The 134009-nt window shown below is 46.5% G+C and overlaps 1 protein-coding gene across 1 annotated transcript; it reads left to right on the top strand.

Moving 5' to 3' along the window:
• Positions 1-13340: 13340 nt before the first annotated feature.
• LOC119381161 (uncharacterized) lies at positions 13341-53356 on the top strand. Its single transcript, XM_037649124.2, has 10 exons — positions 13341-13556; positions 31392-31455; positions 32711-32796; positions 34339-34431; positions 35804-35863; positions 41979-42062; positions 45772-45919; positions 49310-49485; positions 50192-50382; positions 53219-53356. The coding sequence occupies exons 2-10, from the start codon at positions 31404-31406 to the stop codon at positions 53226-53228; spliced, it is 900 nt and encodes a 299-aa protein (XP_037505052.1). The 5' UTR covers positions 13341-13556; positions 31392-31403; the 3' UTR covers positions 53229-53356.
• Positions 53357-134009: the final 80653 nt, after the last annotated feature.

Genomic DNA, 134009 nt, shown 5'->3' with positions numbered 1-134009 from the left:
CAATGTAATGAACTAGTTGTATTTATACTGTATGCTATGGTATATACAACGCCATGCAAAACAAAAAGGAAACAGGAAATGTTACTTCTCTGATTGTATATCTGAGTTTAAGTTTTACTTTTCCCATTGATTTTTTCATAAATTTCTCCATTGATTGATTGAAGCAAGGCAGGAACGTTCTCTGAGCCTATCAGAGTAAATTGAGAAACGTCAGTAGAACGTCAGCGATTCCTGAAGTCATGAACACTGTGACAGTATAGACTATTTTGCGGATGGGTTTCGGCGCCGCCATTTTGGATGGTTAACATTGCCGTTTTCTATTTTTAACAACTGTAACGGCGCTACGGTAGACGTATGCACATGAAAACAGTTGGGTCGGAGCATTCAACGTTTCCTCACTTTATCAATTGACGTCACGAGGAAGAAAAATAAAAAAACATTCGTTTAACTGCCCAAGGTTGCGGCGCCCATATGTCTTACGTGAAATCGTCCTTAGAGTATTTTAAAGCGGTTACAACCAACATCACAACAACTTCTATCAAAGACACAGAACGTTATCCTTGTTCGCTACAGCTTTGCCTGGTGTAGCTTCTCAAATGGCAAAGCTTTCATCACTAATCAGCTGCGTTGGTATTCGCAAACTTACGATACATCCAGGAGCAGAACTACGAAATATCTAGTGATTACGAAAGGTCTAGTGATTATGGTGCTCGGCTGCGGACCCGAAGGTCGCGGGATCGAATCCCGATCGCGGCGGTCGCATTTTTGATGGAGGCGCAAATACTTGAGGCCCGCGTGCTTAGATATAGGAGCACATCTAAGAACCCCAGGTGGTCGAAATTTCCGGAGCCCTCCACCACGGCGTCTCTCGTAATCATATCGTGGTTTTGGGACCCCAGATATTATTATTATCCTTTCTTTTATGTATCTCTTCCTCTCTTTCTTCTAGTCGAGCAAAACCAAGTAAAGGTACTTAATATATGGAGCCATGGTGTAAAGGCGATGCGGATTTCCTTAGAAGTTTAGTGCTGCCTTACTGGTAAGTGATAAATTTATTGTCATGGCGAGACAGCATAAAGTTTCTGGTTTTGCATCAATGCTGCTCACATACTGTCTCGCGACTTCTATACATTAGACAAAGTTTGGGTATCAAGGTGATGCTAAATTTACATAGAGAACGCGTACCTTGGGAACTGTGTTGTCATAAACTCGAACGAGAGAAGCGAAACGGAAAGCGCTTGCAGATCGTTACTCGCGCAACCTGCTGCCGAAATAAGCAATTTCTTCGAAGAATACGGGAGCCGTATACTCTGGAGGGTTGACACGCGCTGACAAAGCAGCAATACCGGGAAGCCGTTCCGACTCGTCCCACAGCGAACGCGCTCCCCAAGGGGATCCCGCTGGGAAACGGGAAGTAGGCACTTTCCATTCCAGAACGGAAATACCTGCTTCCCGTTTGTCAGTGCACAGGCGGGACGGCCTGTGCACTAACAATGTGGAAATGTGAGGAATAAATAAATAAACAAATAAATGCGACCAAGCACTAGTAGCAAGAGCTACGAATGCACTTCGGTCCTCCCTTGCCCTTGCTGTTGTACACACACCAGTCACTGTTTAGCGATGTACGACGAATATCGACGGAATATAAATATAAGCAGCGCTATGCGTCGTGTCGAAGGAATCATTTTAAGGCGAATGCCTTAGATGCCGCATAAAACGCGAAGTTGACCATCGGCGTCGGTGTCAATAGAAGTGATGCAAAAAGAATCATCATCACATGATGGCCTCATCATATGACGTCATTGTGACATCACAGGCCACCAAATCTTGTGACATCGTCATGACGCCACTATGGCCTCACATAACGTTACTTCGCATGATGACGTCATCACATGACGTCGCCGCTTGTTCAAAGGTGGGCCCATCCCGGAGGCTCTGCAATATCACGTTGAGTATAGAAAGACTTCGGGGAAGGGGGTGGGGAGGGATGGGGGGAGGGGTGCATGCAATCAACTGGGAAGGAAAAGCAGATGATGACTTTCACGTTCGAGTCGTCTTAGGCAAATGCCTAAGGGACCCTGTGACTTTCTTTCCTTCTCATCCGATGTAGAAAAGAATTCAAGCCTTTCAAACACAGCTTTGTTTGCAGGCATATTGACTCTGATTCGCGTGTTTACTCGCTTGGTTAGCATGCGCGCTTTTTTTTAATCAGTCTACATTCCCTTCATCGAGTGAATGTGCAACGGTCTACCCGTATGACGATAAACAATCCTCCCGAGAACTCAAACCAAGCTAATTATACTATCTTCCTGTATTTGTTTGCCCTGCACCCGCCTTTTATTAAGACATCTTTCTAAACTTCATTAGTCACCGCTGTTTGGAGTAATTCTCCCCCAAAAAAGTAGATTAATAGGACTAATTAGCGAGAAAAATGTGCCGTAAACATTGCCTAACTATCCGTAAGGCTAGTTGCGTACTCGATAATGTTTTTCTGTGTGCTTAACTCGTGACCTCAGGTTCGTAACGACAGCTTGACGAAAGAGAGGTCGAGAGAGAAAAATAAAAGAACGCTACATGGCGGTCTCTAAAGAAGTCACGCGAGGCCCATTTATACATGAAATATTATCCGCTTCTTTCAACAGATTCCACGGAGCGCCGAAAACTTGGTCCGTTACCCGATTTTCAGACCGTAGCTTTAGAAGGCATCTGCACGGCGCTTCAGGTGCATTAGACACTTCGAAAAAAGTCGGAAGCGGTGTTCCCGATTTCTTTGAGCGATAAATAATGTTCGGACCCATTAGGAAACAGGGACGACGAAGACGGAATGAACTGAACGGCTTCGACGTATCGATTCGAATTCACGTTGACGAGCGCTAATGCACTGGACTCTATCGCTTTAGCTGCTCGTACACCGTTCGATCGCGCGCTAAGAAGATAAGCGGATCATCCGACGACCGGGGAGCCAGTACCCTCGTTGTATATCTATATGAATTGGGCACGGCACGCGGATAAAATAACTTAACGACACGGCGCCGACGAAACACAGGTCGGAGTGAGGTAGATTAGCAATTGTACTCCAGCAGCTTCGTATCTCTGGCTTTGAGTGATGTATGAATCTACAGTTACATAAATCAGGATTCGTGGCGCAAAGGCGACTATGTCTACGCTACGCCAATGTAAGTCCATAGCGCGTGAACGGACTGCACAGTTCAGCCGGCGATTTTCACAACGTGCTTTGACAATTCCTTCGCGCTAAACGCTCTGCTACGCATTTTAAAGCGAGTTAAAACCTACAAATGTGTTAGTAGCACTCGAAGTAATCGCCGTTGTTAATGTGCACTCCTCTAACACCCGACAATGACAAACAATAACATCCGGCAGAACCGGCCACAAACGGCGGGTGGAGGCCAATTTACCTTTTCGTAACCCTTCCACACCATTGCGGAACTGTGCAGAACTGTTTTGCTGTTTTCAGTGTCTGTGCTTACAGTTGTCGAGTAATTCGCCCTCGCGCTGCCAATACCCATCATTCGCTCAATTGGTAGAGTGACCGCGCGGGATAGGCGTTAAACTCGGGCTTGATCGCCGGGCCACGAATTTCTCAACTAGGAACCTTGACTTTCCGAGAAATCTGTATGAATTTCCTTGTAGCTTTGTGCTACAAACGGGTGTACGCCAATTTTCCTGTTCATAGTTTGCGCTTGCTCAAGAGAGTGACAGAGAAGACGGCACACAAATGATCCTTCAATTTTCACCTGAAATGGGAAATGTGTCTATCCTTCTCTCTCTCTCTCTTTTACTCCCTCATTCCCCTTCCCACGTGTAGCGTAGCCAACTGGACGTAGTCTAGTTAACATCTCTACGTTCCCTATATCCCCTCTCTCTTTCTCTGCCACTTTATTCTAAGCACGTCTGAAGAGAAATTTTTTTTTTTTGCGACAGAAATAAACTGTTCTCGTGTCCCTAAACTGCGTTTCTTATTCTTACATACACGAATATGTTTGCGCGTGTCGCACGCTGAAATGTAGCCAGCGTTGAACACACGCAGAGATGATATATGAAGTCGGTGTGCACGAGCGCATGCCCATCAAATGCATATAAGCAGAAAAGCGCTACTACCAGTGGACAGTTCAGCGCTTGTCCCATGTTCGTTCCCTGCATTTTGTAACGTGCCAGCTCGCGTATTTGCACTGAGTTGGGCAATGTCACAGAGTGCGATGTTTGCATCTTTCAAGCCGAAGAACGCTTCTCAAGCTACCGCCGCTTCGTGCGCACTAGAAGGTATTGCAAAACTACCCTGACAGGTCCTCAGCACAAAAGATGGCGCGCCTCTTTCAGGCAGCTGGCCAGAGCCAATGGCCGCGACTCCTTCGGGGTGCTTTGCTCGCTCCGATGGCGTTAATTTAAGAGCGTAGCTCTTAAAGCTTTTCGTTGCAACGGGTAGCGCGAACAGAAACTATCATCATCATGAATCGGCACGCCCTCTCTTCGTCCTCTTCTTTCTCTCAGTCCTCTTCTTCGTCTTCTGCTTCGCTTCCAAAACACGTGCGCCGATTCCTCCGGCTTGACCTGTAATAACTTCGATGGGTGAGAGGAGAGTCCTCGCGCACTTGGTATCCTACAAGGCCAAGCGGACTCGTACAGCTGAGCCATCGGATGCACACGATTGTATGTGGTGCTAGCCCTATCCGTGAAAAGCAAGGTTTTCCTGAGCCAACCTGTTTATTCTACAAACAAAACAGAGTTCACACGAAACAGATGTGACTACACACTACGTGCCAGCAACAGATCATCATACATTTATAAAGAAAATTCAATGTTAGAGAAACAAAAGTTAAAAAAAAATATTCGGCAGATCCCACGCGTTGTGGGAATCGGTTTCATACGAAGCCGTCAGCGAGTACTTCTATGCTGTGTTTTATTACTTTGAGCCAAGCGTTACGAGGTAGATCAACGTGTTTTTGTAAGTGTAGTAGCTGTCTGCACATCGTTGGGCTTACCAGCCACGTCGTCAAAACTGGCGTTTAAAGGGTAACTTATGGTGCGATGTAACGTTAGCCCTCATTTTAGAGTACATACGTCAGTATTATAGAAACTAAGTGCGCTTTATGGTGCAATCATGTGAATATCATACGTACCTTTCGTTAATGTATTCCTGCGCGGTCGAGCAATGCTTCAATATAGCTTCCTGAATAATAGGAAAAGAAATGTAATGTTTATTAGATTGCTATAAAAGTGGAGCCAACACTGAAACCACAGACGTTAACCTGATATGACGCCTGAATCGTAGGAGTACATATGTAGTGCTTATTGCTTTCTTGTAAAATTAGATAGCCAGCACCACAACCACAATTGACTTTTCACCGACATTACACCTGCATAGGCTGTTTTTCCAAACCAGTTTATAGACCTGGCATGGCTCTGTGGTAGAATACCCGATTGCGACGCAGGATGTTTGGGTTCGATTCCTGCTGGGATCCCAGTTTTGGGGCTTTCCATTCTCCGGGTAAACGCTGCCGATGTCGGTTTTTCTTAACGCTCTCTCATTTAAATGACTAACGTCTGTTCTCGCCGTTCCTGCGTTTATATAAACTGTCAATCACCTGTGGCGCACATAGGCGTGCGCAGGGTTCCCCATCAGGGGGGGGGCGGAGGTTCATCGCAGCGCCTCCCCACCCTACTAAGTCAACGTATGGGGCAGATTTTGCGCCCCCTCTTAGGTGATTAGGGGGGGCGGCCGCCCCCCCTGCCCTCCTTCCCCCCCGTGCGCACGCCTATGGTGGCGCATACCCGTACACCGTGGCCCGTGGTATTAACGGGTATGGGCCACACGTGCACGGAGGAAAGGATTTGACGACGTACGCGACAGAATTTTCACGTTATTCATGTCATGACCCAACAGTCATATTCGTAAAATCCTTTTACCCTCCTATGCCAATTTTGGTCTAGACCAAGTTAAGGAGGCTATCATTAGAGCTCCCAGACGTAGGCGGCTAGACAGAGAGCACAGGACAGCGCCTCTCCTGCCCTTTCTGTTCTACGTCTTCGTCTTAGCGCTGTATCAACTATGCGGGGTAGGCTATAGGGCCACTTCGCTGTTAAAAAAAGAAAAAAAAAGAAAAAAAAGAGAAAAGGTTGCTTTTGCTAGACAATAAGACATTTTCAATGCATTTAGCGTCAGGTCATGACCGCATCCGTTTTTATTTAATTTCCACTCGCTGTTCTTATTATGCCGCATTCCGGGTTCCAGTCGTGTTCTTTCTTTTTGTTGCAGAACGGTCTGTTGCCGAATATTCACGTTCTTTCACCGCCGTATGCGGCCGCAATGACACGGGGATCGCTTTACCATTGGCGTGCTAGTCACGCAGATCGCGGCGCAAACACTCTTGTCAACGACCTTCGTGTAGCAACCACGCTGGAGCGCGTGGCATTGAGATCAAGGCACTGTAAGCGTCTCGTATCTGTTAAAGTAAACCGTGACGTCTTGCACCATGGGCGGATTAGGAGCTGCCGACGCGGCTGTCTGGAAAGGATTTTCTCTGCACCGAATCCAAACACGACGTTGTCGACTTGTTTTTAGCTACAATGAGACATCTTGTTGACTGTGTGAATTTCTTTAATATAGAACAAAAAAAAAAATCCGAATGAGGGTGTACATATAGAAGTGTTTTACTTGGTGCTTTTATGTGTGCGTGCGTTTCCTGCTTACGGTGGAAGTTTTCCCGCGTAGGTGGAAGCGTATCGAAGCTATATATATTATCACAACTAAAAGCTGGTAGGATTGACAGAGGACAACGAAGTGAGGAGCCAATTAAATTTTATGACGTTTCGTTGTATTTTATTTGCAATTTTAACGGTGGGGCTGTTTACGCCAGCCGCTGCTTGTAATCCGTCAACACAAAACTATCATCATTATGAACCGGCACACATCGATCGTTCACTTCTTCCTCTTTTTCTTCTTCACCTTCTCCTCGGCTCCGAGGACACGTGCGTCGATTTGTCCGGCGTGGGATGGAATAACTCTTATGGGTGAGAGAACGAGTACAGATAGAGAGAAAGAAAGAGATAGAAGGAAAGAGAAAGACATAAATTTCTTGACAAGGCGGGATTCAAACCCGCGTACCCACGATCCGAAGGCGAGCATCCAGGCATGCTAGCAGAGCATAACATAGCCTTGTATAGTATAGAATATCAAGAGGGTGGGAAAGAGACGTGAGGGTAAGGAGGAGATTAATGAGGGAGAGGAGGAAGGAAAGGAGGGGGAGAGGGTAAAGCATAGCATAGAAAAAGAAAGAGAACGAGAGAAATAGAGAGAAAGAAAGGGATGAAAAACAGAAAGAGAAAGAAAGACAGAAAGAGATATAGAATCAAAGAAAGAAGGAGAAATATTGCTACGTGGCGCCACAGATAACTCGAAACTCGATAGGGAAGAAGACGATGTCTGAGCTCTCGTGCAGACTGGGTTCCATTTTGTATGCCTGCCTGTTTTATCGATAGTAAACATATTTCTCAGACGCCTTTTCCCCGTAACATTTTGGTGGAGAGTGCGGGTCCTCCCAGAATCAACATCCACGACGATTCTACGCAGCGGACGTTCCTTGGCTGCCTCTACGATGGCTGATCACGACGAGAACGAGGATTCGTCGGTACCTTCCCCAACCGTGCCTCGTCCAACCGCGCAGCGTCCGACAGCGTCGCATCCAGCCGTCACGAACCGCACCGTCGTTCTGACGACGCCACATGATCCAGGCACCTTTTCCGGCAACGACGACAAGGATGTCGAAAAATGGCTTCAGCTATACGAACGGGTGAGCGCACTATACAACTGGGACCCGACGGTCATGTTGGCCAATATTCTATTACTACCTTGAGGGCACGGCCAAAGTCTGGTTTTCCAACCACGAGGAAGAAATCACGAGTTGGGATATTTGCAAACACAAACTCATCGACCTCTTTGGCAAGCCCATTGGACGTCGTCGTTCGGCGCAGAAAGAACTCGCGTGCCGACTGCAGTCCTGCACCGAGTCATACGTGACATACATTCAGGATGTGCTCGCCCTCTGCCGCACGGTTGACGACAAAATGCCGGAATCCGAAAAGGTCGCGCACATCCTCAAAGGAATCGCGGATGATGCCTTCACTCTTCTCGTGTTCCGCAACTCTTCGACAGTGGACGACGTCATTAACAATGCCGACGCTTTGAAGAAGCGAAAAGTCGTCGTATTACTCCCCAATTTTCGCGTCTTCCCAACACGGCTGCCACATCTACCTGCGAAGACGCCCGTCTCCCTTCAGCCGCTGCTACTTCCGACAATATTGTGCGCATCGTCCGCGTGAAATCGAGGCAGTATCTCCTATTGTTGATCATGCCCGTGCCACTGACGATTCTCGCGCAACGATTTCTTTAATACAGACCGTTGTGCGCCAGGAACTGGCCAACGCCGGACTACAGACGCTCTGCCCAATTAACAGACCCGACCAATTACCTAGTGTATCTGATGTGTCCCGCGGTCCGTACAACCGTCCACGTTACCGGAACTCGGCTGAATGGCGAACCTCCGATGACAGACCTATCTGCTTCTGCTGCGGACGAGTCGGCCACATTTTACGTCATTGCCGTAATTCCTGGATTTGGCAGCCATGGCCGCACTACGCCAACACCCGGCGCCCACCTACTGGTTCCCGCATGCCAATACACGTTGACCACGACAATGCTTCGCTACCCATGCCCGCTCGACCAAACCGCTCGCCGTCGCCATCCGGACGCCTGCCCCGCTCACCTAACCGTCGCCGCTCTCCCTCTCCCTCCTACCTCCACCAGTCCTCGGAAAACTAACGGGCGCAGCTCCTAGAGGTGAGCCTGCCTTGACGACCCGACCCGAAATTCCTCTGCACACGCTACCCGGACACAAGAACTTGATCAACGTAAATGTAGACGGCACACCTGCAATAGCACTCATTGACACTGGCGCTCACATATCAGTAATGAACTCTAGTCTTCGTGCTCGGCTAAAGAAAGTGCTTACGCCTGCTCCTATCACTGTGGTCCGAGTAGCCGATGGAGCAACGTCAGCTGTCACTGGGATGTGTGCCGCACGCGTCACTGTGGCTGGATGTCATACTTCTGTTCTGTTTTACGTCCTGGACCACTGCCCACATGAAATCATTATGGGATTAGATTTTCTGTCGGAGCATTCCGCCCTAATTGACTGTTCGGCTGGTGTTGTTCAACTCGCTCTACCACACGCCGTTGACCCTCCTGCTCCTGCGCCGCCAAGGCTATGCTCCGTCGAGTACATTCGCCTATTCTGTCGAGCTGTGACGTATATGGACGTCTCCTCCGATCCGCCTGTGGCCGACGGAGATTATGTCGTGTCACCTAACGCTACCGTCCTTTCTTCGTTCAATGCAACGTTCCCGCACACGATTATCACTATGAAGGACAACGTGGCACGTCTCCCTATTGTGAACTTTGGACTTTGCTCGCAAGTACTGCCCCGAGGAATATGCCTTGCAACACTTGCCCCGGCCGGTGACTACCAAATTTCCGCCTTAACAGAGGATACACCGTCACCTGCCAGTCTTGAGTTGGGCACTACACGAGATGGCATAACGAAAATGATCGTATCTGATCTCCCTGCCGAGCATGTGCACGCGCTTCGTGGCCTTCTTGCGTCGTATCAAGACATCTTTGATCTCCACGACCGACCACTAGGCCAAACGGCCGTCGTAAAGCATCGGATTAACACCGGCGATGCAAATTCGGTACATCGGCGGCCCTATCGGATATCCTCTACCGAACGCCACGTGATCCAGCAAGAAGTCGACAAGATGCTTGCTCGGAACATCATTGAGCCGTCTTCAAGCCCCTGGGCTTCGCCTGTCGTCCTCGTCAAAAAGAAAGATAACAGCTGGCGTTTCTGTGTCGACTACCGGAATCTTAACAAGGTAACGAAAAAACTGTAACAAAACTGTAACGAAAAAAGACGTGTATCCCCTGCCACGGATAGATGACGCCCTTGACTGCCTTAGTGGAGCAAATTATTTTTCTTCCATCGACCTCCGTTCCGGCTACTGGCAGATAGCAGTTGATGACATGGACCGTGAAAAGACAGCGTTCATAACTCCCGACGGACTCTATCAGTTTAAAGTAATGCCGTTCGGGTTATGCAATGCCCCAGCTACATTCGAACGAATGATGGACGCTCTCCTTCACGGTTTTAAATGGTCAATCTGCTTGTGTTACCTTGATGACGTCATTGTCTTCTCACCGACTTTCGAAACCCACCTCGAGCGTCTCTCGACCATTCTTTCTGTTTTCCGCAAGGCAGGGCTTCAGTTAAACTCGTCGAAATGTCACTTCGGCCGCCGCCAACTCATTGTCCTCGGTCACCTTGTTGATTCTTCCGGTGTTCGTCCCGACCCTGAGAAAATCCGCGCAGTCAAAAATTTCCCTCTGCCGACCTCCGCGAACGACGTTCGGAGCTTTCTGGGCCTCTGCTCCTACTTTCGCAGATTTGTGCAGAATTTCGCTCACGTCGCGCGCCCACTCACGGAACTACCGAAGAAAGATGTGACTTTTGTGTGGGGACCTGAACAAGCCAGAGCATTCGCTGAACTGACCACCAGACTTACGACGCCACCGATTCTCGGCCACTTTGATATGTCCGCTCCAACCGAAGTGCGCACCGACACAAGTGGCCATGGAATCGGAGCAGTTTTGGCACAAAGACAGCATGGCTGCGAGCGCGTCATCGCATACGCTAGCCGCCTCTTATCGCCAGCGGAACGAAATTACTCAATCACTGAACACGAATGCCTTGCGCTCGTCTGGGCAGTGGGTAAATTTCGGCCATATTTGTATGGACGGCCATTCACAGTTGTAACTGACCATCACGCCTTATGCTGGCTGTCGTCCTTAAAAGATACTAGTGGACGTCTCGGCCGGTGGGCTCTACGGCTACAAGAATATTCGTACACAGTCGTTTACAAATCGGGCCGCCACCATGAAGATGCCGACTGCTTGTCGCGTCATCCAGTCGACCCACCGGACGTTTCTGAGAGCGGTGAGTCTACTTGCGTGTTGGCACTGTCCGCCTTCGGCAACATCGGAGATGAGCAACGTCGTGATCCTCACTTGAGACATATCATCCTTCGGCTGACTGGTCCCACAACTCCTCCGTCTCTCCGTATGTTCCTGCTCCGAGACGGCGTTTATATCGCTACAGCATGCATCCTGACGGACCTGAGCTGCTACTGGTCATACCCCAACATATGCGTCAGACTGTCCTCGCACAGTTACATGACATCCCAATGGCTGGTCACTTGGGGGTCTCACGAACTTATGACCGTGTTCGACGTCGCTTCTTTTGGCCTGGTATGTACCGATCCGTCCACCGTTACGTCGCTTCTTGTAAATCCTGTCAGCACCGCAAAAAGCCAACAACCCTTCCAGCGGGACGCCTTCAGCCCATTCAGATATCATCAGAACCATTTTATAGGGTAGGTCTTGACCTACTTGGACCTTTCCCTTTATCGGTAAGTGGGAACAAGTGGATAGCAGTCGTCACGGACTACACCACTCGGTATGCCATCACGCGGGCCCTTCCTACCAGTTGTGCAACCGACGTCGCCGACTTTCTCCTAGAAGACGTCATACTACATCACGGCGCCCCTCGAAAACTACTTACCGATCGGGGTCGCTACTTCCTATCCCAGGTTATACAAGACATATTGCATTCTTGTGCTACAAGACACAAGTTCACAACAGCCTATCACCCTCAAATCAACGGGCTTACAGAACGGCTAAATTGAACTATCACAGAAATGCTCGCCATGTACGTTTCCCCCGTCCATCGTGACTGGGACGCGGTCCTGCCATTTGTGACATTTGCCTATAATACGTCCCGACATGATACTGCAGGTTTCTCGCCTTTTTTTCTCATGTATGGACGAGAACCCACGCTACCTTTTGACACGCTCCTTCCTACCGTTACCCACACATCGGACTACGCCCGCGATGTTATCTCTAGAGCTCTACAGGCACGTGAAATTGCTCGCCTGCGTCTTAGTGATTCGCAAGACCGCCAACGACTGCTCTACAATGCCCGCCACCGCGATGTCAACTTCCAGCGTGGTGACACGGTCCTTCTCAGCACGCCATCACGGCGAGTTGGCCTGTGCGAAAAGCTGACTTCGCCATACTCGGGTCCGTACCGTGTCGTGCGCCAAGTTCCCGACGTGACCTATGAAATTGAACCACTTCACAGCACCAGCGCGCGCTCGTGTTCTGACGTTGTCCACGTCTCTCGGCTGAAGCGATACCACTCGGACCAACCGAGCACCGAGACGGTGCCTTCGCCGCCGGGGGTGATGCTACGTGGCGCCACAGATAACTCGAAACTCGATAGGGAAGAAGACGATGTCTGAGCTCTCGTGCAGACTGGGTTCCATCTTGTATGCTTGCCTGTTTTATCGATAGTAAACATATTTCTCAGACGCCTTTTCCCCGTAACAATATATAGACAGGAAGAGCAAGAGGAAGCGATAAATAGAGAGGGAGAGAGAGAAAGGGAAGAGAGATAGGAGTAGAAAAATATATATAGAGAGAGAGAAAGAAAGAGATAACAATGAAGACAAAGAAGACACAAAAAATTGTGAGTTGAGTGAAAAAGAATGAAGGAGTTGAAGAAAGAAAGAGAAAAATGAAGAGAAACAAAGAAGGCCGACTAGCTCCGCACATCCTTCAGGCTTGACACCACTACTGCGACGCTGTCATAATTTTTTTGGAGTCGTTGTTTGTAACAACAGAGCCGTCCACAACAAAGAGGAGTAAAGTTGCTCGAACTCTGACAACAACATCGTTGAAATACACCCAGGAAGATGCTCACGAATGAATTTATGTGATATGTGGGTATTTCGAACATTTCTTTAGAATTAATTTTGAGAGGGATTCAAGACGGTGCGGCAGTTATTGTACAATGGCTCTTGTACGGGCGTATATTCATGGCGTACGATGTGGCATGCGAGGATGTCGTCAATGGCGCGGACATTAAACGCACGCACGCACATGCAAAGAAACTCAAACACGCAGACGCTCGCGTACGAGCACAGGCGCAGAACTAAATGAAAAGAGCGCCGAAAGACACAGAAACCATGACGCAAGCCCAGTACAAGAGAGACAACATCGTTTTCAGCGCAAGAAAGAGAAACGCACGGCCACTTGTGGGGAAATGGGGAGGGCGAGGGAGCAGAGCTAAGGGGAAAATACGAGGAGGAGGAGGAGGAAAGCGCGATCGACGCGACGTCCGGTGTTTGAGCGCCGCGTCCGCGCCCGGTATGAGTTGAGCGCTCGGCGTCGGTTCGGGCGAGTCGCTCGGAAGACGGCGAAGCGGTAGCATCGGCCTGCTCTCGGAGAGCGTACCTGCCAATCCATCGCGTTGCCACCCTGAACGTCTGGAAAGGGAAGTCGGCCTTCGACATGGCTATCCTGCGATCGTGCTGCTTGCTTTTTCTCCGTCCGCAAGGGAAGCTTCGTGTGCGGAGTCTACACTTTGGTGAGTCGAAATAGAAAACTTCGTTGCACGTGCGTACGCGGCTCCGAGGCGCTTCGTCGAGCTTCTCCAGTGTCTAATCTTAATTGAGACAAAATGGAGAAATGACTGCATAAGTGCTGCAGAAAACCAATCAGTTCTTGCCGTAGTTCAATACCTTAAGCGTCGTGCTGCTGATATCGTGTTATTATCAGTTATTTCTCTGTCTTGCGTGTCTATGATTTCACGATAGCCAGTTCTGGTTGTTGCCGAACACCCGCCGCGGTGATCTAGTAGGCATGGTGATTGACTACTGACTCGCAGGTTGCGGGATCGAATCCCGGGTGCGGTGGCCGCGTTTCGATGAAGACAAAATGATAGAGGCCCGTGTGCTTAGATTTAGAGAGAGAGAGAGAAGCAAGGAAAGACAGGGAGGTTAACCAGACGCACGCCCGGTTTGCTACCCTGCACTGGGGGAGAGGGATAAAGGGGAGATGAAGAGAAGAGGGATGGACACAATCACGAGTACACTTGGGGGAGCACATCTTAGGTTTAGGTGCTCGTTAAAGAACCACAAGTGGTCGATATTTCCGGGCCTCTCCACGACGGCGGCTCATAATCCTATCGTGGTTTTGGGGCGTAAAACCTCAGCAATTACATTATTATTCTTAACTAAACAAATGAGCGCTACTAGAAACCCATCGACTCTTGGTTCTTACGGACCGCGATAGTTCAATACCCGAAGCGTTGCGCTGCTGATTTTGTGTTATCAAAAATTGTTGCTGTGTTTGGCATCCGTGATAGCCGGCCGTAGTTGTTGCCAAGCTCCCCGGGTTTTATTTTTCGCTTTTAATATATATATATATATATATATATATATATATATATATATATATATATATATATATATATATATATATATATATATATATATATATATGTATATAAAGACGGATAAAGAAACGACGTAACCTTTTAAATTGCGACCGCGGTGGCCTCATTAAGAAGCAGCAGGAATTAAGAAAAAGAACGCTCATGTACAACGAATTTCGCGCACGGTAAAAAAAATACGAAGACAGTACAAAATAATTTTACTGCCTTCAGTGTGCCTGATGATCAGACTGTGCTTTTGGCGTGTAAAAGTAATTCAATTTATGGCATTAGCTCTTGCACTAATTATGAAAAAGTATGACAGCCTGAAAACTCGCCTAGCTTGCCGTTGGAAATGTGCAAACACGGAAATTATTTTTGTTCGCATGAATGAGATAAAAAGCAACGAAAAGGGCTAGTTAGTACACGTTCGTGATTGCGTTGTGCTGAGGTGGCAGTTGTCAGCCTGCTGTCTCCCTGTTTCCTCTGCGTGCTTGTGTATTTGTGTATGCGAATCAAAGAATAATGCTCTTTAGCTAGGAATATGCTAAGTATATTACAAAAAAAGAATGAAGGACGCACAAGATAGATAGATAGATAGATAGATAGATAGATAGATAGATAGATAGATAGATAGATAGATAGATAGATAGATAGATAGATAGATAGATAGATAGATAGATAGATAGATAGATAGATAGATAGATAGATAGATATGCGATACACTGTATAACATTAACCATTACATAAGTATCCAGAATGATTGCGCTAGGTGCTTCGGCGTCCTCCTTTACTATTTTGTAATTACATTTTGTAATTACAGTGGCAACAGAAAGCACAGGACCGGGTTGATTGGCGGAACATGGGAGAGGCCTTTGCCCTGCAGTGGGCGTAGACAGGCTGATGATGATGAATTACATTTCAGTGGGAAACAGCGCAACGCAATCACAACTAAAATGAAGCTCGGTGTCGTCTGAAGCTGAGCAAGGGCACAGACTTGGCATAAATAAGTAATAAGTAGATTCATAGATTAAAGCTAGCGATGTCTCCGCGCATACCGTTAGATTAAAATGTGGTTCGTAACGTATCTAGGAAGTCGCAGCTCTCGGTTATTATCACTTTTTTATTTATAAAACAGGAATTCTATATAGATTTGAAGAAATGTAACATAGACTTTAGCGTGCGCGAGAGCCTGAGAAAAAGGAATAAGTGAAACCAGGATTTCTCACTTACTTTAGGTTAATGTATGTGAATACAGGTACTGACTGTAGGCCCGGATAGCTGGGTTCAGTGGTGAACAACCGTTTGTACATGAAGGCGCTGCGTCTCGCGTTCGCAAGTGTTTCCAGCGGCGCATTAAAAAAAGAAAGCTGGAAATTGTGTGGTTGGCTAAATGAAATAGAGTATCATGGTCTCGAGCACCTTTTCGAGACAGTTAAACTAACTCACTTTTGCAGCGTGCGCACTTGTGCGCAACAACATGAGTTAATAATTTTAACGTAAACGCGAAATAAACTTTTTTTTTCTTTTTTTGTTGTGTCAACTGTTCCGCATTGATGATTCACGCACTTGGATGCGCGCGAACCCGTCGACCCAACCAATAGTTTCGTATATGACCTCCGTCGTATACGAAACTTCCGTCGTAACAAACGTTCAATGCATGCTGATTGGTAGCGGAAGACATTGTTCCCCTTTTTTTTGTTCGAGAAGAGTTTGACTGGATATCTATATATCTATCAGGTGTGGAAACGAGAAACGCAGTAAACTTGTGAACAGGCCGACAAAGCCTTCGCTCTTAAATAATTCTTCGGTTTACAATGCCAGCTAAAGAGTAACAAAACAACCGATAGCTGTAGACGATATCTGTATAGAACCTGTGAGTGTGATTCCTCCGTTTCAAGGCTGTCCTGGTGTGCAAGATTCACTGCCAGATATTTTTCAGAGCTTACATGACTGACGCTTTCATGAATGATAATTTCCAATCAAGACAGATGAAGGTGGAGGAATAGGACTGTCAAAGGGGGGGAAGAATGTGATAGCGCTTTTTTTTTTCATATATGTGTACACGCGGAATATCTACGGAAGGAAACTGTAGTGAGATTTTCAAGGCGCGTTTACTTGCGTGGCGGTCGCAGTAGTCTACACAGTGAAGCGAAGACGTTTACATTGGTTAATCACAGCTAGAAAGCTAGAAAAGCTTTGGTTTGAGCTAGTTGGTCACACATACTTATGCAAACATCTAGGCGTGAAGAATACGAAGACAAATAACATTGTAGACAGGGGTGATATTGTGGACATTGTCAAATTGTGCAGTGTTGTCGAATTCAGCCATTGGTCAAATGTGATTGGCCCACAGGGCTGTACGGCTACTCTGATTGGCTTAAAGTGCATCAAATTTGACAGTATGGCAAAAACAGTATGGCGTCCTCCTCTCTACAGTGCTCTTCATCTTCTTCGCGTCTAGATGCTTGCATAAAAGCTAGCAGTTGCTGCAGCTAAGGAAGTCACGAGAAAAATTTTGTTTTAGACTGAACTATAGAAATGATAAGGTAAATTGAAATGAAAGTGGACGAAAAAAACAAAATTACAGCATATCCACGGGTGAATTATGAAGAGCTTGGGCGAAGCTCCTGAATCAATCATGGTCTCGGGATCCGATTCTCGTTGAGCCCGTTTCGCAGCGGCGTTCTTGGCGCGCACCGTCTCGGGATCCGCCTGGCTGCCGCCAAGCGAGCGCCAAGCAAGCGAGTCTCTCGGGATCGAGAGGCTGCCGCCAAACGAGCGCGGCGCCAGGCGGATCTCGAGGCGACGCGTGCCCGCGAAGCCGCTACCAAGCGCGCGCGGCGCCAGGCGGCAGCCTCTCGAGCTCGCACCTCGGGATCCTGCCGACGAGCACGAGACGCAGCGGCCTTCCGCACCCGGCGCTCCTCGTCGTCCATGGTCCGCCAAGCAGCACGATCCGGCAAGCGCACTCCTCCACGTACGGCGACGATCAAGGAGAATGAGAGATAACGGGCGCAGCAGCCAATCTGAGAGCAGCGGCACCTATAACGCCATCTAGCGTGCATTCACCCAACTGCCATATTGCACACATCTCTATGGGACAGCGCCATCTAGTATATCGTCACCCAACTGCAGTTCGCATGCATCTCTATGGGACAGCGCCATCTATTGAATGATACGGGAGACGCGACGGCGGGGGAACGCCGGACGGAGCGACGACCGACCAGGTGATGCTATAAGGAGCTTCGCCCCTAATAACTCGCCAGTAGGAGTCGCACCCACACCCTGCACATCACGTGTAAGCCGTGTCGGGAGAGCATGTGACTTCTCACACCGGAAGTGACGCAGGCGCCAACAACTGACGCAGCGACCACCTGTCGCTGCGGCGTAGGAGAGAGAATTTCTCCGGCAGATTTTGCAGCACCGCCCGTAATAACAACCTAGCCAAAAGAAACGCTTTGGTGTTCTTATCTCATAAGAACATGCTCAGGAATCCTCTGCAATTTTTTGTTTATTTATGCATCTGAAAAAAAGCAACAATATTTGACCGAGAAGGACGCTGCAGATCAGCCGCCAGGGCCATGAGTGGCGCTGGCTAACGCTCTCGTTCTTATATAGGAGGATGTATATAGGCGGATGAGGATGGCAGAAGCATAAATAAAACACGAGGATATTACCCATGATTGAACCCAGTTGGCCACCCTAGAGTGGGGAAGGAGAAATGTGAGAAATAGTTTGATAGAAGAAGAGAAAGACCACTGTTGATGCTGCCAACGTGGAACAGCAGTTTCTTGCTCGATGGCACAGGCGACCCATCGGTCCAGTGGCCTTCAAGAATAACAGCAGCGATTCCACAGCTTTTTGTAGCTGTTATGCTCAAAACAGTGGTCTCAATATCAGGTTTCAAGATACCGTGCCATCTACGTCTTACTGTCGCATTCACCAACGTATATTCATTTGCCCAGTGCAGCGACTACGGTGTCGAGGTGACTATCAAACATCTATCAAACATCGAGGTGACTATATTAACTTAGAGCATCAGAGCATCTTTACTAAACGCACCTTGTTTGTAATGCACCCTCGCATAGAGACATTAACTGCCATAACTATCGCTTCGCGTCGTTTTACTTGAGTACTCGCATCAATTGAATATACGTTTCAAATTTAACGTTCCGAAGCAACACGCTGGTTACAGAGCAATTTCTTCTAGACGGTGTTCTTCAACGTAAGCATATATGCTGCCTATACCAAGAAACGAACCCACGACCTGGTGATCATCAACACAGTGGTGTATGTAGCTAATGAGGCGCAATGATGGGAAGTCATTAGAGGGACACTAAAGGGAAAAACGATTTTTCTCGCACTGTCTCGTACGAGTAAATTACTCTTTCAGAATACCTAAAGCACCGCGCTTGCCGTGAAAAGACGCTTGGTAAGCGAGAAAACGCGCGAAAAGAAAATGTGGGTGGCGACGCCACCTTGAAGTTCCAGCACCAATTACCGTGACGTCATAGATTTTGACGGCGCCTGCTAGGGCCTACGTAGTTCTTAATCGATAAAAATGAAGCACATTGTCTTCTGACGGAGTCAGAAACTTAATATATCAAGTTCCAGGAAATTTCCTTGAGTCACCGTGCACAAAAAAGGCACTTTGACATCCATGACGTCATCATTAAAGGTTTCGGTGGGAAATATGAAAGTGAAGCTTTTGACGTTGTTTTTCTCATCTATTAATAAGCCTATAGTGGTGAAATTTACGACACTATAATTTTCCGAGTGTAATTTATCAGTCGAAACTAATTTACTGTTTCACTTTAGTGTCCCTTTAAGTCATAAATCCTAGCTCCGTGTTCTACGCATTGTGTGCAGCCTTTGCGAACCGTATCACTAATGGCTCTAATGACGAGGAAAAGCGAAGAGTGACGATTGCTAATCTGAGAAATGTTACGAGCAATTGTTTTCAGTGCGCTTCAAACGTACCGCTTATAATGCAGGCTTTCGTATCTAAACTAGGGTCATTTGTAGGCCGGAGAAATAGGCAGCAACACAAATAAGATTAGCGACTGCGTTGTTCTCAAGCAGAAACCGTTTTCTCACTTCGCTTCACAATTTCCTACAGAAATAAGCTTCGAAGCCAGAACACCCGTTTAACTTGGCGTTATTCGCGGTACTTTCTGCGTTACTTCGGGTAAACTGACCCTAAGCTCTCCACTGACTCTGACTGGAACAGAAGCTCAGCGACGCATTCTTTCGTGGTGGCCTCGGGCCTTCTGCTTAAGAATGCTTGCCCAGTAAAAATCGGGGTGCTAGAAAATGGCGAGAGGTGGTTTCTCTATGTCAGTGTTCTCGTTCTGTTTATTTCTCAAAAATAAGGATGCCTCATATGATTGTGCGGAACGTTTAAATAGGACACGGGGAATTGTTTGGGCCCACAAGCGCGGCCTGCTTCGCCGTGGAAGCAAGAAACTAGAGAGAAGTGTTTGCAATGCGCGAGTCCTGAATTTCTAATGAGGTAGTTGTGCGTATCCGAATTTCGCGAAACTATGGTCTGCGACAGCTGCGACCGGGCGCCAACCGTTTGTTGCAGAAAAATGGAAAAGCGAATCAATGTCGCCGCCGGCATAAATTTGAATCCGTGATGAAGGTGTATATATAGGATACAAATGCGCGAGAACACAAGCGCGCGGATTTGAGTAAAAGGCATGCCTTGTCGTGTGGTAGCACTGGTATGACTAATAAAGGTTTCCTAACCGTCTAGTGGTTTGGTTTAGCGGAGAAAGTAACCCGTATAAAGGGCTCGACAGTGTTCTTTTTAAACAAAGAAACAAACGAGCAAGCAAGCAAGCAAGCAAGCAAGCGAGCAAACAAAAAGCAAAAAACAAACAAACAAACAAACAAAAACTCAAAGAACAGCAGAACAAGTACGTGGACGGGAAGAGAGACAGACAAACATGAAACATGAACAGGAAAATAACGGCGTTTAACATTCCAACATAACTTGGGCACAATGAGTTATGCCGTTGTGGGGAGCTCCGTATTAGTTTTAACCACCTCGCTTTCTTTAATGTGTCACAAATGTAACACACAGGCGTTTTGGATGCCAAGCGCATCACTGTGAAAAAAGAAATTGTACTGTCTTTAATTTTTTTTTTCTTTTTAACACGAAAGTGTTTTATGCCGGGGTTCACCACGACTTCAGTGACGTCGAAAAAATATACACGATCAGATGGCAATGTTCCCTCATCGCGCATCGAACCCGCGACCGCTCGGTCCGCAACAACAGATGCCGGGCACGCTATCCACTGCGCCACGGTCACAGACTCTAGAGGTTTTACAAGCGCGCCTTTTATATCTACCACTCTCCCGGTCGGCGGGTTGGTGTTGCCCTCTGGGAGCGGTAAAGTAATTCATCATTACTGTGGCCTCCGCGATTAGCACCTGCAACGCGTTACACGTCCCTCCCATTCGGTGCGTTTTCAATAGAAGTTCAATTTTCTCAATGCCTTAACACGCCGCGAGGTAGCGACCTTAGCGAAGCGTCGTAAAAGCGTCGGCCTCGCTCATAGCTCTGCGACGCGCGCCTGCCTCACCTGGCTGTAACATCGCGTTCCCCACTCACGCGCTCCCCCCTTGAAAAATCGCGGCCGGGCTGCCGGGGCGGCACGACGCGCTTTGCGTGCCCCTCTAGTCCGGCCGTCGTGTTCAATCACATTTTAACATGCCGCGGGATGGCGACCAAGTTCTGCGTCCAATATGCGACGCTCTTCTGGCTATCACACCTCGTTCTCTGATTACGCTTTCACCGTTGACTACTACAGCTACCACAAGGGTTTGTTTAATCATTTGGCAGAGACGTTAGTCGTCGGAATGGAGATGTACCACCAATCATCAAAGTGGGCACATCCACGTTAAACGGTGCTATAGCTGCCAGACATCAATATACATTGTGCAAACTCTCTTATATCAATGTACAGTAAACATTCAGTTACTTCTGTAAGGGCACGCTTTACTTTCGTGTTATTCCGATTCCAATGACGGAGGGATCAACCAGGTTTTTTTAAAAATAATTCCTTCCGAACATTTTAAATTTGATCATGCTCGAAGCGTTCCTTTTCTTCCTGCGCACTCCTGCGAAACACTCCTGAGCATTCCTTCGAGACTCGGGTCTTCGTTATGCTACATCGGCGTTCTTCCAGAGCAAAGCTTTCGGTTGCGCGGCCAAATTGCTCGTGAGCCCAGAATGACACACGAGCTTTTTCACAGTATATACCTAGGCGAAAAACCTGACCGCCGTGCTGTAGTAAAACTGCGCCTTGTCTTGTGGAGGTGATTCATATAGCCTATATACTTTTATCTATAACCCCCTTTCACTGCATCGCTTCTCTTCTTCATACGAGAGCCGGAAATCTGTTGGACAGCGAAATTCTATGCTCCGTTTCACGCATAAGGCGCAACGCTATGGAAGCTAGCGAGACGTGTTGCGGTAGATGCGTTCGCATCAAGAAATTATTCGACGATTTTACACCAGTAATATGATTTTTTTTTTCGTTTTTAGAATGAGTAATAAGTTAAGATGCTTTGGGTCTTAGAAATAAACAAACCCCGTTATTTATACATTTGTCAATAGGTTGTTCCGTATCGCTTATCGTCTCATCGTTTTCGTATGCTGGCCTCCGCGATTAGTTCCTGTAGCACGCAGGTGGAGCCAATCGCGGAGGCCACGTTTACAACGACGGAATCCAAGCGCGAGACGCGCGGACTTACACATTTTGCTGCTCCTTGCATAGCTTCCACAGCGTCGCACCTCATGCATAAAGCAGAGTATAGTCAACCTTGTCTTTTTCTTTTCTTTATCTCGTACTCCACGCTTTCCTTTTCTTCGCGTCAGAACGACGGCCAAAAATTGCGAGTGTTGTGCCAGCTGCCAGTCGCTCTTACGGCCGGAGTGCGAGCTTGGCGCGCTATTTGGATACCGGTCGTCATTTTTCGCTTGTCTCAAAAACTTAAGGAATACGTTCGTCGTGTTGCGTTCATTTAGGACCGTCTTCTAGACGGTGTCCGGGCTCGATTGCAATTTCTTCGTAAGTAAAATTTGCACAGTTTTCACGCTTCACAGCATCTACCCACCATTTTCTTCCCAATTGTACGCGTCCGCAGTGCATTCAACCAAACAGTCGTTTTCTTGAAATCTCTTTCGCGCACGCACGAATACTCTGTGGGTGGCCGCCGTTTGCGCAAGTTCACTAGACGTAACAGCGCTACGTTTCGCAAGAAATTCTCCTAACGATAACGATTTGTGTTGCGCAGTGACACGTACCACACTTGGGTGCCTCGCAAATATCATCAAATCACGCGAACACACTCTCAGTTGAATGCGACGCTATAGGGGTCGCCGTGGAGCCTCGCTCAGCTTCGAAAAAGTGAGCTAATCTTATAGGCACAGAAAGTATTGAATATAAGCAAAAGATAAAGGTTTAAACTTCATTTTCCGAACACGGTATGTAAAGAGAAAAGCTCCGCGCCTTTGGCGCACGCGTATGTGCATGAGCATTCGTCAACGGGCGTGCTGTTACCCGCATGCGAACGACAAAATCACGCGGCTCATTTCGGAAACGATTTCTTCGTTCCACTCACGTGCTGCACGTTCGATGAACTAGAAGTTTCGGAAACAGAAGAACGGAAATGGGGAAATTGTGTTACGCTGAGCTCTATATAGAAAAGCTCTTTTTTATTTTTTTTTTCAGTGCGTCACTTGGTAGAGTGTTCAGTGTGTGCGTAACTTGGTCTTCTTTTCGCACGGCCCCACGTAGCTGGTAGCATTCAACGAAATAAGATTACGAGAAGTTGAGTCCCCCCACCCCCCCCAAAAAAAATTGCGCAGTACGAAACTAATGATGTTAGAAGAACACGACGGTGCTCCTGATGAAATTATGACAGTCACGAAGAATACCTACAGTGCGAAGCGGCAGAACAAAATGAAAAAAAAAAAAGGAAAGTGGTCTGATATCGCCAAGGTGGATATGCTTTTGAGGGTATCATATAAATATTGTACATAAGACCTAATCAGATCATGCTTTTCTGTTTACTAAAGAAAAATACGATATGTCCTACCGAGATACAATCTATACACGGGCAAGACACACACACACACAAAAAGAAGAAAAAGAAAATATGTATACGACTTTGATTAGAACAAACGACACGAGCACTAAGCATGCTAAGAACAGTACTTTGTTGGTAGAAAACAGCTGAGATACTGGATGTTTTCTCGAAATTATACAAGAGAAATTTCAGCGCAGAGGCAAGAAAAAAACAATTTTTTTACACTCAATGCGTGAAGTATCAAGTCAGCTACCGATGCCTTATCACCACTTCCGAGCGCACTGCGGATGAAGAGATTTGACACGTGACATGCGAGAATTCTCGTGTTATCGCCTTGCACTTGCGTCAAGCTGGCGATAGTTATTGTGCGCCTGGAATCACATAGCAAACAAGCACGCGAAGATATTGACATGGTTTTATACATTTAGGACGCGTCTTGTCGGAACTTACCTCGACAGGGAAGCCACGGTAGTATAGAACTAAATTACAGCGTCGTTTGTTGGAATCCCGCACGCAGGTCCACCTAGTTTTGCTTTCTGCCTCTCTCTTTCCTCCCTTCTCGCCCCCTCCCTCTTTCTGGAAGCCGTTTTTCTTTGTGTGTGCTTCGCATTCCGCCGGCCCTACAAGTAGGTCGGTATGAAGAGGCCCCTTCTTTTCTATTTTCAGCCTGTTTCGGTCGATTTAGAGAAACATATTGAGCCGTGGTTTTATTAAACTTTGGTGGTTTCATTTGATGACTCTGTGGATGTCGACATGCGTTTGCACTCTGACAATCTTTAGGAGCCTCGGCCACCGCTGGGGGCATCGACGTAAAGAAGAAAAGGAAGCGATTCAAGACGCACGACACCATTTCCTTTTTTCCTTGAGGGAAAGCTGCAGTGGCGAGAGAAGAGGCGTTCTATCTTCAGAAAAGCAAAAGTAACGGAAGCGACGTTCAGGATGACGTGAAAGGCGTCTCTCCCGCACTCGATAAAGCCACTTGTGCCCGCTGCATTGGCTTCGATCAGATAACGACGTTCTTTCCAACTCTCCACGGGCTTTTCGTGAAGCACAAAGAAGATTTCTTCGTTTCCGAGATTTTTTTTGGGGAAAAAGAAGGACGACTGTTTGAATCGTAGGCCATCCCGCAGCAGCTGCCGTGATAGCATTTGCCGTCCCACTTTTGTCGTACAACGAACGAACCACGTTCCAGATTATATTTGAAGTATGAGAAAGCGCTAAATATGATTTCGCTCTTCCGGGTTTGCTGCTGTACAGCTTATGCCTAGCGCAGCTACATTACAACCTATATTTGCGGCGGTTGGCTACGCCGGCCGTCTATTCAATACCTATCCATGGCAAACAGACCAATTTGGAACAGACTTCACTGCGCTCACAAGCTAACTCAAAAGCTAGGCTCGTGAGGTCGCGTAACTGAACGGAAGCCTAAGAATACTTTGAACAGTTATTATGTAGCACGAAACGACGCAGGGATACGAGAAGGCATGCAGTGACACCACACAGCGGTAATAGCAAACTTATTTGCTTTCAAAACCAGACCCCTTATACACCACAATCGCAAGGCGTATAGTGGAATACGTGGAAGCACTCGCGAAGAAAATCGCTCTACCAAAACGAATTCATGGCGGAAACAACACTGTAAGTCACTGCTTACGCAAGCGATTGTGGTGTATAAGCGGTCTGGTTTTGAAGGTAAACATGTTGTTGCTAGTAGCGCTGTAGGGTGTCCTTCCCGTGTCCATGTGTCGTTTCGCGCCACATCAAAGCTGTTCAGATGATTCGCCAACAAGCTCACATCGCAATCTTAAGGATACTGTTGTATGTTGCAACATCCTCAGGAGCCACTCAAAGTTTAATGTATCTCTTAGAGTAAGGTATCGCCAAAGGTAAGAATATAAATAAGGTATTGTATTTTAACTAGTAATGGTAACTCTGTAACCTCAGTATTTTCCCAAATTGACGGCCATGACAATGCAAAACCATCTGCAATAATCACATCTGGATCGTGCGCTCTTTCTTTCCACGTCGCCCATGGGCCGAAATGGGACTTGATCCTACCAGGAATTTTTCGAATGGATGCTGCCTGCTTCATACCAAAGTCAGTCGGATAGGTTTGCCTTGGAGCGAGCTTCCGCGTAGTTATTTAAGGTTATTGAAGTAATCTTAGTTTCCTCGGTGTCCGACAGGGTGGAGGGCTTTGCATCGCAGTGTTTACGTAACGAGTCTTTGCACAACGGCCGGTTGTTTTCAAGTTACGCGCGTGAGTTCGTTCGCACAAGTGCGTCAGTGTTGAGTTTTGCAAAGGCGATAAGTGAGAACGGGCTTCACTCGTCGAGTCTGCAAACGGATAACGTTTCTGCCACACACGTCTCGTTAGGAATTCGTCGGGGTGCAGCTTTCGCTGAGGCAAATGAAATTATCGAGCCGAGAGCTTACGAAAGAGGGCAGGAGTTGGTATACATATTTAATTATGTTTCGGTGTTTCACGTGTTTTCCGCACTATTAGTTGAGTTCGTCACTCCAAAGGTCAACGCCATTGATTTCGTGAATTCGTTTTTCACACTCGCAGACACGCGAGTGTGTTTGAATCGATTAGCTTCGACTAGGCGTTCATTCAACTTATGTAACGAGGCACGTCGGTGTTTCCTAAGCGCACGTGTTCTTCACAAAAGGGAGAACATAAAAAAAAGAAAACTTAATTCAACTTCTCCGGACCTTTAGACGAGTTGAGTAAGCAGTATATTGAAATTAAGAAGAAGTCTACTTGAATATTTGGAAGCGGGATCAATCAGCAGTTACTGTGTTGTACAACGTGGTCGGTGACCTTTCGCCGATGTATTGTGTTACATTATATTGATAAAATCGCTCTCACGCCTCAGCGCTCGTGTCGTCAGTTCTTCCTTCTTGCTGTTTTATGATGATAAAATCGACTTGAACCAATAATGCTGATTCCCTGGCTAGAAAGACAGAAACAGATAGATAGATAGATAGATAGATAGATAGATAGATAGATAGATAGATAGATAGATAGATAGATAGATAGATAGATAGATAGATAGATAGATAGATAGATAGATTCGCGAAGCAATATCGCCGATGTTATGCTCCCGCAAAGCGCGCACCTTCGCAATAACACCATTATTGCAAGAAAGCCGAACTTGGATTGCTGCATGAAGTTACTATTTTTTAGAAACTGCCGAATAGCCATCTGCTTCTAGTTTTCAGGGTTTGTTGGGTCGCGATTGTGGGCGACACCGCTGTCATGCGTAATACCTGATCTCTACGGGCTACCACGCACTTTGATTTTTTTCGCATACCGCACGCGCGTACATACAGCGTTTGTTTACGACGCACAACCAGAATGAGATAAGAAGTAGCGGTCGCAATGCGTCGAACAGAGGGTCGACGCTACAATGTGTGACAGTCCTTTTAATGCTTGTAGCCCTTTCATGCATCGCTGTTGACTCCAATAGCGGACATATAGAGCGAGAGGCTTCTGAATGGGTGCTCCAAGTACGAGCGGGCAGAGCTGTGCGCGACGCTTATCGCTCCCATGTCCTTCCTACAGGAAATGTCACTGGTATAAGGTCTTCGGAAGCAAAAGCGCTTTCACGATGCTCTATCTATACGACCACGGATCGGCCGCTGGCTTTGGACGAAGGCGGGGTCTATCCAACAGCCACGAGGAGATCAGTGCAGGCTTGTGTTATGGACAGCGATGCCTCTAAACGGAATTAAGAGAGCACGCATACAAGAAAACTTAAGGGTATAGCGTAAGAAAAGATGAATGCAGAAAAAGAAAGTGGACAACGGCCTGGCGCTGTTCGTTGTCCGCTTCCCTTTTCCGTGCTTATCGTTTTGAGTACTCTGCTCTTTAGTGTCCATGAATAGTCAACTAGCCCAACAGTCTATTTCGCACGCAAGTCCTCGCGTATGCCAGGATATCGTCTTAATTGGAGCTATCGTAATTAACCATTGCAGTGGCGACACCTGGGAGTCAGGATGTTGAATAGTATTGAAGAGTGGCGTTGCGAATGTAACCGGCGATAAGCTGACGCTTGTTGAGTAGCTTTCACTGCGCTGCACGAATGTAGGCAGGCGGAATTTGGACGTTGGTTTAGCAGTCCGACGAGAAAGCAACCAGAGTTGCTTGCCCATCAACGGGGGCGCGTGCCGCGAGGTTGTTTGTGCGGGCCGTCCCGAAGATCATGAGAAAACAACAACAACAACAAAAAAATAACAAGCGACAGATTCGGGTGTTATGGGCGCTGGTGTCCTTGCGCGTTGCTGCGGCAACGGGCTCCACCAAGCTGGCTGGGAACAACCGGTTACGCACAGACATGCTCACAGAGACGAGCAGCAGCTATAGATATCGCGTACTGGATTTCCTCCTACCCTTGGGAGTGTGTCATCGGAGCAAGTCGCCGCGCGTCGCGACAAATACTAATGCGATTTGCTAACGACCGCTTGCCGTCAAGCTGCGCCTTATGTGTTGTATGGCGTCGAGATGACAGAAGCCGCCAAGTTTTGGATGCGGTTGACTATGCGGCGCCGCTTATCGAGGGCATTCAGAGGGTGCGAAAGAAAAGACTCTGGCAGCGGTGTTTGCTCTCCTTTTACGGTGGATATGGCAAGTGTATGTTTGTATGCACATCGAGAGCGTGGAGTGGGGTGTTTGTTTGATGACAGCTTGAAGTGTTGTTTGCGATGTTCTTGAAGAATACTTTGGCGTGGGCTGCGCCAGCGACCAAGGATATTTTTGATTGAGTGTCTTGAAGTAAAAAGAAGAGAATTTTCTCCGTGGAACACTTGTGACATATGTATTACATCTAGTAGAATAGTGTGAGTTCACGTATACACTTCCGCGCTGTACCATAACAAATGTCCTAATTATTAACCTTCGTGGCGGCGTGTTTCGTCAATTGATTGATTGATTGATTGATTGATTGATTGATTGATTGATTGATTGATTGATTGATTGATTGACTGAAACAACTTCATTGAGGTCCTGCGACGGGACCGCCAGGCCAAGCCTTTCGGCCGCTTCGCGGGCCCGAAGCTGTCGAAATATTGCGGCCTTCGTCGACTGCGGATGTCGCAAAATGGACCTGAACTTCTTTTTGAATACAAAAGAAACTGTATGACGTGTTAGATTCATAACAGGTTTGAAGGCGTTAGCCTTAAAACCGGAAAGTTTTAAAGCTTGTGCCAAGACGGCTACGCTTTACAAAAGTCTTTTGGAGCATGCTAATGTTTTCAAGCACCTGAAGGCAATGAAAGCGGCTCAATAAACAAACTGTTGTTTAATACGCGAAGGGTCAATAATTTCGCTGCATTCACTCGTAAACATTTTTGCAATGCACTCCTTTCTGAGACCATCCAATGCATGTCAATGACTCCCGATATCAACGGCTTCGGATCAGTAAGCTATGCTCGTTATTCGGTTCTTTTCATGTTTAAGCCTTTGCGCTCCTCATATGACTCGTTCGATTTTCTCTTTTCTTTGAAGGGATTTGCGGACTTGTGCCGATACAAATTTCTGTTTTCGGTACCACCTTCTATTTCTCGTTGAGTTACTGGCAGATGATTTTGCAATATCGGACTCTTTTCCATTATACACATTTAACGAAGAAATTTGATGACGTTCGCATATTATCTTTACAGCCGTCCTCATGTTTCCTAATTTAGTTCTGAGTTGTAGAAGCCCTCAGCAAGAGCGCAAGCATCGTGATGAGTAACAAAGATGAGTGATAATAAAGAAAGAATGACGTGTGGGAAATAAAAACAGCGTCTTTTCATTATACCTTATTATCTTCAAGAGCTCGAAAGGGACTGTTAGATGTTCGCAGTACGCAGTGCAGAACTGGCTTCGCGTTACTTAGTTTGTAATTTAGGAGCGACCTTCAAGATATCCTAATTGGCAGGCATCGCAGCTGTCCGTTTACAGTGGCTCATTAACGGAACAGATGTTGCGAAACGCGCGAGGAGTCGAGGCTGCGGGGTTCATCGGCTCTAATTTCTGCGGCGGGAACGAATGTTGTGGGCGTGGCGTGCGAGGATAGTCAAACTATTGTTGTTTCAAAATCTCCGTTGACAATGACCTTTGCTGGAAAGCGAAACGAAAACAAAATCTGGGGCTTAATGACGTAGGATGACTGCAGGCTAGTGCTCTGCACTTCAGGAAGACCGAATAGTGACAATAAATTCTAATCTTGCAGGAGCGCTGTATGTCATCAAAGAGAACTTCGGAGTTTGCTTTAATTACAAACTTTTCGAGCATCATCTACGTGTTTTTGCATTGTTCGTGTTTTTTGTGCGCCTCTCAATGACTTTGTAGTCACTTCTATTTGATTCTTCCACGTGGCATTAATCATTTTCCTCGAAATTTGGCGTTGTGGTTAGTTGTAATTTGCTGACATAGACACAAAGCGTGAGCCCATTGGTCACTGTTTGCTGGTTTGCGGTTTTATTTTGATTGCCACGCACTTAAGATATAACAGCGTTGTTACTATACGCTAGTTACCATAGGCTAGTGGTTATGGTACTTGACTGCTGACACGAAGGTCGTGGACTCGAATCCACGCCGCGGCGGCCGCATTGCGATGGAGGCTAAATGCTACAGATTCGTGTGCTTAGGTTTAAGCTCGCATTAAATAACCCTAGCTGGTCGAAATTTGCGGAGACCTCCACTATGGCGTCTTTCATAATCATATGGTGGTTTTGGGTCGTGAAACATTATTATTATTATTGTTATTATTATTATTATTATTATTATTATTATTATTATTATTATTATTATTATTATTATTATTATTATTATTATTATTATTAGGTTTTTGTTGTTGTCATCGTTGTTGTTAGCAAGGGAACGACTATTACAGTATGAATGCTTCCTGCCGCGGTTGGGTCATGCAAGATATAAATCCACGTGGGCTTTATTAGTTAAAAGATTTCAATATTGATGTGGCTCATGCAAAGGAATTACCTCATTGTGTATGAAACTATCGAGAAAAGCATTGTAAAAGGATCGATAATTGGGCTACTCGATACATTTGTTAGTGAGCGCTCGTGTTGTGTAGTTCTTCGTCGTCCTTGGTATGTTTCCGCGCTCCAAGTCACTGAATTGTATCGAGAAAAGCAGTGTATTTCCCCTGAAACAAGAAAACGGGTGTACGTCAAAGTGGTCTTGCTGAAAAGAAGCGAATGAGCGGTTACACTAAAAGATATATACAATGGTTCTCCGAAAGCAGATTTTAGTTATCAAACTGTTCGTTATGCGTACTGTACCTATGGACGACCGCTTCTTATTGATTCAACAAGTTTAACGCTCCCGGCACAGATCGGCAACCACGCATGCAGCAAGCATTGAATGCGGTCCGATGATTTATGTTGCTGCTATTTTTCTAATGGGAATTGTTTGTGCGACTAAAGAATATTATCTCTCTCTCTCTCTAACGTCTGCGCTCAGAACAAGAATCCGTTGTTTCAGCAGTTAACTAGATATCCAAATATAAATTCTGTAGTACGATAATATCAAACAAGAACAGAATACGAGTTGAAGGGAGCCGCACGCTGTTCAAAACACAGACAGATCATGCCATTACGTTGGGTGTTAAATTTTTTATTAGCTATAATCAATCACTTATGAACAAGCCATGAGTCACTGTTGTAACTCAGTGGTTGTGGCAGTTTTTACTAGTTTTCTTACATTGCTGAAATAATACTCATGGTTGTAGACATCATATAACGGTAGCGGTTATGTCATTGCAAGCGTTCATAAAAAAAAAAACAATTTTACAGCTAAAGCACACACATTCTCCTTGACGTAGACAAGGCGCAATGACCCACAGTGTTTGAGTGGATGTTTTCTCTATTATTTTACAGATTTTCTACACGATGCTTGTGGTCACTGGAATATTCCACGCTAACTCCGTGCTTCACACGCCTGGTAAGTCTCAACGTGGTTTGCCACTTTGTAGCGTGCGTCTTTGCGAGCTCGTAACGGTACTTGAGCTAAGAAAATATTTTTTTGCCTTTTCCCGTTCGTGTTAGTTTTATGGCCAGGAGTTCAAAGGCACGCACGTGGCGCCGCGAGAGTTGACCGCATTTTACTACGATGTTCGCATATTTGCGTTTTACGTACCGCAGAGCATGTACCGTCAAATAAACATTAAAACCACTGAAACTGCCTCAACCGCCTAAGGCACTTCAATATTTGCATTATAAACAGGATGAGAAGCGGCCGCGATGTGCTTCGAACATTTCTGGAATCAATATTTGTCGAAAAAGAGCATGTTTATGAAATATTCATGGGCGCTATGGAAACGCTCGATATTTGCTGTCCCCGTTCGCGATATATGTGCATTTACTGTAAAAAACTTCGCGCGTGTACTGTCACGTTCAAAGTGCGCGCGTTAAAAGTCTGAGCACCTTCAACTTGTGGTTAGCACTGGGTGAGATTCTGAGAACGAGGAGCGAATGCCGGAATTTAACGATGTTCCCCTCTCTGCTGCGCAAGCGCGATTTGTCGTTTGTTGTTTGACTCACGAATTCTCAACGAAATGTGTTCTTTGGAGAGTTTACTCATAATTACAAAAGAAGCTCAAAGAGAGCAAAAAAAAAAGAAAAGAAAGAAAAGAACGAGAGGAGGAGACGGTAACGTAATACAATGGACGAGACACGTAACGTGATAAAAGACGGTAGGTGTGTAAACACGGACACAAGAGAGAAATCGGGACAAGAGAAACGCCGACTAACAACCATCCTGTCTTTCTCGTGTCCGTGTTTGTACGCCTAGTATCTGTTATCACGAATCCCAACCAACTAGCGCAGCTTTTTGTCATTATGAGGCAGGTAACAGCGCAAACGCTCACTAACAACGAAGTCACCTTAGGAAGAAAAACAATTAAGGAAAAAGAAAGTGATCGGCAACGCGTTAAAATAAAATGAAATAAAAAAAGACATACGGTCATGTTCCATATATATATACACGCGTGTGTGCGTGTGTGCAAATCTAGAACGGGCCGAGCTTCTGCCATTCTTTCCTCGTTCAAATATCTTTGGTGGCCTTTATGCTTGTGCATATACGCACCACATGAACTGGCCACTTCCTTGTTAAAATAAATAGGTCGTTTAATAATTTATTGTCTTTGTCCTTTGCGCTGTTTTCATTTGCCTCGCTTCACAAGTTGTGTTCTTTTCAGTTGGCTTTACGTTGGTCCTGCTGCTACTAATTTTTTCGGGCCTCTGCGTCATTTTCTCCGTGGTTCTACTTTTGGGACTGTTTCTCGTAAGTCAATGGACCCTTTCACTGGCTTCGTCCTTAATGTAGCCGACATACGGTCTGAATGCAATTAAAACGCACCAGTCAACATACCGCAGTGGAACCAGAACAGCGCAAAGCGAGCAACCGGTTTGCGTTACCTGTCACTCAGGTGTGTCCACGAAATCTCGAGATAAACGCGTCCTCTAAATGCTCATACACGCCTGCGACCAGCACCGGTCGCTCGACCACTTGCGTCTGGGGATCACAAAAGCGACTCTACACGACCGATGTTCACACCTGCGTGCGACTTATACCCGTTACCACAAAGAGTTCACGTCTGCTTGCATTGCTATTGCCCCGTAAAATAAGCACACTTGATTGGTTCAGAGGTTTGCGATTGCAGTCGCGCTACTTAAAAGCTGAGCAGCGAGCGACGGAGCAAAAGGCGGTAGCTTTTGCGACCAAAGAGGCTATTTTCGATCGTTTGCGTTTGCGACAAGCTTGGTCGCGCGACCGGTGCCAGTCGCAGGTATGAGCTTTAGGATTAGGCATACACAGAGATAATGCGCACTTAGCCACCAGACACCTCGGCTCGCACAGATTTTGCACTTGCTGTATATTACGCGGAGGATTGGAGGATCAGGCCGCCTGTGCAATGAGCCGCGCAAAAAGCTAGCGCACCCGCCACGGCCGGGCTAGTCAAAAAAGGATAATAATAATATCTGGGGTTTAACGTCCCAAAACCACGATATGATTATGAGAGACGCCGTAGTGGAGGGCTCCGGAAATTTCGACCACCTGGGGTTCTTTAACGTGCACCTAAATCTAAGTACACGGGCCTCAAACATTTTCGCCTCCATCGAAAATGCAGCCGCCGCGGCCGGGATTCGATCCCGCGACCTTCGGGTCAGCAGTCGAGCGCCATAACCACTAGACCACCGTGGCGGGGCTGTCAAAAAAAAGGAGACGTATACGTTTACCTGCTTTAGCAGCACTTTGTGCAAACATAACTGTTGTTATATAACTGTATTTCCTCTGTTCTTCTATATGACATTACGTTGAGGCTGAGGGTTTATGTGATTTATATTAGGACTGAGTGCGACTGTGCCATTTTTTCGTGTCTGAAGCACTCAGTATGTTGCACTAATGAGAAAAGAAGTAGACAATGCCTTATAAACGAGCAAACAAGCGCTAAAGCTCATGTACTAAATAAAATGGCGAACGCAATTTACAACTATTTTACTTTTAGAAAGCAGATTACTCGTTCGCACTTGCGAGTATTCACCACTACAAGAACCGCACGAAGTACTATAAGGCTTTCTGTGCGTCGTATCTTTAACGAATTTTTGCATCGCGGCGTCCCGCTAGGGACGAAACTTGTCGCGCATTTTGTTGCACGTTAAATTATCTCATTCGAGACCACACATTGCGAGGAATATTCGCTCAAGAACAAATTCAGGTTCCCTCTAATATTGGTCAAGAAGATGCATGAGATACTGCCAAGCTTATTATTTGGGCGTTTTGCTCGTGACGTCATGAAATGAACTGTTCTTCGTGCCATTTCAGGACAACCGTCTTTTGCTGATTCCGTGGCTTACCGTTGTGTCTATGACAACGCTGCTTGACGTAGCCCTGTCGCTGTACTTCGTCACAGACTTGGTAAGCATCCGTAGCGATACGGTAGTTGTAGTAAGCTATTGTGGCTGTGAACTATGGTGCATTGAGCGTTCTCTTTCCGAGAACGGCGTAGTGGGCTTAATTTCTGGCCACGACAGCCACGTCAGAACATAGCCCAGAAATTGTAAATCAGTGCTGCGGAATCCCGCAAGGTGGCGGAAGGGTTAGGAAAGGGAAAGTAGACAACCACCCGTTTGTAGCACGAAGCCACAATGATTTCCTTGTGGCTTCGTGCTACAAACGGGTGGTGGTCTATTTTCCTTTTCATAGCCCCAGAAATGCTCGCGCGCTGATATTAAAGCGAGAGTGCCGCAACAGAATGTGGCCTTGAAAAACGCGGCGTGCGGTATAAAAAGACACGTGACCATGGCGAGTTTAACAAAAATCAGGCTTCGAGCGAGAATGAAACCCGTGTATTGCGCGTGGCAGTCAAGTATTCTACCACAAAGCCACGCCAGTGCTTGAAACCACTTTAGAAATAGACCCTTTACAATTGTCACGTCGGGCAAGTGGTCACTTTAAAAGATGTAATGTTGTGCGGAAGAGGCGCGGAATCGCACTGGGCGTCACACCATGTGAACTGCATAACGAGTGGGTGGTTTAAAGCTGCCAGCTGATCAAAAAAGGCCGAGCCTTTTGCAAATTAATTATCATCAGCCTCAGCCACCAACTAAGTGGACAGCTACTCAAGTTTCCAATCAATCTACGATGAAGAAGAAGACGATGATGATTAAATAGCCACTCGGGATAGTTTCCGCCTCCGAGTCGCCTTAGGCGAGTGCATTCGGTGCCGTGTGAGTTTACTTGGGGACACGTTAAAAAAAGTGCATACGCCGGAAATTAACCTGGCGTCTTACGCTAGTGCTTATCTCGCAAACCATCGCTTTTAAGCCCATGCATCGTCTATTTTTACGCCCTTCCTTTATCATGTCAATTTTGTTTCATTCTGTAATCTCTTGTCTAAAATTTTCTTGCGCTTAGTAATATTGAGCATGAACACTGTACGCGCCCTCGTTTGAAGGTTGCTTTATGTCTCCCTATTGAACATGGAGTGCCATCTAATTCAAGCTCCCACGTTGTTGTGCATTCTGATTTACATTGAATGATCTAGCGGGTGTATATCTAATGAACTCTTGACGGAATTTCTCAGCTTTTTATGTCTCTTAGCGTCGCCGTAGCCCTAATTACAGAGAACGGGCTTATCTGATAGCGTAAACTCATTAAAGTTCACATCGACGTCTTCGCGACGCCTCAGTTTACACCGACGTCAGCGCCGCCTCCGGGGCATTTATTTCAAGGTTGGCAGCTTCGTTCAAGTTTCCACTTATCAGCTGTTTTTTTTTATTTCTTTCAGCGGGTTAATCCCTTCGTAATCGCCATGTACGTCGTCGACTACACGCTGTGTTCCATCAATGTAAGGACTGATTTCTTTTCTGTCTTTTCATCATTTTAATACTACTCAGAGATTGTTTGACGTATCTTGCGTGAAAGAAATTTCTGGGTCATAAAGCACAAATGTGATCCGGACGCTAGTGCAGCTCTTGTAAACACGAAAGAGAAAGAAAGGAAATTTCTTCTTTATCTTATCTAACATTCCCCCTTTCCCCCTCATCACGTGAAGGGCAGCCAACCGAGAGCGTGCTTGGTTAATCTCATCGCCTTTCCACTTCGTTTCTCTCACTGTCTTTCTATCTCTCCTTTTCCATCTCAGACCCGTGCTGGACAGCTGTACGCCACTCTGCGCCGCTCCGAAATGTTCAATTTTACTAAAAAAACAAACAAACACGTTTCTCAAATATCTATAAAACGTGTTTCGTTTACATACTTAGGGCACTTCATTTTGGCCATATAACCTTTTTCATCAATTTGTAACTTTTTTGTTCATCCTTTTTTGTTGAACATTTTTATCCCAAGCTGCGAGTGTGTGTTGCCGTGTATTTGTCCTTATTAATTATTTTTTCTCTCCCTCTCGTTCACTCCCCTCTCCCCCCTCCCCCTAGTGCAGGGTAGCATATCGGATACTATAGCATCTGGTTAACATCCCTGCCTTCCTGTTCACTCTCTCTCTTTCTCTTCATCTCATGCCAGTCACACTTTTTGGCTTTTTGCATAAAGTTTTATTGAGAGAGAGAGAGAAGGGAGAATTTATTTGAAGGCAGAGGGGTCGGCCTGAGCTAGTGCACTCTAGCCTGCTACTCTGCGCAGGGGAAAAGGGGAAGGGGAAAGAAAGGAGTGATGAGGGGTGATGATGGGGAGAGGAGAGATGCGTATATACAATAACCACGTAACATAGTGGTTTCGCTAGAGTCCGGTATCCAGTCCTGTGCTCTTAAGAAAGCCTATGACAGCCTTGATAGCCTTCTGACTTCACACGGTATCCAGCCCTGTGCTCTTAAGAAAGTCTATAACAGCCTTGATAGCCTTCTGACTTCGCACGGTGTCCAGCCCTGTGCTCTTAAGAAAGTCTATAACAGCCTTGATAGCCTTCTGACTTCACATGGTGTCCAGCCCTGTGCTCTTAAGAAAGTCTATAACAGCCTTGATAGCCTTCAGACTTCACACAGTGTCCAGCCCTGTGCTCTTAAAAAAGCCTATGACAGCCTTGATAGCCTTCTGACTTCGCACGGTGTCCATCCCTGTGCTCTTAAGAAAGTCTATAACAGCCTTGATAGCCTTCTGACTTCACACGGTGTCCAGTCCTGTGCTCTTAGAAAGTCTATAACAGCCTTGATAGCCTTCTGACTTCACACGGTGTCCAGCCCTGTGCTCTTAAGAAAGTCTATAACAGCCTTGATAGCCTTCTGACTTCACACGGTGTCCAGCCCTGTGCTCTTATGAAAGTCTATAACAGCCTTGATAGCCTTCTGACTTCATACGGTGTCCAGCCCTGTGCTCTTAAGAAAGTCTATAACAGCCTTGATAGCCTTCTGACTTCGCACGGTGTCCAGCCCTGTGCTCTTAAGAAAGTCTATAACAGCCTTGATAGCCTTCTGACTTCACACAGTGTCCAGCCCTGTGCTCTTAAAAAAGCCTATGACAGCCTTGATAGCCTTCTGACTTCGCACGGTGTCCATCCCTGTGCTCTTAAGAAAGTCTATAACAGCCTTGATAGCCTTCTGACTTCATACGGTGTCCAGCCCTGTGCTCTTAAGAAAGTCTATAACAGCCTTGATAGCCTTCTGACTTCACACGGTGTCCAGCCCTGTGCTCATAAGAAAGTCTATAACAGCCTTGATAGCCTTCTGACTTCATACGGTGTCCAGCCCTGTGCTCTTATGAAAGTCTATAACAGCCTTGATAGCCTTCTGACTTCGCACGGTGTCCATCCCTGTGCTCTTAAGAAAGTCTATAACAGCCTTGATAGCCTTCTGACTTCGCACGGTGTCCAGCCCTGTGCTCTTAAGAAAGTCTATAACAGCCTTGATAGCCTTCTGACTTCACACAGTGTCCAGCCCTGTGCTCTTAAAAAAGCCTATGACAGCCTTGATAGCCTTCTGACTTCGCACGGTGTCCATCCCTGTGCTCTTAAGAAAGTCTATAACAGCCTTGATAGCCTTCTGACTTCACACGGTGTCCAGTCCTGTGCTCTTAGAAAGTCTATAACAGCCTTGATAGCCTTCTGACTTCACACGGTGTCCAGCCCTGTGCTCATAAGAAAGTCTATAACAGCCTTGATAGCCTTCTGACTTCACACGGTGTCCAGCCCTGTGCTCTTAAGAAAGTCTATAACAGCCTTGATAGCCTTCTGACTTCACACGGTGTCCAGCCCTGTGCTCTTAAGAAAGCCTATGACAGCCTTGATAGCCTTCTGACTTCACACGGTGTCCAGTCCTGTGCTCTTAGAAAGTCTATAACAGCTTTGATAGCCTTGACTTCACACGGTGTCCAGCCCTGTGCTCTTAAGAAAGTCTATAACAGCCTTGATAGCCTTCTGACTTCACACGGTGTCCAGCCCTGTGCTCTTAAGAAAGTCTATAACAGCCTTGATAGCCTTATGACTTCACACGGTGTCCAGCCCTGTGCTCTTATGAAAGTCTATAACAGCCTTGATAGCCCTCTGACTTCATACGGTGTCCAGCCCTGTGCTCTTAAGAAAGTCTATAACAGCCTTGATAGCCTTCTGACTTCACACGGTGTCCAGCCCTGTGCTCTTAAGAAAGTCTATAACAGTCTTGATAGCCTTATGACTTCACACAAGTCATCATCCCCACAGTGCCACCGTGGACGCTGAACAGAGACCACTGGTGTCCCTTCATATACCCGGGATTACGAAGAAGCGTCTTGTTCCTTGTGATGCGCTCAAACACGTTTTATTGACAGTTTCATTTAGAGCAGCTTCTTCCTCTAAGCACAATAAAGCTTACGGCAAAGTAGCCTATACAGTTGCTTATCACGAAATTCGCTGTTCTGCACAGGTGGTACCTATTAGTTTGCACTTACCGCACGATATTTATTTATTCTTTTGTTACATGATATCTAGTGAAATCGCCAGAAAGATTTCAAGTAGCCAATAATATCTGCCAAAAAAGTTAGTTTTTTTCTTGTATTAAAGCTTACCTCATACAGCAGGTACTTGTGTCTGTGTACTATCTTTTCTTTTAATTATCACGCCAATATTCTCCGACGTTCCTTTAATTTTGGCTTTTGCGGTAGTCGCGCTCTTCATAGTGTTGCATTAAAATCATTTTCAAAGCTTTCTTCTTCGAAGAAGAATAGGCTTTTCCCGACAACAAAAAGTTGAGGCCTCCGAATCCTTTATGGTCGATCCGTGCGAAATTGGCTACGGCTTTCTTCAGCTTGCTGCCGAAGAAATCATTGTTTTCATTTATTTTGTTTATGATATTTTTTTGCTCCTGTGTCTGGAGGGGAAAACGGTAAGCGAAAGCGTTGAGAGTGGAGTACTAGCATAAAAGCCCAGCTCTTTGTAAGTGAGTTTCTTGACGACGTTCTGTGCAGAAGCGTTTTTTAGGTCGATTATACCCTATTGGGCACTCGGGATTTGATTTTATACGATCGTTCAAACACCTCCCCCCCCCCCCAAAAAAAAAGATGTTCGTAATGCAGAAATAGCACCTTTCTTCCCACGTTAAGATCGGCGCGGAGGCGCATGAATTGTCTATGCCCCGCTTTTGGTCTACAGGCTTTGGGACAGCGAAGAAATTTCTGTTTCTGAGCTGTAAAACTTCGAATATCCTTTTGGTGAGAGGTAAGCATTCTAATATTGCGAATATATGTTAATAAGTGATTTTCTCGCTTTTTTATATAGCTTTCTGTTTGTTGGTTGATTCACAAAGCTGTCCAGATTAGTAGAATAAAATTTTCGTTTCTATAGATGCATAAAAACACGCTGATGTATATAATGACGTAGTTTCGAAAGGACTCATTCATGCGTGAAGTACTGACTGGAAAGTTTTGCGTCTATATTGTTGCCTCGTTCAAAATAGATTTAGAAGTCCTATTACCTTCCCTTCCCTTCCTCTTAGGCGCCGCCCCTCCCATACTGATATCTTTCCAGCCTGTTTTTAGTTTTACGTGTAAATTTTTTCGCTAACACCACGGCTCTTCACATTCATATAGAATAGGAATATTAATTTTAAGCTGGACAGAAAGAAAGGCAGTTAATGTATATTTTCTTATTTATGCTGAAACCGAGATAACCACTTCGATTACTAACGTGGAACGGTTTCAGATCAATAACTGCGAATAGATGATTGCTACAGCGACCGAAATCGTTTAGAAGAGAGGTCATATAAGAAGACACAAAAGCCATCGGCGACGGTTTCCTGGCCTTGAACAAAATTTAGCAATTGCAGAGTACGGGTACAGTTTCTGTCTGTCCATATTCAATATAGGGCCGCGTGGAGATATCGCGATTGAGCGTGCTACACGATTCGATCGTGCGGTCTAATAATGCAGTAGCGAAACGGGTACGAGGTCTCGGAGTTAATTAAAATTCGGCCGAGGGATGTGACCAAATCGAATAAAGGCTTAGCCGTTATACATTCAATAGGCGAATGACACGCCTGACCTCCAAACTTGATGAACTTCAGGCCAGGGATAAAAAGTAAAGACACAGACCAGAATATTACAGGTTGCCTGACATGTAGTAATCGACCTAATTAGCTACCAAATACGCAGACGAGGACCGAGATAAGTCACCAAAATATTTTATAATGAATGCGGTGCTCCGCTTACGAATTGGCTGTAATCACTATACGAACTCGGTGCGTCGAAGATCTGCGCACGTTGTTGAAGGAAATATTGCTGATGTCACCAGATGTTCACTTCGTTTTTCTTTTTGTTTCACGAGTGAATGATTGGTTTAGTTTCGTGTGACTTTTGTGCGAAGCTTAGCCATTACGCTCGCGGACGTTAATTGTCAACTCCGCGTTTTTCCGACATTGGTAAAACAGCGGTAGGTTTTACATAAAACTTGATATCGTCAGGATTAGAATCATTAGAAAATAAAAGGTGGAATACGTCTTTAATAAATCTGTCGGAACAATGGGAACAACAATAACAAAAAAGAAAATGGACACATGGGCACAAGCATGCAAACTGAGTGAAATGCGCAAAGAGCTTATCAAGACATGTCGCTGAAGAACGTTAAGAGCACTTCGCAGGTGTCGGAAGGTCTTACGGTTCAAGGAATGAACATGAATGAAATTTCACAGAAATTTTCTATGGCAGCTTTTGAAAAACAAACCAGCTCAAAAAATTGCACGTTTAGTATTTTGCAATACTTCTGTTATAGAAAGGCACATTTTATTTCACGTCCAACAATGTATATACATTGTCGGTCGTGAAATAAAATGTGCCTTTTCAGCATTTCACTTGTATTGAACATACTGCGCATTCAATAACGTATTTTTTCTTTTTTTACACAGAAATCTGCGTGGGGTTATTCAGGCACAGCTGGCTTGTTTTTCTCAACATGCTTCTTAAGATATTCACTGCTCTTTAGAGATTACCACGGTCACGAGACCTTGAGATGTCACATTAGCAGTCGTCATGTGACATTTTAGCAGTACTTCGCGCTCGTTGTTAACCCACAAACACACATAACTGAATGCCGGAGTTTGAGCTCAATTCTCTAAAAGGCTAGCAGAAAACGCCTTTAAAAATCTACTTAACGTTTCTCGATGTACAGGATGTGTCGCATTAACAGGATGAACGTCGTCATTTGCATTTGCTTGCTGCCCATCATATTTCAGTTGCTAGGGCTTGCGTAGATGCAATGTGACTTTATTTTCAAAACATCGTCTTTTGCTAAAGACAAAACATAGATGTGCTACTGGGAAACTGGCTAACATTTTGAAATTTTCCTTCTTGGTTTAGTCAGTGGCGTAACCAGAAATTTTTCCGGAGGGGAGGGGGGCGGGTTGAACCCCCCTCCCCTCTCCCTCACCAAACCTCTCCCCTACCTGGCTACGCCAGTGGTACGAGTCATCTGTATATAGAATATGAAATCGTTGGTGAATTACTCGGCGATAGGGTGCCAAATTTTTCTTGTTTCTACATTTTTACAGATATACGCCATACTGTGCGTGCTTTCTCAATACCAGGAGTACGCCGTGGGACGCAGGGCCATGGGACAAAAGAGTCGCGCAGCTGTAAGTTGGAAAGAAAGGAAGAAGGTTTATCAAACGCATCGCGGTATTTATTGTGGCCTAACCTGAGAAGATGACGCCATCTGCTGTAAACAGCATGCATTAGGATGCGCGCGTAAGGCGGCTGAACAATGCGAAGCCGTACGTATACTGACAACTTCGACTGGTTTCATTTTGGCGTCGTCTTTTGGAGGACGCAGTAATCGGGACACGACGATAGCTCGGGGCTGCTCTGGTCTTCTGAGATGCAGGTATAGCGCGCGGTGCATTATCGTTAGTGCTCCGTGTTTTCGGAGTTTATTTTTGTTGAAATTCGGAGGGTGTTTTTCGGAGTTAATTTTTTGGCGGAAATTCAGTATTTATCGGAGTTTATTATTCGTAAATCCCCAATTCTCAGAAATTCGGAGTTTAATTTTGCATTATTCTGAATATTCCAATATCTAAGTTGGAATGATATCTGAACGCGAAAACATCAGAAGCCACGAAGCGTATTTTAGTTGTCTGGAAGGCTTGAACACACAAACACATATACACACATGCACAAATACTTGAGCCCAAATCACCTGCGTTTGTGCATTTCAGAACCTGAAAACTTGTTGTAATAGACGCAAGTGTACGTTACGAGGTCAGTGTTGTCCGGCGCGCCCCAGTGCCACCAGGTGACTTTATATCAAGATGTCTCGCGCTCCAGCGAGCCCTACATATGTTGACGTCTCTCGCTCAATGCGTGACGAGTTCTTTGTTAAATGTGCGATGGGTGTGGTCTACGAGGTACTGGTAACATTAGGTAAAGTTTACATCGGCCAAACCGGCCGATGTATCAATAACCGCTTAGAACATGCCTTTTGATAAAGAATGCAGCAGGGTCACATTGGCCGTTAAAACCGGAGTTTATCGGATAAATCCGAATTGTCAAAATTTCATTGGCGAGTGTTTAACGGATTTTCAAGGATTTATTCGAAAACACGGAGCCCTAATTATCACTTTTACTTCATTTCTGGGTGAACCCTTTGTCAGTGCACCGTAACCGATCACGTCCATTAGCATTCACGTGTAATCGTGATACGCTCCTACGTATTATACCCGAGCCTTCTAATTAGCGGTAGCAACAGTGCATCAAGAAATGTTTTGAAAAAGTGCTGATGGTTTTCAGCGGATTCCATAAGTCTAAGCCATCAACTTTTCGATGCATCACCGAAAATCGGTAATCGGCATATCTAAAAAAAAAATCAGCGCAAAAAGTCGGCGTTGACACAAGAGGTAGAGAGAACACGCCACAGCTTTGATGGTGCTTCTTGTGTCCGTGTCGGTTTTTCGAGTTTTTTTTTTTTTTTAAACATGTTCAAGAGCTCTCACCAACTGGCCCAGCTTTCGATTAACCTGCAGTACCTTTGTTTTCGTGTTCACTCAAGAGTAGATGTAACGGACCCATGTGAGCGCGTGACCGGGACCGTGCCGAAAGCAAGCTGCTGGATATTCCAAATGTATTGGTAACTGCCGGCAGCCCATGCTAGTTTGTACAAGTAGAGAGAAAATTGTTTACGCGAGCCTCATATACGAACAGCGTTACATTAAGCGGCTATGGGACATCAGGTGGCCAATCCCGCTGTTCATAGTTTCTTTTAAAGCCGTTCGCTCCGTTCCCTCTGCCTTTGCATGACCAGACGATCAAGAACCCGGCAACTGCGAAAGTAGTTTTCGTCGTATCAAGGAGGTGCTGTACGTATCATTTCATAAGAACCGTTCGGGCTTAGACGTGGGCGCTAGTTGAGAACCACGAACGAGGCACGTGTCGTCTACCAGCTCCTGTGAATTGGAAGCTATTCTCCAATGGTATCGCTCGGTGGGAAACATCAAAGCCTTTCACTATACTCTCGGAGTGATTCAATGGCTTTATGTCAAGCTGCGTCAGCGCACCCCATATTGCCTTGCCGCTTGAGATTGCCGCTTGCAGATTTTCACGCTGTGTGCACGTGCGCTCTAGATTCACCGCGGCATCAACTGGAGTACGGGCCAGCGTGCTTGAGATGTTTTGAAGAAGTTGTAGACTACCGCTGGGCGGTATACGCTACTTCGTGTTTGCTCCTCCGTTAGTCTTCTCGTCCCCTTCAAAAGGACCGGCAACCACCACCAACGTGGTATGAGATCTTGATGGAATTGAAAAGACCGTGATTGGCACTGATGAAATCGAGCGTGCAGTTCGCGTTTAACGAAGGAATTATAATTTTAAATTGGCACAGGCAGCTGGCTAAAAATGCTCACTGACGCCACACGAAGGCGAAATCTTGGCACTAGAGCTGGACGTTGACCATGTAACCGCGGACTACCGGTATGCTGGCCACAACCTGACCGGTAAGGTTTGCGCTGCACGAAGGAAAAGAAACCCAAAATTCGGGCAGATCCCACTTATTGCGGGAATCGATTTCACGCGAAGCCGTCCGCGAGTAGCTGCAGCGCTGGGCTATAGCCTGTTGAGTCACAGTACATATGTAAGTGTTTGTGTGCACTGACATCGCACAGTACACGGGCCTCTACCATTTCGCCTCCATCGAAATGCGACCGCCGCGGCCGGGTTCGAACCCGCGACCTTCGTGTCAGCAGCCGAGCGCCGTAACCACTGATCCAGCATGGCGGACTAAGTGTTTGTGTGCTGCATTAATACCGCCAACCATAATAAACGGTATGTCTTTCTTATTATTAGTCCACGCAATGTTAATGTCTCTCAGAGTGTTATCCGGCATAGCATTCTGCGCAAAGTTTTATTCCATACAAAGTTTTCAATGTACTAGGTTGATATAGATTGCGAATCCCCAGTGGCGCATTTCCGCATACCATCTTCCGTGGTATGCGTGTATGAGCCACACAAGTCATGTTATTATTGCGATAGCAATTATACGGATAGTATCGGCTGGTTTTTGCCGTCGCTGCCGTCATGCACCGTATATGTATAAGTATGTGTATATATCAAAGTCCCAAAGAAAAATAATTCAGAAAAATGCTTCCGCAGCGCGGAATCGAACCAGTGACCTCTCGCTCCGCAGCGCGTGGCGTTAACCACTACGCTACAAATCGCAGATCCTTCAGGTAGCTAACGGCGAGCGTTATATACACACCCTTTACCGCTGGCTGTACTCAGAGACGGCAGGCGCTTATAATCGTTTCTTCATTACCAGCGAGATGGCGCGAGGAGCGCAACGGGCGCATTTAAAAATCGTCGGCCAGCTTACTCGCTTCTAATATTTGCGCAGGGAGAACCTTGCCCTTCCGCTGTCTGCTCGTGCGGTAGTTGCTGCCGGGGGGGGGGGGGGGGGAAGGGGCGCAGATGTTTCTGCAGCGTAACAGCGCGTCCATCACGGGCCGCTTTTCTTGCTATCGCATTCATTGCTTCGCCCTTGCGGCGAAACTGACTTTTCATGGGGAAATAGCATGTCATGACCTGTCAGTCATGTTCATCATACACTCAGATAGATAGATAGATAGATAGATAGATAGATAGATAGATAGATAGATAGATAGATAGATAGATAGATAGATAGATAGATAGATAGATAGATAGATAGATAGATAGATAGATAGATCATAAAGAAATGCTTCTGATATTTGGTGGTCGGCTCCATGAAATTTCGCCTCAGCGCTACTCATTGTATATCCCTTTACCCATTATCGCTCTAATTTTTTCCCTTTTTTTTTCATTACACATCAATTCCCACAGCTTCCTGTGCTCTCCGGCTACAGCAGTCGTGGGGACCGCTCGAAGTTGAGCAGCGTGGCTACTTGGCCGAGTCGCATGCAGCCACAGTCGAAGCAGATCAGTCAGACTTCGACCAGCATGGTGACCCAATCAACCGTGCCCAATGGCGGTGAGTTGCCACACAGAACAAGGTGTCTGATTAAACGAACTGCATGGGTAATCCTGTAAAAATAAGGAGAATAGATTGAGCTGCGCTACAGTGATTTCTCAAAATATCGTTCGGACTCGATCAAGGGCCCCGACACAACCTCTGAAAATAGAAAGAGCGAGCGCGTTATTCTCTACCGATGTTTCCCGTCTTTTCGGCACAATCCGTGACGCCATCAGTCTGTTCACGCGGCGTCATGAGGAAATAAGATCTCTACTGGTTCATATACGAGAACTATCAGTTGCGAATTGTCTCCTACCCTGCTTTGCCATGCAATCTAACGCCCGTTCTGGCTTGTCTTGCAATGACTATCGTGCGCGATCAACTGACTTCACTTCGTTTTGTGTGTCTTCGACTGTGCAAGCGGAAATAGCAGCGTGTAGCCGTAAAGCGTGAAATCGTGATAGGCTCAACGCTTAGTGCTGACAGTGTCCACGTGTTTCATAGAGAAATAAGTTGCGAGGAGGAGATTGCGCTTGTAGGAAGGGTAGTGAAGGCGAATAAGAAACCACTCATTTGAACACGCAGTGGTTTAGGGCCCTTTAAACATGGTGAAGACAACTCAGAGGAGTATGCATAGGCGGTCCGATTGATAACTTTTTGTTCCTGTTGTCTTCCTGCTTAATGGTTCGAATTTACATGGCTTTAACATATATGGTGAACAGAAACATAACACACAAACTGCAGGATCTGAAGGAGAGTATTGAGCTGCGCTAACCCGTTCTTCTAAACCTGAATTTAGCATTCTTGCTCTAACTAATTTTTTTTGGTATTTCTTATACTTTTCGTTTCCTTTTCAACTAGTCACTCAAACGCTGTATTTACTGACTTGCATATATGTATCCACAAAACATTCTAAGCAATCTTGATGATCTATCTCGAAACAAAGCACTTGCGTAATCAAAGAGCTTTGCGGCAAGAGCTACGCAGAAACTTAACACCACCACAGATTCTGTTTCAAAATTCGCGAAGTTCTAGCTGCCAGTGTCTTCTACACATCTACTCGCCGTGTTTTGGGTATTGTACCCCTTGTTCGCGCTGAGAAAGATACAACTACCGTAAAGAAGGAAAAGGAGAAAAAGTCGAAGCGGCCACGTGGATGAACCTTTATTGTTAAAGGGGGGGGGGGGAGGAGGGGTGCTTGGCAAACGGGAAGCCGGATGAAATTCGACAAGGCCTCTTCACTAGAGACGCCGTCTGAAAGACGAGTGCTGGCTTTTAAAGTCGGCAAGGCTGGCAAAGCTCAGGCCGCGCGGTCTTCGCTTGCTTTATCGACGATTTCTCTGTCCGTCTAGCGTTTGCAACTGCTTCTAGTTTTGCAAATATGTTCTGAAAGCCTGCATTTCGCGTTTCAGCCAGGAACCCGGTATCGATGCGGACGGCGTTTCCGGCAGTATGCGGGACCGTCCTTTCATTTCGTCTTTAATTCGTAGCACGTTCGCGGTAACCAATGCGCCTTGCGACTTTTCTTTCGGGCAGTTTGCAGTGAAACTAATCAATAGTTTCATTTAGGTGGTCTGCGCATCGTCGTTCGTGCTGCTGCACGTGTGCAGGTTCGTTGCGAAGTTCTTGTGGGTTGCCACGCTTCGTACCACGCCGGATTGAATACGCCTTTTTGAAGTTCTTGTATCAATGTCTCTGAATATACCTTTTCGTACTGTACAGCCTCCAGGGGCGGTGACAGGATCTTTTTACGAGGGGGACACCCACGACAAGCAAGTCAAGTTCCTTCGGGTGGGAAACGGGGGAAGAGGCGAGGAACTTGAAACTTATGCGTTGTGTTTTGATGTTTGCTCTTGGGAGGGCAAGGGGGGGGGGAGGGGGCAGGCGAAATTCTTAGCAGCATTCTGCCTCCCCCCCCCCTTCTTCTGGCGTCGCCCCTGACAGCCTCACACAAAGATTCATATTACTACGCGATTGAGACCATTTTGCCTACATTTCTTCTGAGGTGTCTGCTAGTCGATTGAGGGGAAAAGCTTATTATTATGGAAATTGTAGGCTCGCATGCACTCGTATGCACAGAATCAAAACTAAACAAGCGATAAAGAAAACCGTTGCTCCGGTGAGTTGGCGAAGCCTCTTAAATAAGGCGAGCAGTGTCTGCTGTGTTGTGCAATCACAAGTTCATGAAAGAGTGCCTTAAGAATACAGTGAAACCTCGGTGATAGGATCACAGCTCATACGAATTTCGCGGTGATACGAATTTTTCGCTGGTCCCGGCCAAGGCCCATTGGCCTGCAGTGTAATGGAGTACGGTTGCTGCGCACCGATTTTCTCCCAGCGACGTTTGATACGAACGTACGCTACCGCCCAGGTACGAAGAGGTGCTGTCCGCGCTGTCGCGGAGGACGCGCCAAGCACGTGCAAGCGCGGTAACGCAAGCGTGGGCATGCGCGCCGCACCGCCAAATTGTCAGAATAACGGTGTAAAAAAACGCTTTTCTTACGGTCAGAATAAACCTTCAGAGACGCGTCACGGCCTCCGACATTGTGTGCGCGAATCTTTGAGGCTCTTATGTGCCTCCGTGTGCCTTCGCGTTTAGATTACAGAGGACATTAGCGCCATGCTTTTTTTTTAAAGCGTCGACACGGGCTGCTCTCGTTGTACTGCGTTTACACGTGCCTACCTCGTGCATCAGTCATCCCATGAAAGTCAACATGAACGTCAACATGCGCGACCGGTGAGGCTGCACTTGTGCGCGCACGGCCGTAAATCTCCCAAGAAAGCATCCCCAACACCTCCGCGATAACAAATCATAACACAGGACCGTGGTTCGGTCATTTTGTGGCCTAGACCCATCGCGTCAAAGCGCTTCTTTTGTTACTTTCACGGCAGTACTCAGGTGTCATGCAAAAAAGCATGCTAAATTTGGAAAGGGGCTACTGCTGTCGCGGGTCACAACGCACCTGGTTCATTAATTAAATACGCGCGTACGGGCCGTATATTTACGAGTGCTGGTATGATTGCCGACCACTAAAAACTTAAATGACAATCATTCCGGGTTCTTCCTGACGTTGCTGCGCCGTTGAAAAGCAAAAAATGAAAATGTACGCCAGGTTTCTTTTGTCGCATGCTAATTTTCCATGCTTTCTGGTGATACGAATTTCGGATGATACGAATATTTTGGGGGGTCCTGTCAGATTCGCATCACCGAGGTTTCACTGTAGTGCAATAGAACGACAGACATCAGCACCCTGTCGTTCTAACACCGTCCTATGTCTATAGCGCTGTTCATTCCCGTCGTAATGCGTACCAACATGCCCAGTTAGGTGCAATGCTGCGGTTTATAATTCGGGCAATTCTTTAGATTTTGTTCTCACGCGCTGACATTGCACCCTATTTCTCACACAGACACAGCGGCTGGTGCCGGAAGCAAGCTGTCTCCGCATCGGGGCCTTCTTGAAGCGACGAGTGCTTTCGCGGCCGGTCCCGAGGAGTTATCGAGCGGCCTTCACATCTCCACGGCCGAAACGTCGCTGCAGCCGTCAGGCGACGACACCGACCTTCAAGAGAACTCCTGCGTCCTGGTAAGAACCAATGTTACAATGGCGACATCAGCAACGTTGGTACTTACCACGAGGACGGCTTAAAAACTCTACGAGGAGTTAGATAACTTTGGGGGGCTACTCATAAACGCAACTGCCGTGAAAAATAACAATCACTACCTCTCACTCTACTAGATGTAATAACGATAATGCCGGTTCTACTACCACTGCTACTGCTGCTGCCACTACTACTACTACTACTACTGCTGCTGCCACTACTACTACTACTACTACTACTACTACTACTACTACTACTACTACTACTACTACTACTACTACTACTACTACTACTACTACTACTACTACTACTGAAATCACATGATAATTTTCCTTTTTACTGCATAACTATACAAACCGCAGCTGGAGCATTCTTACTCGGGATAAGTTGCCAAGTGGTCCTGTATATATATTTTATTTATTTATATTTAGCAACATTAGGTAGAAATGAAGCGTTAAACGCCGTCGATTACTGCTATATTATTGACAAGTATGAGCGCAAACTTCACTACTGACATCAACGCTGCACATACCGCAACTATGTGCACACTGTAACTAGTACGGACGGACCTGTGTTCAGACGCTCAAGAAGTCACTTATCGAGTACTTTCGTAATATATATATATATATATATATATATATATATATATATATATATATATATATATATATATAATGTTTTTGTTACCAGGACGTAAGCAAGGCGGAAGACGATGGAAACACGGAGAGCAGGGCGTTTATTGCTGACGCAAGAAGTGCGCGCGGTGCCGTGGCCAACCGCGACTCGAACCACGCACTGGTTGTCCCCGTGCCCGAAACGCGACCACTCCTGGAAGTAACCAGCGCCACCTACACCGCAGGAAGTGACGATGGTCAGGACAAGTAAGCGATTCTCTTTTGCCCTATAATACCTCTTGCCGAGATGACTGCTTACGTTGGTAACTGTTTGTGTAAAACTTCACCGCAAATAAGAATAAGATGTAGCGAAGCTTTGGTTTCAGCTAGTTCGTTATACATACTTAGGTAAACATCTAGGCGCGAAGTAGATGAAACCCTCAAAAAGTGTCATAGCGCTACCGGACACTGACAAAGACTCGTCCCGCTGTGTCTTCCTCGTCCGTGCGTGGTGGCGCTTTGACGCCTTTTGATGCATTTAGCCAACTAGCCCAAAAAACCACGTAGACGGCAGCCGCCGCGGTGGTCTAGTGGTTATGGTGCTTAACTACTAACACGAAGCTCGCGAGGCCGAATCCGACCGCGGCAGTCGCTTTTCGATGAAGGCAAAAGGCTAGAGGCCCGTGTGCTTAGATTTATTTGCACGTTAAAGAACTCCAGGTGGTCGGAATTTCCAGAGTCCTCCACTACGGCGTCTCTAGGCTATCGTGGTTTTGGGACGTAAAATCCCAGCAATTATCATTATTAAGCAGATGAGGACAAAGAAGACTGTGGACAGGACGGGCACCAACGGGCGTGCCCTTCGCTGCTAGATATTTGTGTAAGAATAAAATATATTAAATAAAGCAAACCGTGAGGAATAGCCGCTTTGTGAGACTGCCACATCACGAGAACGTCGCTCTTCTGAAGTATGGGGTATACAAATGTGTGCCGGTTGGTGATTTTCGCATGTGCAATCGCTTCCCGCTGTAGAAACAAGGTTAGTACGATATTACTGTGTTAAAAAAAAAGAAACGTGGTAGTCCTTATAGGAGCCAGAATTACAGCCACCCATGTCGTATAAATAGGCAGAGCGCGAGTTGCAAGACTTTTGTAGTTTCAGCTTAAATACAAAAAAACCAAAAAACAAAAAGAAACAACGAAATATCTGCGGATGTGTTCCAGTATGAACAATCATGTACACAAAGGAGCAAAACTCTACAAGCGGGCTGTCACGTGTCTTAAGGATCTCTTTTTTTGTCGTTACAGTTCAAAATCCACCCAAGAATGTTCCCGTTATCCGGCACTGTTATTTCGTTACAGCCCCCCAGCTTTGTTCAAATTATTCACTATATCTGAACTTTGTGCGGAGTCCAGCGTTTTTTTTCTCCAGCATAGGTGAATATAAAGCAACAGTACGGCACGAACTTCCTCACGAGAACAGATACTAAAATTAATATCAGCTTAAAGACACATACGTGATGCCCGCAATATGGTTGTCGATTTGGGATACTACTAGCTGACGGCCAGCATGGAGCCGATGAAACGCATCATGAGGGGGAAAAAAAGTATGGATTATTAGCTAAGTGAAACCTCGCGAGGAGTTTGGTCGTGCGATTGGAGAATACGTAAGGTAATAGCCGTATCGTAACTTTTAAAGTAAGCTGCGCTTCGAAACAAAAATTCCGTACTCCGTCCAAGGCTGCCCGCAGTAGTAGTTCGATTGACATTTGATACCTACGACATCACCGACTGCCTTCACCACACCGAAACCGCAGCGGGATTTCCCCTATGAGCTTCTCTGCAGAAATAACGCAAATATCTCGAGGCCGTTGACATTACCGCTGAGAACAATGAACACTTTGGCGAGAACATGCACCGCGTTGCTCGAGACAGACTGCGGACGTCAGGCATCGGGGGATGGAAATCTCCAGAGAGTCACGTATACGCTAGCTGTCGCGACATGGCGATCGAACGGCTGTTACTCGCTCACGTTTGCAAAGACGTGCACTGCCCAGTATATGCCTCGACCGATGTGTGCAATAACTCATGCACGTAGAAAAAAAAAAGAGATACACGTGGGGGTACAACGGCCTCACTTTTCGATCCGAGGAAGAGCACCAGCGAAGTATATTCGGCATCTCAGGTTTACGACACTGTTGTTGTCCGTGTGACGTCAAGAGAACTCGGATCCAATGTTCCTCCATTATCCTACGCTGTTCGCCAGCTACGTTTAGTAGTGGAAGCTCATTTTTCCGTGTGAGTACGCTTGTTCTGTCCAAGTGTAAACACGATTACGAAATTGGCAGCTTGCCCTTCTTGCAAGGTCACATTTCGAACAAAGCATCAGTAGCTTATCCCATCTATTCCTTCCAATCCGGACACGTTTGGGATCTCGTCTTGTCTCGAGCGAGTTCACTTGAAAGGCACTCAAGAGGCGTATGAAACGCCTAAATATTTAGAAGACTGAAGGACGTTGACCTTGCCGTGCGTGAATGCTTAGCAAGCAAGTACTGAAGCGAAATCGAGATATTGGCGGCGACGACCACTATAGGTTCTCACACTGCCTTCCCATGGCGTCATCAAGGTATAATAAGCCTACTCAGCACTTGTTGTTAGCCTAATGTTAAATGAGAGTACACGAACATTTTGCAGGCTCCGGAAACTCGACACATCTTTGAGAGCTTCTGCATAAAAGCAATTGAAACACCCTAAAATTAAGTCAATGCATATTAGTGACTGTTTAAATAGCATTTAAGTGTTGGTACATGCATACTCGTACACGAAAAATTGGCAGCGTTGATTAGAAAATGCAAGCATTTAAAAAGTTCAACGAACGAAGTGAAACTTCGCTTTTGTAAGTTTTGCAAGCCATTGTAAGTTTAGGGCAGCCTTTAGTAGTCAAATAGCGTCAATTCCCAATCAATCAATCAATCAATCAATCAATCAATCAATCAATCAATCAATCAATCAATCAATCAATCAATCAATGTAACGACCTTGCATACAGCTAGGAAACCAGTGCCACGTCAATCTCCTTGCTATGTGCTTCTTGTCTGTGCAGTCACGTGTAGCCGAGGCGAACGACATCGCCGGGGCTCCAAGCAACAGCTGAGATGGGCTGAGCCCAGCCGTCTTTGTCCTGTATAGAGACGTCCGTGCATCCTAGGAATTTCATATCGTCCCACTAGTCGGCATCAAAGCTTCTGTATCCCGATGCCACGCCACACTGAATTTACTACGGATAAAGCAGCGCCACGCCACACGAACTTGGGACGCCGGACCTGACTACCGTAGCGGTACGTGGGTTTCCATCGCAGTTTCCGCTTTCTCTTACCGAACCAATAAAACTTAGAGAAAATATGAACAAAACAGTATTACCGGAAAGTAAACTGTAAGGAGAAGCAATCTTCAATATGTTTGTCTCCAGGTAAACAAGCCTTTTATATATGTGTCTTTTCTTTCCTTTCGTCTTTTTCTCAGACAGGTGTTTTCCGTTTGGACGACGCGGGTCAAGGCTGGCCAAGTTCGATGTGACTCCCACCCGTGTGATTGCCTGATAGAGAATGATTAAATATAATGCTTTGTTTTTTCTAGCAGAGTCTGGTTCTTTCGCGTGCATGACAGTTCAGATCAGCCCAGAAGAAAACATTGTGGCGGATCTTGAAGGTTTCGCACTATAACGAAGAATTGAGGTCAGAAGGTCGAATAATTTTTATTTTCTGCACCATAATGTGCAGCTTTATCTCTTCTTAGTCCACAGTCACCGTTATCGCGCTTAATAGAACCAAGCGTTTGTTTTCGAAAATAAAGTGACATCTCGTGATTCTTAGGTAATCCCGTCTGTTAATCTCTTGTTTTTCAACGTGCGTATGTGAAAGCTTTACATTAAGATGAACTTCGATTTCTGCGGAATGCCTAAGATGTGGGGAATAGAGAGGGAAATATATGAAAAGGAAACGCAGGGAGGATGAGTTCACTCCACACTGCACGCTTCAGCCGGACTGATTAGCCGTATTCAATGTCCATGTGCTTCGATTTGTCAATTAATTTGCTCTCGCGCTGCCAGCTGCCGCCCTCCTGGTTAACTCAGTTGAGAGAACAAGCGCTCTCAAACAGCGTTGGTCCCGGGTTCGAATATCAGACCAGGACAAACTGTTCGTCACCTAAGAAGCTGCTCTTTCTGAGATATTCTTATGAATTTCTTTGTAGCTTCGGGCTACAAGAGTCTGGATAAGAATTTTTCTTTTCAGAGCTGGTGATTATACGTAATTTTTCCGCTCTTTTGAGGCGGTAGAATGTAAAGCTTACGGAATTCTGGCAATATTTTTTACTGCTTTGTCGTAAAGTTGTAGGCGTAACAGTTGAGTTTACTGAAATATTGAAATGCTCAAGTTCAATGTGACAGCGTCTCACATTCCTACGGCGTATGACTGTAATATCTACGCGACAGCACTTACACGCAGTACGTACGCCACACTCAGAGGAAATGATCTTTAGACCATGGCTGCACGCGACGGAAGCTTGCCAAGCGACGCGGGCATTGCATCTAGCATTGCTCTACGCATCTTGAAATTGACGTGACAGCACTGATCGATCATAGGCGTACTGGACAGCAACACGTGTTCGCTATCATAGTACGTCCCTCATCTTTGTCCTCCCTTCTCTCTCTTTTTCTTCTTTAACCCCCTTCATCCTGCATTTTGGGTGGTGAATCAGACGCGCATCTGGTTTAACTCCCTAACTTCCCTCCTTCTAGCCTTGTTCGTCCGAATCAATATAGACCCTGCTTCCGGCAATTTGCCTTCCACCGGTGAGTAAAGGAAAGCACAAGGCAGCAGTCGTCTTTCTCTGTCACTGTGACACACCAACATACACAACGTGGACGACTGACGTATACCTAAGGTTGCGTTGACTCACTTGCTCTTCGTTCGCACCAAAGCCGATTCGCCTTCTAACAGTGATTTAGCGCCACTCGTATGAATGCGATGCTCTGGAAACACGAAATGATGCGTAAATTGTCGCCTTCATGTGAATGCCATTATATTGTGCGCACGGAACGCCGGGCCGGGCTCATGGGCGTCGGCAGGATTTTGTCTCGAGGGGGGCACACCCGTGTTGCATCGTGAGGGGGGGGGGGGTGAGGGGGTGGGTAGCACTTGTGGGCGCTTCAGGGGAAATGTTGGCGTGGCTTGGGGGGTGGGGGGTGGAGCAAGTGCTCCATTTGCACCCCCCTCCCCGTGCTGACGCCGATTGCCTGGCTCCTCCACGACTTTTTAAGGGGTGGAGGGCAGCTCCCTCTTTGTCTGGTGGCCAGCAATATATGTACAGAGAGATATATCAATTGCAAACACATGCATGCATACAAGCACACCATGCAGGCTGAGTCGTGAGCAATGTTTATCGCCCCTTTCCTACACCCCCCCCCCCCCCCCCCACCTCGGTTTTGAACGAGGAGGGCCGTAGTAGTGGTTACTACTAGGGAAAGAAAAGGTCGCGCTAACTTCTGCAGCCCTTAAGGAAGCAAGTTTCATCCCGACAAAAAGAAGAAAAAGGCAGTAAGAAACATACTGAAAACTGGCAGCGCAAACAAACGGGACACAGAAGAGGAACACAAACAGGCGCAGACTGAAACTTGGATTTATTCACAGAAGATAATATATACCAATATATATTAGATAATATATGTTTGCGCTGCCAATTTTCAGTATGAATCTATACCAACTTGCCCGCCTTTCAACACTTCTGCAAGGCAGTAAGAAAATAAAAGAATAGAAGGAGATAGCGGAGCTAGGAGATTTTGAACAAACATGGGGAGCAGGCGTCCGCACGTCTGCCACCTAGATACGAAGCCTTGCAAGCAGCCCTCATGCAATCAGCGGAAGTTAAAACACTGCCCTTGTTCCACCACTGATGCGATTGAGCGTAGTATTTATGGTGCGTACCTTTCGCTTCGCCGTTTCTAAAACTAAACAGACTCACCCTCCCTTAATGCACTCCAGCCCTTTGCGTGTCAGCCGCGCACGCACTTACGATAGGGTTGGTGGCGCAGATGGGATTAATGTGCCTCGAGCGTCTCTACGATTGCTATCGCAATAAATTTAGTGACGTTACTAAAATTTCTCCTTTGTCCTCTAAAGGCAACAAGTACATCGTCAAAGTTGATGCTGTCGCCGTTGAAACGCTTAAAAAATTTCCGTTCCTACGCATTCATATGGGATCTCCAAGCCAGCTGCACAATCACCCTCACACAGAAAACAAAATTCTACGGCACTGGTCCACCCGGACTTCAACGTGAGCCGCTATGAAGGCGTTGATGCGGTTTCTTAGAGAAAACGGTCTGGACGGTGGCACATTGCGACTGTTCACTGTCAATGTTGCTGTGTAGTACTTGGATAGTGCCATTGTTATGACTTTTTAGTGTCGTCATTGACTTCTCCTCTCTCATTGTTTCAAGCCTCTTTCCCCTTCCAATGTACAGGGTAGCCAGCCAGAGATTCCCTCTGGTTAACCTTCCTGTCTTCCTTTACCTCTCTCTCTTTCTGAAGGTGACGTTTTGTTTTAAAGAAGCAACCAATCAGTTTTCATTAGTCGAAAGAAGGACAGCAGATAACAAGGAGTAGTATGGTCTTGTCGCACAAGGCACAAAAACTGTAAACATTTGTAGAGACGATTGACGTCTTGAGTCGCATGGAGATATTTCAGCTGGTAGTCGAAGGTGCAGTGGTATTGGGACAATAATCTTGACCTTCACCAGCCCAAAAGGCCACCAGTGCAACGTTTAAGGGCGATGTGGGAGGGGAATTGGGAGTGGTTATTCTTGGAAAGAGATAAGGTTCGTCATCTTTCGCAGCCTATAGGTAAACACGGCTCAGTGCCACCGGGAAAAGGAATAGGGGATACAAGAATAAAATATAGGAGAGACCGAATTCTACAAAGCTATGTGAACGCCGTTGTGTGTGCGTGCGCCTATCAATATCTGTTTGCCAATTTCCCATTTCTTTTTCTTTCTATTTCTCTCGCTCAGAGTGCAGGATAGCAAGGAAGGAGCAACACAGCTATCCTTCTCACCCTTCCTTGAATCCTTTTATCTTTTTGTTTCGTTAGTAATCTGTCTGGTAATGGTAAGCATCACGAGGGAGGCAGACTCTTCAACTGTAGAAAAATAAAGGAGGAAAGACAGACCTGCAGGTGATGTGACGCCATCCTGCTACACCAAGCTCTCCAAGGGATGACAGAATATGGAGTACAAAAGCTCACAGGGTCCTTTATGCATTCGTCTAAGACGACTCGAAGCTGAAAGCCTTCTTCTTCTTTTCCTTCTCAGTCGACGTATTGATCCTCCCCCGCTCCCCCCCGAAAGCTTTCCGCACCTAACGTGGTTTTGCGCAGCCTCCAGGATCGGAGGCGTTGCAAGCTTTCTGCACCTCACCTGGTTTTGCACTGCCTCCATGATCGGCCCACCTTTGACCAAGCGACGGTGTCATGTGATGGCGTCATCATGTAATGTCACCGTATGTGACGTCATGATGACGTCGCAATATCTATCGATATGTGACGTGACGCCATCACGTGATGATGATTTTTCTGTGTCACTCATTTTGACGCCGACGCCGATGATCAATTTTGGCGTTTGATGAGGCATCTAAGACTTTCGCCTTAATAAAGTGATGAATGCGGTATAGCGAAACCGATGGCAGCTGCTCCGTATGCCGTTCTTGTGCAATGCGCGCGTGCACTCTTCACCGCACGTCCACCGCAGCGGCAATGGGTCGATGCTACTAGAGAGCCGTGCATGAGGTCATTCTTATGTAACATACACATTTTAAATGGTCGTTTTCGCCGGAGGCTTATTTGAGCGAGACCGCAGCTGCTGGTGGGAGTCGATTATTTGCCGTAGCATCGCCTTGACGACGGTGACCGATGGGAACGACTCGCAGCGTTCTCGCTGTCCTGTTTTATATTCGAAGCTTCGATCAGCGATGGTGCAAGACTGACCATGTATTTGCATCGAGACATGCGCTATTCACATTATGCATCGCTTATATACAAGTAAAACCAACGTCTTTTTGACCATCGCCCGCTGTACGCCGGTGGCTCTGGTTTAGGTGCTCCATTTTGCTCACACTCAGTGATAGACCGCTTCTTAGACTGTGCGCCGATAAACACGAAAGCTGCTTCAAGTGTGGTTCGTGTTGCAATGTCCATGGTAGTTTCCTTTAAATAAAGGTGCGTAATATAAGAAATATAGGCCTGTGAGGGCCTCAAGTTTCTAAAATTATTTCATTCGTGAGCACTATTTTGCTCTCACCGACAATACCAGCTATAGGGAGTCCATGCGGCGGCCACATTTCGATGGAGGCGAAATGCTAGAGCCCCGTATAGTCATATTTAGGTGCCCGTTAAAGAACACCAGATGGTCTAAACTTTCGGAGCCTTCCACTACCATGCCTCATAATTATATCGTCGTTTTGGGACGTAAAACTCTAGCAATTGTTATATTATTATTATTATTATTATTATTATTATTATTATTATTATTATTATTATTATTATTATTATTATTATTATTATTATTATTATTATTATTATTATTATTATTATTGTGAGTCCACCTTCATCATTAAACGGAATGTATTCTTATGACCAGTCACGGGGCATACATGACATTTCTTTTTCCAACACGAGCAAAGGCACGCAATGCGGTCAACGTTTTGCAGGAAAACGGAGGGGAAAAAATTAATAACAGCGAACTTACTCATATGTCGGAATCCCGGCCAAATTTGCGCTCGCAGCTGTGTTTTTAAATTTGATATATTAAAGGGGTCATGAACCACTTTTCCAAGTAATGATCTAATGACCTCATTATCGGAGTTTACTGCCTCCCGAATCGATTGCCGCAAAAATTTCTCGAATCCGTCAAGAATCAGCGGAGTTACGGGGGTTTGGCGCACGCTCCCAGCGCTTTCTCTTTTCTCGTGCCGACGAGCGCACTAGAAGCTAGACAGGGAGGGATGGCACGGGGGTAAGAAGTTACGTCAGCGCGCGTCATGAAACGCGATCGCTCTCCCGCTGTGATTCGCGTGCGCGAGTGCGGCTACCGTGTACTGAGGAGTGCGGCGCCGGCAAGTGGCGGCACCCCGCGGCAAGAAGCGCATCTGATCCGAACGCCGCTCTCGATTTACGTCGGCTCTCGGTCAATAAGCATGCTATGTCTCTTGCGACGTAAAGTGGCAGATCCGCGACGTCAACGTGCAGTCGCCCCGCCCACCGACGAGAGTGAGAACCGGCCTCTTTTTGAAAGGAGGGCGCCTGAGGAAATGGCAACTTCGCGCTCCGCTTGTGGCCTTTACGCGGTGCGCACGACTGTAATATTTGGCAGAGCAGTTCATAACCGTGTCAGCTTTCCGCAGGATGTGTTTTTTCAACAAGCCCAAGGAGTGCTTCATGACCCCTTTAAGAACTTTATGGCGTACTTGCTTAAGCGCTAACGCACACGCATAATTTATAAAGGCACGGGATAGATGAAGCGCCTCCTCGTGTACCTGGTCCGATCAGCGTTAAAGGATGTTCCGCATGAAGAAACAACTACCCTGGCAAGAATGTCGGTTTTCTGTATTTAAACCACACACTGTAAAATGTTGCTGCCCTTATGACTCCGCTGTTGACTCAAACATTTCAAAAACTGCCCGCATACAGCGTTTTAGAGCGATTACTTAAAGTGGTCATGACCCACTTTTCGAAGTAATGATCTAATGACCTTAGTATCGGAGTTTACTGCCTCTCGAATCGATTGCCGCAAAAATTTCTCGAATCCGTCAAGAATAAGTGGAGTTACGGGGGTTTGGCGCACGCTCTCAGTGCTTTCTCTCTTTCCTCGTACCGACGAGCGCACTGGAAGCTAGACAGGGAGGGATGGCACGGGGGTAAGAAGTTACGTCAGCACGCGTCATGAAACGCGATCGCTCTCCCGCTGTGATTCGCATGCGCGAGTGCGGCTATCGTGTAAACTTAGCAGACTGAGGAGTGCGGCGCGGGCAAGTGGCGGTACCCTGTGGCAAGAAGCGCATCTCATCCGGCTATCGGCCAATAAGCATGCTATGTCTCCGCGACGTCAAAGTGCAGACGCCCCGCTCACCGACAGGAGTGAGAACCGGCCTCTGTTTGAAAAGAGCGCGCCTGAGGAAACGGCAACTTCGCGTTCCACTTGTGGCCTTTACGCGGCGCGCACGACTGTAATATTTTGCGGTGCAGTTCATAGCCGTGTCAGCTTTCTGCAGGTTGTGTTTTTTAAACAAGCCCAAGGGATGCTTCATGACCCCTTTAACAAAGCCTTCGTCTTGTTTCACGCACCTGTTTTTAATCCCGGAAGCGCATCTTTAATGACGTGCGAAATTCAAACTTTTTCTCAGTGGCTGCTAGCATTCTTAAAGTACAGCGAATTAAATTCTACGACGTTCGCATAACACGCTTATAACACTTTAGTCTGCTGGTATGAATAAAAAAATGTAACTAAAACAGGCATATTGAGTTTTGCCTAAAAATAGCTGCTAAACTAATCACTATTTCTAGCAAATGTAAGCGGCATACCTTCTATAGTTCACCAAGAATGCCGGAAAAGCCTGCTACACTCATACTATATTGAATGGAAATAGCAAGGAAGCTAGTAATTTAAGTTATTAAAAAAGAAACGAAACAAAACCAGGCATCCCTAATGGAACGTTCCGTGCGACATTAATATAATTACATATGATTTCTTACGAAATCTACATGTTTTACGTGTATTTTCTGTATATTTGCCATAGAGTCAGAGAGAGAGAGAGAGAGAGAGCAATAGAAGAAAAGTAAAGGAAGGGAGGTTAGACTGGTACTAGAAACCGGTCTGCTACCCTGCACAGGGGTGGTGAAATAGGGATGGGAAAGATGACAGAGGGAGAGAAATAAAATAAAAGCGAAAAAAAATGCGGACATGCACGCACAGACAGGGCGTTCAAATCAGAGTCGTTCCGATAGACCGGTTAAAGGCAGAATGCGCAGTAGCGCTTGCGCAGCCTTCTTCTGTGGCGTGAAGTCCTGTCGACGGCGTAGGATTCTTTCTAAATTTGCCATATGTTTCCGTAAGAATCTTAAAAAAAAAAAAAAAAAACATGCGGAATTATTGGAATGGTGCACGGAACGTTTCAGTACGGATGACCCACACTTTGGTCATCCCAAATGTGGGTCATCTCAAATGTGGGAAAGTTGTAGGTGGGCGCGGCTCTGTGCCCGCCTAGAGCTTTCTGAAGATTCTGGGAAAGATTTAAAACAATGGTCTTATCACGTTTTTGATCATTTGTTGAGGATATTTGTTCGCAAAGCCGGCATTTATCTGACACTCACGAAACGTAGCCCGCATACTGCGCATAGCGTGTGCGCCTATTCCTTAGACATGTAAAAAATGCGTGTTGTTAAAGGACAGGGGGCAAAGTTCATTTGTCGTTCATAAAGTACGCCACTGGTCCTCTGCCGCTCTGGGATTAGCGGTACTTTATACGAAAGCACGCAGGTTGCATGGGCTTTGTCGTGCATCTTCGAAAACGTGTCCCCTATTTCCGCCACATGATCCCTGATTGAGCGCTGCCAAAGATATCCAGTCATTAAGAGTGCAATCATTTACTGGATTTTACGAAACCGGTCGTGCTAGATAAGTAACGCTATTGAAGAAGCAATAGAAAAACTTCGCTCCAGCAGTGTAATAGAATTGGTTGAACAAATCGAAATACACGTGCCATATATAGAAAATGATTTGCGTAGAAAAATATATATACAAAAAAAAAAGACAAAGAGAGAAGCGGCTGCGAAATAGGTTTACTCTTAGCCACAGTGTTTATTTTTAGGCGAAATCGGAGATCATGGTAAGAGGTCTAGGTGTTCGTCTTTCAGTGGGCTGATGTCAATAGGCTGATGTCTATGATGAGTTATTTTTGCATAGAGTGAGGTCGGACCCCCGTGTAATTACGCCGTCGTGAATGTAAAACATCGTGCGAGATGTTCGAGCGCAATGTCAAGCATTGCGGTCGTTGTCAACGCTTTGCCATTAAAGGAGTACTGACACGATTTTGAAGTGCAGCAAAACTGACGTTTTTGGTTTCCTTGGCATGTAGTGTTAACGCTCTCCCCACACCGCATCCGCGAGACACGTATAAATATTTAAGTTTGATAAATATTTAAGTTTGAGAGAGATAAATATTATGTGGAAGGCAGGGAGGTTAATAGGAAGTTCAATATCCGGCTTTCTAGCCCCGCCAATGATTATATGATCCTAAGCTGTAAGCTCTCTCTATGACTTTTTGAGGGCCTAGTTGGCGCGTAACGTTGAGCGTAAGAAAATACACGTCACCGTTACACACGGGACAAGCGCTTGCCCGTGTGTAACCTTTTTTTTTTGAGGGCCTAGTTGGCGCGTAACGTTGAGCGTAAGAAAATACACGTCACCGTTACACACGGGACAAGCGCTTGCCCGTGTGTAACCTTTTTTTTTTGTAACGCGTCTTTTCTTGCGCTCGAAGGTATTGTCTTAGCTATTTGAAAACTCCCAGATGCTGGGAGTTTTCATCTCCCAGCATCTGCAAGGCAGCTTCACCGCATGGAAAGCCCTATGACGTTTCATGTCAGCTCACTTGGTTTGCGAAGTCTGGGTTCTGTATGCAGCCTAAATCACAGAAATCACTGTCGGAGGCACTGGACGACAGTTCATTCATCATGAACCACGTTCGACTGACAGCAAAGGACAGCAGGTGCATATTTCGTGGGTTGCAGTCTGCCCGTGACGTCACGGGCAGACTTGACACGTCACTATGAAGCCGCCCTCTCGAAACCGAAACCAAAACTGCTGGTTGAAAGAAGCGGTATTAAAAATATATGCAATGCATCCCCAGGCACCACGACACTCTTTTTAGGGTTCTCGACACCCGTTCTTTCATTTAGAGCAACAACCCGAAAAATTTTAAAATTCATGTCAGTACTCCTTTAAGGAAAAACAATCTATTTTTCCTGGAAAAATCTGTTCTTGCTAATATATTGCGTAAACAAGATCGGGCTGAGCCAGAGAGAGAGAGAGATAAATATTATGTGGAAGGCAGGGAGGTTAATAGGAAGTTCAATATCCGGCTTTCTAGCCCCGCCAATGATTATATGATCCTAAGCTGTAAGCTCTCTCTATGACTTTTTGAGGGCCTAGTTGGCGCGTAACGTTGAGCGTAAGAAAATACACGTCACCGTTACACACGGGACAAGCGCTTGCCCGTGTGTAACCTTTTTTTTTTGTAACGCGTCTTTTCTTGCGCTCGAAGGTATTGTCTTAGCTATTCGTCATTGCGTGTGATATGGAGACGAGGTAGTTTAAGGTGGTGCGTAGTAGAATGTACACCGGTCGTCGTGATGGGGACAGATGACGATCGTAAAAAAACAGCTCATACACAAAGGACGAACCTAAAGAGAAATACGAGCGCTGAATTATGGATGCTCACACGATAGACAAACTTGGTGATCAGTGTGCAAGCATCCCTTCAATCTTTCTTCTTTACAAACAAAATGAGTTTCTGCGCATGCTATGATTTTGTGTTCATTGTAACGTCGGTGCCATAAATTGCGTGTTTCTGGGAAAAGTAAGCCAGTTGGAAGCACGATCGTGTACAGCCAACCAGCCCTTATTACAGCCCTTTTCGACAGATAACACAGGATATTTTCGATACATTTGTACAACAGCAACTGTTGCCATTAAGGTGAGTCACCTATATGCCAATGAATGTTGCATGTCTTTGTAAAACCTACACCTATATAACGACAAAGGGCAAGCTACGTGTTAGAGTGACCTCTTAGCTAGGCTGACTACCGGAACTCGGAACGACAGAACAATGAAACGTGCAACATCGCCCAGATATTACACCTACGGCGTGCTGGCATCATGAGAGAAGCCGGAATTCCGTTCCACGCTGCCGCAACTAAATTCCTTACCCCACCGTAAACGAAGTAAATATGCATCTAAATCTTGCTCCGAGCGACGCGTCGAATGTTTGCGACCTCCTCCGCATTCACCTGTAAGGTCTACGTTGTCACGAACATTTGTATATCTTGATATCTTTATCGCTATCACAACAACAACGTTTTCTTTCCCACTCGGCGAAACTCTGTCTGAGAATTTCGGTCAAACAGCATCCTAAAACTTAAGATTATTTTTTAAAGGACCGTATCGACCTACATTGGAGCAAACACAGAAACTCCGCATCGATCCGGGATAGGCCTTATTGCAGCTGCAGCTTCAGCAAAGGATCGGAAATAAGCTTTCGCAACGCAGCATACAGTATACATAGGTGCAGCGAGACTCGTAACAAGGCGCGCGAAATCGTGAGCGGTATTGAAAAATGCCAGGCGCTCACTGAGAGTGATGTTTATTCTTTACTCAGCGATGATATCGATTTACCAGCATCTGGACCTTTCACACAGTAGCGGATGCCGACCGATGTCGGCGTGTATTTCGTCAATTTCGTTTTGAGGGCCTAAACGGGCTTTGCATTTCTATTTGACATATACAGCGTTGTGGAGCCTGATTAAGAACATCCCTAGCGTATGTGAAAAAAACCAGCCCTGAAGAACGCTGCATGCGCACACGCACGCACAAACGTGCATGAAAGAAACTGAAATATTTACTTTATGAGAGCTGCCGAGTTATAAACCTACAAATGAAACCGCCACGTGTGGTCTTACGATTTAAATTGTGAAATGACAAACGTGTTGTAAGAACAGGCACTCCGGTGAATACAGTAAAACCTCGGTGATACGAATCTCGCGGGGTTACCAGAAATATTCGTATCATCCGAAATTCGTATCACCAGAAAACAGGGAAAATTAGTACGCGACAAAAGGAAGTTGGCATACGTTTTGATTTAGTGTTTCTCAGGACCGCAGCAACGTCATCAACAGCTCTGAATGATTGCCAGTAAACATTTTAGGCGCCAACGATCATACTTGTACTCGTAAATATACAGTGCGTGCGCACGTGAGTAATAATGAACCAGATGTGTTGTGACGCGTGACCGCTAGTAACCCCTTCCTAATCGTACTACGTTTTTCTGCATGACATCAGAGTACTGCGGAGAAAGTAAGTTGAGAAGCGCTTTGCACGCGATAGATGAAGGCCAGAAAATTTTAGAAGCGCTGTCCTTTGTTGCTGTTATTTTCTTATCGCGGTGGTGTTAGTGGCGCTTTGCGGGAGATTTACGGCCGTGCCCGCACAATCGGGAGGTTTGTTCAAAATTCGGGAGTCTCCCGTGCAAATCGGAGAGTTGGCAGGTGTGCGCTTACGCTGCGAGGCCTAGCTCCTTCGCCAAGACCGTCCGCTTCGTCTCTTGGGGTCTTCGCCCACCTTTCATAGGACTTCATGATGGACCCGCAGCCCTAGTTTCAGTCTTGTTTCGTAGAACGTCTGATTGCGAGGAAATCGCTTGCATCGACGTGGCAGGCACGTGTTAACGCAGTACAAAGATGCTGCTGCCTCGAGCACAGCAGCACGCGTGAACGCGTTGGAAAAAAAAAAAAAGAAACGCGACGTCAACGCCATCTGCAATTTAAACGCAAAGGCGCGTAACGGCTTCCAAGATTCGGACGCACAATCTCGGAGGCAAGACGCACCGTTGATGGTCGCGGAGCGTGCATGCCCTCGACCGCGCGGGGCTGCCGCGTCTTCCGCGACAGCGCGGGCAGCACCTGTTCGTACCTGTGCGCTAGCGTACGTTCGTATCAAACGCCGTGGGGTGAAAATCGGTTCACAAGAACCGCACTCCCATACATTGCAGGCTAATGGGCCTTGGCCGGGACCAAAGAAAAATTCGTATCACACCAAAATTCGTACGAGCCGTGATCGTATCACCGAGGTTTTACTGTACCTTCTTTCTGGCATTGTGAGGAAGGTTTTGCAACGACGTCATACAAGAAGAGCTCAGACGTAATCAGGAACTTCACAATATCGGACGGAATGTAACGCAGGCTTAATACAAAACTTTACAACATTGAGCAAGTGTAACGTAGGCATAATCTGCCACCGTGTATAAGTAACTAGAATGTCGCGTTTTAGGAACCAGAACATGTGTGTCTCAGTGAAGGATGTTCAAATTGCTTTTATTCATGATCGTGCTGTACGTTCTTCGCTTGCACACCGAAACTCATGTGTACAACAGATAAGCGGTTCGTGAGAGTTTCGCAACGGCTTGTGCGCTGCCGCGAAGGCCGTCGCTGAATAGCGTTGGTGTTATCCTACGTGTAATGGCTTGCTAGGCAACGGTTATGTTTTTAGAGTGGAAGAGAAAAAGATCTGGACAATCATAACTGTCTTCATCACAAACATCTGGGCTGTACCGAGCGGTGCGGATGAAGGAATAGACAATTTGTTCGGGCTACTTGGTAATGATCCGTCGTTGTAGGTTGCGCAAGATTTTCCTAGGGACACATACTAAGCGCTTGTGGCTTGTCCTCCTTTCTTGTGTCCTCAGTAAAATTTCACGCTACCTAAAATGATGAAGGAAGAGAGAAGGGGAGTGCCCAGACACTTCGCTGTCTCTTTAGGGCTCCCTTTCGATATGATGGAACTCATGCAGCCCCGCCAGGCCAGGAGACACCTCTACTCCGAGTAAAAATTAACTGGTTCCAGGCGGCACGGGCCTCTCTCGCATGCGAAACAGATGAGCAAGACTGCGGTGATTAGAGATTAACTAAGCGGAGAGAGAGTGTATAGACGACCCAGCCGGTCTATAGCCAGAGCAGGACACAAGCTCTTCCCTTGAAAGGAAAGCTTCTTAGTCGAAGAAAAATTCGTCCTGGTCCGTGGATCGAACCCGGGACCAGCGTTCTACCGGTGTGGTCGCTGTACCAAGTGAGCTAACCGGTATGCTAGCAACTAGTAGCGCGAGGGCGTATTAGTGGACAACTCGAACCACATGGACACGAAATATTGAAAATCAGTTCTCCTGCATATCGCAACGTAGAGGAAGGGCTGTCAAAGGGAAAGCTGACAACCACCCCATTCGTGACACGAAGCCATAAGTAAATCTATATGGATTTCACAGAAAGGAAAGCCTCTCTCCTTTCTGAAAGGAAATTGGTCTCATATGCAGACCAGGACGAATTCTTCAACTAAGAAGCTTTCTTTTCTGAGAAATCCGCATGGATTTACTTACGGCTTCGTGTTACGAATGGGGTGGTTGTCAGCTTTCCCTTCCACCACATTGCGGGATTCCGCAGAATTCATTTGCAATTAGCTCTTGCCTGCATGAAACCCCTCCTCCCCTCAGCACACCTTCGCTTGTGCACGTCTCCCTTATTACCATTCCGCTGGTTCATCAGTGCAATCATTTTGCCTGGGAACTCCGAAAGCTAAGCCCACTTTTTCGAGAGCGCAATATTTTTCACTGCGTCTTCTGCTTGCCTCTACCCCTGCTGTGAACACCGAAACTTCAGTTCACCGGGGGCGGGAGCTCTCCCGTGAGTTCGATAGAACAACGGAAGGTTAAATGCAGAACGCAAGTCAGGTACGGGACACACACAACACAGGACAACCGCTAACTCGCCACTATAGATCTTTATTGTGGGTTATGATGGGCAGTGCCCTTGCGCATGTTGGCTTTACAGTGCATATATGTAGAAAGCTTTTCACAATAAAGATATATTTGCGTGTTAGCGCATGTCCGGTGATGTGTTTGCGCTTTTATATTCCGTATCTAATTTTCTCTTTGCAGTTTATCATTATGAACCATCTAGCCCAGCTGCGGATTCTCTTACGACAACGGAAGCAGTGCTTCGCGGTGTCTACTCTGTCGGTCTGTGTCAAGAAGATTTTGTGCGTTGTGAGCATACAGACACGCATAACCAACCAGACCGCCACATCGTCCTGAGAGAGTTCAATTTCGCACCGATTATTTGCGTTTATATTCCGCCTCTTCAGCTACGACCGGTCGACGCGACAGCCCAAGGCAAGAAAGATCCCTTCGGCGGGGCGACAGCAACACAGTAATAAACTCGACAATAAAAAATCGATAGTAAAATCTGTGCGCCGTATAAGCACTGTGATAGCGGAAGGCACAGCTGCTTTGTCTGCCAGCCGCAGTGCGATATATCGTCGGGAGATACTGCGCTTTCGAAGGAGCCAGCGCGGGGTATTTCGAGAAGTGCTCCGGTCTCCTCACGGGTCGTAAAACGAATGACCAATCCAGCCAGGCAGCAGAGCGTCCCTGACTGAGTTTAAGGACGAGCAATAAATTTTGTGGCCGGACACAAGGCCACGCAATTATGCGAGTGCTCCCCCGACAGATTCCTTCTGAAGAAAGCGGGCACCGTAGGCGCCTTAATAGTGCGGTAACCATTTGGACTAAAGAGTTCGGGTTGCGCCGCAGCTCCGACCGTGGACGGTGCAGGATTTAATTAAAGGACGCTCGTCGCTCGTTGTAAGCGCACGTATTTGACCCGAAAAGACAGATTACTGTTGCTCTGCAAACCGATGGCACGAAGACAAAGCAGTGATAACTATGCTTAAAGAGACACCGTGACCTAGGCTTATCTAACCTCGTAGGTCACTCTCTTGCAACACTATAAACATTTGTCTGGCGAAAGGAGATCAGTTATTTTGGAACAGAGCGGCAGCTTATACTTAGCTTTTGTTTTCTTGGAGTAGTGAGTGCAATAATCATGCTACGTAACCTCGAAAATCATCCAATTTTTCCCAGGCGTGCACGAAAGATCGTAGGTTACACATTTTTATTCCTGCTTCGTTTCACAATCACACTTTAATTTAAATTGCTAAGCGATTAGTTTTCAGCTGGTATCAGCATACCAGCGACACCCGGATTTGGAACGATACAATGAAACTTCCACAGCTCGGCCACAGCAGGAAGCCTCGTCTTCAGCCTGCATGGCTACGGGCTGTCAGGAGAGGGGTGGGGGATGGACGATTTCTCCGGCGTCGTCAGCGGCTTCGTTTCCGGCAAGGCCCAACCCCAGACATATACCACTTCTCTGCAAAGAAAATGACATCTAAGAAGAAACAGAAATAAAGTTCTAACGTCGCGAATGCGAAGCCACGCTTAAAATCGAAGCCCTTCAAACAGAGCGAGCGCGGAAGCGGCAGTATATCCGACAGGTTTCACAATGCCGCAGGATTTATGTCACGCAGGGAGGCGTAAGTACTCGCAATCGAATCTCTTAGTGTCGCTCAATACGGGAAATGCATAACCAAGGAAAACGAGCCTTTACGGGTACGATCTGTTTGTGGAGGGCTGGCGCACCGGGTGCTTTCGAGAAACTGGCAGCTCGGAGAAAGTAGCGTGCCATTCTGAATGTTTTAATCCACACTAAGCTTTATGTCGCTACTTCGGATAAATATATCATACCTTGAATTTTGAAGTGAAGCGTTTGCTTCAAAATTTTGTAAGAGAATATTTCAGCCAATCAGGCTGTGGGACATATCATTAGCGACGCCCACTAACCAATGGGAAGACGCATTTACGAAAGGAAAGTTTTATGAATTCGGCCGCTGAGTCTTTCCTCATCCAAAATATTTGCTCAATATTAACATTTTAACGAAGAATTCCAATGTTCTCAAGTCTTACTGAACTTACTAAAAGACAATATCAATAAAAGCTGTTAGTACGAGTAGCCTCGTAATATTCAGCTCTTGAACGCTCAGCCTGAACTGTGCGCATTGTTGCATACACATGGCCACAACAGTATTACCGAGATTTTTAATTGTCACTGAACTTTGCGAACACTTTTGAACTGCTGGCGTATGTTCTTGTGTTCATATCAGCTCTCTTTGTTATATTTGTACCTTTTCTTCTTCCTTATCTATCCTATCTATTACTTCCTCTTTCCCATCTCCAAGCATTTGGTTGGTAGACAACCGGGAAAGTTTTTTGGTTAACTATTCCAACATTTTATCTGCTTTTTTTCTGTCTGAATGCCTGTACTCTAAAAAAAAAGGTGTCCTTTACTCTTATTTTATACATGTGAGAGCCACATGTGTAGAACTCCCTTTACAAAGTCACATTGACTCTCTTTTCGTCACATTGACTCTCCTAAAGAGAGTCAATGTTTACTCTCACATGTACAAAAGAAGAGTCACAGTTCTTAGAGTGTGGATCAGGCCAGTTATTTTCTTTAATTAAGGAGCGCCTCTCTCTCGTTAGCAGAAGATGATAATTGTACAATAACTCATCGATGATCATGAAACAAAAGAAGTTATGGGAACGTCGAGAAAAAATAATCGAATCATAGGATCCTAGAGAAGCAACAGCCTCGTGATGTAACTTCGAGCGCTTATGAGTTTTTCTGATCCTGAAAGTAAGCATTCATGCAACTGCGTGCGACTTAGGCGCTAATTTAGCACGTTTCTGGGTGTATGAATTATAAGTTTTTTTGTCTTCCCATCACATTCCATCTGTTACTGGTTCGAAGCTTAGTAAGCCATATATAATCAATTCAATTCAATTAAATTTATTTCAGCATCAAAGGAGACACTACAGTAGTCCCAACAGTGATGGCGGAAGAAAAAGGCCATTATGTTATAGAAGCTAGGTACTCCAAGAGCTAAGGAGTAGCCGGCGCCTTAATTGTGCGCCAACATCTCCTTACATCATGTCAAAAAGAAAAAAAAAAGGCTTGACGAAGGCTTTCGCCCCGCTTAGGCTTCACTAAGCGCATCGCCGTCTCCGTATTTTTCAGGAACGCCACGCTCGGAATAGCCAACGGCAGTCTTTTTTTCCCGATTTACTTTAAGTGCCGCTGCCATTTCTCGACAATCAGCCTTGCATCTGATCGTTAGTAGCTAGCTGCAGACACTAAGATATGTGAATGAAGTAGTCGAAATTGTTTACGATACGCAAACTCCATAAAAGAGAGAGATACAAAACTTGCATAGGTGCTTTACTTCCTATCTTATCATAATAAGGAACAAGCTGCTGCCCGTCTGAGCTCTGATATTCGCAATTTTCCGCCCGGGATGCCTCAAAAGAGCCCGACTGAAAAGGATATCACTGCACGTCAGTTGAGCTGATGAGATTCGGAAAGCCGCCTTTAATAGAAGCTTCTTTTGGAGCACGGCTTTCAAGCTGCCCTCGTGCCTCTGACGTGGACGGGCCCACCGGTGCGGAAGGATCATTTTCCGATCCTTCACGGAGAAGCCCAGTTGCACTCTTTGATATCAAAGTGGACACGACATCAGCGAGCGCATATTGAATACACTCTTTCCTTGTTAGTTTTAAGCCATTTGCCTGAAATAGAATTCACAAACGAAGTTCTTAAAGTACGAAAATAGACACACGTAAAGGTCGTAGCATCATGCGTTGTGTGGTATTTCCTCGGCATTCAACGATTTCAAGTCAAGTAAATAGCGATTCGTATAATACAACATGAATCGCGCTTAGAAACGTAAACGGAAGGTTCATATTCCCGCAAGTCTACCCATGTCGTGTTCTCTCTCGGTCCTAGCCCAGCCATGCTATATATATATATATATATATACACACAACACTTAAGGTAACGAGGAGTGGATTCACTGTGTACGCGCTCGAACAGGCAACGTGCTTCCCTCGGTAGAATGGTCTTGCCACGCGGACGCAAGAGGCATGAAACCTCGCATGTATTGAGATTGCCATGCCCGCTTCTTGTTTTATTTTGATGTATTCGGGTTTGACCAGAAAGGACGGTTATCAACGCTAGACGCTGACCGCGCCGCAGTGTTCGAGAAGCTTCGTGATTGTAGTAGATTGCTTTGTTAAGATTGCGGGCAGGACGCGAATAGTCTAGATTATTCCATAGTTTGCGCGACCACCAGTGATAAGACTGGAAAGTTCGATGCGTGATGTATAAAAGACGGCGCGCCCCAGCCATGAGCAGATTATCGACGGCCTACGCCCAGTTCGTCGCTATCAGTGTACAGCGTGTATTGCTGTAGTTTGAGTTTTCATTTTCCAGCCACAAGTTCGGCCAAATAAAGAGTTTCATCTTGAACACGCCGGCTGTTGTCTTCGTCAACGTCACGACCAGGCGACAATATACCTGTCGCACTTCTCTGTGCATCGCGCTGTCATAAGCATTCCTTCCTCGACAACCATCGTTCATCACCTTCTATAGCGTAGCCAGGAGGGGGGGGGGGGGCATTTCAGGAAGGCTCAACACACCTGCCCTTCTCCAAAATTTTCAGTTTTGCAAGCGTATATACAGGGTGTTCGAAATTAAGCTTTATGGTTTTCTTGAAATGCTGCACTGGGAAGTACGTGAAAACCACCTTTGCAGAAGATAAGTTATGTATCCAGGGGGACACAAAGTGAGACAAAAATTATCGCTGTCAGCCGCCCGAATAACTGAGATTGAATAACGAACTTTTTAATGAGTATAGCAAGCAGGCATGTTTGTATAGAAAAGTTGGAGGTAGTCGCGTTTCTAACGCAGTTCCACTTGGAAGAATTCTTCTAGCGTGCATGTGCCCCGAGATATCCTGAAGATGATGATGAAATTAACTTTACGTGATCCTGGAGAACCCCGATCAGACAACCCCCGAAGAGGGGTCCGCCGCATTTGCTGTCCGCGCCCACGCCGGTACTGGAAGACCGTGGCCCTCCGCCCGTTCGCAGACCTCCTGGACTGCCGACAGCTGGACTGAGAGCTCGCGACTTTTAAGAGCCCTGCTGCGAAGTTTAATGCAAGCAGATGCATACCACCTTACATGGACATGCCAAGGGTTGCATTCGGAACGCTCCCGTCATCTCCTGAAAGCTGGCCTTCGCTACAATGACACAAACATTTATGACCGATGGATGCATGGCAACACATTCCACAAGACACTTCTTCACTTCATACAAAACACCGGCCTAACGGCGCACATTTAATACAAATATACACAAGAAATATCATGCCTTAAAGGCAAGTCTACGTCGCAAATGAAAAAAAAAAGCGGTTTGCACATGATTACGCATGCAAGACAGTGAGCAGTGGCGCAAAGCTCCTCCCCGGTGTGCCGCGGCAGTTGCGTGCGCCGTTTAATCTGACAACGGGTCAAAGGCATAGGCAAAGATGACAATGGTTACCCTTTTCCTACCGGCTGACGATAGCAAGCAATGACTGCTCGTCACATCAGGGAACAATATTGCGCCGATCCTCACCGTACAGAAGGACAGAAGGACGTACAGAATGACATAAAAAAGGGCCGGTTATATAAAAAATTCGGCAGATCGCACGTACAGTGGGAGTCGATGTTATGCGAAGCATGCGGCGGGAAGGTGAGTGTGGCGTAATTTTTTTTTACTGAGCGAACCGTTACAAAATGACGCTAAAGGTTTGTATAAATTTTATACGCACACATATATGCTGAAGAGCCGCATATATATATAACCAGTTGCTTACTGTTGGGTAGCGCTGCCAACGGCAACGTGGATATTACCAACACCAGAAGCGGTAAGCTGATATGTAGTGCTTATACTTGTCCCTAATGATGGAGAAAGCAAGCACGTTTCACGAATCCGTGTGCATGTCTGGAAGAGGTTCTTGATAGTTCTCGAACAAGGTCATCATCACCGTGGTCAGTGAGAACCAGCAGCTGGTCATGACTTGTTATTGGATCCGGTCGTGATCGCGGCGACGAGGGGTTATTGTGTAGTGAGGTATGAGGTATAGTACAGCTGTTGGAAATCGCGGATGCCTCGGTCATTTCGTCGAAAATTGTCTGTGGATAGAGCCGGCGACATGTCGGAACCTGAAGTCACCCTTCTCGTTGGTAAGGTATAGGCCGTCGAGGCTGGTAGGCCTGGATAGTGCTACGTAGAAGAACAACAGTGGATGGCTCTTGTCGTATTCGTAGACAACCTGGGCGTATGTGCCTACGTAGCCTATTCTACAAAGCGGCTGTCTATCAATCTGGCATTATCCTCGGTCAGCATGAGGCCATCGCCCAGCCTCGCACCAAACACAGCAAGAACCCTAAACTTAAGATTACCACGCCCGAGCAGTGGGAGGCTATGCTGCTCAGCGCGTGCCCGGATGACCAACTCTGGGCAGTCCGGCTGGCCGAAGACGCCGCCAAGACCCAAGGTCTGGCCGCCGCCTGAGGAAGGGGGGCTCCGGTAGGGCTAGTCTCCCGGCCCCTGCCTCCCTTGACCCCAGCAAGGACAAAAATAAAGTTATGTCTCTCTCTCTCTCGTAAGAAATGAAGAGGAGACTGCTTTGTTCTGGCGGACTAAGTGCACTTTATGGTGCGATGATATGAATATCGTACGTAATTTTCGTTAATGTATTCCTCCGGGGTCGAGCAATGCTTGCTGAATCTTGCTTGCTGAATCATAGGAATACAAATGTAACGTTGATTAGACTGCTATAAAAGGGGAGCCAACACTGGAACCACAGACGTTAATCTGATATGACGGCTGTATCGTAGAAGCACACATAGTAGGAGTATCATGTAGTGTTCATTGCTTTCTTGCAAAATTGGATAGCCAGCACCATAACCTCAATTGACGTTGCACCGACATCACGCCTGCATAGGCTGTTTTTCCAAACCAGTTTATAGACCTGGTGTGGCTCTGTGGTAGAATACCTGACTGCCACGCAGAATGCTTGGGTTCGATTCCTACTGGGATCCTAATTTCTATTCTTTCCATTCGTCGGGTCAACGCTGCCGATGTCGGTTTTTCTTAACGCTCTCGCATTTAAGTTACCAATGTCTGTTCTCGCCATTTCTAGGTAGATATCAACTGTCCATCACCTGTGGCTCATACCCGTACACCGCGACCAGTTGTAAACGGGTATGTGCCACACGTGTCTGGAGGAAAGGGTATGACGACGCATGTGACAGGATTTTCACGTCATTCATATCATGACCCGACAGTCATATTCGTCAAATCCTCTTACCGTCCCATGCCATTCTTGGTCTGCACCAAGTTGAGGAGGCAATCATGAGAGTACCCAGACGTAGGCGACTAGGTAGATAGATAAATTGATAGATAGAAACGCTCAAAGTTCCAAAGGTTCGCTAAGATTTCACATGACCTCATTTTAAACAACCTTGCCTCCTCCCGATGTGGCAAACGCACCTACGATTATGTACGAGCGTTTTTATCTGACCGCACGGCAACCATTAGCCTTGGGGAACTTCGGTCGGGCACTATAAGGCTTTCCGGCAGAGGCACTCCGCAAGGTTCAGTTTTATCACCTACCCTGTTCAACGTGGCCATGGCAAAACTACCACCACTCCTAGACAAAATTCCAAATGTGCAGCATGCGCTCTACGCCGATGACGTCACAATCTGGGTAAGCAAAGGGTCAGACGGCGCCATTCAAGACGCACTGCAGGACGCTGTCAATGTGGTTCAAGGGTATGCCTTAGCCGGAGGACTCACTTGCGCAGCTGAGAAGTCGGAACTACTGCTGGTGTTTAAACGCCGGAAAAAAACCAACATATCACCAGACGTTATCGTGTATCTGAATGGAAACCTTATTCCAAGGGTAGATAGACTCCGCATATTAGGACTTCATATACAACACAACGGCAAGGCCACATATACCCTCCAACTACTGCGCAAACAAATCGCCCAAGTGACTCATATGATTAAGCGCATTACCAACCACCGACATGGACTTCTCGAAAAAGATACTCTCCGATTGGTGCAAGCCCTCATCATAAGCAGATTGACCTACCACCTCCCCTACCACAACCTTACTCAAACCGAGACAAGCCGGATGGACGCCCTTCTCCGCACGGCACTAAAGGCTGCTCTGGGACTGCCCAATCACGCGTCCACGCAGCTCCTTCTACGACTTGGGGTTCACAACACCATACGTGAGCTAATTGAAGCGGACAAGACAGGGTTGTCTCATTCTCTCTCGGTTGGGATACAGCGTGCCAAACAAACCGCAACAAGAGCCCAAACATCTTTCACTAGATATCAGGAGGAAAATTCAAGTAGCCCCCATACCCCGCAATATGCACCCTGATCGACATAAAGGCCGGAGGCGAGCAAGAGTAAAAGCTCTAATGCGAATCGTAGGTGACGGCACATCTAACGCACCAGTCCTTTACACTGATGTGGCCCGATATCCACAAAAACGGGCCATGTGTCTGGTCGTAGTGGACAACACCGATTCTGTAACGGTGTCGGCTACACTTAAAACCCTGGACAGCGGCACGGCAGAGGAGGCTGCTATCGCCCTGGCTATTCTACACGCTTCACAATCACCAGCACCGGACGAACCAATTACCGTGGTTACCGATTCACAAACTGCCTGTCGGAACATAGCGAAAGGAATGGTCACACCCTACACACACCGTATCCTGACATCAATACACCCCACTTTGTTACACAGGGTGCGTATCGTCTGGACACCTGGACACGCCTCTCTCCATGGCAATGAACGCGCTAATGCGGTAGCTCGAGAGCTCACAAACCGGGCGCCATCGGAAGAGCTGTCCAACCCAGACGATGCACCAACAGCACCACTCAACTACACTGAAACGCTACAACACTACCGACAAAGCCGCATGTACTTCCCACCACCACACAAATCACTCAACCGAGAAGACGCTGTTGCCTGGCGGCAGCTTCAGACTAATTCATTCCCCTGCCTTTACATCCTTCATCTCTTCCACCCCACACAATATCCCTCATACTGTCCCTATTGTGGAGCGAAGCCCACGGTGTATCACTGCACCTGGGAATGTCCACAACCACCGGGCTGCCGCCCTATTCCTTCACCCTCACAATCCTCTTGGGAGACTGCGCTGACCAGCTCAGAGCCGCAGGAGCAGCGTCGGCTGATCCAGCGGGCACGTTGTGTGGCGCGAGCCAATGGGGCCCTGAACTAAGGGCTCCACCCAACGAGGATAATCCTTGAGGCCTTCACAAATAAAAGTTTTCTCTCTCTCTCTCGCTAAGAAATGCTTCGTACTTAAAAAAGCAAAATGAGGCACATGCGGCAATATGTTCGAAACAAAGGTATGCTAGGCAGCTTAAAATCCAGAGCGCAGTGTTCCTTAATGATAGTGTGCTAGCTTTCCTAACATGGAAGTCTCCCAAGTAGGGCATCAGAAATAACGTTTTTTCCCCTGTGCAACCTCTCTTCGTGAAGGGACAAAACTGTTCGAAGAACGCGTACATAGGAATCGATTACTATACGCCCGGTCGACTCTTTGAGTAACGCAGCTATCGGAACACGGTACCAGATTTACGTAGCAGCACGTATAACGAACGGTATTAAAGGCGACGCTTTCTTTCGAGCAGAAAAGCTGCTGATAGTAACGCTTAAAACCTGCGAAGGCTAACAATGCGTGGGATTCATGGTGACAGCTGTGGATAGGTCCGAGATGTCTTCAATAGCGCTTCTGTCATGCGTTAAAAAGTCTAAGAGAGAGAGAGAGAGAGAGGACTCTCGTCGCGGGTATAGCAAAGCGTTACCAAGTGCAAGAAACAGCACAATGGCGATCTGCATGCAATGAGAGTACTACGAAAGTTTCTGCTTGCTTGTCACGCACGTGTGCTCCCGTTGGCGTTGGCAGACTGTCTGCGAGCAGTGTAAAGAACGATGGGGAGAAGTGGGTCGCTTCTACGACGTGTGCCACTGCCTAAAAGATTACGAAGGAAAAATTGCAAGCGTAGTAGTGTTCCTCTTCTGGCTAGCTAATGACTTAGCATTCAAAGGACAGGGATTTCGCCTGCCCTGCCTTTCGTTTCTCTTCGCAAACCCACCGCTCATTTGGCGGAGTTGCTCGCGCACGTGCCAGGAACTCCAATATCCGCTGCTCAAGGAAGCGTTTCCGTGAAAATCGACGGTTTATAAGGCGTTGGGAACACAGTGGCATAATCTTTCAATGCAGAATACAGACGTTTCTTTTCAGATTTTGCAGACCATCATTCACATTGTGCGCATCGCGAAGTCACCGAGGAGGCGTCATGTGTTTGTGCGTGCAGAAAATCTTAACGCCATGCTCATAGAATACAACCGAGCCAAGAGCTCATGTACTCGCGAGTATCGAACCTAAGGTCAATCATTAGACAATGGATATGTAATATAATGGTAATTTATTTGCTTCTCTCTTTGAACGTTTTTGCCTTTCTTTAGAAAATGGACGCACGCACGCACACACGCACACACACACACACACACACACACACACACACGCACGCACACACACACACACACACACACACACACACACACACACACACACACACACACACACACACACACACACACACACACACACACACACACACACACACACACACACACACACACACACACACGCGCGCGCGCGCGCGCATGTGTTATACTTACGGATTGAAACGAGACAATTTAGGGCTAAGCCATGCACTACTTCCGTTTCCAGCGTTGACAGTTCGCTTCATATCGGCGTAAGTATCACTAGACCACTTACATCAGAGCCAAAGTTACCTTTAACAGCCCGATTTGCAGCCACATGACGCCGTTATCACGAGCAGTTGCTCATAGCAGTCGTTATAACAAAAAAACAAAACAAAACAAAAACGATGTCGCACTTCAGTCCGTGAGTATACCGTACGCATATACACGAATTATTTTCCTTCAAGAACTGAATTAGTGCCTGGCACTAAGAGCTGCAGAATACATAGGTGGGAGATAGTTGATGCTGCCGCCGTTAGACAGTGTCCGTTTCTACACGCATACATTTCTGTGTCACGAATCTCTACCGGCTTGCTCGACTTTCCGTCGCTCTAAACGCATGTAATCTTTTTAACGACACACTGGTGTGAGCACTATAGTTGAATTGCGTAGTCTTCGTGTATTATGTGCTGTTCCTTCCTTCCCCCTCTGTGACATGCACTGCGTATACCATTTCAGCAATCGTCCTTGTGATATCGAGTTGCTTACTACAGTATGTCAGACAGCCGTCCGGCAAATCTCTTGAAATTTTACAGATAAGCTATCTCTTTCTGTCTGCTTGAGTTGCTCTTACTGCTTTGCGTGGACATGATCATCATCGTTGTAATTATCAGCCTATTTATTTCCACTGCGTATGCCCTAAAATAACCATGATGACACTGATGGCAGCAATAAGAACGGAAAAATCCTGTAAGTTTACCACTACATGATAGGAACATTTTACGCAGCGGCATCACAGAAAAAGAGCGCTCAAAAAGTTTTATTTTTACTTTTAATCCTCACTCTGCAACCCTCGTTTAAATATACAGATTGTTCTAGCATTCCAACTACAACTCGTCTACCACAGAAGGCAGCTGAACGCGCGACCTTTCCTACACAAAGGTAAAGTGATTGCTATTGCGCCACTGCGGCAGGCGTTGGGAGGGATCGCGGTGTTTCATATAACTTTGGCAGGCCGTGGCAACGAGACAGTTCTGGGATCCCACGTTTCTTTCTTACCTTTAACGCAGGAGGCGTAGAGATATTGAGAGAGGAAACGTGAAAGAATTGAGAGAAAAAAAGAAGTTGCTTCTTCGAGAATATTTACTTTCGCAGGCTGATACAAAGCGGGCGACAAACATGAACGAAAAATGTGCCAATTCTGTGCCACTCCCCTCACACAGCTAAGATGCAATTCTTCGAAAACAATTTTAGACCGTTTTCCCAGGAGACGCAATCTCCTGCTTTTTATCGCGAAGTTTTGACAGAAGAGCGGCGCAAATACGTAGGCGCGTCGCAAATATCCACGCCTTCCTTGCTCTTTTCTCCAAGCCACGGCGGTCGCCGCTCTTAGCGAAAGGTGATGCGTGGTGGGATTTTCCTTTTATCGAAAGCCCGCCTGGACTGGCACATGATAAGAGTGCCTTGTTTACTAAAGTTATATACGTCACCTGTGCCGAAAGAGATTCTTCTTTTGCGAGGAAATGCAAGAAAGGCAGAACTTCAGGGGAATACTGGAAGCTTGAAGAGATGAAAAATTCATGATCATGGGGTGTCGCTGGTGCCCGTGTTCAAGAATTTTTCTTTTCATTTCAATGGGTCCCTTCAGATTTCTTAAGGCTTCAGTAAGGATATAGTAACTTATAGTGGAGAGGAAAAATAATCGTGACACTATTTTCAACATTTGCACGTAGCGACTACGTACTTATCAGTTCTTAAAAAGCGAAGTTGACGTTGTTTTTATTATGTTTGATGCGACTCAAGCCTCTGTCGTTGGCTATGCTTATCATCGCTCCACGTACCTGCTTTTATAGTTAGAAATGTAATTATATTACCACAGCTTCCAAATGCTGCAAAAAATAAAAAATAGAAGACAAGAGAACAAGCTGCATAACCAAGGTGTACGAAGAGTCTGGGCGGAATAGAAAATCTGATTCACTACGCTGCATTGGCAAAAGAAGTGGTGAGGATGAAACTTAAGTGGAGAGGGAGACAAAGAGTAACGACTAGCAATCCCGGACAATCATGATCAACGCGCACGGCCGCAGCACAGAACAGCATGCCACACCATGGCTATCAATTGAGGCTCGCACAGACCTGTCATTCTTAATAATTCTGGCAGTGTATTTGTCGCCATCAGATGGCTTATGAAGTGGACATTTCGCAGTGGTTTCATAGTTGCCAAGGACGAAAGCGAGCACACACTAAACTGAGAGTGATGGTCACTGTCTACCAACGGCGTCTCCGGTGTGCAAATGGCTTGAGTATCCGCAGGTGCGCCTAGTAACTCCGGAGATGGAGACCTAACACTCGAGAATGATTTCACTACGAGCGATGCTGCTATTATTACATGAGGCAAGCTCGGGACGTAGGCAGATCTGTACAGATGGGTCGGTCTCGTCCACCAACTCATCAAGGGCAGTTGTCATTCCGGCTGCAGAAGTCACATTGAAATGTATATTAACACATGCACGGCAGAGCTCACTGCTGTGAGAGCTGCTGTACAACCATAGGAGTGCGCAGAGAGGGGCATCTTTAACACCGGAAGGCAGAGAACCAAAGGCAGGCTGTTGTGGACAACACGTTATCGCTTCCTTTTAGTATTTGCATCCATTGCGAAGCTTGCTGTCTTTCAGGCTCGACCATTTGCAGGGGAGGAAGGGGTGGGGGTGGTAGGGGACCGTGGTTGATGAACTTAGCCCCCCCCCCCCCTCCTATTGGAGCACTCAGCGCAAGCCTATGTCTACAACAAATCCCGCAAGAGTGACCACACAAATGATTCAGATTCCACGACTCAAAGGCAGCACTTCAATTTGCGGTTTGCCCTACGGATATAAGCTTCGTCGTAAAAAACAGCGCAAAAACAACGAACGAACACAGAGACATGCGAGTACTCGTATGTCTCTGTGTTCGTCCGTTGTTCTTATTTTTTTCACCATCACGGACAACCAAACAGCCCGAATTACCGTCTTTGTGGAGATGTTGGTGCATGAGATAAGAAGTCGTCGACTTCAAGCTCGAGCAAAAAAACATGATATCGTATTTTAGTGGCTGTCAGAACATACCGCTATTACATGCAATAATCCTGATCGGCCCGCGAAGAAACTCGAGTGATCCCAATCCCACTATCAAGGACTGACGCTGCGAGACAACCTTATATATTTGCTGGCTCAGACCACTTTATAGACTTATTGCTAATCATCTGGCTTTCAAAAGCGTAACCTACGAGAACTTGATCCTTCTTTGAAGATATACCTATCACCGTTCCAATGCAACGCTTTATGCCGCCTCTGGATAAGGTTTGCGTTCGCGAAGGCATACCGATTTCCAGTTCTTACGTCGTCAGCCGCAATAGTATTGCCCGTAAAGCATTCTAAAAGCGCCATTGTTTGACGGAACGCACAGGCGGCACTTGACTATGATCTAAGTACGTCTGGTAGCTCAAGGTGTGGTCTTTGAAGTGCATACGAGAATGCAAAAGACGGAAAAACAGGGTGTCGGTGCAAAAGGTACTGCACTCTTTGTACACCATTTACGCATCGACGCATTCCGCATTACGCCAGTGAGCGTTAGACAGTGGCTGTCTGGTATAGGAGACCGTCAGACGCTAGAAATTGTCTGTGAAACTCACGTCGATGCCAGTAAATCAAATAGGAAAGCACTGAATGCAGTGAAAATGCAGTTACCCTGCTCGTAAGCTTTTCGTTTTGTCTCGTCGCTTTCACAAAAGGACGGCTCGCTCGAAGGTTTCGATGCGTGGGAAGATTCGATTTCTGGTTGAGTTTTCCTTTCCCGCTTCCTCATCCCTAAGCGAGAACCGCAAACGCTTTTTAAGCTCTGCATTGCTCCATAACCTCGTTTGCAGCCTCTCAGATGCTGTGGCGCCAACAGATGACGCAACGAAAAAGGAAAACATACTTCCGCTCGGTCACCACTGGTGCCTTTCGCCGATCACGGCTAATGTTACGCCAACGCCTCATGGTTACGCAAAGTGACGAAACATTCATGCCCTGAACATCTCGTACTAATTTGTTATAAGTGTGCAGAACCGTGTACTGGCTGAGGTACGATAACTTTCCCGACTGACGATATCATGACTTCTATTATAAGTGACGTAAACGAACGCAATGTTCGCCTAGAGAAACAGAGAGCCAAGTATCGGGGCGCTTCGCCACAATTGGACGCAGTGGACGCCTGGCGGCTGTACCTCAAATATGGTTTTGTGGATAGTAGTGATTCGTGTAATCAAAGCTATTCGAGTTAACATTAATTCGCAAAGAGTACTTAGTAAATAGGCAGCACGTACAAGCATTCGCATCACTGACTGCTGTGATTGACCGACTATCGGATGTGGACAAATCACACGCTGTGCTTGCGTGCTGATAGCGACGTGATTTATAACGCTTAGTAGGAGGTACCACTCGCGGCTTTTCCAACACTGCACGCTTTTCTTGGACACAGCTAGAAGGCAATAAGCGGGGCGTCGAGGGAAACAAGAGAGTTGCGCAAAGAGACGAGTATCGGACAGCGATATGTTATAGGAAAAGCAGTAGGTGCTCCGCTGCCACAATCTAAGACGTCTGTGCGTGAGATAATGAGACTGCCGGCGCGATGATTATCGACCGCGGTTTCATTACAAATGTCTGGAACATGGTCCCTGCTGTCGCTTACCACTTTTGTGGCCTTCGTGTTATGCCATAGGCAAACCGTTCTCTTGTTAGTTCCCAAATGGCTGTACCTTTCCTAATAATGCGTAAGTGCACATCTGCGCCATTAGAGCAACGTCATCATCTTTTAAACGTATGCTTTTAAAGGAGCTTTTGAACATCAGTCGGAATGAAACTTATGTGGATATCTGCCAAAGCTTTAGATATCCACAGCATCGCTGTACCATGTAACTGTCTTCAACGCATTATTGTGACGTTCGCGCCAAGAATACCATCGTGTATAGCCTTGTTTTAATGGCTACACTTGCCTGCCTTATGAGTGCACTATTGGAGTTTTCACGTTTACAACAAAGAACGCTTTCTTGGAATTGAGCTCAAACACCATTTGTATGAAGTGGCGTATATGGTGGACTCCGGCTATAACGAATAGACTTTACGCAAAGGAAAAGGTTCTATACAAAGTGGACCCAAGAAAAACAAAACTCGCTTAAGCGGAATAAATCGAACAACTATATAAATTTTAGTTAGTTGCCTATATAAATTTTAGTTAGCAAACAACGTTCGTTTAAACGAAACCCATTTTCTTCCAAACTTCGTTTAAACGGAGCCTTAACCGAAATCTTCTTCATCGACGTATGAAACTTGAAAGTTGGAGACGCATTTCGCACGTTTCTACAATATAGAGTGAGAAAACTTGAATCGATCAGGCGTTTGTGGGAAAGGTAAAGCAAATAAAAGATGTGGAAGTTGCAACCGTGTTTCCATAATAAGGCTTTCGCAAGACTGTTTGTTGGCCTATTTGGTACTTGCTTAGTGACATCTTTTAGCCGCGAAAGAGCACAACACAAAGGAAAGAAACACACAACGACAGGACGGGCCGCCCGTCCTGTCGTTGTGTGTTTCTTTCCTTTGTGTTGTGCTCTTTCGCGGCTAAAAGATGTCACTAAGGCTTTCGATTGGGAAGTAATTATTCTTCAGGAGGTGGCGAGCAACGAAGTCACTAGGGCCTTTGCAGCCAGGCTCTCACAGCTGCCACGTTCACAACTCCGGGAATAAAAGACACGGTGTAATGCCATCGTCGTCTTCTCTGGAAGAACATTTGGAAATAAGATCGATGGAGTTCGCGGCGAACACATGATTGCATTAACGCATACACATAGATTACAGTCACAGTGCGCCTTACTATTTTGAACGAGGAGTGCGATTCTTCGGGCAGGTTGTTCATATCGCGATTATTACAGAGCAGAAAAAAAAAACAGATATATATCCAGACTGGGTTCGCAATCTCTAAGCATGGCATCTATTGCTTTGACTAAAAAAAAGAGCTTGTGTTCGTGTTTGTCACAGATGATATAGGTAATCATTTTTGATATTTTTAACACGAAAGTGTTTTTTGCCGGGGCCCACTAAGACTTCGCTGATGTATTTCCGTCACCGATATGACGTTGTAAAATGTACACTAACAGATGACAAAGAAAAAATAAGAAAAAGTGTCGTCGTCGGTAATCGAATAGACGACCCCTCGCACCGCAGCGCGAAACGACTCGGCCGCCACAAAGACTACGTTCTTCAGCATACTAAGGGCGCGCTATTTATATGCACCATTTACCACTGGCTGGATGCGGAGCTCGGAGGCACTTGTTTTCGTTATCACCAGCGAGATGGTGCGAATGGTGCGCTTTAAAAGTCGTCGCCCGGCTCGTTGCGATGGGCGCGCACCCCTACCTGTACTTTTCCCTACAGGGCGTGGTCGCACATGTGCGCTCACTTATCTCGCGATGGAGACGGTTTTTACGTCTTGTGCTTTCACCGCAAGTTTACGTTGAGGTTACAGAGTGCACGAAGGTCACTTCGCTCGCTGCAGCGGTCGCGTTTACTAAAGGAGCGTGCTGCTCAAACACAAAGAAGCAACAAGTGTGACAGTTGCTAATTCGCGCTCGTCCTGCGTGTGTTCTTTTCGTGCGTCCTTTTTTTGAGCTGCTGGCCGCTCTTCGAGTGACATTCCAATTTTTTGCTATCACATTCATTGCTTCTTCCTTGCGGCAAAACAACTGCACAATAAACGCTCAACTACCTCTGTGAAGACACGTTGCACTTTCGTGTTATACCGATTCCTATGACAGAGGGATCGTCATGTTTTTTATTGTTATTTCTTTGTCACTTATCCTCAATAATTTATTCCCTTCAATGAATGTGTGCTTCGTCTGTTGTGTCTCATCTTCGGCTCGTTTTTTTTATTGCGCTGTAAATATCTCCATATCTTGAACGCGGCTGCAACAGATTCAGTTTAAAGCATGAAGTGCTATTTTGAGAGTTTTGACTGCGCACAATTTGGGATTCTTTCTAGCATGTTCGTAACATTGTGCAAGCGAAGCAATGTTATTACAAGCACAGGCTTCCTTAGCAGAATGATATAATTAAAGGACTCGCAGATTTCTCAAATAAAGCGACTGTTGGCAACTTTTGTGTAGTTTGCTTAAAATATACACTGAGATAAAGAGAACACAGCTTCGACCCCTTCGAGTTCTGTTAACCGGCGTCTGCTGTATAAGGTGGTTCGACATTACGAAACTCGACTACAACAAACCTAGGCTGAGCGAATTTTCGGGGTATGTCAATTACGTAAAAACATTCGGCAGATCCCACGGATTTCCAGTAGTTCCATCCTGCATTTTTTTTGCTTAGTGCCAAGCGTCACGAGGTGGATCGAAGTGTTTTTGTAAGCTTAGTAGTCGTGTGCACATCGTGGGCTTACGAGGCACGCCGACTACACTAACGTTCAAATGGTTCATGATGGAACAAGCGCAATATGCACAAGGACTTAGAAAGGACACCGGACGAAGCACTACTAGCAATTGAAAATTTTTATTTCGGAAAGAACATTCTTATATATGCACCACATGAATGCACGTCACTACAAACTCCTTATTATCACAAACAGCGTGAATGAACGAAAGACCGCTATGATAACCGATGACATACAGCAGGTAAGCACGTGTTAAACCCCTCAAAACAAGAAAAGAGATTCACTGAGGCATGTTACGTCCAAAAAGCAAATTGAGAATCTGTTAGCAGAACAGACGTCTGGCTGACGCACTTGTCGCCGCCTTGTTTAATTCGAAAGGCTTGAATTATTTCTCTTGTCGTTTGCTTCTTGTGCTTGTCGATTATTTCGGTGTCACAAAGTTATTTCTGTGTCACAAAGTGTACGGAATTCCTTTCACATGTGGAAAGGAATGCGTCGGCCAAACAGGTCGTTGCCTGAATGTGTGCCTTCGCGAACATAATAGTTCACTAAAGGGGGCCCCGTACCCGCACTTAGCGAAGCACTTCAAGTAGTGCATTTGCCAGCCAAAACTTTGTGACACAGAAATAATCGACAAGCACAAGAAGCGAACGACAAGAGAAATAATTGAAGCGTTTCGAATTAAAAAAGGAGGCGACAAGTGTGTCAGCCAGGCGTCTGTTCTGCTAACAGATTCTCAATTTGCTTTTTTGGACGTAAATGATTCAGTGCATCTCTTTTCTTGTCTTGGGGTGTTTAGCACGTGCTTACCTGCAGTACGCCATCGGCTATCATAGCGGTCTTTCGGTTGATTCACGCTGTTTGTGATAATAAGGGGTCTGTGGTGACATGCATTCATGTGATGATATATAAGAACGTTCTTTCCGAAATAAAAATTTTCATTTGCTAGTAGCACTCCGTCCTGTGTACTTTCCAAGTCTTCATGCATATTGCGCTTGTTTCCTCATGAACCTTTACCAACATGCGCAACTGCCAGTCACCCTAAATGTAAGTTAAAATGGTAATTTATGGTCTGACGTAGTATCAGCACTCACGTTAGAGCACAGACGTCTGTGTTTTCGAAACTAAGTGCACGCTACGGTGCGATGACGTCAATATCATACATAACTTTCGTTATCGTATTGCTCCGCGGTCGAGGAACGCTTAAATATAGTGTGCTGAATCATAGGAATACAAATGTAATGTTTATTAGACTGCTATAAAAGTGGAGGCAACACTGGAACCACAATTCACGTTAACCCGACATAACGCCTCTGTCATAGGAGTATACATGTAGTGTCTATTACTTCGCTATAAATTTAGATAGACAGCACTACAACCACAATTGACGTTGCGCCGACATTGCGCCTGCATATGGTCTTTTTCCAAAGCAGTTTCTAGACCTGACGTGGTTCTGTGGTAGAATACCTCACTGCCACGCAGAATGCGGGGGTTCGATTCCTCCTGGGATCCTAATTTTTATTATTTGCATTCGCCGGGTAAACGCTGCGGGCGTCGGTCTTTCTTAACGCTCTTGCGTTTAAACTACCAATGTATGTTCTCGCCGTTCCTGGGTAGATATAAACTGTCAATCACCTGTGGCGCATACCCGTATACCACTGCCCGTGGTATACGGGTATGTGCCACTCGTGTCTGGAGGAAAGGGTGTGACGGCGTACGCGACAGGATGTTCCCGTTATTCATGCCATGACCAGGCAGTCATATTCGTCAAGCCCTGTTACCCTCCCATGCCAATTTTGGTCTACACTAGGTTATGGAGGCGATCACGAGAGCACCCAGATGTAAGCGGCTATATAGATAGATAGATAGATAGATAGATAGATAGATAGATAGATAGATAGATAGATAGATAGATAGATAGATACGGAGATGGAAACGTTCAAAGTACCTTAGGTTCGCTCAGAAATGCTGAAAAAGAAAAAAGACTCCGTGTGTTGCAGACAGTACTGTGCGCAGTAGGCACCAATTGCTCCATACTGGAATGCGTCACTTGATTGCCTAGTGAAACGAAAACATCTATAGGACGGGACGCAAAATAGAATCGATAAGACAGGACGCTGATTGCGTAGACTCGCTCCAGTTCACGTTCTTTTAATGTTCAGGAGCGCGGACAGCATGCACCTCTGGGGTTCATCATACGCAACGTCCAGTTCGTTATGAGGGGTTTATATTACTGAAAGTCCTGTGTGTTCTGTGTAAATACACATAGAAAGATGAGTAAGATGCGAAGGATGGGAACGTTAACCGGAAGATAACGATCCAGTTTGCTTGCTCTATCTGGGCTTTTATATTTTGACTGCAATTTCAAACGTGTTTACTACCCTTTTCTTTCCCTCGAGCAGTGCAATGCAATGCCTGTAAAAAAAAAAGAAAGAAAGCGAGGCGCATTAGTAAGAATACATGCGCGTAACGTTGATAGAGATTATGACTGACACAGGAAAACAGATTATAAGCAACTGTCTTTTTTTTAAATATTATTGAGTTTTGTAAACAGGAACTGGAGTCACGGAAATGAGCGGAGCGAACTGTTCACCTCGATGAGACCCACAGTGAGTAAACGAGAGTGCTGCTAGTGTTTTCTGACGGGAACCGCACTGCACCGTTATATGCGGGCGCGCGTTATGTAACAGCCCACTGTGACTGAAGCGCTCAAGTCCTCGGTAAATATTTACGCTGGCATGCCAGCACACGCAAATGCGACGGCTAAAGCGGGGCGTCGCGGCAAGGTATTTTTCTGGGTTGAGTGAGTACTTATTTTCCCCCGTTTTTTAGATGCGTGGTGTTTATTCGCGGCCGAAGAAGGCTTTAAGTTGTCATCGTCGAAGCGTTCGCGAGGTGCGAAACAAGCACCTTGCGATCTCGTGGGAAGAAACGGTGTTGTGGGAACAAGCAGCTGCAAAGTAAGTAGAAGTGTTGTTATTGAGTTAGTCGACAAACACAAGAAAGGTAAGAGGATTATCACCAGCGAAAGTTCGTTTCCATATCCTATAAGTAAGATCGAACTAGCACTGTCTTCAACAAGCTCTCTCATTAACGGCGTGCACAGTGGCTAAGAAAACGTTGTTAAACGTAGATAGATAGATAGATAGATAGATAGATAGATAGATAGATAGATAGATAGATAGATAGATAGATAGATAGATAGATAGATAGATAGATAGATAGATAGATAGATAGATAGATAGATAGATAGATAGATAGATAGATAGATAGATAGATAGATAGATAGATAGATAGATAGATAGATAGATAGATAGATAGATAGATAGATAGATAGATAGATAGATAGATAGATAGATAGATAGACGTGTAATTATTTATAGCTGCACACTTTGTTGGCGCAGTTGGTGATGATGAATAAAGGTAACTCAGCCCTTCGTAATGGTTTGGTAGTTTTCAACCACACATTCGTTACTCAGTTCACATGGTGTGGTGCCGGGCGCGATTCTACGCTTCTGCTACGCAATATGACCTGTATAAATGCGACTCCTTTTCCGAAATGACGACTGTATAAGGTCTTTTTCAAAAAAAAAAAAAAGAAATTCAGGCACAGACATGGCTATGTGGTAAAACACTTGATTGGTATGTAGAATAGAGAGGTTCGATTCGGTTCGAGCCCTGAATTTTATTGTTTGGATTTACGGGGATTTTTCGGTCATGGACAAGCGCGTTTTTTTTTTTTTTTGCTCAGAACCAATGGTACAAAAGAAAAGCGATAGGTAAGACAGGCGGGAATGACATGGGCGGTCGCGATGGAGTATAATTGTAGTCAATAAACCTTACTGAACATAACTAAATACAATGGATGTTCAAACGATGATATATGAAAAAAAAAGTAAATAAAGTTAATAATAATTCAGCCCGTCGTCGTTTCATGCCATGTCGCAAATTGTGAAGAAACTGTGGTCAAGAAAAATAAAGGTAAATAAAATTGAATCGTTTCGTGCACGTAAAGCTGTATAGGAAGAGACAGACCACGAAAGATACCATAGTCCGTCATAAGGCAAGGTCGCCATCTATTTGTTGAACAATTTTCAGTCCACGTTCGCACTCCATACATACCTTTCATATACTAGTAAATTGATGTGCTGTATGTGTTGATGTGCTGATGTGTTGTATTCTTTGGCAGTTGAGGTATAATTGCACTTTATCATTGTTAACGATATGCAAGCTCTTGATGTCGAAAACCTGGGCGCAATTAAGTGAGAAAGTCTGAGGCTAAGCTGACACACCTACGAATGAAAGTTAACTTAAGCATTCGACTAAATAAATTGAGTTTGCGGCTAGAGCTCCAACAGCTGCAGCCGCATGTCAAGAAGTGAGTATGTACATACACGTTGTCCGTTGGTTGCTAAAGGAAAAGAAAGAAACAAAAACCTGTTGCACACAAACACACAAAAAAAATCCTTTTCTGAAGCGATGGCTGCAGCTGTTCCGAAAGAGCAAAGGACGGGATGTAGTGGCCCTTCGGCAAGATTCAGATGTGTGCAATGTAATTGAATTTTCTCGGCCGAGATGGAATCGAATGCTTACCGCACAGACGACGCCCTGTCGCAGCGAAGAAAAAAAAAATACCGCTCAAAAAACGCCTGCTCCTCACTTCGTGTTCCTGCGTGTCCTCAGGTCCCTACCGAAACAAAATCTTGAAGCGTTTATATTGCAAGACAGACGCTTTTCGTTTAAATTAGATAACTTTATTTATCTTTGTAGCGAGACGTACGTCGCCGATGCGAACCGGAAAAAAGCGCATCCCGCTGGATGTTTGAGTCCCTGTGCATCACTCATTCCTGCGCAACAGGTATCCTACATTCCACAAAACAGGCTAGAGCTGACGCTATTAAACGAAAGTTCAAGCAAGACCCGGATGCCCGCTACGCCGAAGCGCCCAAGTATCCGCATAGAAATGCGTGCGCTGCAGCAGCATCGTGGACTCTCGAGGCCGAGAGTTAGCGCCGGCCACGGTCAAGGCACGCAACACAGAAGCAGCTGAAGAAGCGGCAATCGCTCTCGCCACCACCACATGCACAGACGCCGCGGTGACCTTCCCCGACTAGCAAGCCGCCTGTAGGAACTATGCGAAGGGCCGCAGCTCAGCTGATGCACTGCGCTCCCATACACTTGCGTAATGTGGATGCCACGACACGAGGGTGAACAGGGTAATGAAGCGGCCCGCGCCGCTGCCCGCGGGCACGTCAGACGGGCTTCCCTCGACCCACAGGATACCCTACGCGTGGCTGAAGAGACAAAGGCTGTCCCGAACACCTATTCGTCGATACTCCAACGCTACCACCGTGAACGCTACACACTCGAGCGACGGGCGTACCCTCCACTACACCCAAAATTGACTAAAGAAGAAAGCGTGTTCTGCAGACGCCTGCAATGCAACACATACACGCATAGAACATTATTGCACCGCCTCTATACCCAACGATACGTAGGGACATATGCCCGCTCTGCGACGTACCGGACATTCTGGCACACTTGCTCCTTGAATGCCAGTGCCATGCAAGCTTCAATATGCAACTTAAGACGGCTGGGAGTGAAGCACGACAAACGAACGTCGACCACCTAACCGAAACGTGGGTGGCCAAGCCCGCCCTCGAGGACCGGGAAGACCGGAGACAACTTGTCATCAGGGCCAAGAGGGCAGTCGAAGCCAGAGGCTTACTGGACTAGGGAGCCATCTCACCTCGGGGTGATACCGGGCGTCGCTCGGAACACTGTTTCGGAAATAAATGTTCATTTCTCTATCTCTTTATTGAGGCATTGAAGCTCTTGTGCAATACGGTGGTTGAGATGCCTGTAATATTTTTACGGCTTTCCATAACTTATGGTCACTACGTAATGTGCGCCGTTGATAACTTCGCCTTGTCTCAAGACATCAACAACAGCATGAAACAATAATAAAAGTAAAAAATAAAGGCAGAGCCGCACTGGCGGTGCCAGGCCTGAAGGAAGTGCGGAGATGGGCGGCCTTCTTTGTTTCTCTTCGGTTTTCTCTTCCTTTCCTCCTCTCTTTCTTTCTTTTTCTCTTTTTTCAGTCTTTTTCCCCTCCCTTTATTTCTATTCACTTCTATTTTTCTTCCTATTTCTTCCCCTTCCTTGCTCTCTCTTTCTATTTGTCGCTCGCTTCCTCTTTTTTTATTTTTATACGTAGTTTTGCCTGCGTTACGACAGCATACGACAGCACGGTCCTCTAAAGTGCTCCGCACTTAATAAAGGCAACGACGTCGACGGGCGAATGCCGCACAAATGAACATTTTGGTGCAGCAAGAGACACGCCAGTGGGAAGCGGAACGTCTTCGCGCGTTCACGGCTCAAGCTACGAACTCTGCCTGCCACGTTCCTGAAGTGCTGTGTGGTAGTGCATGAGCGGAGGCGTATGCATGAGCAGGCCGGTTTAGAGCAACACTTACTATATAGAAGGTGTTGGTTAGAGGGGAGACCCCACGCACGCGCAAGATATGAAGGAACGCACACGTCTCCTTTCTAGCTACTACACCCCGTATATAGGAGGTGTTCTATCCCGGCCGTGGATTAAGTTACCCACTTACCTTGCCGTTTCTCTCCTCAAATAGCGACGGCTCTTTGCATGAGCGCGTATCCAGTAACAGTGTTGATTATGTGCATGTTGATGAAATCCTTGCGCCTGGATTCACCATGTTCTGTGTTGATAGCCGGTTGGGATTAGGACCTCAAATCTGCACAAGCAAGCAGCGTCCACTCGTGCATATAAACCACATTCATGTTGCTATTTTCTCAACGGAGGATTACATGGGAAGAGAGGCTCTCAAGGGATAACAGCGTCCTTTGTTTTTATTTCTTCTTTTGCCAAAAAAAAAAAGGTTTGAGGACAATGGGTACATGTTAGCGTGTGTACAGTTGCTGTCGTACATGAAGAAAACCTGAACAAGTGTCCCGTTTCCGCCTGTTAAGCACAGCATCTGACGGCTCCCGGAGAATAAGCTCTCTAGGTTTTAATATAGAATAACCGGTAAACAACTGTTCCGTGAAGTTCCTTCGCTTCAGCCATGGCAAGATACACTGTACAACGTGACGCGCTGCCGTAGCGCGTAAGCCTTTAGCGAACTGCGCTATGTCAGCGGCTTACGACGTGTGAGCGAAAAGCGGCGCTCTTCGTTCACGGGTCTCCCTGCATTTCTGGTGGACACAAAGGCTACCATTTTTTTACAAGCTTTGGTTGTGTTGCTTAGCGGTCGATGAAATTTTTCTCCATGTTGTCGTAAATGCACGCCATGAAATCGCCGCCTCGTGTACAAAATATTTCTACGACGGCCCCACGCAAAAGCTTACGAAGATATGCCCTGAAAGAAATACGAATAGCATTTCACTTGTTAGCACGATGGACGTTCTGGATGTTTGGACAATCCAGCTTCCAATGTGACGGAAAATGTACGATCGTTTTTGTAGAGAGGTCACGTTTTTCTTTTTCTTTTTGTTGCCGCGAAACGTTGTAAAACGGAAGCATTAAAAAGGGCGTTTTTGACGTGACATAGCGTAACCCAAAACTTACAGCTTTCTTCAAGAAAAACTTTTGTTGTCCTTGTAGGCTATACCGCGTTGTTACAGTCTAAAAAAGACTGTGAATGGTAGCGCGCAGAAACCGGCGTAGTGCACTTGAAGTTACTGAATCTGTTGGTGACAATCTACATTCCAGCTCGTTGACTGGCTGGCAAGATATCACACGGCAGTGCTTGTAGGAACTGAACCTTCGTAAACGTCACTTTCACTACGCACGGAGCCGCCATTGCAGAGATTTCCTGCCATTATTTTTGGTACTTCGATACATGGAAAAATATGATCGGTCATATGCAATAGAAGCTCAGAATTATGTGTATTGCCGTAATTTTGGCCGTTGTTTCTGAGCAAGGAGTACTTATGTTCATAATTCTCGCTAACGGCGTTCGCATCACTCTCGAGTCGTGTTGGAACTTGTGTTCTAAGCCACCTTTAACTTAAAATTGAAGCACTTATTTTAAATAACGACAGCTGAATGTTACAAACCGTCCGCGACATTAAAGGCTTTTCACTGCTGCACTCCTATTGCAATCAATGTTATTACATTTCATGTGTGACCAACGGTAATGGCAACTGTGGCTTCCATAAAGGAATTGTTCGCAAAGTGGCACATCGAAAGCATCACGCCGTACAAAAGTGGAGCGTTTTTAGCGAGACATGGCTGGCGCCGGCGCCTGTGTCATTACTGAGACGTGCAGGTGATCCCCTGCGGCGGGCGCGTCGTTATCAGCAATATTTTGCCGCTTCCCAGCCACCCGAATTTGGCTGAGTCACTCGCGTTTCGCTAGATAGCGATAACCTTTTCGCTGCTCATGCTGTTTAAGCTTGGGAAAACAAGCGCATTGCAGCAAATATGTGATGACTCGTCCCGTTTTTCGGCGCCGCGCATCTTGACCAACAAAGCAGACGACAGCTTCGACGCAGCAGACGACGGAAGCGAGAGGCGTTTTCAACGCAACAGTCGTGTGCCTTCAGCCAGATGTCTTGTATTTCATTGCGGTGGAAACTGCTTTGCGCTGTCGGGAACGTAACGTTCATTCCTAACATTTCATTTCTTTAGCTAAAGCGTTAACGAACGAAAGCAAATCGAGTCCTTGCGTCGGTCATCGGCTCCGTCTTGTACGCATAAGGCTTCTTCTACTTAGCCGCTTCGGACATTACTCCACCAGCGACTGTTTCGCCGCCAGGGCTCCACCTTTAGACTTCACCACAGAACTTGTGAGTCCCCTGTGTTTCTTACAGTCTTTTTTTCTTCTTTTTTGTGATAAGCGGTCGTCACTGGCTTATAGTTTTATGATCGTGAATACGATTATCTGAAAGGCGTTCTTGTTTTGTTTTCTTTTTTTTAGCGTTTCGTTTTTAATAATGCCCGCAAAGGCACTTTGTAGGAAAACAGTAAAGAGGCGAAATTTAAACAAAAGAGAGAGAGAAAGGGAGGTTGGACACGCAGAAATTTTAATTGAGTCGCACAAGAAGCGTTTCTTTCTATCTTCCTTGAACGACTGAATTTAATAGGTATTTGCAATTCTTTTCAACACCGTGTTGTTTCAAAGAGACAGGCTTTGCATAATTTCTAGGGCTCAGCGTCACACACGTGCTGAGTGGGAGTTCCATAAGGGAGAATAAAAAAAGTACGAGAGAAGATCAATGCGGTGTAGTCACCAAGCCTGGGTTGACTTTAGGAACTGCAGCAAAACGTTTCTAAGCTTCGTCCATGTATGTTTGTCTAAGGCTAAAAAAATTGTATCATGATCCATCGATCCTTTTAATCCAATTAGGCCAGCGCTCGTCGATCTTGCGTACAGCCCCCTTATCTAAATGTGCTCGAGAAAAGGAAGTGACCCTGAGCGTAGCCAGTATTATTGCGAGCCTACACCCCTGCTCACAGTCGCAGTCTCGCATTCACTTACGCCTCATAAGCGTTGGCAGCACTTCCAATGAACACGCAGCTCGCCTTCATCTCGCAAGATCTTTTATTTCTTTCTTGCATCTGAAATCGAGTTTCCTGCTTAGTGAATGGCACATACTTCTTTATCACGGTGTTGCGCAGGGGAGAGCTGACAGAGTGCACTTTAAAGTGCAAATGCGCTTCTGGATAATGCCATTGCTAAATCAGGAATCCAGAGCTCAGACACACAGAAATAAGGCACCCCTTTTGTGGATCACCTTCGAGTGTTATCTTGTAAGCCTTATGGATACAGAGTTGCAGCGGATATGGCACCTGCTTTCTTAGAAGTTCCGTGTTACAGACGCGTTTGTTCAAGATTGCGAGTTTGCTCCTCGCTTACAAAGCACCATTTCTTTCAGCGAATCACTTCGATGGGATTGCTTGGCTAGGCATCTGGCTTGCCTCCTTCGCATGCATTGATTGCTCTGCCCTACAAGCCCGGACGAACGCGGTATTTTGTTGCGTAGAGTGAGTAAGGTGTACTTACGCAAGGTGCACGAGAGATGAAAAACAGGCACTCGGCGCTAATGTCGCATTTGTTGCTCGGCCCCTTTGTGTATTTCTACTTTTTTTCGTTGGAACCCAGCCTTGCGGTTTTCTTTGTCACGTTTTCGGCTTGCCGTTAAATATTATTCTTTTTTAACGCACGAATAAAACATGTTTCATTCGTGCGTCCAATCGGTAGATTTATGCACTAAGCTCCCGCTTGAATTATCATCAAGAATTGCCTGGTTGCCGGCGCTACAAACGGTTTTGTACGGTCAATTTATGAAATCATGAAGTCAGTAGAAGGCCAGAGAACGAACTTTACACAAATATATCTAATGCCTCCATAACTCCTGCGCTGCCTGAACAGTTGAGCTTTTAGCACCAGTTGATACTAGCGCCACATTTCCTTCTAATAACTTTTGCAAGAAAACCGTGTGGCATGTTTTCACAACGTTTATTATGCCAGAAAAACCAGGAATCGTGTGGCCTGGTTCACTGCTTCGTTTTTATGAAAGCGTTTTTTTGCTTTCTCGGTACCCGCCGCGGTATCTCACTGGCCTCGTATTGCACTAGGTCGCGGGTTGGATCGCTTTCCTGGCGGCCGCTTTCCGGAGGGGATCGAACGAATAAAAACGAAACACTTCTACATTATGCATTGGATGCTGATTAACAAGCACTCGATGACCAAAAGCTAATCCCGAGTTCATCATTACGAAGTCTCCTATAATCAGGTCAGAGTTTCCTAATGTAAAATTCTAAATTTTTTTTTTCGAAGATTTGCATCGTGATAAATCACCGGGTTTCTTGTTTTTGTAACAATTACGAGGACGGCAGCGCTAAGCCGATACCCACATGTGTGACGATGGTCGGTGCGTCAGCGAAGCTAACGTTACAACTTGGAAAGTTATAGCGTTAACACGAATCCCAAGACAAAAACCTTGGTCCGCTGGGGCGCGCGTGCCACGAGAGCAAAATAACAGGCTCTAATGACAAGGTCGGACGCGAGACTCTTATAACATTTATGTTTTTTTTTTCTTTACGGATGGTAGCGTCTATCAACCTGACTAGATAACTTGTTTGCAGGTTCGTTTTGATCTCCCGCGTTCTTCTTAAATTTTGTTGCGTTGTCTTCCTTTTTTCCAAGACGGCTCTCAAGTAGCAGGAATCGGCAGATGCTAGCTTTATACTAGCGGTGTAAGCAATACACGGAAAGCCATTGCAATCCCTTGAGACGTCAGCCATAACACGACGATAGTTTGCCACCCAGACGCGTGCTACTAATAGGACGGCAGACAAGTGGCCCAGAAAGCAAGAAACGAGCGAAGAAAGCAGAGGAAGTAGCGACAAAAGCGGCAAAGAGGAGAAACAAATTGCGGTTGACACGACGGCAGACTAATTTTCCATCAAAGAAAAAAATAACATAAAGAAGAAGCAGCTAGTATATTGCCAGAGGTCCTCCTATTACGCTATTATGTCGCAATTAGCTCGCCACGTGCGTTAGTTTTTAGAGCTATTCTCTAAATACGGAGGACTAAGGCATCTTGGGATATCAGTGCCGTAGCAGTAATAAGAAGAAATAGTAGAGAAGGAAGGCAGGGAGGTTAGCCAGTTTATGAAAACCGGTTTGCTACCCTCATGGGAACAGGTTGGCGGAGATTGAAAGGGGAAGAGGAAGGAGAGACAGCACATAACACAGAGCACACACAGTCAGTCACAGTCCATCACGCTTACGTGGTACACGACATCACCGTCGCAGCCGCTTGTCCAAGTCCACTTCTCTTAACAATCTCAGTAGCACCTTCATCGCCTTCAGCTGCGATGGCTTCTGTAAGAATAGCTTCAACAGACATTGGTCTATTGTCAAGGTGTGCTAGAGCGGATGCCAGGGACTGTCTCGGAACATTATATCCCGGAAAGTCGCACGCTGTAGCGTCTCCTCACAACGACAGGTATCGCAAAGAGCGTTGTCGGCTATTCCAGTGCGAAATTGAATAAGATCTCGTTAATGCCACCCCTAAGCAAAAAAGCGGAGTGGCCTCTCTTCGGCGGAGTCCAGTTGCCACATGGAGATGCATCAAAGAGGACATGTGGTGTTTACGATTGGTCCAGTTGGTCTGGCTGCCTGGTGTGCACCACAGAGAGAGCGTGATCTCCTGCGCGAGCAGTAAATTTGCCTTTACGCACGAGCCCTAGGTTCATATTCGCAATGCTGGTCATACACTGAAGCTGTTGTACGAAGCAACTAAAAAAAAAGTGCTTTTTTAAATTTTTAGATCTGCTGAAAAATGAGGGATCGCAGAAGAGACGACGAGAAGAGGTGCACTTGAAAAGAAGACTTGTTCACTCGCTCAAAAGAAGGACATACACATGCACCCTATATGTCCAGCGTCCGTGTATCTCCTCTTTCCTTTTTCGGTTACCAGTGTGCGCAACTTATTCACAATGATGGTTCACCAACTCGCCCATCAGTTTCTATTATGTATAGCCGGTTTAATTTTTCTTCAGAGCACTTATTTATTCACGCAGGCAGGACATGTTCTTTTTTCCTCACTGCACGCGCGCCTACACGTTGCTTCGCATGTGAAATTTGCAGGGGCTTTCTGGAAAAACTCCAGCCCCGGCGGGATGGATAAATATTTAGTATTTTGATCTGCGCCGTACCCAAAACCGGTCAGAGTGGGGATGATTCCTCTCAGGGGTAGAAATATGATGGGCAAAAATTTTAAAGAAAAAGAAAAGAAGTAAGCGACACAGCGTCGTGTATGACACTTCGAACCACTGGCCGTCCGCCGCAGTGACCCGTGTCCAGCAGATAAACGTTGTGAACATTCACTGAACGCCAAAGCAAGGCGATGCTGTCATGAATTTTACAGGAATTGCCGTACCACGATGTTTGCACGAATCATTCGACACATCATTTGTAGGCAAGGGAGATGATTTTCTAAGATCATGATTTTCTAAAAGATGACTTGCCGCCTGCCCCCTATACTTTCCTTGGCGTTATTGTCTGTTAGTTATCATTAATATTGTGTCTAACAAAGATAAACGAGCCCTTAGAAAATCATCTCCCTTCCTTCATTCATAGCGAGGGTCTCGTCCTGGCAGACTTAATGCCTTCAGGTAGTATGCGAGGGATTATTGGTCAGCTGCCAGCTCGTAAAAAGATCACGTGCTACGTGACGCTACCAGGCAAAAAAAGAGTGTTCTACACTCGCCGCGATGGCTGCGAATGGCGCTGACTAACACTCCTACGTTTAAATCAACATAAATACCCCCAAAAGTGGACGGGAGGATGACCGCCGCCGTAGCTCAGTGGTAGAGCATCGGACGCGTTATTCGAAGGTCGCAGGTTCGGTCCCTGCCGGCGGCAAGTCATCTTTTCGTCCACTTTACTTTCTTCACATTTATGTTCTAAATACTACAGATAACACCCCCTATACTTTCCTTGGCGTTATTGTCTGTTAGTTCTCATATATATATGCTTTTTATGTATGCTTTTCGGATAGTCCGCGAAGTCGAGCTGTTCTCTTACGTCATAGAGTTGTGTACGTAACCGCGGCTGTGTGTGGGATAAGGGGGATGAGGAAATAGATGACCCGCTTTTGGCTCTACTCTTAAAGTGCATAGAAGGCCTTGATAAAACAAGGCCTAGATGAAGTACAAGATTAGTTATTTATTATAATAATAATTTTTTTTTCTGCAATCCCGAGGCGCTGTTTGTCTTCGGTTGAGCGGTATCCTAGTCTGGATATTGTTAGTGCCCCATTGCAAAAAAAGAAACGAAAAATAATAATATTAGCGAAATAAAATTTAATAAGCTGGTGCGTCTATAATATTGGTTATCGGAACACGATGCATGTGCACCCGTGAGCAATGGTATACGGACCACGGAAGCGTCAGCCGAAATCGCTGTCTACGCCGTCCAGTCGCGAGCCGTCTGCTGTCGAGAGCATTGCTTTGACGGAATAGCTGTCGAGAGCATTACAATGACGGAATTTGCGAGAGAAATGCTCTCGACAGAAGACGGCTCGCCACTAGACGGCACAGACGGCAAGGTACGTATACGGATGGAAATGGTCCGTATACTGTTGCTCACGCGTGTACATTGAACACATTGACTGATATGGCGCAGCCTGTCAAAGAAACACCGTAGCTATGAGATATAGTATTCATCTGTTAGTTTTTCACCAGCCAAGTGTTTCTTTCAATTCTGCTATAGGCCTATATATAAGGGCGTTTTTTTTTCAATCTGTCTCCTTTGCAACAGTCGGGATGCAGAGCCGCTGCATTGTAGCGGTGGTTTTTATCAGAGAAGTCGCTTGCAAGGTATTTACAGTTACATTTCTTTTTTGTCAACTACATAATGGGGCATGCACGTCTTTGTCACTGAGGAAAAGAGAGAAAGAAAAACTTCCACGTGCTGCAGTAGGGTACGCGTTTGGGCTGGTTAGTTCATGATTACGAATGGAATAACGGCGCCAACGTGCTGCGATGTTAAAAAAGTGCAGCGTAGCATGCAGCAGCGTGACTGACCCTGTTGTCCTTCAGCAATTACGCAGCATTGACCAAAAACAATGCTGCTTTTGTGAGTGCACGCACAAGTTAAGTATAGTTAGAAACATTAGCGGAACGCGTCTGTTGTTCTAGCAAAAAAAAAAGAAAATCCCGTAGTTGTTTAGCACTCTAGTTTTGGAGAGGTTGTCTACCCGGCAGCTTCAATGGCGGTCATTCTAACATCGCAAAAGGAAGGATAGAATGGCCGCATGGATACAATAGACTGCTCGGTCGTTGGTACGCATGATGCCGCATTAGTGTAAATTAGCCTTGTTGCACAAAGGGACATGACTCGATATGCCGAGAGCTTCCGCAGCTGTGAACAGCGCCTTCGCGGCAAATAATGTGCTTTATTTTCCGACGGCAACAATGCTTGTAATGTATATACGGCTACGAGCCTAGTGCCTCATAGGCCGTATCCTTTATTCACCGAGCCGGCCCTTGAGTGGTATTTCAATGCGGTACAGGCGATTAAGGGCACTGATGACTTTGGCTTGCGCCACAACCTTTTGCCAACAGATGTCGCTGCACACGACAGAGTGGCCTACTTAGAGTTCGCGCCTAATACTTATAAAAACAACTCGCTTGCTTCATAATTTTTACGCTGAAAAATGAGTCTGGTTGTAGAGCGAGAATTCTGTCATATGACAAACTACAATTTCTCAGTGCGAGTGTCATTAAACGCTACAAGCTTACTGTTCGATCTCAGGTTTCTGCAAGGCGACGAAAGGAATGAGGCGTGTCTAAGAATAGAAAGTGAGCCTATAGATTTCCTAACCACAACCAAAATGAGAAGCGATTCTTTAGTTTAGAGCTATGCTTCACTTTATGAGAATGTTCGCAGTTTTTGTTGCCTGTACGCGCAGTATAAGATTGAGCAGATCACACGTCAGACGACTATGCATTCGGTACGCTCAAGCTATGATGAGTTCTGCAGCGCAAAAAACAAAACAAAAACAAACAGTGGTTACCAAAAAAAGAAAATGATTAAGTAAAGAAAAAACATACAGCAAGCTGAAACAAATAAAGGAAATAACATTGTAATGGACAGCTCGCTTGCAGGAGTTCACTTTACCAGTGGACTCTGTTACGATGCTGTTAACGTGATTTATTTTGTGCCAATTTCAAGTTCACTAGTTTTAGCAACATTATTTATTCTTTTATTTTTTGTGGCATAACACTGAGATACGGAGTTGCCGGTACTTTGAATGCCAATCTTTTCAGGGCAACTTCATAAAAAAACGCAATAACAAGGTCGTTTTACCAGTTTTTGTTGAAGTCAAAGGGTTTGATATTTAGTAGTTCTGTTCTGTTGTAAGCCATCTCGAACAGAACAGGACTATTAGGTGTGAAAATCTCCTTCTGAAGGTTTTCAAGCTGTTTTATCGTTTAAAAGTCGAGCTACTCTAGGAGCAGTGATTCGAGAGAAAGCTTTTAGAGAAGTCGACGTAGTTGCCGAAACGCCTTTTGTCAACAACTCGACTTCAATGGCGGCATCATCGCTTGTCGAGCGACGCGTAGCACGACTGCGCTGAAAACACTCAGACTGAAACGCTTTCAAAGTTCTGGACGAGGGTAAACAGAAAATGAAGTCGTCTCCAGCCCCGCCGGATCGGAAACGGCTAGAGAAGTCGTGTTAGAAGAGACTGCGTGAAAAGTTGTCGGAGAAAGACAGGGCTGTCTCGAAACGCGGTTTCGCGTTGCACTAAATAAACGATGGCGGCAGAGATGTCAGACACTGTCCACGGAAAGTTTCCTTCGTTCTGGAGGCGTTGGTAAAAGTGCTGTCCAAAACACACACAAAGATCGCGCGCGTGCACGTGCGTGCGTGCGTGTGTGTGTGTGTGTGTGCGTGTGCGCGTGCGTGTGAATTCCCACTGACGCATATCGTGATGCTTTGGTGTTGTTTGTTGGCATCAGCTTTTTTTTTATTGTAACACCATTTTCGCGATATTGCCGCCAGTGTAACGAAAAGAAAAGCTTACTATTTTTTAAATAAATTTACGCACTTATAGAAGCTGACACTATAATATCAAATAAAAAAAAGCAGATATTAACGAAGCAACGTGAAGCTAGCTCTAGTTCAGTCAAATTACGTAACTACCATGGACCCAGTGGTTAGAAGTAAACACACTGTCAGGCCTAGGGAACTGCACTACAGCTGAGTTGAACGGCTAACATCAGACAGTGAAACCAAGGAAGGAAAGAAAGAAAAAGACAACAACAACAACAAAAACAAATAAACAAGCATATATATATATATATATATATATATATATATATATATATATATATATACTGGCCCCCCGGTATCTCACATATTGCCTTCTCTTCGATATATTCAATATCGCACTGGGCACGCATGTAAAGAGAAACTGAAAAGCACTGCGCATTCATATAAGGCTGTGTCGACACAGTGTTCCAGAAATTCGTGCAGGAATCAATCGGGCTTGCGCTGAAGACTGCCAAGCGCGAGCGAGGCAGATTCACAATATTGCATATAAGTTTGGGCATAACTGCTATTCGCCGCCTTGGAAAGTACTCCGCCGCCATCTTTGATAGCGACTGTTAAGAGTACGAGCAGCTTGACGGGCTCGCCTTAGGGACGCCAGTTTCTGCAGCTTCTACAATTCTGCACGCAATTATGAAACGCAGCGTAGGCGACATTTTTTTTTCTAGGCTCGTCGGGCGCATATTGAACTTTGTTTTTGAAACCGATCGCCGAAAACGGACCGCACGTGTCACAATTCTCCTATAGTGGTTGTCGGTCTGAAGTGCCGAGAAATTTCGCAGTCTGGATTTCTCGCACTATGGCGCGAGGAAGTGGGGGATGGGGTCTGTCACCCCAGTTGCTATGGCAACGTCCCGAGTTATATATACGTGACGAATTCGGCTCTCGGACCTGCCTGGTCTGCCGCCTCTTGGAGCGATGTCGTTGTCAATGGCCACACATACCAATCGTGAAATTGTGACCTTCCAACACGTGCCGTCTATGTGAATACCATGCATGCGTGGCAGGCGGCACCAGAAAAGCTATAAGCCTGGTTGCTATGAGCTTGAAATCTCAAAGACATAGCTTCATGTTTCGCAATGTCTGCTTCACATAGGTCAGCATATTGCCACGCGCGCTTCTTTTGCTATGTTTATGTAACTGGTCCGTTAACGTATAATCACTGTCTCGCGCAAACCGCGCCCGAATGTCTGGGAACCTTCCAGATTATTTCAGAAACTTCTTGTAGGCTTGAGCGCGCAAACGCGAACGATTCTGGAACCAACGCGACCACCAGCGATAAGTTTCACTTTGGACACGCCGACTGCTGCCTGCGTCAGCGTCACGACCACGTGACAATATCTAAAAAAACTGAAAGTCCACAGCACGTGCCTTCCCAAACAAGTCGATGCCTTTGCCTTCGCCTCACTACTAATAACCTATAACCTATACCCACTACTAATAACTAATAACCTATTTCAGTGGAACCAGCAGCCTTGGATATTCCACCATATCAGGAACATCACTGGAAGGGGGCTAAGTAATTCAGTGAGCACCATTTAAAAACCACGCCATATCCAAGAAGTGAATGATGATTGAGGAGCTGGCTCGGAGATAATCGGCTAAACCGTGAATGCTCCGTACAATTCCTGTACTGTCATATGAAGACGTCACACGTTGTTATAGTAGCGATTGTGGTCGGGTTGTTGTCGAACCACAAGCGGTCGCAGACCTTGCAGCTGTGGCCGAACGTGTGATCGAGGAAATCGCGCTTGAAGCGCGCGTCCGTGCCACCAACCACCAATTTATTATCATCAACCCCATCTGTTTTCACTGTTGATAAGTGCCGCATCTTTCATATCAGCAGTCCCGACCATCGTCAGAAGGTCCAGGTGCCCAAGAGTAACACAATCACCCATTCATTGTCATTTTTGCCCAAGACTGCTAGAGAATGGAACAAGCTTCCTGGGTCTGTGACAAGCATCCATGACCCCATATATTTTAAAAAAGCCTTGTTAAATAATTAATCACCTAGAGTGAGCCGTTGTGAAATTTTCTTTTTGTTGTACTACTGCGAGTTGCCTTCTACATTTACTATGTGTATCAATGTACTTATGTGCTTATTAGGTTATGTACTACTGGTATGTTGTGTAACCCTTGTTATGTTCTAAATTCTTATTTTTGACTATTGATAAACTGTTTCATGCATGTATGATAGCCCTTTCCCTCTGTAATATACTGTGTACCCTGACGGTAAAATAAAATAAAATAAAATAAAACTTCAGGTAGCGACCGCTTTCGGCGCTTGGCCGCTGCATCCCGCGTCTGTACCTCTTCGAGGTTCTCTTACCGCCGCTTCCGCACAACTTCGGCTTCGCGGGCTTGTATCTCGGGGTCCGCCCGACGCTGACGTCTCTCTGCGGCCTCGCGAGCTCTCACCGCAGGGTCTTGGCGGCGAGCCCGCAAAGCTGCCTTGCGAGCCCCCCGCTCCGCCGCCTTGTCTTCTTCGTTCATGTTATTGGTATCGAAGCGCACTGCCGGAGTGGAGCGAGCGCCGCATGCTACAGTTGGCTATGCTATATGTGGTTTTGCCTGCGTTATTATAATCATCAAGGCTCTCGAATAACCAGAGGAAGGAGACTGCTCTTTCGCGCAAGCGTGCGCATGCTACAGTTGGCTATGCTATATGTGGTTTTGCCTGCGTTAATGTTATCATCAAGGCGCTCGAAGAACATAAGGAAGAAGACTTCTCTTTCGCGCGAGCTGCGACTGTAGCGGTCGTCTCTGGAACTAAGGTTAGGCTTACGGCGCGGGACTTTGCCCCAGCTTAAGAACCTGGCGAGCCAGCTCCTAAAATGAATTTGGAAAGATTGGTTCGATTTCTTCAACTTTCAGTGAACAATGTCAATAGAGAGTAAGCCTAGAACAAAAGGAAGCAAATGCGTATTTACTATACGTAGTTTAATCCTTCGTGCTGCAACTGTAGCAGTGATTGAATGGCGCAGCAAGGTAGTTACAACTAAAAGTCATCAATATGTTCATAAACACACGCACGCACACTTTGTGTGTGTGTGTGTGCGTGCGTACGTGTGTGTATGCGCGTGCGTGCATGTGCGTGCGTGCGTGCGTGCGTGTATGCGTGCGTGTATGCGTGTGTGTGTTAGTACAATTCGAACAAGTTAGACATAGAATTTAACGGGTAATGTTCCAAAACATTGCACTTGAGGCCTCCGGTAGAAAGGACCGTAGCAGAAATTGTTGGCACAAGTTGAATTCCCCAACTATTATTCTGAGCGTAAAAACGAACCTTCAATAAACTATAATACAGAATTTTGGCACGTCCTCCCATACAACTCATGCATTTTTTGTTATTTATTGCGCGGGTCACCCCACACGAAAAGCGAAACTTCGTGATGAACAGTTTTTTGACAACAGGAGTTTGCACTTGATATACAACGACCGAGCGATAGCGCCTGTTTAAGACAGACACATAGTAGAAGGGATGACAAAACTTTTCGTTTTTATTCTTGAAGAAGTTATTTGTGTGCTTGACAATTGACTTCTTCTGTCTTCATCGCCGTCCCCCCGCAAATACTTTTCTTCTGCATCAGCGAATGCCAGAAACCAGAAAAAAAAGAGCGAACAAACTGAGATCGTTCTAGAAGTTTTTCCGAAAGAAGACGAGATAAAAAATAAAGAAACAAAAGGAAAGAAGGTTGGCTGGAAACGATTATTTGAAGAAGCGAAATTCGTGAGCTTGTTTTCTGCATGACAAAGTGTTTGAGAGAAAACTGTACTGCGAGGGAATTCCGCACTTCTACCAGGCCTGCACGGCAGAGTAGGCTGGGTAAACAGGGCGAACAAATAGGCGACTTCGGTTCCTGGTCCGAAGTGTCGAGAAAGTCTGTGGTCGGATTGTTTAGCTTGTATTTGCTACGCGGTAACGCTGCAATTTTCACTGTACATGCCTGTGGAAGGTTTAGTGGAGTTTTTTTTTTCTTTCGTATGCTCTTTCGTGCACGTCTACGGGGGAGCTTTCGAGGTTAAAAAAAAAAAAAAGAAAAGAAGCTGAAAGGGCTTGCAAAGAATTGCCGTCCTTTCTTTTTTCTTATTTTTTTTGTGGTGTACTGCATTGAAATTGACGAGACTTCGCTTTCATCTCTCAGTTATGTAACAAGAATGTATAAAGGCGCCATTGGCTTCTCGGCAACATTTATAGGAAACATTGTTGAAGGAAATAATTTTTCATCGAATTCTTGCGGCCGCACGGTGCTTGACTATACAGGGTGTTTCAAGAAATGTGTCCAACCTTCTCACAAAATCAGGAAAATGCGATATTTGATTGTTGCCTTCAGAATTGGTTTTTCTGTAGTGGCAGGGATTTTAATATGGTTAAAGAAATTATTTGGGACTGTAATTAAAAATTTTAAATTAATTAACTTTTTAATTAGTGGAGTTAGGTCGCTATGTCAAATGGGAGAATTGAAGTTCTTCATGCCAGAAACCCAGCCCGACTCTGAGATTTCGAAAAAGTGGCATCTAGTAATAATTATGAAGTAATGAAATTCAACCAAATTCAATGGCGAAACCTAAACAGAAACATGGAAGAACGCAACTGCCATATTCTTCTGAGACGTCCAAAATGAGTGAATGACTTTTTCTGTAGCGCTAGGCATCTTAAGATGGTTAGAGATATCATTTAGGACAGTAATTAAGAAAGTTACATTAATTAACGTTTTAATTTGTGGAGTTAGGTGATTGTGTCAAATGGAAGAATTGAAGTTCTTCATGCGAGGAACCCATCCGAGCTTGGAGATTTCGAAAAAGCGGCCTCTAGTAATAATTACGAAGTAATGAAATTCAACCGAATTCGATGGCTTTCGCTGTTGAAAGCCGTTGCATTTCGTCGAATTTCATTACGCCACAACAATTACTAGAGGACACTTTTTCGAAATCTCAAAGCTCGGATGGGTTCCTCGCATGAAGAACTTCAATTCTCCCATTTGACACAATCACCTAACTCCACAAATTAAAACGTTAATTAATGTAACTTTCTTAATTACTGTCCTAAATGATGTCCTTACCTACCTTAAGATTCCTGCCGCTACAGAAAAAGCAATTCTGAAAGCACGGAGCAAATATCGCATTTTCCTGATTTTTTGAGAAGGTTGGACACATTTCTTGAAACACCCTGTATATATAGATGCTTTACGACGAAAAGCATTTGCTGCGTTAGTTTGGAAAATGGTGAAGGGACCAGTGTCCTAACGGTGATACTGTTTTTTTTTAACCTCCAACAACGACAATTCATGTGCACTCAAAATACGCGTTATTCATTTGATCGAACATATTTCATTGCAAATTAAAACATGTTCCGGAGCGGCTCTGCGATGGCATTGATACATCCCAGGAATTTATTTTTTTCAACCGCGTTGCGACTCGCTGCATGCTCTATGTCACGTGATTGTATGATTGTATACGTACTATATGCGTACTTATTATATACATATTACATACTTCCTATGTATACATAGAGAGAGAGAAAGGTTAAGTGAAAGGCAGGGAGGTTAACCAGACGTTTTTCGGTTTGCTACCCTGCACTGGGGAAGGAGTAAGGGGGATGGAAAGGTAAGGAAGAAAAAAGGTGTAAAAAAACGAAAAAAAGAAACGCGCACACACTCGAGCACGGGAGCAATATAGTCGTTTAGCGAGGTATGTCGAGCGGAGAAACTTCAGTAGCGCCTTCGTCGCGTTCTGGTTCGAAGCTAGAACGTTCAGCCACTTGATTGTTCAGAAAGCGGCTGGTCATCGAGTCATTCTAGCGTTGCTGAGAGCTGTTGTCCTTGGGAGCTATAGTGAGGACAAGGACACAGAACGTGCGCAGTGGTTTCCTCGCTGCCACAGTGAGCACAGGCAGCACTGTCTGCCATTCTGATTCGGCAAGCAAAGCTGTTCGTGACAGACACTCAGGCGGCAGAGGTCTGTTGTTTCAGACCGGGATAGTCCGGATGGAACAATGAAGTTGAAGTGGCGGATCCAGACGGTGAAGTCGGGTATGCAGAAAACCGGACGTATTCCACATTGCATGTGTTAGATCACGTGCGAGCAAGCGAATCTTTGATGCTGCATCGGTTCGTGATAATGGAATAGCTTCCAGCACGCCACCTTCATGAGGATTATTTGCAGAATTATCGGCATGTTCGTTGCCGTCGATGCAACAGTGGCCTGGAAGCCACTGAAAAGTTATGTCATGCCCTTTGTCTTTTAATTGCTGATAGGGTTTTCTTATTTTTAATACTAGGGGGTTGGTCTTGAGCACCACGACGTAAAGCTGATGACAGACACTGCAGGGCTGACTGCGAGTCTATAAATATGCCCCATCTCTGTGGTGACTCTAGTTCAATTCTTCAAAGTGCACTGCGGAGTGCCGCAAGCTCCACAGCAGTTGACGTAGTCCTATGCGACGCTCTAAAATTATAGATTTCGGCTTTTCCAGGGAAGATAACAGCTCCTGCAGATCCCCTAACAGTTGTAGAGCCATCCGTGTAAAGTTTAACCTGGTCTGCGTATTCCTCGTGTAGCATCAGCAGGGACAGCTGCTTTAAAGCTGGCGACGAGAGCTCCGCCTTCTTGCGAATCCCTGGAACTGTCAAATGAAGTTTAGGCTGTTCCAGGCACCAAGGGTGTGTCATGAGTCATGAGGCTGTTGCATTCGTCGTATCCACGGCGAGGATATTCTTTCGCGTGTTCACGCGGACATCTTTGATTTCACCCGGCGCCACACCTTCAAGGAACATAGAGAGAGCTTGCCTGTCGACTGCTCGAAGGCTGATGGAAGGATCCTCAGGCATGAATAAGATGGTGTGCGGCCACCGTGCTCCTTTTGCGCTGGTGAAGACGCCTTGATAATTCTTCTTTTTACCTTCCCACTCCTCACGGACTCAAAGCTGTCATCCGACGAATCGTCGCCAGTGATGGAGTACAAGTCGGTGTCCTCGCTGCTGCTGGGGCAAGTGGTCCGCTTCCTCGATGAGCTTGCCAAGGTTGCCTCCTGGCCGCTCGGCGTCGCAGTAGGCTCCGCTTTCATCGCCACATGGTGACCATCACTGTTGGCCTCACCGGTTCTCAGCCAGGTGCGTTGATTTATAGCGGCGCTCGCCATGGCAGACGTCTGGCTGGGCGGACCTGTGGAAGGCTCCGCGTCCATCGCTGCAAGGGAGGGAGCAGCGTCCCTCGAAAAAGGGGAAAACTTGATACATTTGCACGGAGCACAAATAGAAACGTTCGGTGATAGACACTTTCTATGTATACATATTGTACTATACGTACCATGCGCCTGTTATTAAATGTGAAGCATTTCTTGGCGAACCTTTGCCACTTTGAACATTTCTATCTACGTATCTATCTATCTATCTATCTATCTATCTATCTATCTATCTATCTATCTATCTATCTATCTATCTATCTATCTATCTATCTATCTATCTATCTATCTATCTATCTATCTATCTATCTATCTATCTATCTATCTATCTATCTATCTATCTATCTATCTATCTATCTATCTATCTATCTATCTATCTAGCCGCCTACGTCTGGGTGTTCTCATGATCGTCCCCTTAGCTTGGTGTAGACCAATATTTGCATGGCAGGGTAAGAGGATTTGACGAATATGACTGTAGGGTCATGACATGAATAAAGTGAAAATCATATCGCGTACGTCGTCAAACCCTTTCGTCCAGACACGTGTGGCACATAACCGCTTACCACGGGCCGTGGTATATGGGTATGCGCCACAGGTGATTGACGGTTTATATCTATCTAGGAACGGCGAGAACAGACATTGGGAACCTAAATGCAAGAGCATTAAGAAAAAAAAATCACAGCATATCCACGGGATGAATGATGATGAGTGGGGCGAAGCTACGGAGGGAATCATCTGTAAACCGTGAAACTCTTCCGTGAAATGCGCCCAGTACATAATATAAAGAGTGTGAAACATTGTGTATATATTAAACATCAAACTTTTATTGTACTGTTGGTTTACGTGGTCCCTTCATTATCACTTGTGATCGGTGAAATGCAAGGAAGAAGTCCGCTCCCGAGCGAAAGAGCGCCAAGAGCGACCGCATTCCCCGCTCGCCCTGTGCGAATTAAAGGCAAGGCTAGAGGGAAGACAGGACGCGCGTTCCACGACGCGAGGTCGGTAGCATGCCCAACGAAAGCCAACGGAACGCGATCGTGCAAGTGCTCCGGCTTCGCATCGCCTCATGGTTCCATTTAGCGTCCCAAAACCAAACATATTGCTCAAGGTGTGCCTTGCGTTTTTCGTAGAAATAATTTCTTTATCATGTACATTAAGACGAAAAGTTGAAAGCTCACTAGAGTGTATCGCCCGCAAAGTATGTCTTTTAGTGTGATTTAACTCTCGTACGGCAGGGTCCTCGCGCCGTTGCCGGTCCACCTCGCCCGTTGACGATCGGGCGAGGTGGCTACATATAACTACTACTACTACACTTTAAGAAAAACATCTGGCGTTCTTTCGTTCTGCTTTTACAAAACATCTGGCGTCTTTCGTTGGTTTATTTCATCAATCAACGGCGTTTTGAACAAATTTTTATTGTTTAATCACGCACAGGAGAAATCTCAGCAGGCACTACCTTGGAGGTAAACAATGGCTGCTAATGGCAATGAGAGACAGAAGAAGTCGGCTTTTAGCTAACACTTACACTTCTACTTCTACTAACGTTTCCTACTGGAACATGCCAATGGCTGCTAATGGGGAATGAGAGACAGAAGAATTCGGCTTTTAGTTAACGCGCACGCTGCGAATTTTTTATTGTTCGACAACGCACAGGAGAAATCTCCCACCGGCACCACCTTGGAGGTCAAAGCGTAAGACTTGTTACTCACTACTACGACCACGACGACTACGAGGGACGAACGGGTGCCGCCTTAAGGAGCTTCGCCCCTAAAAGCGACACCGGCAGCGTTGACCTGACGAATGGAAAGAATGAAAATTAGCATCCCAGCAGGAATCAAACTCAAGCATTCTGCGTGGCAATCAGGTATTCTACCGCAGAGCCACGCTAGGTCTATAAACTGATCTGGAAAAACAGCCTATGCAGGCGTAATGGCGGTGCAACGTCAATTGTGGTTGTGGTGCTGGCTATCTAATTTTGCAAGAAAGCGATAAACATTACATGATACTCCTACGATGTGTACTCCTACGATACAGGCTTCATATCAGATTAACGTCGGTAGTCCCAGTGTTGGTACCGCTTTTATAGCAGTCTAATATACAATGAATTTGTATTCCTATGATTCAGCAAGCTATATTGAACCTATATTGCGAGCTATATTGAGCTCGACCACGGAGGGATACATTTGTAGCGTCACCATCATCGCCATTCATCATCATGGTCATTTTCCAACCACCGCGCCGCGTCTCTCGCGCAGCTCATGCCTAGCGCTCGAGGCGCGAGCAGAAAAGAACGAGCTCACGCTCCTGGGGGCTGGACGCCGCAGCCGCTGCCGCTATGCTTGTACCAGGGCCTTCGAATAAAGTGGCGAGACTTCGGCACGGCCACGTCGGCCGCCTTCACGTCTCCCTCTCGCTACAATTGGTGACCCGGAGAACACGCCCTTCGCCGAGCGGCCCCCTGTCATGCTTCTGCGACTCTGCCCTCCAGTTCCGCCGTTTCACCCGGCCTACCCCCGAGCGTGGTTTATGCAGCTCGACGCCTGCCTCGCGGTGAATGGCGTCACCGTGCAGCCACTAATGCACGACATCTTGCTTGACGCCCTCCCGGCTGAGCTGCGTCATCTGTCCACCGCGTCGTCCTCCAGCCCGCAGCCATATGACGACCTCTGCGTTGCGGTGCTGGTCCGCTACGGCGAGACGTACCGCCCGCTACCGGGGACCCGTGAGTTCCGGGTTTCTCCTCCGTCAACGCGAGCGGTACCACCCGGTCCGCAGCCCTCCCATGACCATGGCCTACATTCCCCGGCTACGACTCCACCGACCTCACGTCCGGCCACCAGCGCATCGATTCCCGCGCCCGACCACCCGCCCGACGAGGTACAGGATGTTCCTGCTGCCATCGGCCACTCCACTGAGAGGTCTGTTTTTTCGACAGCCTCGGCCCACGGTCCTTCAGACTTGCCGGCCATCTGCACGTCTTCCCCGACCTCCACGGCCCACGACACTTCTGACACGTCAGACTCCACGACGGCTACCTCGCCGCATGTCCTGGAGCCTGCCATAGACACGGACATCGTGACTTGCGCTGAACGACCCCCAAGTGCGGAGGCATCGCCAGCGATGTCCAACAAAACGGCGTTTTCACCGACGTCGACACTATGCGCCTCTTGCCAGCAGGGACTACCATCCTCCTCGAAGTCTCCCGCAGCAGAAGTTCAGGCCCCTAACCAGCTACGGTCAAACCTGCGTCACGCTGCGACGATGACAGAAAATCCCGAGGACCACCCACCTGGCCCGCCACTGGTAGACCAGACCGCGTATCCCCTACCGGCCACGCAGGCAGAGAACCCGCCTGCCGCCCCACACACGCGCTCTCCTGCACCTACTAAACAACTTCATTCTGCGACTACAGCTGCACCGTCGTCCAGTCTCTCCAACACGGCTCATCACACCGAGATTAGTCGCGCCACGTCTATCTGCAGCGCACGACTCGCGGCTCGTCTGCACTCTACACGGCAGTCTATGGAGCAGCCGCAGCCAGTAATGTGCCACCACCAACGCCGTTACCGGCACCGTCGCCACGCCAGCTGCGTCGCCCGCCCAACCAGGCGAAGTTCGCACCGACGAACGTCTAAATCAGCTGGCCAAGATGTACTACGCCTACGCTCCACTCTGTATTTAAGTCACATTTACCCGAGCGTGCGCACGAACCGCCATCATCACAAGAGCTCGCGTGTGTTCCAATTTCATTGGGCTGCACTGCGGAATTTCTCGGCCCACTACCGCTTTCCACGTTATCGGTGTCGCTCGCTCCTTCCAACAGCATCCCTTCGTCGCGACCCTCGTCCGCTGCGCTGCTCCCAGAGTCGCCCGCCAGAGACTTGTCATTTCTGATGGCTACCTCCACGTTAACAACCTGGACTGCCCACGGACCCTATCGTTTCGCGACATGAATATTCTTGTATATACTGTAAGGAGTCGGGTTCGGCGGGTCTCGTTACGGTAGCTGGCTCCCGCCGTCCGTCCCCATAGCCGATGATTCCCAGTGAGGAGGCGCGTTCTTTCAAGAAGGAACGTAGATTTATTTACATGGTTAAGAGATTGGAGTGAAAAGAGAGAGCAGCGCAACATCAAAAGTCTTCGGCTTTTATAGCCCCGAGACCGTCACTGCAGAAGCACAGGCAAACCGGTGTCAGCGTCTCCCGCCAATCCGGTGACCTGTCGTCTTGGCGTCCGGCCTCCCGAAAGGAGGCAAAGAGTCACACGATACACTCGCCACGCCCCGAAGACTCGTAGGTGAGAAGGTCGGCGAGGAGTTTCAGTCCAAACGGGAAAGGGCCGATGACCTCCGCTTCCACTGCCAGTAATACTTGGAAGAAGCGTTGAATGATGGCTGCCACGGGTGAAGGCCCCACCTGGGTTGATGGGAACGTCTTCAACGGCGCACTCCCACGCTGACCAAAACGCACGATAAAGCAGGTGTGTCGAATTCCGGAAAACACGCAGACCGCTCCCTCTGGCGCAGGTTAATTTTCCCTGCTGCGGTAGGGTAGAAGGCAGAAGTGGCTGGGTGAGTAACTCTCCCGCGGTGCTATCTCACGCAGATAACAACGAGCCAAAAAGGGGTCTCCGAATTCCGACGTCCTTTTTCTGGGAAATCCGTCCACGGCGACCTGCTCGCTCGCTCGGCATAGACTCCTCCATGAAGAATCAGCGTTCCTGCCTCCGTCTAAGCGCCGATACGGGGGGAAGACAGCATTCTGGCAGACAGCTGCACGCTCAATGGCGTCTGCCTCGATGAATTTTAAGGCCAAACGTAACAATACGCCTCCATAGTTTTACAGCGAAAGCTGTTATGAGATCATTTCACCGGCCGTTTTTGGCGCCGTAGTTGTCCGCCGCCGCCGCTGCCGCCGCTGCCGCCGGTGTCCGTAACCAGTATCGATCGAAATAAGAAAAAAAAACGAAATAAGAAAAAAATTCCAGGATGGAACGAGGCTCGAACCTGGGCCCTCTGCGTGGGAGCCCAGTATTCAACCTCTGAGCCATGCCGGTGCTTGAAACTGCTTTGGAAAAAGGTCCTATACAGGCTTCATGTCGGGAAGGAACCACATTAGCATATGCAATATAGCGTGGTAGCAGAGTAAAATAAGCACCAAGCGTCGCACAACGCGAATTCTGTAACCAAGCGTCACACAATGCGAATTGGGCAACGAGTAGGTTGTGAAATGCTTCCAACCCATTACAAAGATCTCTGCCATAATTCTTCGTCGTCATCAGGCACAGCATCAACAAAGTGCGCATAATGATTTACATGCGTTTAGCAGGTACCACGGATATCCGTAAAATGACGAAAAATGGCACAGTGCCTGCTGCCCTACATCTCAAAAATTAGAATGATTTAGAGCGTAGTGGGTTCCTCGCAAGTGCACTTGTATTGGTTGCCAAGGAAGCCTATAAGCGCAGATCCATTTCCTCGGGGTCTCAGTAAAATTACAATGCTTTATAGCGTAGTGGGTTCCTCGCAAGTGCACTTGGATTGGTTCGCAAGGAAGCCCATGAGCGCATGATCCATTTCCTCGGGGTCTCAGCAAAGTTAGTCGCCCCCCCCCCCGTCTCTCTCCCACGTCAACGTATGTTATACAGCATGACGTGAGAGGGAAATGGCGAGCGGGCGTCACTCAATGCAAATTACATAACTGGTGGGCCGTTTAAAGCTTCCAACCCATTACAAATGGCTGAGCCATAATTCTTCATCGTCATCAGTCGTCGCGTCAACAAAGTGCACATAATGCCTTACAGACGTGTAGCTGGTGCCTCGCTTCTCCGCAGAATGACGAATAATAGCTTAGTAGGTGCTTCCCAACTTCACAAAAATTGTGATTTATGGCGTAGTGGGTACCTTTCTAGTCTAGTTGTATTGTAGCCCCAAGAGAGCTAACAACGGGCTCTAGAAACGCCGCTCTTCCAGCTTTCGCTGTGACTGTGCTGCGGTTTCAGCGCAGGCCTGGCGTTTTTTTCATTCCGGGCTCATTTCTGCGGGAGGGAGTAATCTGTAGCGTCACCATCATCGCCATTCATCGTCATCGTCATTTTCCAACCACCGCGCCGCGTCTCTCGCGCAGCTCATGCCTAGCGCTCGAGGCGCGAGCAGAAACGAACGAGCTCACGCTCCTGGGGGCTGGACGCCGGTAGCCGCTGCCGCTCTGCTTGTACCAGGGCCTTCGAATAAAGTGGCGAGACTTCGGCACGGCCACGTCGGCCGCCTTCACGTCTCTCTCTCTCTCGCTACACATTAACGAAAGTTACATATGATATTCACATCTTCGCACCGTAAAGTGCACTTAGTCCACAATAACGAGGCAGTGTCGTCTTCATTTCTTCCGAGGCTCGGGGATGGCGTCATGCTGACTGAGAATGATGCCATATTGATTGACAGCCGCTTTGTAGACTTGGCTACGTAGGCCACATACGCCCAGGTAGTCTACGAATACGACAAGCGTCATCCACTGATGTTGGTCTACGTAGCACTATCCAGGCATACCAGTCTCGACGGTCTATATCGACAGGCCATTTGTCGACGAAATGACGCAGGCATTCACAATTTCCAGCAGCTTTACTATACCTCATACTTCACTACACATGGACCCCTCGTCACTGCTATCACGACCAGCTCCCATAACAAGTCATGACCAGCTGCTGGTGCTCACTGATCACAGTGATGTTGATCTTGTTCAAGAACTCTCAAGAACCTCTTCCACACATTCACACTGATAGACCCGTGTGCATGCACACATGCACATGGGTCCATCATAATGGACAAGTATAGGCACCAGACATCAGCTTACCGCTTCTGGTGTTGGCAATACCCACGTTGCCGTTGGCAGCGTTACCCAACTGTAAACTGGTTATGCGACATATTCGGCTCTTCAACATATATGTGTCATGTGTCATGTCATGTGTGCTACATAAATATTTAGCGTCATTTTGTAACGTTTCTCTCAGCCAAAAAATTACGCCACAGTCAGCGTCCCGCCGCATGCTTCGCATAACATCGACTGCCACGGTATGTGGGATCTGGCGAATTTTTTTTACCAAGGAAAGAAGGTGACTTTTAAGGGCTCGTTTTTCTCTGTTAGACACAATATTAATGAGAACTAACAGACAATAATGCCAAGGGAAGTGCAGGGGGTGTTATTTCTAGTAATTGGGATATAAATGTGAAGAAAGTAAAGTGGACGAAGAGATAACTTGCCGCCGGCAGGGTCCGAACCTGCGACCTGCGAATAACGCGTCCGATGCTCTACCACTGAGCTACGGCGGCGGTCATCCTGTCGTCCACTTCATGGGGTATATATGTACATCTTAAACCTGGGGTGTTAGTCAGCGCCGATCGCAGCCATGGCGGCGAGTGTGGAATATTTTACCAGCGACAAGAGTTGTTCTACATTGCTTCGGCGAACGCGGAAATAGGTTCACGATTGCATCAGAAAATAGCTTCTTTTTTTCGATTTGCCAGTCTTCCGTATTTTGGCGGGATATACAAAGGGAACAGAAATATTTACACGTTTCAATGCGCGATCTTCTTTCGGGGAACTAGATGAAATTTTTCCAGGCATTTAGCGGCAGATGTTCTTGTGTATATAGGGCGCATCGCAGGCTTTCTGCGAATGCGTGTTGCATAATATGGACGCCTCTACTTTCGTGCAGTCCGCACACTCGTATCAACAAACAATGGCGAAACGCGAACAGCCTTGTGCGAACGTGTTCCAAATGACTCTACACAGACGACGTTAAGTTTTCGTTTTGTTGAAGAGCTATACAACACTCGGGGGACTATATAGCATTGGGCGACTGTTAACCATTATCTCAATCACAGCCGCGTTTGTTAGTGTTTCTTCTTTTTATCATCTTCTTTTTCTCTATATTTCTCTGTCTTACTTTCTGTTTCCCATCATCCCTTACCGAGTGCGAGCGAGCAAACTGCGCATTTATATTCAAGTTTGCTTCTCTGCCTTCTGCATATGATTTCTCTCTCTTTATATATACACCCCTCTCACTACCTAAACCAAACCATTTGTATTCCTTGTACGTTCGAGTATAGCACGCAAACGGATCAGGCATACCCGCTAGACGTGGCTTATATGTATTGGTAGGTTTCGCCTAAATGAGCTATAACGAGGTCATCAAAATATGAGAGAAATATGCGAATTTGAGTTAGGCGGGATGCCTCATTACAGCGCTGTTAGGACCTCACAACAACAGCCGATTTTAGCGGCGACGGTGTTCGCCGCTGGCACCACCGGTGTCTGTCGCAGCTATCGTGCAAAATGAGGGAAAAATTGGCCGCGTATCTGCGTGCTTCGCTGCAAATGTCGTCTAAAGACGATAGAAGAGGCGCTGCGTGAGATATGGACGCCATCTGGCAATACGTCGGGAAACACGAGTGCTGTGTTGCGGGCTGGTAGTCCCGGCGCGGCGGCAGGCGAAGACCGCCGGTGACCAACGCGACCGGTGGGGACGCCGGCCAGCCCGAACACGCTGTTTGGCGCGATGCGCCGAAGGAGAAGAAACGTCCGCCCTCAACGAGTACTCTCCACAAACTCTCTTACTTACACGTCGCCTGGGTAAAACAGGAATGCCAGAGCGGCGCCCCCTGTCATTCGTACAATGCAATACTGAACCGAAACCGAAACACAACATGAGCTTGTGCAGAGGGCACGGAGGAAGACAAGTTTCAGCGCAGTCGCATTTTCAGCGCACCTTAAGAAACTAGGGTTGTAACATTGTAGGGCGAGTAGGGCCAGAAGGACTGTCACGACGAAAACCTGCCTCCTCAGTCGTATTCGCCTGTAACGTTGGTGTGGCTTCGCGTTCCCTCCTCCGCTCCTGGCCTTTCCACAAAGCTACTGCCTAAGTACGAAGGCCCCTACCGCGTCCTACGTCAAGCATCCCCAGTTAACTATATGATTGAGCCTGTTCAATCATCTACGGACCGCCGTCGTCGCGCCCGCGAGACTGTTCACGTCGATCGACTGAAGCCGCATTATGACCCACCAGTTGTACCTGTTCCTTAGGTCGCCAGGAGGCCAGGATGGCTCCTTTTCCGCGGGGCAGTGATTTGTAACATGGTAGGGCGCAGACAAGAACGCCTGCGAAAGAAGAAGACGAAGACGGTTGTTGTTGGCGCTCGCGCTTGCTCGGCTTGGACCGCTGATCGCTTCAGCTGTGGCAATCTTTTAATAAACGCGTTACTGTCTCAACGTTAAACGCATACCATCAAGGTCTTTAAAATTGCGTATCTATGTATTTTCTGTTAAAGGAACACACCGCCTAATACTTACCTAGTGATGTTGCGCCTCAGATATGCGTAATGTTTGCTTTTTGATCAACAATGTACACAAGTATGAACCTATTCAGCCGTTCACGATGGCTGGCCCTTGGGCAAGTGGTTCAACTTTGGCCGAGTGGCTGAATTGAGGGACGTGCCGACAAACAGAAACACAGACAGAAGGCACTTCGCGGCACTTTTACTAGTTGCCGGCCTGTTCAGCCTTTGGCGCAATCGCTGCGAAGCCGTCGCTGGGAATTGCCGTCGACGTGCTTTATGGCCGATATTGGGGCGCATGAGGCGTGAGATCCTCGCGTTCCTCTCTGAGGAGCTTTTCTTCTTGGGGGAGCGCGAGTTTCTGCGCCATTGGTCATGCCCTTTTGTCGGCGTTGAGCGTGATCGAGTTCAACTTATTAAAGACGATAGTCTTTCTTGGGGAACTTAAACGCAGAAATTTTGGTCTGTCTTTCTGTCTTTCTGTTTGTCGGCACGTCCCTCGATTCAGCCACTCGGCCAAAGTTGAACCACTTGCCCAAGGGCCAGCCGTCTTGAACTGGTATGGCTGTGCATACTTGTGAACGTTGTCGATCAAAAAGTAAATATCGTGCACATCTGAGGTGCAACATCACTAGCTAAGTATTAGGTGGCGTGTTCCTTTAATAGAAATTCATACATACATAATTTTAAGGACCCTAGTTTCTTAAGCTGCGCTGAAAATGCATAAGAATGGAAGCTTGAGCGAGTTGGTATGCGTTCATCTTTGTGGAAACAGCGCTCACTAGACGACGACGAAGTAAAAGAAGGCACAGGACAGGCGCTGCCTGTCCTGTGCCTTCTTTTACTTCGTCGTCGTCTAGTGAGCACTGTTTCAACAAAGCTGAAAATGCGACTGCGCTGAAATTTGCCTTCCTCCGTGCCCTTCGCACGAGCTCATTGTTGTGTTTCGGTTTCGGTTCTGTATTGCACTGTACGAATGCCATGGGTTGGCGTTGAAAAACTTTAGTTTTGAGAAGGCCAAGAAGGTGAAAAAAATATTTAAAAAATGAAAAAGCAGCGTTGTGGGCGGCCTTCAGGCTGCCGGTTGTGGGCGCCGCTCTGGCGTTCCTGTTTTACCCAGGCGACGTGTAAATAAAAGAGTGTGTGGAGAGTACTCGTTGAGTGCGGACGTTTCTCTGCAAAGGTCTTCGCGTGCTGCTGCGCCGGGACTACCAGCACGCAACACAGCACTCATGTTTCCCGACGTATTGCCAGATGGCGTCCATATCTCACACAGCGCCTCTTCTATCGTCTTTACACGACATTTGCAGCGAAGCACGCAGATACGCGGCCAATTTTTTTTCGGCCGACATGGTGCTAGGCCACACCGTCGGTTCGGAGTTTATGTGCTTGTCTTCTCGACCTTTTGATCTGTGTTCGCCACCTTGATATCTCATGTCCTAGTGAATCTACCACCACGGTGATGTACACGATGGAAGAGAATGGTCACCCGCCCATTTACCCTTCTCCCCTATTCCCTATTGTGTCAATTGTGAGCTATGTTCGTTTGTTGTTATGTTGATCAGACTTCTGCTGTTCGCCCTATGTGAAAGTGTTAGTTTTTGTGATGTACAATTGTGAAAATGTGAATGTGTCCCTTCAACACTGATATGTCACGCAGGATGTATACTCTGTACATAGTGTAAATAAATTTTTTCTAAACAGGACAGACAGAAAGACAGACCAAAATTTCTGCGTTTAAGTTCCCCAAGAAAGACTATCGTCTTTAAAAAAATTCGGCAGATCCCACGTACCGTGGGAGTCGATGTTATGCAAAGCATGCGGCGGGTAGGTGACTGTGGCGTAATTTTTCTACTGAGCGACACGTTACAAAATGAGGCTTAAGATTTCTATAAATTTTATACGTACACTTATATATGTTGAAGAGCCGCATATGTGTTATATAACCAGTTGTTTACGGTTGGATAACGCTGCCAATGGCAACGTGGGTATTACCAACACCAGAAGCAGTAAGCTGATATGTAGTGCCTAAACGTGTCCCGAGAACGCACGCACACTTCACGAACCCGTGTGCATGTGTGCAAGTTCTTGATAGTTCTTGGACAAGGGCATCATCACCGTGATCAGTGAGCCCCGGCAGCTGGTCATGACTTGTTATAGGATCCGGTCATGATCGTGGTGACGAGGGGTCCATGTGTAGTGTAGTACGTGGTATAGTAGAGCTGTTGGAATTCGTGGATGCCTCGGTCATTTCGTCGACAAATTGTCTGTCGACAGAGCCGGCGACATGTCGGAACCTGAAGCCACCCTTCGCGTTGGTGAGGTATAGGCCGTCGAGGCTGGTAGGCCTGGATAGTGCTACGTAGAACATCAGTGGATGGTGTTTGTCGTATTCGTAGACTACCTGGGCGTATGTGGCCTGCGTAGCCTAATCTACAAAGCGGCTGTCAATCAATCTGGCATCATCCTCGGTCAGCATAAGGCCACCGCCCAGCCTAGTAAGAAATGAAGAGGACACAGCGTCGTTCTAGTGGACGAACTGCACTTTACGGTGCGGTGATGTGGATATGATATGTAACTTTCGTTAATGTATTTCTCCGGGGTCAAGCAATGCTTCAATATAGCTTGCTGAATCATAGGAATACAAACGTAATGTTCATTAGACTGCTATAAAAGCGGAGCTAGCACTGGAACTACAGACGTTAATCTGATATGACGCCTGTATCGTAGGAGTACACATCCGAGGAGTATAATGTAGTGTTTATTGCTTTCTTGTAAAATTAGATAGCCAGCACCACAACCACAATTGACGTGGCACCGCTATTACGCCTGCGTAGTCTGTTTTTCCAAACCAATTTATAGACCTGGCTTGGCTCAGTGGTAGAATACCTGATTGCCACGCAGAATGCTTGGGTTCGATTCCTGCTGGGATCCTAATTTTCATTCTTTCCATTCGTTGAGTCAACGCTGCCGATGTTGGTGTTCCTTAACGCTCTAACATTTAAGTTACCAATGTCTGTTATCGCCGTTCCTGGGTAGATATAAACCATCAATCACCTGTGGCGCATAGCCGTACACCGCGGCCCGTGATAAACGGGTATGTGCCACACCTGTCCAGTGGAAAGGGTTTGACGACGTACGCGACAGGATTTTAAAGTTATTCACGTCATGACCCGGCAGTCATATTCGTCAAATCCTCTTACCCTGCCATGCGAATTTTGGTCTACCCCAAGTTAAGGAGGCGATCATGAGAGCATCCAGACGTAGGCGGCTAGATAGATAGATAGATAGATAGATAGATACGTAGATAGAAACGCTCAAAGTGCCAGAGGTTCGCTAAGAAATGCTTCGCATTTAAAAATTGGCCGCGTATCTGCGTGCTTCGCTGCAAATGTCGAGTAAAGACGATAGAAGAGGCGCTGTGTGAGATATGGACGCCATCTGGCAATACGTCGGGAAACATGAGTGCTGTGTTGCGTGCTGGTAGTCCCGGCGCAGCAGCAGGCGAAGACCGGCGGTGACCAACGCGACCGGCGGGGACGCCAGCCAGCCCGAAAACGCGGTTTGGCGCGAAGCGCTGAAGCAGAGAAACGTCCGCACTCAACGAGTACTCTCCACACACTCTTTTATTTACACGTCGCCTGGGTAAAACAGGAACGCCACAGCGGCGCCCACAGCCGGCAGCCTGAAGGCCGCCGCAACGCTGCTTTTTCATTTTTTTAATTTTTTTTTTCACCTTCTTGGCCTTCTCAAAACTAAAGTTTTTCAACACCAACCCATGGCATTCGTACAGTGCAATACAGAACCGAAACCGAAACACAACAATGAACTCGTGCGAAGGGCACGGAGGAAGGCAAATTTCAGCGCAGTCGCATTTTCAGCTTTGTTGAAACAGCGCTCAATAGACGACGACGAAGTAAAAGAAGGCACAGGACAGGCAGCGCCTGTCCTGTGCCTTCTTTTACTTCGTCGTCGTCTAGTGAGCGCTGTTTCAACAAAGATGAACGCATACCAACTCGCTCAAGCTTCCATTCTTATGCATTTTCGGCGCAGCTTAAGAAATTAGGGTCCTTAAAATTACGTATGTATGCATTTTCTATTAAAGGAACACGCCACCTAATATTTACCTAGTGATGTTGCACCTCAGATATGCATGATATTTACTTTTTGATCGACAACGTTCACAAGTATGAACAGCCATACCAGTTCAAGACGGCTGGCCCTTGGGCAAGTGGTTCAATTTTGGCCGAGTGGCTGAATCGAGGGACGTGCCGACAAACAGAAAGACAGAAAGACAGACCAAATTTATGCGTTTCCCCAAGTTCCCCCAGAAAGACTATCGTCTTCAAAAATATCACAGCATATCCACGGAGTGAATGATGATGAGTGGGCGAAGCTGCGGAGGTTCATCGGTAAACCGTGAATCTTCCGTGAATTCTGCCCAGTACATCATCAACGACGTGAGATCGGGCGCGTTTATACTAAAGGTTCGATGAGTTATGACGACTTGCAGCTCACTTTAATTTTACATGTACGCTGTGAATTTTCATTGTTTAGAAAACCATTGCTTTAGAAAACATCTGGCGTCTTTCGTTAAGCAACTGGCGTCTTTTCGTTTTGCTTTAGAAACATCTGGCGTTCTCTCGTTTTGCTTTTAGAAAACATCTGGCGTCTTTCGTTGGTTTATTTCATCAATCAACGGCGTTTTGAAGAAAATTTTTATTGCTTAATCACGCACAGGAGAAATCTCACCAGGTACTACCTTGGAGGTAAACAATGGCTGCTAATGGGAATGAGAGACAGAAGTCGGCTTTTAGCTAACACTTACACTTCTACTTCTACTAACGTTTCCTACTGGAACATGCCAATGGCTGCTAATGGGGAATGAGAGACAGAAGAATTCGGCTTTTAGTTAACGCGCACGCTGCGATTTTTTTATCGTTCAACAACGCACAGGAAAAATCTCCCACCGGCACCACCTTGGAGGTCAAGATCTGGTACTAGCGTTACGACTGGTTACGCACTACTACGACTGCGAGGGACGAACGGGTGCCGCCTTAAGGAGCTTCGCCCCTAAAAAGCGATGTTTTGAGCTGGAATACAACGCATGCATTCTCCGTGGTAGGCAAGTATTTTACCACAGAGCCGCGCCAGTGGGGCTCTTCGATTTTCCACTTCTGGCTACCCGCGGGCTGCCAAAGCCAGCCAGAGCGCGCTCGTTTTTCTCGGGTTGCTCCGACCCCCCCGCGGCGCACTTCCGGTTGGCGTTCGTTTTAGGGGCGAAGCTCCTTAAGGCGGCACCCGTTCGTCCCTCGTAGTCGTAGTCGTAGTGCGTAACCAGTCTTACGCTTTGACCTCCAAGGTGGTGCCGGTGGGAGATTTTTCCTGTGCGTTGTTGAACAATAAAAAATTCGCAGCGTGCGCGTTAACTAAAAGCCGAATTCTTCTGTCTCTCATTCCCCATTAGCAGCCATTGGCATGTTCCAGTAGGAAACGTTAGTAGAAGTAGAAGTGTAAGTGTTAGCTAAAAGCCGACTTCTTCTGTCTCTCATTGCCATTAGCAGCCATTGTTTACCTCCAAGGTAGTGCCTGCTGAGATTTCTCCTGTGCGTGATTAAACAATAAAAATTTTGTTCAAAACGCCGTTGATTGATGAAATAAACCAACGAAAGACGCCAGATGTTTTGTAAAAGCAACACAAAGAACGCCAGATGTTTCTAAAGCAAAACGAAAAGACGCCAGCTGCTTAACGAAAGACGCCAGACGTTTTCTAAAGCAATGGTTTTCTAAACAATGAAAATTCACAGCGTACATGTAAAATTAAAGTGAGCTGCAAGTCGTCATAACTCATCGAACCTTTAGTATAAACACGCCCTATCTCACGTCGGTGATGATGTGCTGGGCAGAATTCACGGAAGATGCACGGTTTACCGATGAACCTCCGCAGCTTCGCCCACTCATCATCATTCACTCCGTGGATATGCTGTGATTTTTTAGAGAACTCTGTTCTTCGTCTCTACATCTCTCCCACTTGTTTAGCCAGATTATAAACCTAGATATTAGCTTAAAGGACTTAATCTGCTAACAATGTTAATTGCGCTTCTTTCTAGCGGTTACACTGCCAAAGAAGACCCATGAGTTATACACAAGCAAGTGCAACTTCGACTTGGGGCACAAGTGAGGGAGCTCTGGGCGTAACATTTCTCAGGTGGCTTTGAATTCTCGCTGACCGTAAACAATCCCGCCTTCTTCATCATGTCTTCCCATACAGAGTACGCAGTGCTCTAAATTGTTCGACTGTTTTTTCTCGGGTTGGACGGTTCTGGCGACCCGCGGGGAGCCCTAGGGTCGCCAGAAGCTTCCAGGACAATTTAGTCGTGGAAGCTCTCTGGAAGGTTTCGGTACGGTCCCTGGGCTAGCAGACGCCGAAAAGAGACGATACGCGCTCGCCGCCATCTTTGTGAGGACTCGACGGATTTACCTCTCTGGCAATGCGGGCTGGCGGACTATGCACCTTTGCTTGTCCTTACGCTCGGGCCGCTCGGCGCCGTTCCGCCGTGCGAGATGGCGCGATTACGAGTGGCGGCGAGCATTTGGAGCTAATGTTTATTGCTTTTCTTATGTGTCCCGTGAAGTTTTCTTCCGGCACAGTCAGTGGTGTTGAGACTGTAGAGGCCGAGGAAGTGGCCATAGCCTTGGCCATCAGCCAAAAGGGGGTCAGGGTGGTCATCAGCGACTCCAAAAACGCCGTGAGGAATTATGAATCTGGAAGGGTGACGGAGACTGCCGTCCGTATATTAAACACGTTAGGAAGACCCAGAGAGATTATTCTGCTCGTCTGGGCACCAGCTCACCAGGGACTTAGAGGGAACGAGGAGGCTCATTCGGTCGCCCGAGGTCTCACTTACCGGTCGACCCCCGGAACCTCACCAGTTACCGAACTTCGAAAAAGAAGTGAGGATATGCTCGCATATCATGAAATCGTAACACAGTACAGGCTGAATCGGCAAGTATACCCAGGTGCGGATAGATCGCTCAATAAGAAAGACGAGGTTATGTGGCGAAAGTTGCAGACGGGGGTTTTTCCAAACCCCGTACTTTACAGCAAGTGGCACCCAGAAGTTTTCCGGTCCCAGTGCAAATTTTGTGATGAGGCAGCGAATTTGGTCCACATGGTGTGGACATGTCCGAGTCAGAACGATGGTTCCCACACACTAGAATCCTGGGAGGCCTTGCTCCGCAACCCAGACCCCAACGTCCAGCGGGACCTCATCAGTCAAGCCCTTGCTGCTGCCCTGTCTCAAGGGATTCCGGCCGACGGCTAGGGGCGACGGGCAATGCCTGACGTAATTGACTGATTTTAAAAATAAAGTTTTTTCTCTCTCTCTCTCTCCGTGAACAACGCGGCGAACTGTCGCGTTCTAACCATTCTAACTGCGTCGTGCACATGTCCCAAAAGTTATGTACACGTTCGTACGAACGCATGGGGACCCCTTTCGAGTTTATTTTTTCGTAGTAGTATTCGATTGTGGGTGTCGTGTGTGCTTTATGTGCATTTAGCTGAGACGATTGTGATCGAACTAGCTATTTCGCTCCGTCGTATGTTTGCGTGCGTGAACGCCGTCAGAACTTATAACTATTTCAACTAGGTCTTCGATGTTGATAAAATGCAGTGATCGAATAAAAGCGATCGCGACATTGTTTTTTGTGTGATCCTCGTCGGTCGCGAACGGCGTGCGAGCGTACCTCGATCTACGGGCCAGTATATGAGGTATGGTATTATGTTATGCTACGACGCGTCGATGTGAAAAAACGGAGATGAATTCAGAACTGTATACATCCTTTTGTTGCTTATTTCATCTTCGGCTTTGTCTTTTTCCACCTCTTAGTAATAATTCCATGCAATATGTACGCGGTTATCACCTAGTAGCTCAAATAAAAGCTGAGCTAGTACATGAGATTTGTGGAGTGCCACTTATGACTGGAAAAGAGGCTCAGGCAACATCTGCCAAAAACGTGTCGAAGACGCGTCACACGTAAGTTTATTTATAGATATAACGCGCACTCGTGGTACCCATACCGCCGCATGTCTTAAGTTATGACAAAACGCAAGCTGGTGAACGCTTGTGTGCGACGTAGTACGCGATAGATCCTCGAGCTCTTTTGGGGACACGATCACTTTCGCGAGATTTTCGCGTCCTGTTGTGCAGCGACTGTTACACGTACTAAGCAGACGTGAGCTGGTTAGGCCTTTAGCGGCGCGGTAGCTCACCTTGCATCGCTTTCGTGGCGCCGTGCGCCAGCTAGCTGTTTTGTTCGCAGACGGGGCGAGTTGCGCACGATTTTGCGAACGTACGTGATCGTATTCCAAATTCGTATGCTCGAGAATATCACTTCATCAAACCTAGCCACATATTTTCAAGCGGGCAATGCAGAAAAACCAACGCGCACGCGACGCAAAGTTCCGTTTGCTGTCACGGCGGTAGCGTTTGTTTACGTTTACCGCTGGCTCCCAGCGTTCGATTTTGTAATCTTGGGGCAGCTTCGGGTTGTCTCGGGCGTCCCACACATGTGACCAAGACGCTGTTTCCTATCCAGACCGGAACTAGCTGGCTGACCCTCTGGCTATCTCTGGCTGCCAGAGAACTGCCAGAAGTCCGAAAATCGAAGAGCCCCAGTGCTTGACGCTGCCACGGAAAAAGGCCCTATAGAGACGTCATGTCGGTAGAGGGCCCTCGAGCTTACTTTGGGACTCTGCCGCTCAGGCCTGGAGTTTTTGTAACACGGGGCCCGGCGCCAGTATCGACATGGCCGTCCCGCCAGTGGCGTAGGCAGAAATTTTTTTCCGGGAAGGGTTGAAACACCCTTTATGCATGTTCGTGCGTGCGTTTGTGTTCGTCCCTGTATATATGTATATATGTATACATGCAAAACTGGCAAATTTCGGGGCCCGAAATTTTACTGCCCGAAATCACGCCACGTGCAATGTTGTCGTACAAATTACATTGCACAACAACGCAGCTTTATAGATACCACATGCGACCGCAGCCGGAACAATTAAGTTCTTTTCTTCTTTCACCCGGTGAGTGGAATTTGTATATCGTCTTACCTTACTCCACAGAAAAATGTTTCACTCTTTCTCTGTCATTAATGATTTTTTTTGTCTCTGTTCTTCTTTACCGTTTCGGCACGGCCCGTACAAAAGCGTGGATCGGAAACGCTGCAAAAAACGTCAGTTCTATTTAGAAGCCAAGCCACGTGTTCTTCCCTCCGATGCTGCGTTCGACCTTGACAATTCCGATTCACAGGGTTGGCAGCAATAAAGGTGTAGGGGGAAGCTTGGACGTTTGCAACAAAGAATATAACACGCAAAAACAAAGGCAGGAAGAGCAAAACATTTTACAGGCCGGTGAGTCAAGGATTGTGTCTCTGACACAGAACACGAATCGATTTTCGTTAATATAGGGAAAGAATATTCCGTTCCGCGTCGTCTTTGTAGAACGACTAAAGTTGAGCTCCAGCCACAAAAGAAATGCGTCCTTGAAATTTCACGACGTCGGTACCACTTGGTGCACAGCGCTAAAAAAAGAAAAGAAAAACCCATGATAACGCAGAGCGCTCAGAATAGAAAAAAAAAATGCAAAAAAAAAAGAAATTACGTTCTCTTTATGCTCGCGACCAGCAAAATAAATTTGCCATTAAGCTGTTCCGCATGCCACCGACAGCGGTATGATCCTATCACGTGGTGTAATTGAGTGTACGAGTATTCGAGCCGTCGCGGAAATTGAGCGTATCCCGCTGAATGGAACCACAACCGCTGCACCCTGCGCACTGCGCTCAGTATTGTTTGCCCACCGCAGCAAACGCGAGTTCTTGGACTTGAATTCATGGCGCTTCGTGGAATGCAATAGTAAGTGCGCGCTGCACAGAAATTTCCTCTTAGTTTTTGCACTGCTGGAAGCGACGCACGTATACTGAGCTTGTGCCCGCCCCTTTTACCCCTTGGGCAAAAACGATTTCGTTTCCGAGAAATACCTATTACATTACGGCTTCTGTTTGTTTGCTTCTTAACTGGCGGATCTAGTCTAGCGTGGTTGCGAACTATGTCATATTATCTTGAAGCTTACGCAATTCACTTGCACCTTAACACGCTCTGCATGCTGACTAAAGGTTAGGTTATAAACTAGCTCCTACGTGATGAGTTCGCCCAATTTCAGCTAGAAAAACCTATCCTGATTGAACCTCGAACCACATTAGAAAACATTCTATCAGGTACAACTTTTTTTTGCCTCCTAATCGATCCTTCATTTTTGATTGTGTAGGGATAAGTTTTATGGCTTGTTTGCACCAGCGCGTAAAGCTTGTGTAACAATCGCAGAACAGAAGAAAACATCAACTTTACAACAAATTAAAATTTTGATCTCATTGGATGATCTTAATGTGGCAGAAATCTGGCTGCGTCCAAAAATGAAGAATGACCTAATGGCTCTGCTTACATACAATCGCTGGCTGCATTTTCGATGGAGGCGAAAATGTTTGAGGCCCGTGTACTTAGATTTAGGTGCACGTTAAAAGAACCCCAGGTGGTCGAAATTTCCGGAGCCCTGCACTACGGCGTCTCTCATAATCATATCGTGGTTTTGGGACGTTAAAACCCATATATTATTATTATTACATAAGATCGCTCTTGTTAAATGACTGTCTGGCGCATGGCGCAATAACATTACTCGAAACAACCTTGAAGTCCTTGCTGTGACCCGCTGTTAGCATGGAACATTAAGGCACACTATTCTAATGTCATGTTGTATGGTAGCAAAATTTTCGGGACGCTACAGCGGTATAATCCTGATTTTTACTCTAGTTTTACGATCACTTGAAGAACTGTCAGAACCGAGGTGTTATTATAGCCGAGGGTTTCATTAACTCATGTTGACTGTTACTTAATGTCATATGCCTTAGCGAATGCTGAAGTAGCCTTATTATGTATATAGAAGGTAACTTTAACCATTCTTATGACAACAACCTATGTTTCATGATGAACGGGTCTCCATACGAGCGTGTCATTGCAAAGTGCTAACTTCTGTATTCCTCGTTATCTACGGTCCCCTTTCCTCCTTCTCAATGCAGGGTAGCCAACCTGACTCAACTTAACTAACCTCTCTGCCTCTACTTTACGTATTGTCTCTATAACCAAACCCTTTCCGTTTCGAACACAGCTTCGTCCAAGTACTTAGGATGAAGCTGTGTTTTAATTGACGCAATTTAAATCCTACAGCTAACAGAACCTTCGGTATTTTTTCTGCACATCTACACTATGTACGCATCATGGGCTCACTAATGTTGTCGTTAGAGGAGACGTAACGACGTGTGATTAAAAGAAAGAAAAACACCTTTGGATTACATAGATAGCTGCTAGCTTATATAACTGCAATTTCCGCCACATTGAGTACTCAGACGCACCTCTCAAAATGGCGAGAACAAGTCGCCCCCAAGATGCGTTCATTATTCTCATTCTTTCCCGGTACGATGCCCGTCTCACTTCATCACATATTGATCGGCTACGCGCGATAAAACTGAAGATATGCGCCTCTCGAGAGCGCTTTGTGAGAAGCCATCTGATTGATTAGGTCGTGAATATAGCATTTCTTAGGCATGCGAGAAATAAAACAAAAGGTTTTGGGTCGAAAAAAAAAAAAAAGACAGAGGAGATATTTCGAAAAGTGTAGCCTGCTCTAACAAGCGTGAAAGGAACGGTGCTTATTCATCTCGACAGCACATTGTTCACGAGAGAGCTCAATGCAGGGCTATCAATTTCGCGGGCGGAGTCAAGGTCATGCATTTATCACAAGGCCTCTGAACACGACGAAGAGTACGGTATTGGACAGCCGCGTTTAAAGAAAAATGGATTTGCCCTTTAGAAGCGCGTATGCGACCAGTTACCTTTTGAGTTTGATAACAACGTCGCGGACATCAATAACGAGAAGCGGTTGTAGGTGCAAAATAAGACGATGTCTAACAATATGGCGGGCGTTGTTGGACCTGCACTCTGAAAAAAAAGTGTGCTTTGACTCTTTTTTGTGAGTCCTGACTTGCCAGGCATATGACTATCTCTAAAGAGACGCGTTAACTCTCTTTATAGATGGTTATACTCAAGTCGGAGAATCGTGGGACCCAAAAGGGAGTTAACATGTCTCTTTAAATAGAGTCATATACGTGGAAAGTCAGGGCTCATCGAAGAGAGTAACACATACTCCTTTTCAGTAAGACTGATAACTGGGCAAGTTGGTATGTATCCATATTTAAATTTTTTTAGCGCGCACAAAAGACAAGGACAAGACAAGGACGAGTTTTAGCGCTCGTGTGTCTCTTTCTTGTCCTTGTCTTTTGTGCGGGCTTAAAAAGTTTAAATATGGATACATACTCCTTTTTTTTCTTAGAGTGTGGTCCTATTTCGCGTCTCAAATCCCTTCTAGTCATTTACAGACTAGGCCGACAGCGGACGTTATTACGATGCAATCATGGTTTCTGAGGTGACGAAAAGATGCTAGTTCTGCAGGCACTGAAAATGCGCGGCTTAGCGTCTGTGGGGACGGGAATTACGCATAGCGTGAACATTGACGGTGCCTCTGGTAACACCCTCGGAGGAGCCCATCACGTGACCAAATGTCGGTTCGTTTCAGTTTGCGAGTGCGTCCTAGAATTACATTTACAGCGCAAACGTAAAAACGCACCACAAAGAAAGAAACGACACACACAAGCGCTGTCATCAGTGCGTCACAAGCGCTGTCACAAGGGCGTCATCAGTGCGGGCGACGGTTCGTGGTGCTGTTGGTAGACGTAGTAGGATTAGAGTTACGTTCGTGGTCGACCAATTTTCCGGCAGCGCTAATCTCACACGGTTGGCGCTCCTATTTTACAAACATAGATCAACTAGTTCTTTAACCTATACGGTTTCGCGCACGGTTCACGAAGATTAAATTGGTTTCCTCGCGTGGGGGTTTTGTGTGCTTTGCGGTCTAGCTGAAGTTTCTTTTTTTTTGCATTGCATGGTTTTCTAACCAGAAAAGATATCTAATTGAAGTACGTCTGAAGGTAAACTAACCCAGCTAACAAATTATTGGCCGTCGTGACAGCGCCAACGCTCAAGACCACCTTGTCAATAAAGAAGGGGATTAGGAAACTTGGCACGAGTATAGCGTGACTCGTAGGCGGCGTTCGGTTACTCCTGTGATTGAGAGAAGCGTTATTTCGACGTCCCGCATTTTACGTAAGCCCATGCATGAACTCCATGCAGGCAGTTCGGCGACAACTGATTGTTGCAGTTCCGCCTGTACAAAGCATATGGTGATAATTATAAGTTTCGCATAATTCCCTTGTGCTCAGCGAACGTATGTTGTTCTGAATTCACTATATCCAGACAGCAATGTTGTACAAGGTTTTATTGGCTCAAAATATTAGTGAACAAAGAAATGTTATCACTACAATTTTCTGGATTGGGAGTGGCGTTTTCTTTTAACTATCTTACGCTTCGTCTGACAAAAAACTTAGCCAACTTCAAGGTCTTACGATTATGAAAAAAAAAAAACAATTCACCGACGATTACGATACTGCCTAATGCGAATTCTGTGCGCAGCTTCGTGTTGGGGTAAGACCAAGTGTGGTTGAAGTTTTGGCTTTCCGCAAGGTATCGACAACGCCATAAATCATAATTTTTTTTTGTGGAGCAGGAGAGCACCCACTACGTCGTTATTCGTCTTTCTGCGGATAAGCGAGGTGCCCGCTATACATCTGTAAGTTATTATACGCACTTTGTTGATGCTGCATGTGGCTGATGACGATGAAGAATTATGGCTAAACACTTTGCAGTGGGTGGGAAGCATTGTGTGATGACTGTTTGTTATTTTACTCCTGCCGCGCTATGTTACATAGGTTAACGCTGTTCATTGCCCGACATGACGCCTGTATAGGGTATTTTTGCAAATGTGTTCCAAGCACCAGCTTGGCTCTGTGGCGTGAGCGGTAATTCTTTTTTAAGGGTCCTTTGCGTAATATCCCAAAAGAAGACCGCACTCCAACAGTCTAAAAATACACGTTCTATAAATTAAGGTTTCCTGCAAAGTAAACAACCGGTACCCCATGCTGAATACTCCCCTTTTTCTTCTAGCCAAGTTGGAACGGGCAAGGTATTAGTATGCTAAAAGCGCTGCGGTGGGAAAGTGTTTCCTAATGTCTGGAAATAAAGAAAAGAAAAGCCAGTTTTGCTCTGTGGTAGAATACTCGACTGCCACGCAGAGGGCCCAGGTTCAAATCCCATTCGATCATAGTTATTTTTTTTCTCATTTTAGTTTTTTCATCTCTCTCGGTTACTTTTTCATGTCTAACAGTTAGGCCACCGACGGCAACGGCGACGGCGACGCCGCTCATTGCAGGAACGGTCGCCTAAGAGCTGCGCTCTAAAACTCACAGGGTCCCTTGTGCATTCACCTAAGGCGACTCGAAAGCGAAAGCCATCTTCGTTTTCTCCCCAGTCGATGTATTGATCCTGACCCGCCACCCTCCGAAAGCTTTGACCACATAGCGTGGTTTCGCACTGCCTTCAGGATCGGAGGCACTTACCTGGTTCTGCACTGCCTCCGTGATCGGCCCATCTTTGACCAAGCTACCATGTCATGTGATCACGGCATTATGTGACGTTACGTCACGTGACGTCACGCCAGAATTTTAACGTGATGACGTCACAAATTTTAGAAATTTGTGACGTCATATGGTGATGTCATCACGTGATGATGGTTTTTTGCATAACTCGCGCTGTTCCCGACGCCGCGGGACGAAGACGGTCATTTTTCGTGTTTGATGAGGAATCTAAGGCTTTCGCCTTAAAAATTGAGGAGCCATTCCACTATGGCCGATGACCAGCGAAGCT

Source organism: Rhipicephalus sanguineus, chromosome 2, assembly GCF_013339695.2.
Source record: "Rhipicephalus sanguineus isolate Rsan-2018 chromosome 2, BIME_Rsan_1.4, whole genome shotgun sequence".
NCBI lineage: Eukaryota > Metazoa > Arthropoda > Arachnida > Ixodida > Ixodidae > Rhipicephalus > Rhipicephalus sanguineus.
The sequence above is the reverse complement of the archived record's forward strand: the minus strand, read 5'-3'. Positions and strand labels throughout refer to the sequence as shown.

What these genes read in the sequence shown, in the direction of transcription:
- LOC119381161 (XM_037649124.2), top strand. Translation starts at nt 31,404, where the DNA reads ATGCTTGTGGTCACTGGAATATTCCACGCTAACTCCGTGCTTCACACG. An exon ending in CTCCGTGCTTCACACGCCTG is followed by an intron (nt 31,456 to 32,710) that starts GTAAGTCTCAAC and finishes TGTTCTTTTCAG; the next exon opens with TTGGCTTTACGTTGGTCCTG. An exon ending in ACACGCTGTGTTCCATCAAT is followed by an intron (nt 35,864 to 41,978) that starts GTAAGGACTGAT and finishes ACATTTTTACAG; the next exon opens with ATATACGCCATACTGTGCGT.